The 126,870-nt window shown below is 36.0% G+C and overlaps 2 protein-coding genes across 2 annotated transcripts; both read right to left on the bottom strand.

Annotated features, from left to right (window-relative positions):
• Nucleotides 1–8,120: 8,120 nt before the first annotated feature.
• LOC115887766 lies at nucleotides 8,121–8,519 on the bottom strand. Its single transcript, XM_030907264.1, has one exon. It carries the CDS (start codon nucleotides 8,517–8,519, stop codon nucleotides 8,121–8,123), a length of 399 nt encoding a protein of 132 aa, XP_030763124.1.
• A 13,527-nt stretch (nucleotides 8,520–22,046) lies between these two features.
• On the bottom strand, nucleotides 22,047–102,005 carry LOC115887754 (pyrethroid hydrolase Ces2a-like). Its single transcript, XM_030907241.1, has 11 exons — nucleotides 101,939–102,005; nucleotides 90,572–90,709; nucleotides 90,366–90,512; nucleotides 68,933–69,087; nucleotides 68,690–68,865; nucleotides 50,844–51,043; nucleotides 49,104–49,278; nucleotides 48,657–48,823; nucleotides 28,036–28,165; nucleotides 26,209–26,329; nucleotides 22,047–22,288 (listed from the first exon to the last, which is right to left on the bottom strand). Exons 1-11 carry the CDS (start codon nucleotides 101,996–101,998, stop codon nucleotides 22,084–22,086), a joined length of 1,674 nt encoding a protein of 557 aa, XP_030763101.1. The 5' UTR covers nucleotides 101,999–102,005; the 3' UTR covers nucleotides 22,047–22,083.
• Nucleotides 102,006–126,870: the final 24,865 nt, after the last annotated feature.

Genomic DNA, 126,870 nt, shown 5'->3' with positions numbered 1-126,870 from the left:
CTCAATTGTGCTAAGATTTAGTTACGTATTGCTTCATTAAGAAATAATCTTCCATTACTAATTTCTGCCACATCGATACCTCAGTATCTAGATATTATTGAATTGAAAGCTTATCAATTAGATTCTAAAGTAGTATTTGTTCTAAATATACCTTTAGTTGAACCTGAAAAGTATACTTTATATCGAATTTATCCAATTTCTTTGTTAGATCATCGTACTGCTTTACATCATATCTTAAATACAACTTATAAATATATTGCGCGTAGCGATGATTCATTGTTGTACATAATAATTGAAGATGCAGAAGCTTGCAAATCAACAGGCAGAAAAACAAGGATTTGTTCCAACATATTTCCATATCCAATCGATATTGATGCTATATTTGAAGCTCAACTATTGAAGCAACAAGATCACCTGCCAAGAACCTGTCAACCTTCTTTGATCATGGCAAAAGAATATAACATAAACAAATTAAATTCAACTTTTGGTTAATAAGGTATCTCAGATCCTTTACCATTAACAATTAAATGTGGAAATAGAGACATTATTACAAAAATCTTAAATAATAATACTCTTTTAAAGTTACAAAGTGAATGTATTGCTTTTGTTGGCAGTACGAGAATTCAAGGTCAAAAAAGACATTAATGTTTATGATAATGTAACATACAATACTTTTCCAACTCAAATACCATATAGTTGTTGCAGTAATATTCCTGAGAAGATCAAGATTCCAAATCTGAAACCACCGAAATTGAGCAAACTGAATCTAGAAGATTTGAGTGTTGCAAATCACAAGGTAAATGAATATTCCGAACAACTGAACAATTTGATCAATGAACCTTTTGTGAAGAAACACCATGGTTGGTTTACAATTTTAACCATAATTGTAATTGTCACCTTGGTCCTGATTTACGTTTTCTGCAAATGCAAATCCCGTAGATCACGAATTGGAATTGCAATTTCTCATGATGACTACCCACCATCACCTCCAAGAAATCAAGTTGAATCCACTTTCTCCAAATGGAAGAAAATACTGCCTCGTAGAAGACCCAGAATCCATTTAGAAGAACCTATTGAAGAAGAATCTTTTGAACTTAATCCTAATAAGAATTCAGTCTAAAAGTTATCTCCACGCGTTAACTTTTATCTAAAAAGGGGAGTTGTTATATCCATATTTAACCATTTAAAGACCTATTTCTACTCGTTATAGGTGTCTTATTTTTTGTTATTCATTGTTTATTTCAAAGTTACGGGTATAAGTTGTCTCTAGATATTTTAATAATATAACAATTCATATTAGTGTTCCTGATGAATCTTTTCCAACTTACGATTCCCCATGTTCTTTCAGTAAAACCAAAAGTGGGTTCGTCAGTTCCGTGATGGGACGAGATCACAGAATTAAGAATATTTTAACCATGCCGATCTCTTTCCCAGGAGGAACAACTCGAACGCACAACGCACAACTCGAACGCAACTCGTATCCGTGTCGTATCGAAGTTCATATAAGTTCGTTTTTTTTTTTGTTAAAATTTTAAAAAGTTATAAAGTGTTTTTAAAGAGTATTTTTAAGACGTTTTTTTAAAAAAAAATATAAAAGTGAAAAGAATAAATCTAACATACATACTATACATATTGAGTATGCGCTGATTTACCGCTGACGAGTATTTGATAGGCATCAGAAGATGGTCACGCAACGCGTTTTCCCCTCTTTCAATGAGCTTTTCTGTGACTAAGAAGCCCGATACGTGATGTATCTGCCTACCGCACTCCGGATTTTCAAAAATCTCATTGCTTTGTGCTTTTACTTTCTGTTGTACGCTCTTACTGACTATTTTATAATTCTTCTCCATTGCGGTTTATTTTGAGCTGCTTCTTTCACTCATTCTGCTTGTTAGTTCCCTTTTCGGTCGGAAAATCACACCGCTGGAACCCTTTGAGTTGTCTACCCGGCCTCATCTTACTGTCTACAAACTCACCATAAAGAAGAGATCAGATTTTGGTATGCGAGTTTCTTTCCTCTTGCACTCTGCATACGTGACCAGCCATCTTAAGCGGGAATTAGTAATCATGACTTCAAAACTCTCGCAGCTGGCTTTTTCAATGACCCGGAAACGTTTAACGGCGGAGCCGGATGGCCGAGACATGATGAACCATTTTATTCTTTAGAGTTGTCTATGATGTCTCTGTTGCAACTGTTTAATGCGTTCATGTGTCGGCGGACGTACCCAGGTTTCGCTTCTATATAACATGGTGGGATTATTATCGCTCGGTACACTGCAAGTTTCCCGTTTGTGCTCAAGTCATGATGTAGAAAACCCTGTCTTTTAATTTCCAAAATGCTCTGAGGCGCTGCTAATCCCGTGCTGATTTCAGAGTCATTATTGGCCCTTTCCGAAATCAAACTGCCGAGGTAATTTGAATTCCGCTACCCATATTCCAACAGTTCATCTCCGTTTATATAGCATTGTGTGATCTTCCGGGGGAGTGCCACATGATTCTAGTGGTTTTAATCGATGTTCGGCTTAAGTCCCAAAGCCTCGTATATGCCCTGATATATATTGTGTTCAACAGTTCTTGCAATTGCTGTAAAGTTTTCGAACTAGATGCATCAGTCCATCAGCGGTACTTGAAGTTTCCTGTGATGAAATTTGTCGTGGTTTTTAGCCCCTGAATCTTTTTATGTTGAACAGACCGCCGTTGTATCTGTATCTAAATGCCCAACCTCTCTCCTGCAGTTTGCTGTCCACTATAAGGAGAGCGCTGCCATGAATTATGTTGAATAGGAGGGCGCTAAGACACATCCCTGCCTAACGCCTGTGTTTGTTAGGAAGGGATCGCTCAGTGATCCATGATATGACACTCTTGATTTGTTGTTGTTATGGAGGCTTTTACACACTGTAAGAAATTTGATGGGTACTCCGAACTTTTTCATAATTGCCCAAAGTGCATCTCTGTTCACAGAGTTGAAGGCTAGATTAGAAGGTTAGATCGATGAATGCAACGTAAAGTTAGACTGCTGCTCTTTTACTTTTTCCTGTAGTTGCCGGATGGAGAATATGGAATCGACGGTACCGCGGTTGGTGCGAAAACCCGTTTGCGATTCTGTGAGGATTTTTTCTATATGTGGGTGCAGGCGCCTTTATTTCCTGTTCTGTTATTGGAATATCTAATACATCGAGGCTGTTATACTGAGGTATTATGTTGAGTGCTTCTATATTGGGGGGTGTTTTCTTGGTTAAGGATATGGCTGTAATGCTCTTTCCAGCGGTTTCTGATTTGCTCTTCCTCTTTTAGAAGTTCGCCATTTTGTGCCATGATTGGGCATCTTGCCTTCTTAGTTGGACCGTGTACTTTTACAGCCTCGAAGAATTTACGATAGTCGTGATGCGTAGCATACTCCTGAATCTGACTAGCTTTTTGCAACCACCAGTTATCCTTTAGTTGGCGCAGGTTTCTTCGGAGCGTGTTGTTGGCTGCCTTAAAGTTGTCTGCTAGTCTTGGATTGTCTGGATTTGCAGTGACGACTTGATGTGCTCTATGCTTTTGTTCCAACAAAGCCTGTATATGCGGTTGATTTTCGTTAAACCAGTCTGGTTGTTTCTTTTTGTTGGATTTTCCCAGTACTGCTTCGCTGGTTTTGTGAATCGCATCTCTTAGTTGTGTCCAGCAATGTTCAGCATCCACGATTGAGATTGAAGTTATCGGTGGAAGTGATTCTTTGATGGCTTCCCGGAGGGCGTCGGCGGTATCGTTGTACTCTAGACCCCGTACGTTCGATCTGGTCATGTAGCTTTGCTTTTTACAGTGCGGATGTTTGGGTTTTAACTGGATTTTCATTTTTGAGATTAAAAGTCGGTGGTCAGTGCCACATTCGGCATCTACTCTGGCTTTTGTGAGACTGACATCTTTTAGGTGCGTCCTTCGAACGATTACGTGGTCCAATTGGTGCCAATGGCCTGATCTCGGATGGTTCCAGGTACCTTTAAATTTGTCCTTCAGCATGAACCACGTATTGGTGATGCAAAGATTATACTCTGTGCATGTTGTTAATAAGCGTTCACCATTGCTAATTACGTTTCCTATTCCATGTTTTTCCAATACGTCAAGCCATATTTCCTGTTGTTTGCCGACACGGGCATTAAAGTCACCTAGCAAAATGATTCGTTCGTGCTTTGGGATTTGTTGGAGTATATTTTGCAGAGCTTGGTAAAATTTATCCTTATCCTTAATTTTAGCGTCTAGGGTAGGAGCGTAGGCACTTACGATGTTGACGTAAGTTTTATCTGATATGGGGTACCTTAGGGTCATAAGACGTTCGGAGACACCAATAGGTACCTTTGTTAATTTGGTGGCGATTTCGTTTTTGATTGCAATGTCTACGCCATGAATTCTCCTGTGTGTTGTCGGGTGACCCTTCCAAAAGAAGGTGTAATGCTCCTCAGTGAGACTATCTTCATCCGCAAAGCGGGTTTCGCTAAGAGCGGCAACATCTATATTTAGTCGGTGGAGTTCCTGTGAGACCAGTGCTGTTCTTCTCTCTGGTCGATTGGAGTTTGTCCTGTCCAGTAGAGTGCGGACGTTCCACGCCGCAAACGTGAAACATTGACGATGTTTAGTTCTCCGATGATACGCTCGAGTAGGCACCCCCTCCCGGAGATCCGATCGAGGGGGTATTTTACCTCCGGACGATGATTTTGTCCTACTCGAATGTTCCATCTTTGATGAGTGTAAGCTGCGTAAAAAGGTTAAACTGTGACGGTTACGCTGCCGCACAGTTTGGCTGCAACTGTAGTACGGGATGGCTATGGCACAGTGAGGATTGCGACGATAGTTCCCTTGTGCTACGATCTCGGCCGGCTAGGAGTAGTTTACTACTCCTCTTCCCCAGAAAGGTGGTAGGTCTGAGGGTTGTATATTGATATACCGCCTATACTCGGTCGTCAGAGCCTCGTTTGTTTAAACAGGGTGCACCACGTGAAGGTGAGGTTGACTTTTGGGTAAGCTAGGCTATATGTATCGCTTCAATACCCCTTGCACCCCTTTTTATAGGTTATAATCCACGGTGTTAACCTATTTCAAAATCGTCTAATTATTTCTTATTTTTGAATGGATTTATATCAAACCGTTATTATTATATATGTTACGCACAATACTCGAATTCGGGTAATGCCCGAAAAAAATGCACAGAACTAGGTTTAAGCAAAAAATATTTCCCAAACCCGAAATTGTACATTTAAACGGGTATTGCGCATTACAAAATAGCCAAAACTAGTATAGTGCATTTTAAATTGTGCAAAACTAGTTTGGTGCATTTCAAAATGACCAATACAGGTTTGTTCGTTTTCTTTAAATAAGACGGCAAAAAGTAGGGTTAGGAGTTTGTTTAGGTTTTAAAGGATTCTTATTTTGATTTTGTTGTGGGTGGAAATACGCAATACAATATAATATAAAAATACAAGAAAAAATGGAAGCCGAGTTCGAAATTCAAGTAAGTAGATTGATGATTGCTGAAACACAGAAACATAACCTTATGTCGACTGAAGTTAAGGAGGCTACTTTTCTTAAAACTGATTTAAAACCTTTGTGTGCAAAACAATATAGAAGGATAAAGCGTTTTGATATAACTGTGGGTGGTGTAGAAAAAATTATCAAGAAGCGCCAAGGAGATTCAGATGTCATACTGTATTTTGTGGTCTGGTCTTATTTGGTTTTATTTCATGCATGTGTATAAACAAATGTATTAATAGAGCGTGTTCTTGTAGAAAAATAATGTTATTTGCAACTCTAAGTGCCACCATTCAATTTCCTGTTCAAATAAATAATATAATGCTACTGTATAAATATTCATAAGGTACCTATATTATTATGTATTTATTTATTTATTTATTTATTCTACAACACTCTACAGCTTACGCCAATTACAGAGTGGGTTACACACAAAAAAAATTCAATACAAAATAATTAAATTAAACAAAAAATAACATCAATGAGAAAAAATACATATCAATGAAAAAAAAACAACAACAATATAAACCAAGAAAAACCACTAAACTGAACTCACAACCGAAACCAAACTGCAGCTGAAAATATCAAAATTACACTGATATAAATTATATGCATCCTGCATACGTTTCAATGGCGAATATTTACTTACATTTGTGCGCGAGGAGGCCACATAAAATGTAAAGCTATACCGAGAGCTACGTGGGACCAGAAAATTGATTTGACTGAGAACATCCGGACTATCAATTTCATTATGTAATAACTTGTATAAAAATTTCAGCTCTGAATTTGTCCGTCGAACCTCCAAGGAATCTAGAGAATGTTTCTGCAATAAAGAGCTGTGACAGCAGCCAATTTGCGGGTAAACCCCATCAGTTCTTAAACTCAGATATTTCAGAAAACGACGCTGTACCTGCTCGAGAGCATTAATATGTGCCGCATAAAACGGCGACCATACAATTGATGCATACTCTAGCTTTGATCTTACAAAAGCATAATAGAGTAGTTTTAATGTGTTACTATTGCTAAAATCTCTAGTATTACGCACAATAAATCCCAAGGCCTTAAACGAAGATTGAACGACTTCAGATATATGCTGAACGAAAGATAGTTTACTGTCAAATGTGACACCCAAATCTTTAAAAACAGATACTCTACCTATCATCGTATCACCGATAGAATAATTATAAATTTGTGTTTCCGATTTCAAGGTATAAGACATGACTTTACATTTTTCAACGTTCAATGGTAAGTTATTATATGAACACATGCAACTAATCGATCAACACACCTCTGAAGCCGTTCACAATCATGAGGCGAATCAATGCGGGAAAATATCTTCATGTCGTCTGCATACAGTAAGACACTTAAATCAATTATATCAGTGACACCGTTTATAAAAATGTTAAACAATAACGGTCCCAAAATAGACCCCTGGGGTACACCCGAAGTAGCGCACAGATAGACCGAATTCTGGCCACAATACTCCACCCTCAACAATCTGTTTTTTAAATAGGACTCAAACAACATTAATAAGTTAGCTGAAAACCCAATCCGATCCAGATGGTAAAGAAGGTATTGTATGTATGTATTGATCCATTTATATGGCAATGTATTGATCCATTTATAAAATATTTATGAATAAAGTTTTATTTTGAAGTATTTTATTCTCAGTTTAATCATATTTGAATCAAACTCATTCATAAACAATCCATCCTTTGTGTTAGGGCGTTATTGATCAAATAGGACAAGCAAAACTAGTATTGGACATTTTGAAATGCACCAAACTAGTTTTGCGCAATTCAAAATGCACAATACTAGTTTTGACTATTTTGTAATGCGCAATTCGTTTAAATGTACAATTTCAGGTTTAGGAAATATTTTTTGCTCAAAACTAGTTCTGTGCATTTTTTTCCCGCATTACCCGAATTCGAGTATTGTGCGTAACATATACAAAAGTATCTTTTACAGTTTTCTCTCTTTTTTTTAAGAGGTTTAGGAATCTGTTAGCAGACATCCATTCTTTGGCTCATAAGGCGGTCTTGGTTTGATGTGCCTGGATAGTGTCGGGTTGGTGCCCCACTCTGGGAGGTAACCGACCGACTAAACCCATCTCCTCTGTTCCTGCCACACTTACTGGTCCCGTCCGTGGACATCTACGCGAGTAAGTGCCGGTATTACTTTCTTCATTTCATTTTTTTCCCTCTTTACTTTTACTTTTCTTCTTTCTCATTTTTTTCTTTCTATGACATTATACCTTTAATGTAGTCATTAATGTGATTCCAGTTCTTTTTGGTTTTAAGCATAAGGCTTACCATATTTCCCACAGTAATGCAATCACCTATTTCATCACAAAGTGCTTTTCTTTCCTCTTTCCATTTATTGCAGAAAAAGATTGTGTGTTCTGCATCATCAACGGGATATTTGCAAAAAACACATGACGCAGATGTCTTTTTCCCTATCCGATGTAGGTACGCAGGGAAGCACCCATATCCCGTCAAGGCCTGAGTCAGATAATAGTTTGCTTCTCCCCATACCCTGTCAAACCATTTGTCACATTTCGGCATTAGCCTCCAGATCCATTTAGTTTCCATTCCTGGTGCAAGCCATTCCATTTGTCATTTAATTAATGTGTCCCTTCTAGCTTGTTTGCGTCTCAATACATCAGGCGGGTTTCTAGCAAGTTTTTTCTCAAAGAGAAGTTTGCTTTCAGCTGCCAGGAGATGCAGTGGGGCCAGGCCTCCCAGGAGAATGGCCGCATCTACAGATATTGTACGGTACCCTGAGCACGTCCTGATTCCCATTATTCGTTGGAGTTGGATTATTCTCCTTTGGAATTTTTTGATTTTCATGGCTTCGGCCCATACAGGCGCACCGTACATCACTATGGACTGCATTGCCATAGTCAGAACCCTTCTTTTAGATGCACTTGGTCCCCGCAAGTTGGTTAACAGGATGCTAAGTGCTTTTATAACTAATTGGACTTTTAGGCAAGCAGAGGTAATGTGATCTCCCATTTTTAATCTTCTGTCGAGGGTGATACCAAGATATTTGACATTTTTCTTTGGAACTATCTTGTAATTTTCTATTTTAAAACGTATATGTTCCACCTTTCGTTTATAATTAAGAAGTATTGCTTCCGTTTTCGTAGGAGCGACTTTAAGGTAGTTGTTATCCATTCATTTCAAAACTTCTGCAAGGGTCCTGTTTGTATTTTGCACCATCAGAGCCTCACTCTTCTCTGAAACCAGTATCGCCAAATCATCCGCATAACATATTAGCCGCACGTTTTTCGGTACATTCAAACTCAGGAGATCGTCGTATACCGCGTTCCATAATGTGGGACCCAAAACCGATCCCTGGGGCACTCCTCCATATACAGATTTTTCTATTTCTTTTGCCACGATTATAGTTCTGTTATTTAGGTACGACTTAATGATGTTTAATATATACTTCGCTATCTTCATATCTTCCAGCTTCTTGTGTATTATTCTCCAGGATCCTGTGTTAAAGGCGTTTTATACGTCAATCAGTACTAAGGCATGCCGATCTCCTGGCCTTTTTTAACCGTTTCAATTACCATGTTCACTGCGTGTACTGTTGACTTGCCCTCTACAAATCCAAATTGCTTGTCGTTGAAACTTCCACATTTATCCTGTATTTCCATAACTAGCCGATTTTTGATTATCTGTTCATAGACCTTGCCAATACAGTCTAACAAACAGATTGGCCTGTATTTTATAAATTCTTCTGGATTCTTTCTTGGTTTCTCAATAAGGACCAATCTGGCTCTTTTCCACTCATCTGGAAATTCGTTCTTTTGCAACAGGGAATCAAAAAAAGCTACAAAATACTCCAGGCTGCCAAGTTCTAGTGATTTTATCACATCGGGAGGAAGACCGTCAGGGCCCGAGGCCTTGCCAGTTTTTATTTTATTGGCTACCACTCGTACCTCTTCATTTGTAAGGGGATTGCATTTCCTTGGTGATACTTGTTGTCTTTCGTACTCGGGAGTTTTTTCATGTATAAACAATTCCAGGAATTTGCTGAGTTTTTGATCGGAATCTAGATGAATCCTAGAAATGGGCTGGTTTAATTTGGTTTTAACAATTTTGTATCCATTTCCAAAAATATCGTTTTCTAGGTCATCGCACAGACTCGTCCAAGCATGTTCCTTGGCATTTTTAATTTGTCGAACCAGATTTCTTTTGGCTTCCTTATATGCCTCTTTATATTGCGTCCTTTTTACCGAGTCGTTCGTTACCCTTTGAAACTTCCGTCACATGCGCTTAACTTCAGCGATGTTAGCCTGGATTTCTTCACTCCACTCTGATTTTCAATTCTGTTCTTGTTGGGCGACGTTTGTACATCAACGTCGTACATCAACTTCTCTGTTTGCTCGTACCTTAGGCTATCCAGCAAATTCTTTACAATGTTGCTATTTAGCTGCTTCGTATATTTCATAGATTTTTTAGTAGTTTCTTGATTTCCTTTCTGGTGCTTTTATCCATCTTTTATTGTAAATCCTTATTAATATTAGTGATACAATCAATAGCCTCTTTTATCACTGCTACTTCAGTTGATTCTTTCCTACTGTATGGGTTTTTCTTGAGTTTTTGCATCTCATCGTACCCCATTGACATGATTAAATATTTTCAGAGATAAAATGGTTCAAGTCCAAAAAAATACAAACAAACATTCTTAAAAATGACAACAGTTGTATTTTGAGTTACTTTAGTTTGCAATTATACAATTTAAAATATTGCCAAGGTGTATGTGGCGCTAAACTGTATTGCTGGTTGCCTACATTGTCGCAACGTGTATTTCTGGTTGCCTACGTGTCAAGAAACATGACGAATTCACCAGAACGTGAAAGAAATATTACAGAATTCTATAGAAGGTTCGAGAAACAGTCAGTAGGGGTATATAAAGGCCCGCGCTTGGCGGTTGGACAGTTTGAAGTTTGAATATACCGCGTTTGGAAATTGTGAATCGGACAATTTGGTGAAGATAAATAGTTAGTTGTATGTTTAATTAGTATAAATTGTGTGTAAATAGTAAATTTAGAAAAAAAATAAATTCGTTAAGTATTTCATCGTGAGTTAAAATTAGTGGACCAACAGAATCCGTAACAATATAATAAAACATCGTTTCTTCTCCAGCTTGTTTTATTTTAATTAAGTAACATTAAAAAACTTTAACTCTCATTTTCTCCATAATTATCTTCTGGGGCTTGTTTCATTTCACTTCAGAACCCCTCATATTTTCGTGTACGAAGAGTGGGTATATTATAGTTGCGATCTGAGAGATTTCGGTTTTTGACAAAATCGACAGGGGGCTACCGAGGAATGTTTTCGAAAAATTTTGGAAAATCGATTTTGCTTATTTCGTAATATGTTGTAGCGCTGAATGTGTACTTTACAAAAACGGTATCGATTTTGAGATTCACACCTTTTGTTCCAGAGATTTTTTTTTGAGGTTCAAGTTAACGTCTCCTTTCTGCTGCAATGGCTAAACTGGACGGGACCTACTTGTTTACGCGGAATCCGAACCGCGGTCCTCGGCCATATCATGGTCAATGGCCTACCGACTTAGGAAGTGTCTAAAATTAGCTCTTCACGAGATATCCGATCTCATCCGGCCTTGAACCGGCGTGAATGAGCAGTGTGTATATAGATTTTACACTTTTCCTTTTTTGGACAACAGCACGATGCAAAGTTTCGAACCGGTCACCCGTCCATCCACTAGCATCGCCTTACGTCGTTTAACTTCGGTGTTCTAATGGAACCGGTGTTTCGACATGTAGACCGTTGCCACTTGTTCTAAAGATATTTGGTGTTAAATGTTTCGAAAAACAGAAAAAATATTTCTTTGTAGATTTTCTCGATAACTCGAAATCTGTTAGAGATATCGGAAAACCGTTTTCAGCATTCAATTCTACATAAAATGAACTATCAGTGGGTATATTTCAGTTGCGAACGGCAGATTTCAGTTTTGACAAAATCGACGATTACCGAGTTGTTTTCGAAAAATTTTGGAAAATCGATTTTGCTTATTTCGTAATATGTTGTAGCGCTGAATGTGTACTTTACAAAAACGGTATCGTTTTTGAGATTCACACCTTTTGTTCCAGAGATATTTGGTGTTAAATGTTTCGAAAAACAGAAAAAAATATTTCGTTTGTAGATTTTCTCAAATAACTCGAAATCTGTTAGAGATATCGGAAAACGGTTTTCAGCATTCAATTCTAAATAAAAAGAACTATCAGTGGGTATATTATAGTTGCGATCTGAGAGATTTCGGTTTTTGACAAAATCGACAGGGGAGTACCGTGGAATGTTTAGGATATAAAAGAAGCAGCTTTTTTGAAACAGTTGCGGGCATAACGCCTGGCTGTCGAGATAACAGGAGTGGGAAAGGAGCGCTGCTGCATCGGTCGATTGTCGATGGAGGCTCGCAACGGGTTGGAGAATAACGCATCAGTTGTTTTAGCTATGTTGTTTTTTTACCTGTTACGAGCATAACAGAACGGCGTTCGAGATAATCGGAGGTTTGAAACAGGTTGGAGAATAACGCATCAGTTGTTTAGATACATATTGTTTTCAACCTGTTACGAGCATAACGGGCGGAGGTCGAGATATTATGGTGCTGTATGTTTCAATACTTTGTTATTAAGTTTCAATATTTAAGTATTTATTTATTCTGAAAAATTTTTTTCAGAATAATATTTTAAAGATTTTTAAAAATGTATACAGGGTGTTTTGAAAATCTGGTCATTGATTAATCGATCCTGCTTAAAGCCCTTGACAAAGCTGATTTTGGAAAGCAGTTGACTTTAGGGTGTAGAGGTGCGATAAGAAAGGATTTTTCGAAACTCAAATTCTAGAGGGGGTGAAACCACCTCAAATAATGAATATTTTTTTATTTAAAACTGGTGAGTTTTTAAATAAAAAAAAAAAAAAAAAAAAATATTTTTATTTTGTTGTTTTACACATATTTTGAATTTTTTACAAAGTTTTGCCAATCTGGAGAGATTCGGTTTTTGAACAAAATCGAGCGGGTGGATTTTTTTCGAAAGAAAATTTTGGAAAATTTTTTTTTATTTTGCTTATTTCGTAATATGGTGTAGCCCTGAATGTGTAATTTACAAAACGGTATCGTATTGAGATCAAACACCTTTGTCCAGGGAGATATTTGGTGTTAAACATTTCGAAACGATAGAAAGAAATAGTTCTCTTGTTGGTAGATTTATCTGAATATAAACTCGAAATCTGTGCGAATGAGATATCAGAAAACGGGTTTTTCGGCAGTCACATTATAATAAATTAAACTCAGTCTGTGAGCATAATTTATCAGTTCGCAATCTGAAGAGATTTCGGTTTTTGACAAAAATCGACAGGGTTGTGCCGAGGATTTTTTCGAAACAATTTGGAAAATCGATTTTGCTAAATTTCGTATATGTTGTAGCGCTGAAATGTGTACTTTACAAAAAACGGTATCGTTGAGATTCACACTTTTGTTCCAGAGATATATGTTGTTGTTAAATAGATTTCGAAACAAAAAACAGAAAAACCAATATTTCCTTTTGCGATTTCCAAATAACTCGCAATCTGTTAGAGATATCGGAAAAAGGGTTTTCGGCAGTCAATGGTATACATAAATGAACTGATCTGTGAGCATACTTTAGTTGCAATCTGAGAGATTTCGGTTCTTTGACAAAACGAGCAGGGTTGGCAGAGGATTTTTTTATCGAAAAAATTTTGCGTAAAATAGAATTTTGCTTGATTTCGTGTATTGTTGTGGCGCTGTAATGTGTACTTTACAAAAACGGTATCGTTTATTAAAATCACACATTTTTCGGATATTGGTTGTAAATGTTTCGAGAGAGGAGGTGAGGAACAAATATTGACTTTTGGCAGAATTTCTCAAGCATAACTCGAAATCTGTTTAAGATATCGGAAAACAACGGTTTTCGAAAGTCAATTCTGCATAAAATGAACCATCTGTAGAGAGCATATTTTAGGCAAGTAGGGACAAAGCCATTATCACCTCGACTAGTTAAAGAGAGAGTACAAGGGTTTCCGGTTTTCTGACAAATCGATTAGGGTTGTGCCTTAAAGATTTTTCGAAAAACTTTTGGAAAAAAAATGATATCTGCTTATTTTGTTAATATGTTGCTACGATGACATGTGTAACTTTACACCAAACGGTGATCGTGTTCGAGATATCCCAGTCGCCTTTTGTTCCAGATATATTTGGTGTTAAAATGTTTGCAAAAACAGAAAAATATATTTTCGCTTTTGCAGATTTCAAATAAACTCGAAATCTGATAGAGATAACGGAACAACCGGTTTTTTCGACAGTCAATTCTACATAAAATAAGAACTATCTGTGAGCATATTCGAGTTGCGATCTGAGAGAGTTATCGGTTTTGACAAACTCGACAGGGGGGCCGAAGAATGTTTTTTCGAAATATTTTGGAAAATCGATTTTGCTTATTTCGTATATGTTGTAGCGCTGAATGTGTACTTTTATAAAAACGTATCGTTTTTGAGATTCACACTTTTTTCCAGAGATATTTGGTTTAAATGTTTCGAAAAAATAGAAAAAAGATTTTCTTTTGGCAGATTTTCTCAAATAACTCGCAATCTGTTAGAGATATCGGAAAAGACGGGTTTTCGAAGTCAATTTGCATAAAAATGAATATCTGTGAGGCATATTTTAGTCTGCGATCTGAGAGATTTCGGTTTTTGAAAAAAATCGACAAGGGTTGTGCCGAGGAATTTCTTCGAAAACATCTTTAAAAATCGATTTTGCTATTTCGTAATACTGTTGTAGCGCTGAATGTGGTACTTTACAAAACTGTATCGTTTTTGAGAGATTCACACTTTCTGTTCCAGAGATATTTGGTGTTAAAATGTTTCGCGAAAAACAGAAAAAAATATTTTCCTTTTGCAGATTTTCAAATAACTCGAAATCTGTTTAGCAGATATCGGACAACGGGTTCTCGGCTGTCAATTATACATAAAATGAACTATTGTGAGGCATATTTAGTTGCAATCTGAGAAATTTCGGTTTTTGACAAAATCGACAGGGTTGTGCCGAGGATTTTTTTCGAAAAATTTTGGAAAATCGATTTTGCTTATTTCGTAATATGTTGTCGCGCTGAATGTGTACTTTACAAAAACGGTATCGTTTTTGAGATCACACCTTTTGTTCCAGAGATATTTGGTGTTAAATGTTTCGAAAAATAGAAAAAAATATTTCTTTTGTAGATTTTCTGAAATAACTCGAAATCTGTTAGAGATATCAGAAAACGGGTTTCGGCAGTCAATTATACATAAAATGAACTATCTGTGAGCATATTTTAGTTGCAATCTGAGAGATTTCGGTTTTTGACAAAATCGACAAGGTTGTGCCGAGGATTTTTTTCGAAAAATTTTGGAAAATCGATTTTGCTTATTTCGTAATATGTTGTAGCGCTGAATGTGTACTTTACAAAAACGGTATCGATTTTGAGATTCACATCTTTTGTTCCAGAGATATTTGGTGTTAAATGTTTCGAAAAACAGAAAAAAATATTTCTTTTGCAGATTTTCAAATAACTCGAAATCTGTTAGAGATATCGGAAAACGGGTTTCGACAGTCAATTCTACATAAAATGAACTATCTGTGAGCATATTTTAGTTGCAATCTGAGAGATTTCGGTTTTTGACAAAATCGACAGGGTTGTGCCGAGGATTTTTTTCGAAAAATTTTGGAAAATCGATTTTGCTTATTTCGTAATATGTTGTCGCGCTGAATGTGTACTTTAGAAAAACGGTATCGTTTTTGAAATTCACACCTTTTGTTCCAGAAATATTTGGTGTCAAATGTTTCGAAAAACAGAAAAAAATATTTCTTTTGTAGATTTTCTGAAATAACTCGAAATCTGTTAGAGATATCGGAAAACGGGTTTCGACAGTCAATTATACATAAAATGAACTATCTGTGAGCATATTTTAGTTGCAATCTGAGAGATTTCGGTTTTTGACAAAATCGACAGGGTTGTGCCGAGGATTTTTTTCGAAAAATTTTGGAAAATCGATTTTGCTTATTTCGTAATATGTTGTAGCGCTGAATGTGTACTTTACAAAAACTGTATCGTTTTTGAGATTCACACCTTTTGTTCCAGAGATATTTGGTGTTAAATGTTTCGAAAAATAGAAAAAATATTTCTTTTGTAGATTTTCTCAAATAACTCGAAATCTGTTAGACATATCGGAAAACGGTTTTCGACAGTCAATGCTACATAAAATGAACTATATGTGAACATATTTTAGTTGCGATCTGAAAAATGTCGGTTTTTGACAAAATCGACAGGGTTGTGTCGAGGATTTTCTTCGAAAAATTTTGGAAAATCGATTTTGCTTATTTCGTACCGTAAAATGAGGGGGATGTGAATCGGTACACACCGTGGAATTTACGAAGATATTCCTGCTTTACTATTTAATTAATTTTTAGTTTCTGTAGGCCAAAATATCGAAAATGTTATGTACTTTTCATTTCCAAATAGCGCATTAAAAAAAAAAAAAAGAAAGTACGTTTTTTAAAAACCAAACTGTCTTGTCCCTATTCCCCTGGAAATGTGGTGATTAGGGACAACATTGTTTTTCAGTACGTATTCTTATTTAGACGCAGACTGGGGAAAAAGGGACAACATAATAGAAAAAGATATATCATATTCTATCATAAAAATTATTTATTATTATTTTTTTTGTATTAAAAAACATAAGATTTAGCAGAAAATATATATTTTATCAAACTCTCATAAGAACTATTAACAACAAACTGTAGAAAACTATATGTGAACATATTTTAGTTGCGATCTGAAAAATGTCGGTTTTTGACAAAATCGACAGGGTTGTGTCGAGGATTTTCTTCGAAAAATTTTGGAAAATCGATTTTGCTTATTTCGTAATATGTTGTAGCGCTGAATGTGTACTTTACAAAAACGGTATCGTTTTTGAGATTCACACCTTTTGTTCCAGAGATATTTGGTGTTAAATGTTTCGAAAAACAGAAAAAAATATTTCTTTTGCAGATTTTCAAATAACTCGAAATCTGTTAGAGATATCGGAAAACGGTTTTCGACAGTCAATTCTACATAAAATGAACTATCTGTGAGCATATTTTAGTTGCGACCTGAGAAATGTCGGTTTTAGACAAAATCGACAGGGCCGAGGAATTTTTTCCAAAAATTTTGAAAAATCGATTTTGCTTATTTCGTACCGTAAAATGAGGGGGATGTGAATCGGTACACACCGTGGAATTTACGAAGATATTCCTGCTTTACTATTTAATTTATTTTTAGTTTCTGTAGGCCAAAATATCGAAAATGTTATGTACTTTTCATTTCCAAATAGCGCATTAAAAAAAAAAGAAAAGAAAGTACGTTTTTTAAAAAACAAACTGTCTTGTCCCTATTCCCCTGGAAATGTGGTGATTAGGGACAACATTGTTTTTCAGTACGTATTCTTATTTAGACGCAGACTGGGGAAAAAGGGACAACATAATAGAAAAAGATATATCATATTCTATCATAAAAATTATTTATTATTATTTTTTTTATATTAAAAAACATAAGATTTAGCAGAAAATATATATTTTATCAAACTCTCATAAGAACTATTAACAACAAACTGTAGAAAACTTAGTTAGATTATTTTTAAAACGAACCACTTTCCTGCCCAGTTTGTCTAAATAATTTTTGACAATCAATCTTAGGTCATAACTGTCCCCATCTGACCATGTGTTTATGTTTCTAATTAGCAAATCCTCTTCTTCACTATTTAGAACTCTCTGACCTCCTTGTTTCTTCACATTTCCTTTCTTGTGCCGACATAAAACTGACCTAGGAATACCATGCAACTTTTCTGCGTGACGGTAAGATATTTTACGAGCTGTTATGTCTTCAAGAGCCCTTTTAATTTTTTCCGGGTCATAAGGGCGATACAGTTTTTCCCTTTTGGCGTATAAAAACGAGTCATGTCTAATTTTGCTAATGTCCCTATTCGTAATAACTCGAAATCTGTTAGAGATATCGGAAAACGGTTTTCGACAGTTTTTTTTTGCATATCATTGTACTCAGTAGACAGAGTTCTTTCAGAATCTGAAATAAAAAATGCAGGTCCGTATTTAAAAAAAATTATGTTGGCCCCTTACAAATCTTACAAATTATCAGCTAATTTGAAAATCTAAAAATACTATCAGATAGCCCTAATAAAGTGGCTATGAGTTTTTTGATTTTCTAAAATGTAACGACAGGGAAAAATAAAATTTATTTTTAAAAAAATAAGTTTTTTCCAAAAAACTCAGCAATCCTTGAAATTTTTTAAACCTCTTTGATGGCATCTTGGTGAACATCCCAAAGCGCCACTTTGCCCCAATTTAACCATGTTCGTATCTATTACGGTTACCGAGATACCAGTGTTCGTACCTCGAAATTGTAGCACACTGTATATTTCTTTCGGCCACACACCCGCTTTACCCGACTTTACCCGACCCCTGAGGGCGACCGGCGCACAGTGCTTCGTCCCATGGAGAAAAATCAAAAAATAAGTTAAAATTTACTAATATCTGAATATATAATTTTATACTTATAGCAATGTTCAACCATCCTGTATATTATTTTTCATAAACAGCGTTTTTGTTAGCAAATATTTTCACTAAAAATAAATTTTGCGATCATTATCTCATCAGTGAAAAGAATAACATTCATAGTAGTTCTGTATATTACGGAATTAAACGGGTACGTACTTAATTGAAAGCCACTATGGATATTGTTAAACAAGGTATGTACTTTAAATTTATTTCTAAACAAGTTCGTGATTGTTTAGTTTTTATTTATTTTTTAGATGATTCTTAAATGGGTATAAAAATTTTACGTTTTCAAACTTCAAAAAGGCATTTAAAAAAAAACATATTAAAACATATCGTATTTATTGAATATTTTTGTTGCCATATTCATACACTTTTATTTTTTGTATAGTTCACCTGCGTCTGCTTGCGACGAACTTTATTTTATAATACTTTTCAGATGGAGTAAAATTGATAAGCAATGCCGATCTGGTTAATACTTGGCTTGATCATAAGGATAAGAACTCAAAATTATTTGTATTTCAAAAAATATGTTCTTATTAGATATTGATGAACCTTCCAGTCAAATGAGACACCACTTGTGCCTGAAAAAGTCCACTATGTTGGAGCGAAACGTCGCATAAAAAAAATGTCCATCTTTCAATTTATTATAAAATGTTATACCCAAGAAAAGGAAAAAATAATATATGGAGAAGGTATATTAAAGATGTAACTATTAACATCCGAACCCCTCATACCGACAAAATGAACAGTAACAACGCGAAAAAGTAACATATTAGAAAATGATGTACAGAAATATATTATATGTGAGGATACTTCATCTACCTGTGATTTGGATACTATAAATTTGGAAGATTCTGTCAGCAGTAATTCTCCTGAATCAGAGTAGTTACGATCTATGCATTTTGTTGTCCTAAAGTAAATTTATAGTACTTAAGTTTTTTTTTAATTAAATATAACATTAATGTTTCTTTTTCATTAAAGAAAAACATTTTTATCTTATATTAGGCTTATATTGTAGGAATCATGTTCTAATGTTATTTCAATTCTTTTTTATCACAGGAATTTATTTAATACTTACACCGTTTTCATACTATAACTTATTATTTGCTTAGATAGAACACAGCTCCAACATTATTACTATTTATAAGATTTTTTTTTCATAAACGTGGGACTAAGAACGTCATCATTTAGTACAATGAGAGTACTAATCATTTGTGTCAAATAAACCTAGTTTGAATAAATTGCTTACAATAAAAGAGAAGTTTTGGATTTTTGTCCTCTAGAGCCATATGTTCGAAGCACTGTGCGGCGACCCGAATGTACAGCGCAATAGTCTTAAATATATTAATATTAAAAAATACTATTGATACAAATTATAAAAAAAATATGTAGCAAATAAATGAAATAATTTTTATAGATACAGTATATTTATACATTTAAGCATAAAGTAGTGTCGACTGACTAGTGAGAAAGAAAATCTAGGAACTAGTGGGGTTGCAGTCGGAAGGGTTTGACAAAGAATTAATACACTTTGTTAATTGTCAAGCTTTCGGAATTTATTTATTCCTTCCTCAGGACACTAAAATGGAAATACATGTTAGACAATTATTGCTCAAAAAGTTAAGAATAAAAACTTACTTAACGTGGTACCAGAAAAGACCTTCATAAAAACTACATTAAAAAATATGGCTCGTGTTGGTAACTCCACCGTGAAGCATCGCTGACCAGTCAACCACAAAAAAGGGGGGAAGGCTCTTATAGGGCGGTTAAGCCGCCTGATATTTATTTAGAACATTGGAATAATTAAGAGATGTTCAATTAAAAATTAAAAATTCAATTGCGTCTCAATCTAAGGCGTGAAGGCGCAAAGCAACTGACAGGCGACAACCGCGACATCCATCTGTCAACGGTCAATTGTCAAACGTCAAGAAGTTTATAAAAATGATCTATGGATGCCTAACAGAGCTGTGGCATGTCAATTATTATATTCCTGTAAAAATTAATAATGTGGGTGGTCATGTAGAAAAGTGGAGTGATCAAGGCACGCACCCTTATATAAACATTTAATAACCACCTTTACTCGTGCAACGAGGAAAAATAGGTGGTCATATACAATTACATTTACAGTCCAAAAGATGTCAATAAATGTCTGCAACCAGAAAAACATTGAGCACAATTCAAAAAATTTTTTATGCAATTGTACAAACATTAAGATGTACTAAAATTTAAAAAAGAGGTACATTGCAAATAGTTAGAAAAGGCTACATGTAAAATAGTTAATGACGACAACAATCTGTCGATAATGTTTACAGTGAAGCAAAAGTCAGAAAAATCAATTTACAAAAATTTTAAAAATCTTTTACGTAAATATTGGTAACATTTTTAAATTACATGGGGTATAAAACTTACAAAAACACTCTGTAGAGGGAAGAACAAACAACATCAATAATTGAGACTCAATTGAATGACAAAGGTAAAAACAATATGCGGCTTGGACAATCCAAGAAAAGGCAATGCACCAAACTAGCAGTGCAATCCACGCAAATTATTTATTATTGAAATAAAAACATTTAATCAAACGTAAAACCACCGTTGGTTCTGAGGGACCAAGGGTGGGTGAAAAGAAAGAACAAGTGCACACGGGCACCTGTTATGGTGATATGCACTGGAAAGTGTTAGTGCATACACCTTGAAACAGTACGAGAGGGACTGGGGAAGTGGCAATTAACAAAATTCATAGCATCTATAAAAGATATGGCCAACATTCCGTTGCATACATCATCAACGACATGAGACAAAGATCTCCAGGTGAAACAACTGTCCCACTCACCACCTACACAACAACTCATCACCACGCGATGGGTGCGAATTGTGTGAGTGCTCGACAGTCGACGCACTGTTGGTATGAGAATTCTTAAAAAAACCCTCTTTCCCATCACATTATCACTTGCCTTACCAATTGTCGTAAAGGCTTTTGGTTAACCACTAAAAGCCTTTAAGTCAAAGAAAATTCATATTTTTAAAGAATATGTAATATAAATGTAATTGTATATGACCACCTATTTTTTCTCGTTGCACGAGTAAGGGTGTTTATTAAATGTTTATATAAGTGTGCGTGCCTTGATCACTTCACTTTTCTACATGACCACCCACATTATTAATTTTTACAGGAATATAATAATTGACATGCCACAGCCCTGTTCGGCATCCATTACATATTTTTATAAACTTCTTGACGTTTGATAATTGACCGTTGACAGATGTCGCGGTTGTCGCCTGTCAGTTGCTTTGCGCCTTCACGCCTTAGATTGAGACGCAATTCAATTTTTAATTTTTAATTGAACATCTCTTAATTATTCCAATGTTCTAAATATATATCAGGCGGCTTAACCACCCTATAAGAGCCCTCTTCCCCCCTTTTTTGTGGTTGACTGGTCAGGGATGCTTCACGGTGGAGTTACCAACACGAGCCATATTTTTTAATGTAGTTTTTATCAAGGTCTTTTCTGGTACCACGTTAAGTAAGTTTTTATTCTTAACTTTTAGAACAATAATTGTCTAACATGTATTTCCATTTTAGTGTCCTGAGGAAGGAATAAATAAATTCCGAAAGCTTGACAATTAACAAAGTGTATTAATTCTTTGTCAAACCCTTCCGACTGCAACCCCACTAGTTCTTAGATTTTTTTTTATACATTTATATATTATTTATCGTTTCTATTAATTATACGCTCTTTATTTTATTATTGTATAATTGAAGATCCTATATTATAGAAATATTTATAATATATACTTTCATATTGATAGGAATTAATAAAGATTTACCTATTACTGTAAATTATTAGAAGGAGGGAAATAATGAAACAAAAGGAAATATTTTGTTGTGCTGCTCTTTATTTAAAATAAGAATATTGTGAATATAAATATTTTGTATACATTTTAGTAAGTAGTATAATATGATTCATTTCCAAAAACGCCATAAATAATTTGAGAATAGAAGTTCCAATCTGCTTGATCGGGATTTATTTCGTTACTTAGAGTTTTGTTTATGTTTAAATAATATACGTTTGTTTGATTAAGTTTTGTATTAGGAATCCAGGTTGTATTTTGAAGAATATCAGAGGTAGTTGTTGGCGTGGGATTTCTAAAACAAATTGGTATAAATTGAATTATATGCGTTTTCTGCTATTGCGTTATGGAATATAATACTTAAAATTATATTATCTAAAAATGTATGCCTTTTGCATAGGGTATAATTTAAATAGTGTGAACAAATCTAGAAGTGTTAGTTGTCCTTTAACATGATAAAAAATGTTAGTAGAAGAAGTATGGTATCAAATGTCTAATAAGAAAGTTACAAACTATAGATGCCGTCAGAAATAATTAAAATCGTTTTACACATTATCAAAAAAATGGAAACGTCGCCAACGATACCGACTTATTCTCTTTTTACCAGTGTCGCATTTGTTCCATTTTATTACATTATTTTTTTAAACAATTTATTTTGTATAGGTTTTTCAGATCTATATTATTTCGTATATAGAGTAGATATGAATCAAAATCAATATATAAATTTAAGTACCTCAAATGTGATAAATTTTTAAAGAAACTTTTGGATAATAATTATTAAAATTATCTATTTTCATACCTTTTCCGTTATTTACTTGAAATACCCTAGAAATACTTTTTGTAGCAATTTTGATTTACAATTTCTTATCTCCAAGGAGTCTGCTTTATAAATTTTTATAAAACATATTGTTTTTTGTCATAATTTAACAATAAACCTTTCTTTTGTGAAGTTTTCACTTATCAACGTAAATTAATTCTACCATGGCCACAAGAGACATAAATTGTTGCTGTGTTATATATTCCACAGAGTCTGGAAGAGTAAACTTCTCAAAACAATTATCGCATATTTTTAAATATTCTTTTCTCTGAGTTACGTTTTTAAAAAGTTTACTGTAAAGGGAAGTACGAAACAATAAGCCTATGCGCTCTGATACATGCAATTTTTAGTCGGCCGAGTTGTAAAAGTGAAAATAGTACATTCTTTTGGAGCAATCGGCTGCCTATTTGATTACATGTGAGCGCGGCTCTATAAAAATATATTGGTTACAAGTCTGCAACTAAATAGTCGGCCGACTAAAAATTACATGGAGCGCATAGCCATAAGGCTACGCAATGCAATAAAATAGTCCACCGATCGGGTCTATAAGAATGTATTTTTCTAGCTTTTGCAACTAAATAGTCGGTCGACTAAAAATTGCATGACAGCGCGTAGGCTAAATATCCGCTCTATAAAAAGCTCGCAAGAAAAAGGCAGAAAAATGCACTGTTCATTTAGAAATATGTAATAATTACTTTTTTTCAAATATGCAATTATTATTTTGAGTATTAAACTGACTATAAATGAACAATTACGATAAGTTTTTAAAATAGTAAATTATATAAAACGCCATAACCATAGAATTATAAAATATACTGAGTGACAAAACTAGGAGACAGAATTTGATCATTTTTTGCTGGCTGCCTTATCTTCCCTTGATTAAAATTTCAGACTTATTTCTTGAAAATTCAGTACCTGCATTGGTCGTTGACTAACAAAGTACCGCGGTTTTAGGGAAATAAGTTGAAAAATACAACAATTTCAAATTCGTCCTGTATTTCATGAACTGAGAGGGCTATGAGACATCTCTGTATGGCATCTGTAGTTCATAAAAAAAGTAGCATATTACGAACGCAGTAAACACACACGAAAATGGGCGAGTATATAAACGCTCAATTTGTAGATATTATTTTAGTTTTAATAATCTGCTGATGATGCTAACATGGTTAGCGAAACGCGCGTCCAGTGTGAAAGTAAAAGTGTTTTGGTATAATGTGGTAATTTAGTGTTTTATTTTGCTGTTGTAACACTATAGATTCCAACGCCCAACTGTAATTTACAAAGTAATAAAACATTTAATAGTTTAAATAATGGCCCCCATAGACATAGTAATTGAAGAAAAAATGGAAAGGCAAGAACATTCAGGAAGAACAGCGGAAGAAAGTAGAAATAGACTTTTGGAAATATGGTGTAAAAGATGGAGTGAAATCAGAAATGGGAAAGGTAAATGGACTAGAATATTTATGAAGGACCTAGAGTGTTAGATAAATAGAGAATATGAAGAACTGAGCTATGCCATGAATCAATTTCTTTCTGGCCACGGTTGTTTCCGGTATTACCTACATAAAATTAAGTTAATTGATAGCCCGAGATGTCTCTATGGCGACTCCGAAGCTTATACGGTGGAGCATACCCTTTATGCTATGCAAAAAAAGCGCAAAATTAACTGTTTCCGATCTAGTTCCAGAGATGATTCGATTCCCAGAAAATTGTGAAAAGCACCTTTTTACGTAGAATTTAATGGTTTAAGTATAATTTTTTAAAAATTAAAAATTTAAGAGTTATCAACAGAAACGTTGATTTTTTATTTGGGGACCCTGTATATTTTTAATTAGATGAAAAGAACTTAAAATTACCTTTCTAAAAATATAGCACACTTGATATTTTGTTATAGTCTTCTTCGAAATAGAGCAGTTTCAAAAGTTCACCACTTTTAACTAGTAGGCTTTGAACTCCTTATTGATGATAATGCCCCTAAAAAATAGAACTGGAAAATATATTTTTCCAGCAAGACAAGGGACCGCCTCAGAACGCTGAAGTTATAAGCAAATTTTTGCAGCCAATTTTGAGAATAATTGAATAGCTAACCAAGATCCCAGCCGTTGGCCATCGAGGCCGCCGGACTTAGTGCCTATGGATTTTTATCTTTGCCGAAGGTTCTTATCTTTAAATTGCCCTAAAATATAATCTAGACAAGCATTAGAAATACTTAGCAGTTATGCGAGGTTATCTTTCACTCCCACTGAGTTAATGAATTCCGCGAGAAATGTTCAAAAACGGTTCCGTCTGTCCATAACAGAAAACGGTAGACATGTCGAACATCTGTAGCAAAATCTCATGTCTTCGTTTGCTAATATTTTTTATTGTTATCTATATAGTTTAAATGTGTTGATGTTGTTAAATATAGTTTAAATTGTTATAAAATTCTGCACTTCTCATTGCAAATATTATTTTCGTTTTAATTGCTGTTCACAGCTAGAACTTTTTTGCATAACAGCCGGCGCCGTTCAAAGCCTACTTATTCAAAGTGGGCGAATTTTTAAAAAATCTATATCTCGAAGAGCAATCAAGCAAAATCTCAAATATGCTATATTTTTGGTAAGGTAATTTTAAATTCTTTTCAATGAATTCAAAATATACAGTGTGTCCCATATAAAAAAATCAAATTTTCCGTTGATAATAAATCTTAAATTATAAATTTTAAAAAAGTAATACTTAAACCATTAAATTCTACGTAAAAAGGTGCCTTGGAATTGTTGTCATAAAAATACGAAATTTTCCATAGAAAAAAAAGTTGCAGCGATTTGTTAAAAATGCACATTTTTGACAAACACTCCGTAACTCCGAAACGGAAACAGATATCGATGTGCAGTTTTCACCATCATGTTTTTGATAAAAATTAAGCTCCAGACACCGGTATTAGTTTTCGTCTATCTCCTATAGAAAAGGGCGTTTCCCTTTAAAATCGTCCAATTTGACCCACCCTGTACATATTTTCATAAAACCAACTGAACATTTTCAATTATGATGAATCACTATATTATAATTTAAAATAATTTATATCGTTTAACAATACACATAATATGTAAGTAATTCAATATAATATTATAAAAATGGTTAGTTTTCACTTTTATAAATTTATGCAGATTATTTTGCGTACAACTCGTTAAAAATACTAGGGTAAAAATACTTCTAATAATAAAAAAATATTTCTTAATTATTCCTTTCAACGTTTATAAGTTTAGTTCCTCTTCTATTGTTTATAAAAATCAAATTTATTTAGACATTTTTTATCAGTTTCTCCCATATCACGCCTATCATTCTACTAACACTCTGTATGAGATAATTAGGTATTCGATACTAATTTTCGTTTTAGAATTGTAATATAATATACTTACAGGAATTTTGCAAAATTAGTCCATAGTGTAACTAGTTTTTTCCTAGTTAAAGCATCTTCTGGTGATACAGTAATATTACCTAAGTAAAAAAGGTAATTTACATCTTCAGCATGCCCCACACCTAAAAAAATATCGAATTTTTATACATTTTTATTTTAACTATAGTTATCATTATTTAATGTTTGTGCAGTCATAGTAGATATAAAACTAGCCGATTCTAATCGACTTCAACAATAATGTTGATTGTTCCATGTAAAGAAACGACAATAATGTCGCGAAACGTCCCGAAAAAACTTAATTGTTTCCTTTTGAGCTTTCCTAATTACGAACGATTATTTTCTATATACTAATTACTGGGAACTGGAAACAAACAATAATTATAATGAAATATATAATAGTGTCACGGGACCATCAGCTTCGCTCCTCGAAGAAAAGACTTCGAAGAAAACGGAAAAAATGATTTCTACTGTAACAAAACTGTACAGGGTGTCCCACTAAAAATAGCTCTCGGCTTTAAGTATCTCGGAAATTATTAGCCGTAGGGCCTGCGGAAAAAAATATTTATAACTAAAGAGGCTATGAGAAATTGATGGAAAATATTTTCTAGTTTGTAGAACGGCCGCTAGAGGGCGCAACTGCTATATAAAAATAAGAAAAAAGAGTTTTTGCACAATTTTGCCTAGATAACGGGTGCTCTAAATAATAGCTTCATAATATTTAGTAAATTTTGCATATTTTTAGTTAGAACCACTTTCCTCTATCTGCCAAAATAAAGTGGTGGGGGAAAGTTATGTTAGATCTATTTTTATTTAAATATTAATAAATCCGGACTGGGATGAACGGAATCCAACAAACGGGGGCTCGTTTAAAAGAGCCTTTGTTACTCAATATTATACCGTATAAACAGCAATAATAAGCTTTTGACTGTAGACGCTAAGGGGCGCTATCTTATTAACAAATCTTAACTATCTTAATTTAACTATCTTAATTTAACTATCTTAATTTAACTATCTTAATTTAACTATCTTAATTTAACAAACATTGCGCGTTTTTTAAAAAAAAAATGCGATAGTATATATCATTTCAGCTGATAGTAAAGAGTAATAAATGCTTAAAAATTAATCCCTTAATTATTTTAATTATAAAACTTTTTTTCATATTTTTTGATGAGAAATCAATTAGTACCTATTTAACCATTTGGTTAGTTAATAACATCAGAAAATGTTAAAGCTAGCCACTAGATTTGGATTAAGGCATATTAATAAAATTGCGTATATCTCATCAAGGAGGCCGAAATCTACAAAATATCCAGAGAACTTTTAATTGGTATTGAACGGCCTACACAATTTTGCTAACAAGAAAAAAATTGAGTCGCATGATTTTTTAGAAAAATATTCCAATCATAACCCTTATTGTGCACGTCCTGTCGACGCATATAATAACTTTTACTCTTAAAATTTCATTCGAATCTCTAAAAGCACTTGGAATAAAATTATAATAAATTGAAAAAAAAATGAAGACTAACCCCCTGTAGCATCGAATCAAAGCAGAATCGAACCTATATTGATATGAAAAATAAATTTTATTTTTATGTGAGGAAGCTCCACACGAGAGATGGCATATGTTTCTTGTAAAACACCCGGTATATATGACATTTTGATATTAAGATATACTACTGTTTGAGATTTAAACACCATAGGATTCTCGACAACATCAAGAATAAATATATTATACTACGTATATACTGCAAAATACATTTCTGATTCCCAATATTTTGTATTAATATATTTTTTTGTATCTTAAAAGTTTAATTACATATAGACTTACCTGGCGATGTTCTATTTGGGTTACCTAACTTTCCCTCATAAGAAAACTTGTAGTAGTAGACATTAGTATATTTTGACATAAGTTCAACAGTTTTTCTAATTGGCCTGCCGAACTGATCCACACTCAAAAACTAAAATACGATGGATAATATATTTATGTTACTGTAAATGTCCGAAATGCGGTAAAACCTAGGATAAGCGTGGTAAAACCTAGGCGCGCTAAACCTAGGATTTACAAATGAATTAACACCCCCCAAATAACCACGCTAACCAACTCAAAATGAGGTAAAACCTAGGTTTTACCGCATTTCGGACATTTACAGTGACATCTTATAATAGAAAAATTAACATATAACAGTGTAATAAAATTTTCTGAAGTACAACTGGTATCGATATACCAGATAAAAATACATAAAATCACGGTAGTATGTCGACTTTACTACCGAGTGGTGCATCATTAGAAACAGGAAATCCCATGCAAATTTTGAACTGTCCAAATATTGGTTCCTCTGCTAATTTTACAGCGAAGTCGTAAATAGGGGTTTTAAACTCCACCGGGGAACTCCACCGGCTAAGTATAGATGTTGCCGCTCTTAGCGAAACCCGCTTTGCAGATGAAGATAGTCTCATTGAGGAGCATTACACATTGTTTTGGAAGGGTTAGGTTGCTCCAAAGCAGGAGCGAATCATCTTGCTAGGTAACTTTAATGCCCGTGTCGGCAATCAGCAAGAAATATGGCCAGACGTATTGAGAAAACATGGAATGGGAAACGTAAATAGCAATGGTGAACGCTTGCTAATAACATGCACAGAGTACAACCTTTGCATCACCAATACATGGTTCAAGCTGAAAGACAAGTTTAAAGGTACCTGGAAACATTCCAGATCAGGCCACTGGCATCAATTGGACCACGTCATTGTTCGAAGGAAGCATCTGAAAGATGTCAGACTTACAAAAGCCAGAATAGATGCCGAATGTGGTACTGACCACCGACTTGTAGTTTCGAAAAAGAAACTTCAATTAAAACTCAAACATCCACACTGCAAAAAGCAAAACAACATGACCAGATTAAACGTACTGAGTCTAACGAACAACGACACCGCCAACGCCCTTCGGGAAGCCATCAGAGAAGCACTTCCACCGATAACCTCAATCTCGGAAGCTGAACAAGGCTGGACACAATTGAGGGGTGCGATTTATAATACCAGCGAAGAAGTACTGGGAAAATCCAACAAAAAGAAACAACCAGACAGGTTTAACGAAAATCAACCACATATGCAGGCTTTGTTGGAACAAAAGCATAGAGCACATCAAGCAGTCACTGCAAATCCACACAATCCAAGGCTGGTGGACAACTTTAAAGCAGCCAACAACACGCTTCGAAGAAGCCTGCGTCAACTAAAGGATAACTGGTGGTCACAAAAAGCAAATCAGATTCAAGAGTATGCCGCGCATCACGACTATCGTAAATTCTTCGAGGTTGTAAAAGAAGTATACAGCCCAACTAAGAACGTGAGCTACCCAATCACGGCACAAAATGGTGAACTTCTAAAGGAGGGAGAGGGAATCAGCAATCGCTGAAAAGAGCATTACAACCATATCCTTAACCAAGACAGCATCCCCAATATGCAAGCACTAAACACAATACCTCAGTATAACAGCATCGATGTATTAGATATCCCAATAACGGACCAGGAAATAAAGGCCTCCATAAAACAACTTAAAAACAACAAATCAGCTGGCTGTGATGCAATTCCAGCTGAAATCTATAAGTGTGCAAGTAACGAACTTATTGGTCATCTTAAAGCTCTCTTAGATGTCATATGGGAAAGCGGAAAGGTACCTCAGGACTTTCGCCACGCGAATATAATGAATATATTTTGGTAGAACAAAGGAGGTGCATCAGATTGCGGAAACTACCGAGGAATTTCACTACTGGTTATTGGAGGAAAAGTTCTCGCAAAAATTATGTCAAACCGCCTTCACCCACATATAGAAAAAATCCTCCCAGAATCGCAAACGGGCTTTCGCACCAACCGCGGTACCGTTAATTCCATATTCTCCGTCCGCCAACTACAGGAAAAAGTAAAGGAACATCAGAGTAAACTTTATGTTGCATTCATCCACCTCACGAAAGCCTTCGACTCTGTAAACAGAGATGCACTTTGGGCATTTATGAAGAAGTTCGGAGTGCCCAACAAATTTCTTACTGTGTGTAAAAGCCTCCATAACAACAAGTCGAGAGTGTCACATCATTGATCACTGAGCGATCCCTTCCTGACAAATACAAGAGTTAGGCAGGGATGTGTCCTAGCTCCTCTCCTATTCAACATATTGATGGCATCGCTCTCTATTATAGTGGACAGCAAACTGCAGAAAAGAGGAATGGGTATTAGATACAGGTATGACGGCGGTGTGTTCAACATAAAAAGACTCAGGGCAAAAACACGTATAAAATTTATCACAGAACTCCAATACGCTGATGACTGCGCTCTAGTTGCAAATACGTTACAGCAATTACTAGGAAATGTTGAACACATATACCTGGGCATACGAGACTTTGGGCCTTAAACTGAACATCGATAAAACTAAAATCATCCCCGTAATAAGTGCACTCTTCCGGAAATCATCACAGCGCTATAAAAATCTGAGAAGAACTATTGGAATATCTATCAGAATTTAATTACCTCGGCAGTGTGATTTCGGAAAAGGTAAATATTGACTCTGAAATTCAGCACAGAATCAGCAGCGCCTCAAGAGCATTCTGGAAATTAAAAGACAGGGTTTTCTACAATCATGACTTGAGCACAAAAACGAAACTTGCAGTGTATCGAGCAGTAATAATTCCCACCAAGTTATATGGAAGCGAAACCTGGGTGCCGTACCGCAGGCACACGAGCGCATTAAACAAGTTGCAATAGAGACACCTTAGACAACTGTTAAGAATCAAATGGTACCACCATGTCTCAAACGTACCAGTCCTTGAAAAAGCAAGTTGCGAGAGCGCTGAAGTCATGATTACTAAATCTCGTTTAAGATGGGCTGGCCACGTATGCAGGATGCAAGAAAACCGCCTACCGAAATCTCTTCTTTACGGTGAACTTGTAGAGAGTAAGAGGAAACCGGGTGGACAACTCAAAATATACAAGGATGTTTTTGATGAAAACTTAAAGGGGATAAGTATGCAGCAACAGTGGGAGGAAGCAGCGCCCAATAGAACGCAATGGAGGAGAATTGTAAATTCAGTTAATAACGACAACCAAAAAGTAAAGAGGCGACAAAGTAATGAGATTTTTGAATGTCCGGAATGCGGAAGGGAGATAACATTACGTATCGGGCTTTTCAGCCACAGAAAAGCTCATGACAGGAAACGCCTTGCGTAACCATCTTCTGATGCGTGTCAAATACTCGTCAGCGAGTAATGGCAGTAAGTAAGTAAGGGGTTTTAAAACTCTGCGTATCCTGAATACATATGCCAAATTTGTATTTTTTTTACAAGCTGATTTTAACTAATTTAAGAAAAACTACATCTATTTTTAAATTAAAACTGAACAGGTAGCAATGGAAAACCAGGCAAATGTCAACATACCTTAAGTTGTCAGCCTATGATTTTGACATTGACAAATGTAATTTTTTGTGCTGTCAAAAAAAAACAACCAGGTTTGTTTAACGGAAATCAACCGCATATATAGGCTTTGATGGAACAAAAGCATGGAGCACATCAAGCATCAAGCAGTCTATCCCTTAAATATCTCACATCGCATCTCATCAAATTATAAACTAGATATTCTTGTTCTCTGCTTTGTCTGTTCCACAAAATTTTAATAAACAAGTCACCACCATATCTTTACGAGAAAATTCGGTTTCGCACAGACATTCATAACATTAACATTAGATTTAAGGGAAAGCTAACAATTCCTAGTCACAATACTACTTTGTATGAACGATCCTTTTCATATTTAATCGCAAAATATTTAAACGACTTCTCCGAAAATATTAACAGGATGTCTAGGGCTACATTTAAGAGAATTGTTCTTCAGCACATGGTGGGACAGCATAAATAAATGGATTATAATTATAATGAGCATCTTCAATGTTAAGTTTGCTTGTATTATTTTGTATTTTTGTTAATATATTTCTCTTCTATATAAATTTTATTATATTTCATGCCGTAAATAAATTTATTTTTATACTGTTTATGCAATTTTAAGGTTACATATTTGTAGATTTACTTAAGATTTAGTTTCATTAATTTGTATTATTGTTAACAAATATTTTCTTCTCTGTGGGTTAGTTGAACAGAAGGCAGATATCTAATCTGCTTAACTGAACCTCGCCCTTTTGTACACTACTTTTTGTCTCTTTCTTCTATTATTGTATATGGCACAGTTGTACAAATAAAGTCCTTTATTTATTATGATTTTTTTTCTCACTCTTGGTGGTATATTCTGACAGACGGGTGTTCATTACCAAGTACTGTCAGAGTTTCTATTGTTTTAAGAAGGAGCGGGTTATGTTTGTGGTTTTAATGATTACTGCTTTTTAAGCAAGTATGTGAATATGACCTTTTAAATTTAAAATATCGAGGTTTTCTTTAAATTTCCTGTGTGTGAGGTCCGTGCTAGATATAATAAATGGTAGGATTTTAACTTCTTTTTGTTGCTATTGTTGCGAGCCGGTGTGGACTCGACCTAACCTCACAATATGGCCCGCCCTCGGATGACCTTAACATCGCATAGACACCGCAATGATTCATTCGTTCGAGAAGAATCGAGACCCACTAGAATGGACTCGTACATACGAGAACATTCGAAAGCCTTCTCTATGCGCCTAACGATCTATGGACTATTCTAGATTTCTTTTGCTGTAGGTATAAAAGCCGGCGGCAGTGGCCTAGAGAGGGCAGTTATAAATATACCAGTGCAGTTGACGCGCAAAAATTCAAAATAAATTCTTAGTTATAAATCGTTTGTAAATAGTTCTATAAGTCTTTTATCGTTATTGTTTTTGTAAATTAGTGTTAAATAAATAGTGTTTAAATAAATTGTGACTTTCTATCCACACGGAACCGACGAAAAACGTAACAATTGGTGTCAAGTGTGGCGTGTGTGATAGACTAGAAAAATAAAAAGACTGAAAATGGCTTCGAAAAAATTGTAAAAGACTTGAAAGTGTCCGAACTGAAATGCATATTGGAAGAGAGAGAGTGCGAGACAGATGGAAAGAAAAGCATTTTGCAAGCTAGACTGAAAGACGTTTTGGTGGAGGAAGGTGAGGATCCTGACACATTTTGCTTTGAGTTGGAAGGTGAACTTGACTCGTGCCTACACAAATTAGACGACAACTTTGAGAATTTGAATAGTAAAATGACAGAGAATTCTAAAAAATAGACGACAACTTGAACAATTTGAATAGTAAAATAATTAACTTGGAAGACAGTTTGAACGATAAAATTACAGAGAATTCTCAAAATTAGAAGACAGTTTGAAAGATAAAATTATGGAAAATTCCCAGGATTTAAGTGTAATATTTTAGAAGATAAGATCGCAGAAAATTCTAAAGACATACAGGCCAGCTTTAATAATAAAATACTTAATTTAGAAGAAAAGATAACAGAAAATTCCAGGGAATTAGAAGAGAAGATAACAGATACACAAGACAAAATAACAGAGATTGAGGAAGATGTAAATAGAAAAATCGAAATTTTAAGAGAAGAAATAGCGAAGTCAAATTCACCAAAATGTCAAGAAACATCGGAGGGACCGAAACTAGTCGAAAATAGGTATACCTCAAAATCAGTTATGAAACCTCCGCAGTTTGACGGAAAAACCGCTTGGGCCAACTACTTTTGCCAATTTGAAGCCGCTGCGAGAGCAAACGGCTGGACAATCGCTGAAAAAGCTACCGCTTTGACTATCGCACTGCGGGGAGATGCGACTGATATCCTGCAGACACTGTCACCATCGGAACAGGGAGATTATCAGCAATTGGTACGACATTTAGAAATGAGGTACGGCCAAGCTCATTTGGAACATGTCTATCATTCCCAGCTAAAAAATCGCATTCAAAAGTCAAATGAGTCTCTGCAGGAGTTTGAAGCCGACGTAGCCCGCCTCGTCGCCTTGCGTACCCTGCTACGCCCGAGAATGTTATGGAGCGGTTGGCAGTACAGGCATTCTCCGACGGCTTACGTGACAACGAGACAAGACAAGCACTTCTCCTAGCACACCCAACGCACTTGGTGGATGCTTTAGCACGTGCCCTAGAATTCGAGGCCGCGAAACAAAGTTCTCGGTCTTTAGGAAGAGTACGGGCCATCGACGAATGTTCCGACGAATCCGTGGAAGGGATTGTTCGGAAAGTAATGGACCAGTACATGGGCAAGAAGGGACTGATTCATTGCTGGAACTGCGGACAGGTAGGACACGTGCGAAGCCGTTGTAAGGAGAAGAACGAAGAACCGGCTTCGTCGAGGTCGGAAAACTACTAAGGGTCGAAATGAAGGGGCACACGTCGACCTGTACCCAACATGCCCCAACGAAAACTGCTCGAGTCGCCTCGCTACAACACAAATTCAACAGCATGTTTGTGGATGGTTTTGTTGATGGAGAGTTCCGGACTATGCTGTTGGATACAGGAGCGACGAAAACTATTATCAGACCGGACATTCTTAAAACATCGAAGAAGGTTAAAACAACACAATGGCGACTACGTACTGCTACGGGGGGCTCTGCTGCTGTCCATGGAGAAGTAAACCTTAATTTTGTTATTGGGAGCACCAGTTTTGAACATCCAGTGGTAGTAGCAGATATCGAAGATGAACTTATTCTCGGAATGGACATCATGGCCACTAGAGGTTTTGAACTAAACTTCAAACAGGGAATTTTGAAAATAAATGAAGAAGAAGTGGTTCTACATCGAAAATGTGAGGAGACGCTTCGCGTGGTGGTAGCAGAAGATGTTTCGATCCCTGAGCGCTGTGAGATATTTTTGGATGGTTGCCTGGAAGATAAAATGAATAATGGGAGTATTATTCTGTTGGAGCCAAGGAACCATGACAGCGAAATAGGACGGGGGATCGCTGTTGGAAAAGCCCTGCTACGAGCGAAGAAAACTGTACCGGCGAGAGTAATGAACACGAATTATTATTCTGTATCCTTGAAGAAGGGAACCCTGTTAGGGTACTGTTGTTCGGTCTCCTCAGTCATTCGAAGCGTGGAAGCCTCCAATGTTTCGACTTCAAAAATTCCGGACAAAATGGTGAAGGAGTTAGTAAACGTTAAAGGATTATCTCGAACGTTAAACGATATTCTCTACGTTAGATCTGAAGAGTGGATATTGGCAAGTCGACATGGCGCCGAAAGACAGAGAGAAGACAGCGTTCTCGGTGGGCTCCGGACTGTGGCAATTTACCGTCATGCCTTTTGGGTTGTGCAACGCGCCAGCTACCTTTGAGAGACTAATGGAGTCTGTGTTAAAGGGACTATCCTGGACTACCTGTTTAGTGTACCTGGATGACATCATAGTGGTTGGGATATCCTTTGACGATCATCTGAAGAATTTGGAAGAAGTTTTCAAGCGACTAGGGAGCTCTGGTTTGAAACTTGGGACATGTAGTCTCCTCCCAAGGAGTTGCGGTAGATCTACAGAAGACCAAGACAGTGGAAGAGTGGCCAATACCTAAAGATAAACATGAACTACGAAGCTTTTTGGGACTATGCACATATTATCGCCGCTATGTACAGGGTTTCGCCACCATCGCAAAACCATTGACCAGACTTACCGAAGGCGAGAGGCGTTTCTCTTGGGACTCAGATTCTGACGAGGCATTCCGAAAATTGAAGAAGGACCTGACTAGTGCGCCCATACTTAGCTACCCTCTTGGCAACGGAAACTTTATATTGGATATCGACGCTAGCAATGTTGCGTTAGGCGCTATTCTGTCTCAGATCCAGGATGGTCAAGAAAAAGTCATTGGATATTTTAGTAAGACCTTGTCAAAACCGGAAAGGAACTACTGTGTAACCAGACGAGAATTACTAGCAGTAGTTAAAGCAGTGGAACACTTCTACAAGTATCTCTATGGAAGAAAGTTCTTGTTAAGAACAGACCATGCTGCTTTGAAATGGGTGTTGCAGTTTAAGAATCCTGAAGGGCAGGTAGCTAGATGGATTGAACAATTACAAGAATTTGACTTCGACACAGAACATCGAGCTGGGGCAATCCATTGGAATGCCGACGCACTTTCCAGAAGACCTTGCGCTAAGGACTGTAAGCATTGTTCCCGAGCAGAAGAGAAAGAAGTGAAACTCCTAAGAACAACTGTGGTTAATGATAGTTGGCACCCGAAGATCTTGCAAATGACCAAACCAGTGATCCAGAATTAGGTTTAGTAATTAACTGGAAAAACACAGGCCAAAGACCAACGTGGGAAGAAGTTTGCAGATATTCGCCGAACGTAAAGTCGTACTGGGCCCAGTGGAATTCCTTGGTAATAGATAACGGACTACTTCGCCGTGTGATCGAGAGACCGGAGGGACAAGAAGAGAGAAGGCAGATCGTCATTCCAAAGAAGAGGGTCCCAGAAGTCTTGGAGGAAGTTCACAATGGAACTAGCGGAGGACATCTTGGTGTTACCAAGACACTTGGCAAGCTGCGTGAACGGTTCTACTGGGTGAACTGCAAAGAAGATGTGAGGGCCTGGTGTAAGAAATGTGACATTTGCGCAGCCATTAATGGGCCACAAAAGCGTGGTAAAGCCCCTATGCGCCAGTACAATGTTGGTAGTCCCTTCGAACGAATAGCGATCGACGTGGCTGGTCCTTTCCCGGAGACGAACGATGGCAACAAATACATTGTGGTAGTAATGGATTACTTCAGCAAATGGGTCGAGGCCTACGCGTTGCCAAATCAAGAAGCGTCCACGATTGCTGATGCCCTTGTTAAAGAATGGATCTGCAGGTTTGGTGTTCCCATGGAGCTTCATTCAGATCAGGGAAGAAACTTTGAGTCCAATCTGTTCCAAGGCGTCTGTGAAGTCCTGAACATCCGCAAGACCAGGACGACTGCTCTACATCCACAATCCGATGGGATGGTTGAACGCATGAACAGAACTATCAACCGTTATCTGGCCAAAGTAGTCTCTGACCACCAAAGAGACTGGGACAAATTTCTTCACCTGTTCCTGTTGGCCTACCGTTCATCCGTCCAAGAATCTACAGGGCAAACTCCAGCCAGCATCGTTATGGGACGGGAAGTGCGCCTACCCTGTGATCTGAAATTTGGTTGCCGACCGGGAGAAGAAGTCGCCGGAGAAGATTATGTCCACACACTACGTCAAAGGATGGACGACATTCATCAGAGAGTCCGCCTAAATATTCAAAGTGCTAGTGACCGAATGAAGGAACACTACGACATTCAAGCTGAGCATGGAGGATACCAACCAGGGAAGTTGGTGTGGCTATATAACCCGCAGAGACGTCGTGGGTTATCTCCGAAGCTACAATCCTCGTGGGAAGGGCCATACGAAGTCATGGATAGAATTAATGACGTCGTATACCGTATCAGAAAATTGCCAAAAGGAAAACCGAGGGTAGTCCATTTCAACCGTTTGAGCCCCTACCAAGGCGAAATAGAAGATCGTGCTGGGACCGTGAGAACCTGCAGCTTTGATCCCCCTGATTCGGAGATGTCCTTTGACGATTTCATGGCCCGATACAACAGCAGTGAGAAGGCTCGCTATGGTGTAACCAAAGAAGATCAACGAGACCTCTTTTCCGTGCCTCCTGATTATTCGCTCGCTCATTGTGTGGCTCGAGATTTGCGGATGTCCAGAGGAATCGCTGCGACGTTCAATGAGAAGTTTGGGCGTGTCGGAGAACTACGCCGACAGGATCCAGAGGTTGGAAGCGTCTTGAGGCTAACCGACAATGCACATGGTCAAGCAAGGCACATCTTCTACCTGGTCACCAAGGAATGGTCCCCGAGTAAGCCGACTTATCTCAATCTATGGAAGACCCTGATTGAACTGAGAGAAGCCCTGCTAAACAACAACATTGCACGATTAGCCATTCCGAAGCTGGCGTGTGGACTCGATGGTTTGAGTTGGCGTACAATCCGGAACATGATTGAAGTCTTGTTCAGATTTACGGGAATCGAGATCCTCGTTTGCTGCTACAACCCAAAGCTGAGATCGGGAGAGAAAACTGTAGACTGCTATTTCTACCAGACTTCGCAATGTACCAGGGGCCAGCTTTGCAAATACCTTCATTCACCGTATAATCTCGGGACGAGCATGTGCCTAAGAAGGGGGCAGTGTTGCGAGCCGGTGTGGACTCGACCTAACCTCACAATATGGCCCGCCCTCGGATGACCTTAACATCGCATAGACACCGCAATGATTCATCTCGTTCGAGAAGAATCGAGACCCACTAGAATGGACTCGTACATACGAGAACATTCGAAAACCTTCTCTATGCGCCTAACGATCTTTGGACTATTCTAGATTTCTTTTACCTGTCGGTATACAAAAGCCGGCGGCAGTGATGACCTAGAGAGGGCAGTTATAAATATACAGTTGACGCGCTAAAATTCAAAATAAATTCTTAGTTATAAATCGTTTGTAAATAGTTCTATAGGTAAGTCTTTTATCGTTATTATTTTTGTTAATTAGTGTTAAATAAATAGTGTTTAAATAAATTGTGACTTTCTATCCACACGGAACCGACGAAAAACGTAACACTATATTCGTTCTACTTCCTGTGTTAGTGGAATATATTTGCTAATTTTTTCTTCATATTTCTTTGTTATGTTGTTGTCATTCGGAACACTGATTTCTATTAGATAAGTTACTTTCTCTTTTTATAGTGTTAACGTTATATCAGGTCTATTGCATGTTACTGTCTTGTCAGTATGGATCGTTCTGTCCCAGTAGAGTTTTATAGTGTCGTTTTCAAAGACAGATTGCGGCGTGTATTTGTAATAGGGCTGTTCTTCTTGTATAAATTTATATGTTTTTGCTATTTCTTGATGTATAATACGCGCAACAAAGTCATGCCTTAGAGTGTATTCTGTACCAGTGAGTATTTTACAACCATTTGTAATATGCTCTATTGTTTCACTTTGAGGTGGCAACGCCTGCAGGTATCCGTTTGTTGGGCCCTATCTTTTATTATGTATTTCCTGTAGTTGCGCGTTGCTATTACTTGATCTTGTATCGCTATAATGAATCCTTCCGTTTCCGGTTGCAGTTGTCCTTTTTGTAGCCATGAATATGAAAGTTCTTTATCGATGTCGGGGTTGTTCATAATATGACAGTGTTTTCCATGTAGTTGCTTTTGGGACCATTTGTTTTTCTTTTCCTCTAATGTGAGTATATTTGAAAGAGGAATATTTTCTGCGCTAAGATTTAATGGTGTGTAGTTAGCATCCGCTATAGTTACTGCTTGGTGTAATGAGGTATTTTTTTCTTTAAAGTATTTTCTTAGTGAATTAATCTGTTTGTTGTGTATTTCGTGAATATCTGTCAGGCCCCTACCTCCTTCTTTTCTTTCAATGGTTAGCCTCTCCTTGCAAGAATTGGGATGCAGCTGTCGGAATCTAGTTAGCTGAGTTCTTGTCAGAATATTTAAATTTTCCAGATCTGTTTTGGACCATTTAATGATTCCAAATGAATAGGTAAGCAGCGGTATGGCGTAGGTGTTAATCGCTCTAACTGTGTTTTTTGAATTTAGTTCGGTTTTCAGTATTTTACTTAAGTCTTTCCTGTATTGTTCTTTTAGTTGGGTTTTAAGTGCGGTATGGTCAACTTTTCTGTTTTGTAAAATTCCCAAGTATTTGTAATATTCGTTGGGTTGCATGTTGTCTAAGTGTTCATTGTTTAATGTAGATGCCTGCTCTTCGTTTTGCCATTTACCTCTGCTTATGTGTAGTGTTTTACATTTGTTCATCCCAAATTACATTTTTATGTCGTTTGTGGATTTTTCTAGAATTTTAAGTAGCTCGGTGTGTTCTGTTTTTGTCGCTGTATATAGCTTTATGTCGTCCATGTATAGGAGATGGTTAATTTTATGTCTTACTTCAAAGTATTGGAGAGTGGGTTAAGGCATATACAAAACCATAGTGCACTTAGGGAATCGCCCTGGAAGATTCCTCTTTTGATTGGGATTGTATCTGTTTGTATATTTGCATTACAAGTTGTTAGATGGATGCTTGTTCTTCATGACTGCATTGTTTGACTTAGAAAATTTTGAAGCATTGGATGGATTTTATAGATTTGAAGAACCTTTTTTAACCAGCTGTGTGGGATGGAATCATACGCTTTTTTGTAGTCGATATAAGTTACGTGGAGATTTCTACATTCCTTGACCGCTTGGCCCATTACTACCGCATCAATGGTTAACTGTTCCTTGCATCCTTGGCTCTATTCTCTACATCCCTTTTGTTCCTCTGTAAGGATATTATGCTGTGATAAGTGCTGATTTATCTTCTGACATATGGCTGCTGTAATAATTTTATATAATGTTGGTAAGCAAGTGATAGGTCTATAGTTGGCGGGGTTTTGTGTTTCATTATTTTTTGGTTTAATATAGGTTACTCCTTCGGTCAAAAATTTTGGAGTTAAGTTTGGTCTTTTTATAATTTCGTTAATGTACTTTGCGGGGTACACATATGTGTTTGTAAACTGTTTATACCAGAAGTTATGGATCTGGTCGACACCTGGCGCTTTCCAGTTGTGCGTCTTTTTTATAATCTGCGAAAGTTCTTTTGTAGTAATATTGATGTTGACTTGTTGTGGTGTGTTTAGATGTCTATGCTCTTCATTTTTTATCCATGATGCGTCTTCATCATGATCTACCAGGTTCGACCATATATTTTGCCAAAATGTTTTAATCTCGTTTTCTGTGGGTGCAATTATATGAGTCTCTTTGTTGGTTGTGAGTTTCTTGTAGAAAATCTTTTCATTTTGGTTGAATAGATTATTATCATTTCGTTTTTGGTTTGATTTTTTGTATCTAGGTAGTCTTGTTGCATATACAGCTAGCTTTTGTTTAATTGTGTCTTGAGTTTCAATTAAAGTTTATTTTTTATTTTTCATAATTTGTTCTACGTGTTTTCTGACTTTGTCTGATTTATTTCCTTTTATGTACTGAGTGACCCTGCCAAGTTCTTTTCTTAGACTGTCTATCTTTTTTTCTATACGTGTTTGCCAAGTAGGTTTCCATTCTTTCTTCTGTTGAGTTCGCTTTTTTATTGTCTATTCGTTGCATGTAAGTATTGTTAGGGCTGCCATGTATATGAGTGCGTGTATATCTTCCAATGTAGATTGTTGTGATAGATAAAGTGGAAGCAGTTCGGAGTTCATAGTTGTTATTAGGGCACGTGTATTTTTTTTGAATATAAGTTTTGGTAGTTTTGGTCTGTTTGTTGGGTCACTACCATTCCATTTAATTTTGTTTGTTTCCATTTCATCTATTAGTTTATTTTTATTTGTTTCCCTTAGATTCTGAAGAGATCCATTAGAGGTTTCGTCTCTTGTCACTCTCTGAACTGTACCTTGGTTTTGTTCGTTTAGCATATTCTGTTCTTCTATGTTGGTATTTTCTGCATGACTTATTTCTTCTATGGTGGTATTTTCTCGTATCAGGTCATTACTCACTTCTTCTTTTATGTGTTCTCTTTCGGCTTGCGGTATTCGGTTATTTCTAATAATGACTCTTATCTGATCTGCTAGCCTTTGTTCACTTACGATGTTCGATAGCTCCGGGTATTTATTTAAAAATTCAGTGCGAAGTTTTTGTCTGTATTGAGTCATATCTGATTCCTGTTTGGTGACTTTGAAATAGCATCGGATGAGCATTCTGTTTATTTCATCTGTCCACTTCATCCTTTGCCGAGTTTTACCCGTTTGAGTGGTTGCCGGAAGCATTTCCCGCAAAGCATCTCCAACGGACTGTTCCTGTTCGTTTGCCGGGTCAGTCGTCCTATGGTCGGGCTGTGAATTCCCGCGGCATTCCCGACCGTGATGCCGCTCGTCCGAGGCTTCGTCCTGTGATTTAGGAACCCAGTATTCACACTAAAAGGAAGGTTAGCCCTTTTAGTGGTGTTGTCGTTCGCCGGTTAATAACCGTTGCCCGAGGTGCACCACGAGGAGGTGACAACTTGCACCCCTTATTATTATTATTATTATTATTATTATTTTTAAATTTTTGCGCACGTATTTTTGTACGGTATAATATGTAAGAAACGGCGGTGATGCAAGTTTCTAACACTCTATTGGTTTGTTAAAGATTGAGGTGTCGTCTTACTATTGCTGCTGTTTGAAGAACGACAGCCTTCTGGAGTTGTATATAGAGTAACGGTGGAAGATCTAACTTTTTTAAACTATGGTGGAGAGCCTTTGGTATTACGCCCGTTGATGAAATTATAATGGGTACGATATTCACTTCGTTTTGCTTCCATAAACTTTTAACTTGTTCAGCTAGTGCGGTATATTTACTTAACTTCTCACTCCATGTAGACTGCAGATTATGGGTGTTAGGAATCCCGACATCTATAAGGTAAGTTAATGCCCTCTCTTTTATGGTGAATGTTAGATCTGGTCGGTTATGCGGAGTTGTTTTGTCAGTAAGTATACTTCTGTTCCAGTAGAGTTTAAAGTGGGCATTTTCTAACACATTTTCAGGTTCATATCTGTAATAAGGTGTAATATCTTCTTTTAAATGACAAAGGGTTGCTAACTTTTGATGAATGATTTTCGCTACTTGGTCGTGTCTTTGGAGGTAGGAGGTTGGCGCTAGCACTCGACATCCAGCTGTCACGTGCTGGATAGTTTCACCAGGTTCATGACATCTTCGGCATTGATCTACTACATTCGGCTCTTTTAGGATGAATTTTCTGTAGTTCCTCGTAGCTATGACCTGGTCCTGGATTGATAACATAAAACCTTCGGTTTCGAGGAACAAATCCGCCTGAGATAACCATTTGTTCGACGCATCTTGATCTACATAAGTTTGGTTAAGCTCATGCGGAAATCTCCCATGCAGTACTTTTCGAGTCCACTCCTCGACTTTCTCTCGTTCGTAGATTACATCCGATGGGAGCCTGATGTCAACGGCATGTTGAAGATCTAAAGGGGTGTGTTTGTTATCTGCTCTCACTACTGCTCGGTGAAGACCTGATGCCTGGTGCAGGAAGTATTGTTGAAGACCATAGATTTGTTTGGCGTGTAGAAACCTTAAATCAATTAGACCTCTCCCACCTTTATTGCGTGGGAGGGTTAATCTCTCAACTGCTGCCTTAGGATGATGCGCCCTAAATTTTGTTAGTGTAGTTCGCGTTTTGATCTGGATATTTTCAAGTTCTGTTTTCGTCCATTTTATAGTCCCAAAAGTATATGAGATTATCGGAATTGCGTAGCTGTTGATAGCCGTAAATGTGTTTTTTCCATTTAATTTAGACTTAAGTATATTCGTCAGTCTACTAATATATATAGAGGTGATTTTCTCTTTAATATCTTTGTGCTGTAAGCGTTTACCTTGAGCTAGTCCAAGATATTTATAGGTCTCATGTTCTTCCAAGGATTCGATGATATCTCCATCACCTAAGTCGAATCCACTAGATATTATTCTACCTTGCTTTATATTAAGTAGCTTACATTTGTCCAACCCAAAGGACATTTGGATATCTTTAGAGAAAGTCTTTGTAATTTCAAGAAGGTGTTGAAGTTGTTTTTCATTCCCTGCAAACAATTTAATGTCGTCCATGTACATCAAGTGACTGATAACATGATGTTGAGTCTTGTCATACTTTATATGGAATCCGTAGCCGGTCTTATTCAGAATCGAAGACAGGGGGTTTAGTGCCAGACAAAACCATAAAGGGCTTAAGCTGTCACCCTGGAAAATACCCCTTTGGACACTAATCGGTTGTGATATGACTATTCCTTGGTTTTGATTAATTTCTAGAACTGTATTCCACGTAGACATTAAATGTTGAAGCATATTTATAATTTTATGGTCAATCTTATATATCTGTAGTACTTTCAGGAGCCAGGAGTGCGGTACCGAATCAAAGGCTTTTTTATAATCGATAAATGCCGTGTAGATATTTCGTCGTTTGTTAGCTGCTTGCTCAAGTATTACTGAGTCTATTATGAGCTGTTCCTTGCATCCTTGAGATTTTTTGACACAACCCTTCTGCTCTTCAGAAAGTAATTTATTATCTTCAACATGTTTGTAGATACTTTTTGCAATACATGCCGTTAAGATCTTGTATAGTGTGCATAAACAGGTAATGGGTCGGTATTTTGTTGGATTATTTAATCGCTCGGATTTGGGGAGTAAGTATGTATTACCTCTGCCAAGAAATTCGGGGATAGTTTCTGGACTTTCAATAAATGTTGTGAAGTACTTAGCAATGTAAGTGTGTGTACTTTTCAGTCGCTTAACCCAAAAATTGTGGATTCCATCCGGGCCCGCTGCTTTCCAGTTTTGTGTAAGTCTAATTACTTCAGCAACCAAATCTGATGTTATTGTGATAGGTTCCATTGTTGGCAGATGAAACAATTATAATAATTATTATTATTATTCCGATAACAGAAGAGGAAATAAAGGTCTCCATAAATCAGCTTAAAAACAACAAGTCAGCTGGCTGTGTGCAAGTAAAGAACTTATTGGTCAACTTAAGGCTCTCTTCGATGTCATATGACGGAGCGGAGAGGTACCTTAGGACGTTTGTAAGGCGAATATAGTGAATATATTTAAAAACAAAGGAAGTGCATCAGACTGCGGAAACTACCGGGGAATTTCACTACTGGCTATCGGATGAAAAATGCTTGCAAAAATTATGTCAAACCGTCTGCACCCACATACAGAAAAAATCTTCCTGGAATCGCAAACGGGTTTTTGCACCAACTGTAGAACCGTCGATTTCATATTCTCCGTCTGCCAACTACAGGAAAAAGTAAAAGGGCAGCAATGTAAACTTTATGTTTTATTCATTGACCTAACAAAAGCCTTCGATTCTGTGAACAGAGATGAATTTTGGACCATTATGAAAAAGTTCGGAGTACCCAACAAATTTCTTAGAATGTGTAAAAGCCTCCATAATAACAATAGGTGAAGAGTATCACATCATGAATCACTGATCGATCCCTTCCTGACAAATCCAGGAGGTAGGCAGGGATGTGTCTTAGCGTCTCTTCTAATGACTGCGCTTTAGTTGCAGAAACGTTACAGTAATTACAAGAAATATTGAACACATATACCGCATTAGGGTGAGCCAAAAAAACTAACCTATGGAATTTATTGCTTAAAATTAACCTAATAACCGAGAAAAAATATCACCGGAAGGCAGGACATTTAGCTCAATTTTAAAAGGTGTTGATGAACATTTAAAATTTTCATTTTACCTAACATGCAGAATAAGTGGAAAGAAGCAGCGCACAATTGAACGCAATGGAGAAGAATTATAAACTCAGTTAACAGCGACCACCAAAAAGTAAAGAGGCAACAAAGCCGTGAGATTTTTGATTGCCCGGTTTTCCCAAGGGCGGAAGAGGGATAACATCACGTATCGGGCTTTTTAGTCAGAGAAAAGCTCATGAAAGAAAACGCCTTGCCATCTTAATGTAATGAGTAATGGTAATATGTATGTATGTATGTAGTGCTGTCGACAACACTACCTTATAGTACCTACGGTTAATGAGTAAGAGGGGGGGGGTTAATCACTGCGACCTTAAAGATCTGTTGTGCCCCCTTCCTTGAGTCATCACACAATCTATACCCCTACACTACCCCTGTTGTAGAGGGGACAGGTTATTTCCCATCCTCCTATGACAACAGTACCCTCCGAGAGTACACACCCTTCCACGGTTGGAGTTTGGCCCTCCGTGCCGCTCTTCACAGTCGAGGAGCTTGCCTCCGGCTGAGGAACCCGTGAGGTGGAGGCTGGAGGTCTCCTTTCTCTCCACCTCTTTAACTTGGTCTCTCCTTAGACCTGATACCGGTGTTGTCCCGTATAGATACGGGACAACATATAGATCTATAATAGAGGATATGTCCCTATTTCTCTATTGCCTCCTTGGATTTGAGGTCAATTCCTATTGTGAGGACCTGACCATGACCCTCCTCCCTCGAGTTGATGACTCGCCAACTCGATGTCCGTACATTGAAGTTCTGAGTCTGGATAAGACTCAGCAGGTAGGTGGTGTCTTTCCCCTTGCTCCTCGGTAGAGAGACCGTTATGGCCGCCCCTTTAGAGATGTTTTCTCCCTTCACTGCGACCAGTTCCGGCCCCTGCCAATTTTTGAGCTTACGTGCGATTTCCACCAACCAATTCGCCGATCCTTGAGATACACAATCTATGAGGATCATGTCCACAAGAAAGTGTATCCACGCAAAACGCAGCTGACCCACATTTTGTAGATCGTTGTGTTGCGACCCGATCGCCACTACTTCGTCCAGTATAGCCTCTTCTAGAGACGTTTGCTGGTCGGTGGTCAGAACAACCTCTGGGAAATTCTTTGGCAGCACCGCCATTTTTACTTGTCCAGCAATAGCGCCAAAGCTGGTGATACGTCCATGCTTGCCTCCCGGTATTGGACGGCTTTCCATCCTGTCTTTTTTCTCTCCCTGTCGGAAAAGAGGTGCGAGGTTCTCGCTCCCTCTTTTGCCCTTTGATGGAGATGAGTCAGGTTGTTTCTTGGTTTCTTTACTCTCCCCTTTTCGGAGGAGTGTTTTCGCTTTTGCTACCTCTGGAGCAAGTCCTTCGTGGAGCAGTCGGAGGTATCTCCGTTCGTAAGACCTAGTCTTAGAGGATCGTCTAGTCCGTCTGGTTGACCCAGACCGGGTAGACGAAACTTATGTCGCTTATTGGGTCTAGAGGTAGGTTCCCGACACTTGCTGGAGAAGGTGGTAGCTTGTGTGCCACGTGTGGAGGATAATCCCAAGCAAGAGTCAGCCGCCCCTCCTGTAGTTTTCTTTGGATTTTGTCTCTTGGAACTTTCATTTGTAATGTTCCCAGTGTCGCTAGGGGGCTTCTCCACAGCTTTACTTGTGGTGTTTTTAGTAATAGATCCACAACACAGGCAAGTGTTCCCACGAGTCGCTAGAGATAGTCGGTTCACTTCTACAGAGCCTCGCATTCAGAAGTAAGGGGTAAATACAATGGGGTGCCCCCTGATGCCCGAAGGTTGAAGCCAGTAATGGCTAGTCCTCTATCTAGCCACGCATCCCTTTCACCCGGTCCCGCCATCGTAGGATTTAGGTTTTTGGTGAGGTTGTTTCCTCTTGGTCCAGGCGGTTAGGCCAAGACCCCCACACCCTCTACCCGCGAGACATGACCATAGTCAGAAGAGGTTGCCTGGTATGATGGACAGGGGTAGCCCCGTCCGGCATCCTTATATGTTTTGGTGCAATTCCCTGGTCACGACACCACAGCCAGGGACAAGACAATGAGATGCTTCTTAGACCGAGCTAAAGTGCTAGAGGAGATTACTCCAGTACCTGACAAGGAGCTTCCCCACCAACAACAAGATCTTGCATGTCCTAGGGGAAAAAGTAAAGGCATGGTTTTAATGTAAAAAATACTAAAAAATGTTAATGTCTCCTTCAAAAGCAAATATTTCAAAAAAGCTATTGAGATTAATCACAATAACAAACTATCGAGAAAAGATATACCTAGATGATAAAATCCTTTTTAAACTTCATGCTTTGTTAATGTACCCCACAAGGTGTTTCAAACTTTCACCAAAAGATTAACATTTTGTTTTCCCTCGTATAATTGACAGATGGCAACTTTCATTTTTAATTTAGAAAGAGATGCTAAAGAGTGAAATAATTTAGCTACAAATTGCGTAAAAATCATCAAAATCTTAGAAAACACTAGTGATATATTGTGTTCTAATGATTAAAATCACTAGAACACAATATATACAACTTTAAAATATATGAAAATTTCAATTTCAAGGTGCCCGTTTTTCTTGTCGGTGAGTGTATATATTCTATCTATTATATGTAAATCTATGATATATTATGATACTAAACATAAATAAGAGTCGTTATTATTAAAGAACAAGAAACCGTAAAACGTAAGTTACAGTGCATTATAAATTTTGTTTAGTAGACTTTGTAAGTGTCTTTGTTGTTTGTGGTAGTCGTATTAAACTGTACGAGTACCTACACAGTTTTTTAACTCACTGTTTCTGCAAATCAAAATAAGTAGATAGGCACAAATTTACTATGTGGCAATGTCGCCTTTTTTATCTCAGTTTCTTTTTACAGTACGTAGCCAACCTGTGATTCTCTGATGGGATATCTGTTCTTTCTATATCTGTGGACACTGTGGACAGATCCAATATTCGAAATTTTTGTAGTTTGGAGAAACCTAAATGTTACCTCTATGGGTAAACTATTCTAAGAATTGGTAGTAACAATATTTGGCGCTGTATTATTATCTAACCAATATTATTGATTATATTGATGTATTTCATTGAGATTAATGACAGATGTGACTGCTGAAAGTAAGGGATAGACAAAACGTGTTTTATTATCGTGTGCGATTGTTTAAAAATTTAGCAAAGTTTAGGAAAATTTGGTGGAAATTATGATTTCACGTCTTACCTTAGAGACTTGTGTAGAATGCGGGTCAATTACCAAATCAAGTCCGAAATAATATACTCTAATAATTTTTCCAGCTAAAAATCTAAGCAAGATGTTGCCAGTTAAATCATACGGTGCTAACTTAGGAACGCTTAGCATAATCTGGCTTAGAAGTAGGAATGGTAAAGCTAAAACAGAAAAGAACTGATTATTAAAGAATAACTGACAATAAAAATATAATGAATAAAAATTAGAAGAGAACAATATCTACTTAATCACTTAAGTCTGTTAATTTAGATATAGTTTTAATAACTGTATGTTATTAAAATCACAGTTCCTTTAAAAATGACTAGAAATGACACTAATGTATATTTTATACCACTAAGCAGAGAAAATACAAAATTAATATTTTACCAACCATAAATGATTTACAATATAATTAAACAAATTAATAGAATATTTGCTTACGAAGATCGCTAGGTATTCCTTTAATTTCAAGCGAATTGTATCCTATTATCAATGGAACTCGATTAAAATCGCCAGTAGATAACAGCTTATAAGAACGATCACTGAGTATTGCATTATCATGATCAGGTTCTTGAACAACAGCGAAAGGAAGCCCGGAAAAAATATCTGGAATATACTAAAGAATTGCAATTATAAGACAAATAGTTATAATACTTAAATAGAAAATACATACAAATATGTAAAGCTAGTTTTAGATTATGTTTGTTATAACGTTTATGGTACATAATAGGTACCAATTTAATCAACACTTCTTAACAGACATCTCTACTAAAAATTAAAGTATTTTTTAAGTAGTTATTAGACATTTTCTTATTTCTTTTTTCTGGCAACGGGAGGAGATATGCATTCTAAAACCTTTATCGTTTAGGCTAATTTTTAGTTTTAAGCGGCCTGTACTATCTAACAAATTGCGCAACACAGGCTGTTGCGCATCGAGTTGCCAATATATGATAACCTTTGATGCGTTGCGCAATTGTCTGATAAGTTTTTCAAGAATGTTTGAATTTGTGCAACAGGCGTTTGCGAAGCGCGTTGTGTAGTGTATGTGTGTGTTGCTCTTCGTTTTGCAATATTTTAGTTCTTTTAGTTCTTTCATCCAAATTCTTTGTTTTCTTTTTCGTTTTTTTGGTATCATTGACATCATCAATCTAGGGTATATACAATAATAATTGACGCAATGGCAATTGAGGACATGATTGTTTCGCAAACAATGCACAACTTTTAATAAAAAGTTTTATCAAAATTTTACTAAGTGCATGGGTGAGGCAGTTGTGCGACGGAACGTTGCGCATCGCTTTGTTGCGCAACTTGTTTGATAATGTATGGACCGCTGAATCAGTTGTGAAACGCAACGTTGCGCATCGCTTTGTTGCGCAATTTGTTTGATAATGTATGTGCCGCTTTACGAGAGAAAAGCCTCGAAAAGATACAATTTTTTTATTTATTTGCATTGGCAACAATGACTAAAGAATACAAGGACAAATAGCAACCGAGACTAAACTGTGACCATTCTTCCAAATAGTGCCGAGGCACATATTTTTCTTAACATAGCCGCTTGAAGCGATATTTATATTTTTTGTAAATATTTTCACTACGCCTCTGGTGTGTCCTGTGGTATCATACTAATTAATTACGAAAAAAACGTATTAAAATGTTAACAAAAGGCACAAAACTAGTATCGACGTATAGCACATATCAAGTACATATAATTATCAGAAAAATAATTATCGAATTCAATAAAAAAACGCTAAAAAGGGGTAGTGGACTGTTTATTTCCCTATAAAACATAACTCCTGGATCTTTATTATTATTGCGCCTTTTACACTTGAAAGCTGAACAAATTACCATTGTAATAAAGTTTATACAAAGTTCACTATACACAACCAACTATTAAAAATCGCTAAAATTGTCGCTGATGACCAACTGATGATTCATTCATTATGTCCAAAAAAATGGCGTCTAAAGGTCACAAATTTTGCTGCAGCCCGTATATGGCCGTTACATGTCCTTATATTCTTTAGTCATTGATTGGCAACCTAAAGATTGCGGTTAAAACGCTAAATGGAAAAAACGTATTTTTTTAATATTAAATGTATTTTGTTTATTTTATATATATAAAAAAGTTTATATTTAGTTACTAAAAATATTTAGTAAAGCAAAGAAAATTAAATAAATACATACTGATAATGTGACACTAATTTCGGCTACTTTTAATTTTCTATAGTCTACTTTCCGAAGACTGTCAATGAGATTCTTTGTACTATTGGTGGTTTTTATATTGAGTTTTTTTCCAACATCAAAGGCTTTCTTTCTGGGATCTCTACTTAAAGTCAATAAACACAAACTTGTCCCACTTTGCATTATAGCACCTGCAAATAGCCCTAAAATAATGTGAAATCCAAAATTAATTCCAAGTTCTTACTAAATAGTACCCTATATATTTTACAAAAGGTTTGCTCATAAACGCAATCGAGGGCTGTTAGAGTGTGTCCAGTAGGGTGGAGTGAAATTTTTTTTTTACTAAACTAATTGGCACTATCTACCAAAAGTTGCCTTTGCTATAGTAGATAACCTCTAATTTTTTTCAAAATTTTAAACAAATGTTTTCTTTCCCCGCCGCTGAACCAAAAAAAAAATTGCTACTAAATTAATTAGCACTATCGACCAAAAGTTGCCTTTCCTATAGTAGATATCCTGTAATTTTTTTCAAAATTAATAAAAAATGTTTTCATTCCCCGCCGCTGAAAAAACCAAAATATATCGAAGATCGATAGGATCGATAGGATCCAATATTCTAGTAATAGGTTGCGATGGAACAGTTGTGAACACAGGCAACATTGGTGGTGTCATCTGTTCTTTAGAAAAACAATTCGGGGGACATTTGCATTGGATTATCTGTCAGCTACACTCAAACGAACTTCCTTTAAGGCATTTGATTGAAAAGTTAGATGGAACTACGTCTGGTCCTACAGAGTTCGCGGGAGCTATCGGAAAAAAAATAACAAGCTGTGACTAGTTACCTGTCATAAATTATAAACCTATTAAATGCAAACTTCCTGAAGTAGATAGAGAACAACTTAGTACAGACCAAAAATATTTCTTTGACGTAACCACCACTGAGAGTACAGGTGAATTTTCTGCCAGTTTTGCCTCTAAGAACCCTGGTAAATTATCACATGCAAGATGGCTTACCACCGCGAATAGAATTTTGAGACTCTATGTAAGTACCCCTGCCCCATCAGAAAACCTGGTCGAAATTGCTACGTTCATTAATAAAGTATATGCTCCTTTGTGGTTTAACATTAAAACCAAGCCCAAAATAAAAGATGCTCCGTTAAATTTATAGCGCACTATACGTTTTTGTCGATATCTGAGAGAAGATCTCAGAGAAATTATTGATAAAACCATACAAAGGAATGCATTCTTTGCCCATTCTGAAAGTTTACTAGTGGCAATGCTTGCTGATGAGAGGCGACACATTCGAGAGCTAGCTATGCGCCGAATATTATCAATTAGGATGAAGGAGTCGGCGGCACAAGGTAAAATCAGGAAGTTCGAAATTCCTACAGTAAACTTTTTGGCAAATGACTATATTGAACTCATCTTTTGGCAAAAGCATACTGTTAGTGAGCCAACACTAACGCGACATTTTCCTGAAGAAGAATTAAAAAAAGAAATTAGTGAAAATTCGCCTATGCTTTCATTGCTTTTCAACCTACCTTGTCACACCCAAGCTGTAGAAAGGTGTGTTAAAGTTGTTTCTGAAGCTTCTTTAAGCGTTTATGATGCTAGTGCCCGTGATGGTTTTATAATATCATGACTTCGAGATCGCAATATAATGCCAGTTTTTGAAACAAAGCGAGAGTATAAGGCAGAATAATGAGGTAGGTATATATTATTTAATAGATAACTCTAAAATTAACAATATTATGATTAAACTATCGGGTGGTTGGCGGGCGGAGAAGGGTGGTGAAACACGAAATGCAGCCACCTCCCCTTGGTGTGTTCTGGGTAGTTGGGAAAACTAGCGAAGAGCTGCATTCTTCGAGATTCAGGAAATTTTCTATAAATTTAAAACTGAACATATTTTAAGGTCATTGCGGGCCATGAGGAGAGTATAAGAAAATTTTGAAAAAATTCATGGATGATCTACTACTATTTGAACAACTTTTAGCGCATAGTGCATATCTTCTAAAAAACAATTTTCAAGGTCATTGCGGGGTATGATATCAAGGTAAAAAAAATGAAAAAAATAACTTATAATTTGCTACTATAAAGACAACTTTTATCATATAGTGCTAAGTACTGAAGCGAATTTTCGAAAATTCTTTGTTTTTCGCTCCACTCTAGTGTCCAGGTATGTATATAACCATAATACTCGACATAAAAATAACCTCATTTCCAAGTATTATTTTTGAACCTATATTTCGCTTGCTAAGGTGTCGGGACCGGGGTACTTATCAATGAAGTTATCTAATGAACTTGCTTAAGGTATTAAAAATTTACCTCTAGCCAATTTTAAAATTAGAGAAAAGAAATTCTTTTTTCCTAAGGCATTTTATAGTTATAATGAATACCTGGAAGAAAGTATGGTATATACATGTTACGGTTAAGGTCCGATGTCCGGTTAATGTCGACATTACCGGTTAATCTCGAGAATAACACACAACAAAACAACCAAAAACATAACCTAACCCAAACATTAACATGTTAATGTCGACATTAACTGGACATCGATAAATTGTTTGGACACCAACTTGAAAGTCCTTAAAAAACAATTAAAATGAAAGTTTCGGGAGTTTAGTTAACTGAGAAATCGTCAATGTCAATCGTCAATATTATGGTATCGAATCGGACGCATGAAAATATTGCCAGCTCTTCATTAAAATATATAAGTAAGTTGACAAAAATAATAATAGTAACATTTAGAACCGATAATAGTAACAGAGAACCGCCGCGCCGCACCGGCAGCAATCGGAAATCAACCGCAACTACTAAGAAACTACCCGGATCTCAGCTTGATCGACGTCCGGTGTTATCGACGTAAGCAAAGCCTTACATTCAACCAAACCAGTAGCTCTGTGTCGCCCAAAATAAGTTAAAAGTTTAAAAGAAAAAAAACTTACCAAAATCTTACCAAACCAAACCTACGTTAAGAAAAAGATCCAGATACCATGAAACTGAAAAGGGAGAAAACCGGACTAATATTACGATGGCGAACATTGGCGCGAAAAAAATCGGACAAGAACAGGCCCAATTTATACGACAAAACTATTCTGGAAGTTTTCCGCACAAATACCTAATTCACGTTAGAACGACTTAGAGAACATCAGACACTCTCAGAAGAATTACTATTATACTCTGGCCAACCACCTACGCTAATCAAAGAAAAACAACAAGAACGGAGTGGCTCTTCTCATAACTAAAAAGCTCATTAAAATCCTTATAATATAAATCCTAAGAATATTCTTCTACAATATGTGTTATAATCCTGATACAAATCTTACAATAATTTAGTGCATTGCAACCGCTGAACACTCCACCGATAAAGACAAAGACATCTTTTATGATATATTGAACACCATCCTCAATGTAATTAAAATACATGATAATCGTGATAGGAGACTTCAACGTCAAGTTGGAAATGATAACCATAATTCAGAGATATAATGGAAAAACGCGGATCGGCCAATCGAAATAATAACGACAGAAAACTGTTGAGAATGTGCTTTAATTATCAATTAACTACCGGAGGTACACTTTTTCCTCATAACGCAGTCCACAAAGCTAAGTGGAAATCACCAGATGTGTCCACAACAAACCAAATTGGTCACTTTTTAATTAGCCGCAAGTTTAGAAACTCGCTTTTTGATGTAAGAGCGTACTGAAGCACAGACATAAACCGTGATCACAACCGCTAAGACCTTAATTCAATCTTCGGCGACGGGATTCTCCTAATATTCGAAACTAAATAATGCAACAGATAGAAGAAATAAGCATCGGAAATTAAAATGTATATATAGATGAGAAATGGGAAGAACTCAAAAAAACCTCTCAGAGACACATTAAAGCTTTGATTTCCTTGCGACGCGACGTCTGCCGTCAGCGGCCCGCCGGCCGCGAACTGGTTTGGTTTCTGATAAAGCGATGCATTACTTTTCATTGATATTCAGATTTAGCTAAGTACGTTCGAAAAACAAACCAGTGTGCGACGAGAGGCGGGCGCCAGACGTCGCTAGGAAATCGCACCTTAAGAAGCCCTTATCGCACCTTCAGATGGTACATGGGAGAAAATTGAATAAAGAAAATAAATTAAACAAAAGATCCTACAAACAGGTCACATCACACATCAAACAAATAAAAGCACTAGAGAAGCAATATCGCACAAAGAACAAGGAAGGGAAGAGGTCAGCAAGAAGAGATAAATGCCTGTGGATAAAAGAACTTCCACAAAATGCTTAAATGGCAGCTGAAATAAATTATTCTTTTTATCGCAGCACAAAAGCGCTTGCCAATAAAATTAATAGAGCCACATTAATAGAGAATGCCCCATAGTGATAGATAAAGAAGGAAATATACTGACATCAAAAGAAGATCAGCTGCACAGATGGCCTAACAACGTCTCCAAGAACGAGCTGCATATCACGTGCAGACTCATGCTCAACTATGCATGCACATGATAACACGTGCTCCATAGATACCAGCAATCAAGCAAGCAACATCACAGCTAGTCATATACCCGCAGAACTATTTAAGATACACCCAGAAGGTATTTATCAAAGTAAGATAAATCCCCCAATGGTTGACACATTTAGAACGAAAATGGCACATTTTTGCCTCTAACATGATTAATTACAATTTTTTTTTGTGGGAAAGAGAATCTTGCATAAGACACCCAGCACTAATAACAGTAAACTACTGTCCTTAGTGCCGGGTACTGCCGGATTCTTCCCTAACTAAACCCACACTTCCCTAACGCTGATCATGGTGGAAACCGCTTCCGCATTACTTCGCCATGATAGCTGTCTGTTTACTGTTTTCTTATATCATTTTCCTTTTCCTCTAATATTTGTCTTAGTATCCCTGCAGTTAGTTTCCACATTTCCTCTGTCCCAGTGAGGTATTTCATCATATTTTCATATTTTCCGCATTGAAAACTGAGCCGGTATGAGTTTTATAATCATTACGAATGTAGTCCCATCTCGTACATCTAAACAGTGTATGTTCTGCGTCATCACTATTTCCACAGTAGTTGCAACTATCTGAGTCCCGTTTCTTTCTTTCCGTTAGATACTTCATAAAGCAACCATGTCCCGATAGAGCTTGCGTGACAAAGTAATCAGTCTCTCCGCATAGCCTGGATATCCATTGCCTAATATCAGGAATCAAATTATATGTCCATCTTCCTTTTATTCCTCTCACCCATCTTTCCTGCCACTTGTCGAGTAGGTCCCCTCTTGCGATTTGCTTCTGTACTCCATTGTAAATTTCCTTCCTTTCCTCTATTAATAGGTCTATGGGTGGGACGCCTGCTATTACGCCTACTGCCTCTGTGGAGATTGTTCTGTAGGCACTTGCAATTCTGATGGAAGTAAGTCTTTGGATCCCCGCGAGTTTTTTTGTTCTGCTTTTATTACTCGTTACGGTGTGCCAGAATGGAGCCGCATAGAGTATTTGAGAGTGTATTACGCTACCTAATATTTTTCTTTTGGAGGATCTTGGTCCCCCAATGTTTGGCATGATGCAAGACAAGGCTGTTAGTGTTTTTCCAGATTTCTGTATAGTTCGAATTATGTGTTCCGTAAATTTTAATTTCTGGTCCAGCCATACTCCTAAGTATTTGATAGCTTTTGATGGAGTAATATCCACGCTCTCTATAGAAAAGCATATTGGCTTCACCTTTCGTTTTGTTGATAATATTATTGCCTCTGTTTTCTGTGGTGCAAGTTTAATCAATTTGCTTTCCATCCAGTTTGAAATTCGTTGAAGGACGGTACTTGCTTTGTTTATGAGAATTTTTTCATCCTTCTCCACTATTGTCATATGGCTATATCAGCGGCAAAACCGATTAAATATATTCCGACCGGCATTTCCATTCTGAGTAGGCTATCATATAAGATATTCCACAATGTGGGTCCAAGTATGGAACCTTGGAGTACACCACTGCTCACGGGTATTTCTTTGGTCTCACCTTCCGCTTCTATAATAAGTTTCCTATCTTAAGGTATGATGCTAGAAAAGCTATTAGGCCCTGGTCTATTTTTCTCTGTCTAAGACTCTCTAATATTACTTGCCATGACGCGCTGTTGAATGCGTTTTTCACATCCAAAGTTATTACCGCGCATAGTCTTCGGTGAGCAGCAGAAAAATCCTGTGCCTCCTCCGCTATTTTGAGTACTTCTACTAAGGCATCCGTTGGTTGTTTCCGTTCCCTAAAGCCAAATTGTCTTTCTGAGAGATCCCCGGTGCGAGCCAATTCTTTCTTAAGCCGGTTTAATATCATATGTTCTAGAAGTTTACCTTCGACATCCAGTAAACATATGTATGAGGATGGATCTTCTATCGTTTTTTCATGTTTTCTTAACAGAACTAGCTTAGCACGCTTCCATTCTTTCGGAAATTCCTTGTTAGTAGCTAAATGGTTGTAGACGGTTAAAAGAAATTCTGGTTTGATTTTAACTACTTCTTTTATTATTTCTGCCGGAATATTTCCTGGGCCAGGAGCTTTCTTATTTTTTAACTTATTTGCTGCCATTTGAAGTTCTTCTAGGGTAAAGAGGTCAAAGTTTACCACTTTATCAACATTAAAGTGTACTGGTTCGTGAGTTGGAAATAAGATAACTAACTATATTTTCTACTACATTTATAGGTAGATTTGGTCTAGGCGGGTAGCACTTCAACCTTTTTATAGCTATTCTATAACCATCTCCAAATATATCCTGATCTACTCTATCGCAAAATTTCTTTCCAACAATTTTTTTCTGATGTTTTATCTCATTTCTCAGTTTCTTCTTGCTGGTGTTATAGTCTTCTCTTATTTGCTGCATTGTTTCATTGTGCTCAGGCATATTTGGAAAAGGCTCCATTTTTATAGTATGGCACTTGGCTTTCCTTGTCAACAATCTTCTTTTATGTATACAATCCTATAGTAGTTTCGATATTTCCGCTGTCCACCAATATGCAGGTGTTTTGCCTAAGAAATGTCCTTTTTTTGGCAGACATTGGTTACATAGACCTACAAGTATCTTAGAGAGGTTCACAGCGGTGTAAACGTCTAACGATTCCAGTTTTGATATTTCCTGGGACAGTTTTTCTTTATCCAATTTCTTGACGTTCCAACCACTAGAGGATTTACTTATTCGTACAGGATTTCGGTCAGCAATGTCATACATTATATAATTATGGTCGCTTAAAGATTCATACTCACTGACTTCCCAGTTCGTACATAGAACATTTTGGCTTGAAAGTGTAAGGTCAAGGATAGAAGAACTTACATGGCGTTGGAAGGTCGGTTTGCTACCTTTATTTTGGCAAATCAAGTCATTTTCAGCAAGCCATTCTGTTAATATTTTACCTCGCTTGTCCGTGAATTGCATGCCCCATTGGACAGACTTTGCAGTAAAATCTCCGGCTATGACCACCTTTTGTTTTTGACGTGTGATAAGAGTGCCAATGTCATATAGAATTTGTTCTAGGTCTTCAATTTCTTTATTGGGTGATGCATAGCAATTGTATATTGTCACTGAGTTGGTTTCGATGTAAGAAAATCCTCGTCCTGACCCGTGTTTTTTATGATTATCTTAGGATCAATAATTTTGCTGTGTTTAGTTCCACATCATAAATCCAATCTTTTCTGTCTCTAATTGATTTTCGATTTGGTTCACAAGTAAGTAGTATTCTAGACCCTGTACTTTTTGCAGTAGCCAATGCCATGTCTAGTGCTGGTACACTTCTATTCATATTTATTTATAATATTTTAATTTTTTCGTCTTTAGGTTTAATTTGTTTCCCTTCTGCCCTCGGGTCCCTTCATTTCTGATCTTTTAGGACAGCTAATATTTCCGGACTGGTGACCATCCGTATTACAAGATATGCAGAAAGGCTGGTTTTTGCACTCGCTTGCTTTGTGACCCTCTTTGCTACATATCAAGCAAAGATGCTCTCTGCTAGGACCCTTACAAAACTTTTTCGTATGCACGAATGTCCAGCATCTAAAGCAACGGGTTTCTTTGATCCTTTCCTGTATTTTACAATTGGACTACCCAATTTTAACCGTACCATTTCTGATGAGATTGTTAGCATCGGTATCACCCAAAATCCACGTTGCATTTTGTTTCCCTCCATATGATGGTCGTAAAGCTTTTACTTCTATATATTGCGGTTTAGCACCAATAGCTCTGACAATAGCCTCTCTTATCTCATGCTCTGTCGTCGACTCGTCCATATTTTTGACATGTAGTACTTTCTTGCTGACTAAGACTGTAGCTTTAACATCTGGGAGTTTTTCTTGTAGTTCTTGTTTGAAAACCTCTGCCTTTTCTATTCCATTTCGGATGGTAAGGATAAGATCATTATTTCTAGATCTTTTTAAGTCTCGTATTTCTACTCCCAATTCAATAGGATTCACTGCCGACTTAATCATTCTCAGCAGATCTGCGTAGCTTTTACCCTCCATCTTTATAAGAAGAGCGTCCTGTTTAGGCCTAATGCTTATATTCTCCTTTTCTACAGTGCTCTGGGCTCTTCCCCTATAACTCTGAGTTATTTTACCAGGCTTGTATATTATTATTTATATATGCGTATCCATTAGCAGAAATTTCAACATTCTAAGTGTTATTGTATCTCCTTCGACGTCCGGTATCGCTATACTTATTCTGTTTTGCGTTACCATATGCTCTTTTACCGTCTTGAGGGACTTAAAGAGAATTTCATCATTATTGTCACCTTCGGTAATTGGATAATATATTCATGTGTTTGTGTTACATATTTTACCATTGGCATCCGGAAATCCTAGGGATTGTGTCATCAATGCTACTTCTCCCGGACTTTTATTCTGGCTCTTAAAAGGTACTTTTGCTCCAAAACTTTCTATTGCTTTACTTACAGATTTATTGGCTGATTCAAAATCAGTTGAGCAAGGTAGTATGATATCGTGTTCCATAGGTGCATTCCAAATGAATTCCTGGGAAGTTTGTGGCTGCTGAAAGATGTTACTGTCCCATTCTTTATCTTCCACCGACTGAAAAACTTCAAAGGTTTGTAGTTTAAACTGCTGCTTTCGGATGTGACGCATTTGGGCAGATTTGCATTCTTCACATTTGTCACTGTAGCTTGTTACCGCCATCATTTCATCATCATTCGGAATGGTATCCCTTAGTAGGATATTCTAAGTACTCTCTAATTTGAGCGGATTTTAGTTTCTCTACCAGATAGTTTAACCTGCTGCTTACATCGCTAAATTCCTTTTTACATTTATAAGTTTGGCTAACAATCTTTGCCAGTGTGTTCACTTCCCTGGTTATACTATCGATGCTTCGTTTTAGAATCGTTCCTGCATCTTCACTTTGTCTATCTACTTTTGGCGAGAGTAGCTTCCACTTCCTTTTCTTTGATGGATTCTCATATCCACTATCATTTGTAAAGAAACTTAAGCTGGAACAGATAGTGTTCTTGCTCTAGGTGGCGTTCTCTGTATTGAATCTCTTCGCCTAAATGGGTCACTCGCATTTGCAGTTTCTACTTGTAGGGTCTTCTCAACAAGATTATTGGACGAATCTTTGCCCCCAGAATCCGTGGGGCAGCCTACTAACGTAGGGAGGGATTCTCGGCATTCAGCCGTACCCTCCTGGGGTAATTCTGTTTCCAAATTCGACATTTCATCTTTCCAATAATGGTTTGTTCGAGTGACCTTCTCTAGACTGGTTGCCGTCTTCGTGGCTATTGAGCCCAGTCTGCCCTGGTATCTCTCTTTGTCTGACTTCTCCCCTTCGACCTACCCGGCAAGGGTGGCCCTACTAGTAACATCTTCCCCTACGAGATGCGAGACCTTGACATTGGTGGGGAAGCTCCCGGCCAGGGCACCGGAGGGGACCCCTCTTGCGCTCTGGCTAGGTCTAAGGAGCATCTCAATGTCTTGTCCCTGGCTGTAGTGTCGTGGCCAGGGAACTGCATGAAGACATAAAAACGATGCCGGACGGGACCTCCTTCGGGACTTAACGTCCGTCATACCGTAAGTCTCTCTTAGGAGAGACATGGGGGCTTTGGCTTTACTGTCTGAGCCGCGTGGATGAGGTACCACTATAAAAACCTCCCCAAATCCTACGGTATAGTGCGCGCCAAAGGGATGGATGGTCGGGGGGAAACCCGACCGCTAGCGACTAACCTGGGATACCGGGCGACCTTCTAGCTCATAAATGCCTAGTCACGGTATTGCGGGGCTCTGCCGTGATGGTCGTTTCTTTCCCCTGCTACTCGTGGGATCATTATATGGACCAAGAAAGTAAAACCCAATGACGAGGATGGATCAAACCGTCCCGATCCTTCTCCCTAAGGAGGAGGAAACTAAGGAGCGTGGGACTATTCCTACCCCAAACAACTCACCTCAGCCGGATCAGGAAACAGAGGGGCCCAGATCCCTTCGCCTGAGAAGGCAGAAGGTGAACCTCCTTTTCGGGGTCTCCAAGCAAATGGAGAAATTATCCCTGGAAAGAAAAGGTTTGCAGGGGCGACAAGAAAGCTCCTCTCAAGACTTCTCCAGGGCGGAATGCCCTATGAGACCGCTCTGCAGTCGATTCTGCAGCGACAAGCGGAGAAACAAAGGGCACAGATAAGTGGGGGTACCTCTTCCGGGAAGAGACAAATCAACCCGGAGGAGAATAAACCTCACACTGGTGCTCCTAATGCTAGCAAGCGCATCCGCTCGGATGCAAGCACGCCTGAACAGAGCGCTAAGAAGCCTCGTAGGGAGGGCGCAAGAAGCTACGTGGAGGCCGCTGGGGAAATAAGGGTTGGAGTAATCCGACCTAACCACCCAGAGAACAGCCTATCCACCGAGCAGAGGAAGGACTACAGGTACGCTTCCAAGGCTGCTCGATTCGGCCTTGATGGCTGCTTGTAATCTGTGCCGACGAGACAATGCTGCGTGGTTAGAAAGGATGGTCAACGACCTTTCGCCATGGCAGGGCATGGAACTCAGGGCAGTAAGGGGGCGGGATATACCCAAGCCTCATGTCTGTACGGTCTGCATTCCCGATGATGAGCCTGGAGAACGGCTCAGAGGGGATGTGGTGCTGAACAGACTTAGAAGAATGAATCTTAGCCTGCTAACTCAGGAGTGGAGAATCCTCCACCAGAGTGATGCAGGGCCTGGACAAACCTGGACCTTTGCGGTTGATGAGAGATCCATGGATCTCCTTCGCCGCAACGGATTCAGGGCCTACTTTGGGTTTGGGCAGATTACCTTCCGACCCAGAGATAAGGAAAATGAAACCAATACGGAGCAGACCAGGGCGTCAGTCTCGGGAGATGGTGGGGACCATCCTACAGCCTCTCGGGTGACGACTGACGCCACGAGGTCTGGCAACACCCAGAGGGAGAGAGCTGGAGGCAAAGTAGTAGCACGGAAAACCCGGCCATGAAAGGGTCTAAAGCTAAACCCTCTGGAGCCTCGGGGAAGCCTGGCAACTCGAGTGGGAACAAACCCACCCGGAAAGGCAGGCGGAACGAATGTGGGGTTTCCCACCAAAGGGGACGTAGACCCCCTGATGGTGGGAGCAAAACCTAAATTTGACTACTGCAGGGATGGCTGCAGCAGTCAAATGTATACAAATTAACCTGCAACATGCCAAGGCCGCCTCTAACGTCCTTGGCAGAAGGTTCAAAAAGGAAGACGTGCATCTCGACTTCATTCAAGAACCCTGGGTTAACTCAGGCCGCGTATGTGGCCTTGGGGACTCAGAGGGTAGGCTAATTACCGCCCCTGGAGTAACCAGACCTAGGGCATGCATTTTAGTAAAAAAGAGCGTGCACTCTTTTAACCTTTATAGGTTCTGCTGTCAGGATGTGGTGGCGGTACATATCAAGATCCCAGCGGGGAGGAGCGGAGGAGGAGTGGAGTTCATTGCCTGCTCAGCATATTTCCCGGGAGACAAGACAGCGGATTTACCTCCTCCAAGAAAGTGAGAGAACTAATCTCCTTCTGCAAGAGGAAAAACCTACAGCTGGTGATAGGATGCGACGCCAACGGCCACAACGAGGCATGGGGAAGCACGGACACCAACTTCAGGGGTGAGTTAATTCTTAATTACTTAATAGGTGAAGGGTTAGTAGTTAATAACATAGGCTCCGAACCAACCTTTGTTACTTGTAACAGGAAAGAGGTTTTAGACATTACGGTCAGCTCTAATTACTTGAGCAATAGGATATCCAATTGGTGGGTATCATCTGAGCCATCGTGCTCGGATCATAGACACATACAGTTTGAAATAAGCGTAGGTGAAAGCACTCTCCTGCAATATAGGGATCCTAAGTGCACAGATTGGGAAGGATACAACCGCTCACTCGTGCATCTGCTGGAACCCACAATTGCAAAAGTGAGAGATCGCGACGAGATCGAGATTGCAGCGGAGCAACTGCGATGTGCAATTATAACGGTTTATAGTGAAAACTGTCCACTTAAAACAAAGAAGGATAATAGAAAGTCCTCTTGGTGGAACAACAAACTGGACAAAAGAAGAAAAGAAGTGCGGCAGCTTTTTAACCGCGCTAAAGTGTCAGGTAACTGGGAAACTTATCGTGCGACGTTGGCGGAGTACAATAAGGAGGAAATAAGACGGGCGAAGAGAGAGTCCTGGAGAAGGTTCTGTGGGAGTCTGGTCGATCTACCTCAAAGCACCAGAATTCACAAGATTCTCTCAAAAGAACCAGTGAATGAGCTAGGGACGATACAGCGCCCCGACGGTAATTTCACAGAGTCCAGGAAAGAAACGCTACAGATTTTGGCCCAAAAACACTTCCCAGGCTGCTTGATACTAGGTGATGAAGAGCTACCCCCCCCGATACTCATGCGTCGTAAAAACCGGCCCAAAAAAGAGGATTGGGAGATAGCGAAGAAAGTAATCACCTATAGGGAGACTAAAGGGGCGATCGAAAGTTTCGACCCATTCAAATCCCCAGGAGAGGACGGAGTGTTTCCGGCCTTATTGCAGAAGGCTGAGAACATTATCGTCCCTCGCTTATTAAGAATTTTTAGGGCAAGTCTGGCATGGTCACACCTGCCAGCTGACTGGACGAGAGCAAAGGTGGTATACATACCGAAAGTGGGGAAACAAAACCTACAACCTGGCTCATATCGACCAATAAGCCTTACATCATTTCTGCTGAAGACTCTGGAGAAGATATTGGATGGACACATTAGGGGGAGGATTCTTACGTCTAATCCCCTGAATGTCCGACAATATGCTTATCAACAGGGAAAATCAACAGAACTGGCCCTCAACAATTTGGTAGGGGAAATTAAGAGTACCTTTGATCGCAAAGAAATTGCGGTAGGGATATTCCTAGATATTGAGGGAGCATTCAACAATGTCACCCCTCAATCGCTCCTAGGCGCTGTGAAAGCACGAGGAGTCGAAGCTACCATAACTGAATGGATTGAGCAAATGCTCAAAAATCGAGTAGCAACGACCTCGCTCAGTGGTGAGTCCGTTAGGTTTGTTCCGGGCAGGGGATGCCCGCAAGGAGGAGTTCTCTCTCCTCTTCTGTGGACCCTGTTAGCGGACGACCTGATGGCAATCATCGATGCATACGAGGTTGAAGCACAGGCATATGCGGACGACCTGGTGATCCTAGTAAAAGGACACAAAGAGGAGGACATCTCCTCAAAAATACAGGAAATCCTAGATGCAATTCACGGCTGGTGCACACTGGAACAATTAAGTGTAAACCCACAGAAAACCGTGATCATACCATTCACCAGAAGAAGGAAAACAGACAAACTGAAACCGCCCATTCTTCTTGGTGAGACAATTCCGTTTGCGGAGGAAGTTAAGTATCTGGGATTAAACCTGGACAAAAAACTTAGCTGGAACTCTCATCTGGAAAAAACATCAAAAAAGGCTTGCTGTGCTCTATGGGCATGCCGCCGAATTTGTGGTAGAAACTGGGGATTAAACCCCAAAAATATGTACTGGCTATACGTGACGGCCATCAGACCTATTATCACGTATGGTGTAGTTGCCTGGTGGCAGAAAGCCAACCAAATAACGGCAAAGAATAAATTGTCGAAACTACAACGACAAGCATGTTTAGCGGTGACTGGTGCCTTCCATTCCACGCCGTCAAAAGCTATGGAAACCCTACTCGATCTACCTCTTCAAATTCTTTTGGAAAGAGAGGCGAGATGGGCTACATATAGGTTTCTAAATATAGCACGAGGAAGCCAAGGAACAATTATGTTCATACAAAACCGGCTAGTAGAAGAACTACAGTCGGATGAGATTATGGAATGATCTCGGATCTTACACCACCAGTCCAACTCTTGACGCGCACCTACAACGTCCTGTTTCCGAACAGGGACGAGTGGGATAAGCCGGGAAACGGCTTATTACATGCGGAAATGTGTTGGTACACGGACGGATCCAAAAACGAAAAAGAATCTGGCGCAGGAATTTACTGCAGCAGTCCAAAGACTGAGATCTACCAAAGTCTTGGAAAATACACCACGATCTTCCAAGCTGAGCTATATGCTATTGAAACATGTGTGCAACTGCTGGTAGAACAGCAATACACCGGGAAAACAATATGCATATTTTCGGATAGTCAAGCTGCGCTGAAAGCACTTGAGGCAACGAAAAGCACGTCTATGACGATTCTTCATTGTAAGAAACTACTCAATATACTGGGAGATAGGAACAAAGTGTCGCTAATATGGATACCGGGACATGTCGGCCTAGAGGGAAATGAACGTGCTGATTCCCTCGCCAAAATTGGTGCAGGCTCGCCATTCGTGGGCCCAGAACCGACACTTAGCGTTCCTAAAAATCTCGCAAGAGACAGGCTCTGTGAATGAGTTAGGGGTGAGGCATGCCAAGAAAATCCTAGCAGGGCCATCCAAACATGGAACAGGAGAACTCCTAAAGGCCGGTAGGAATGGAACGCGTGTGCTCACTGCAGTGTACACGGGCCACTGCCGGCTGAGATCTCACCTACAGAGGACGGGACTGGTGGAAGACGCCGAATGCCGACTCTGTATGGAAGATGATGAAACAATGAAGCACGTTATGTGTACCTGCCCCTGCTGGGAGCAGGACCAGGTTTGAGATGTTTGGCAAACCCATGCTAGACCTATCAGACCTAGGAGACATATCGCCCTCAGACATAACGGCCTATATTAAGAGGCTGGGTCTTGAGGATGAACTTTGACGCTCTTGTAAATTAGAGCTTGTAGAAACTGAGCCACAATAGGCCCTCGCGGCCTCAGTGGTCACTGCTCTCACTGCGTCACTGCGTCACTCACTCCTAGTCAAAGACAATACTAGTAACATGGCTGCTGACGACATAGCTCTCAGGATCTTAGAAGTACGCAAGCCCCACCACCAACGCCAAGGTGGAGATACCATCGGGGGGATGATTAATTACATATTTTCCAAGTAAGAAATGTATAACCTAATCTTAGGGTTTAATGAATAAGTACCTAACCTAACCTAACCTTATGGTTTAATGAATAAGTACGAATTGACACAATTAGTAAAAAATTAAAACGATTTTATTATTAGTATCAAAAAACGACCAATAGTTGAGAGGCGAAAATTTCCATATGCGCAATGGATAACATGTATTTTAGTCAATTCTTGGCATTTTACGTGCCAGTCTGCTTTCTCGAAATTTTAAAGTTTTCCAATAGTATTTTTTTTTGGACAGGCTAGATTTGGGTAATATGTGGGGAAAATTTTGGTATTTTTGTTTTAAAATGTTTTAGGACTAATAATTTATAGCGATATTGCCATGGGTTAATACTATAGGATTGGAATACCTATAAATTGGTATTTTAGTTAAAAAATTAAAAAATACAATTTTTAAAAAGATTACATAAAAGATAATACAAATTCTTTGTAAAAAACATTGATTATTTTAACCGTCGCTGTCAATTTGGAATTATTGGTATCTGAGGCTGTGACCAGCAAATTGCAAGTCCGAAATCTCGAGAACTTCAATAACTAGACTTAACTTTTCGATTGATACCATTCTCATTTAGTACGAATGTATTCATTCTCAAAGAAAGGTATCTTTTCAGATCGAACACCTTGGCTTCGTCACTGAGTAGCATTTTTTGTATGACGCAAATATGTTTGTGTTCCGGTTATTAGCGAGAAATGAAACAACCAGATAATCGTCTTCTTTACAAACTAAATTAATTTTGTTCAGAGCTCTGTCCAAATAGATTTTAAAGAGTGTAGGAAATAAGCAGCATCCTTGTCTTTCTTCTTTTGCTGCGTTTAAACAGTTGGTAACCTCATTTCCTAACTTAATTCGTGCAGAGTTATTTTTATAATAGGTCTGTGTAGCCCGAATCAACATTGGATAAATCTCTTAAATAAGTTTTTCATCTCCTTCCATAGTTTGAAGATAGGTATACGATCGTAAGCTTTTTCCAATTCTATGAAAGCAACCTGTGTTTCTGCTACGCTGTATTCTTTTCTCTAGAGTGATTTTGAGGGTAAAAGCATTGTCCACAGTTGATCGTCCAGCTCGAAAACCCGCCTGTTCTTCTGGCTGTTTCTCGATAATATCCTCTTTGTTTTTGTTTTTATTTTTGTTTTAAAACAATCAGCCTATCTAAATTATTTATACAAGGTGCGTCTCAAAAGTGTAACTTATTAACTTTTTATTGCTTCAGATAAAAAACGAGATTTGGTATGTTAGTATATGACATAAATTAGGATTGATTGACGTATTCAAGTGTTTTTGGACACTTCATGTTTTACCGGCAATAACTACAACTTTTGATTTTTAAATGGCACTTTCGGTATTTTTTACTTTATTCGGCTTGTTTCTGAATAGAATGACATATCATGTGTCAACTTTTGACATTATTGTTTAATAAAAAATCGTATTTTAAAATTCAATCTAGAGTGCCATGGCTATGTTAAAAATACTAATTCTTAATCAAGGAGAGGTGGAAAAATAGATTTGATCGTCTAATGTTTTAGTGTCTTGTCCTGGCCTGTTAGAAGATGCTCAAATCGTATTTTTAATCCTATCTCAATTTTTTCAAATGGAACGAGGGTGGCTCATTAGCATATTTGGAAAAAGCATTTTTTTACGAATAATTTGATACCACACACTTGGTATTTCGAATTAAATTTTCGTTATATACCGCACGCTATAATTTGAAAAATATGCGAAAATGTTAAAAAGTTGACATATTATATAATATGTCATTCTATTAAGAGTGTTATTTTCTATCGAATAAGGTAAAAAATACCTAGAGTGCCATTTAAAAATCAAAAGTTGTAGTCATTTCCAGTGAAACAGGAAGTGATCGAAAACAATTGAATACGTCATTCAATCTTAATTTATGTCATAAACTAGCATACCAAATGTCGTTTTTTTAACTGATACATATACTACACTGATAACATATTACTAATTGGCATTGTAATTGTTCCATGGCAGGAATACAATTAAAAGTTACAGAGGACAAATTTATTTTTACTAGGTATACACTTACCAATAATCTTCAATGAGGTATTTGATATATTTCACTTCTATCCTATTCCTATAAACTAATCCATAATTATTTCGTATAAACCCCACCTGATGTTTGACACTACCGTCATCACGATGAAGTTGAAAAATATCATGCCATAGAAGATATACGTATTTGTAATGTACTAATAATCATTTTTGATAGAGCGATAATAGTAAACAAAACACTGATTTAAAACGTTAAACGATATTTAAAAAACGATTTTTATCTTATTTTTTTTTATCAATTTTTAATTAACGATTATAGAAAGTTACATTACCTTTTGATAACTTGCTATCTATTATATATGATATAGATGCAGCTCCAGCACTCTCTCCAAATATTGTTACTTTATTTGAATCTCCACCAAAGTGTTTAATGTTGGTTTGAACCCATTTAAGCGCTAGTAGCTGGTCTTTTAATCCCCAATTCCCTGTTGCTGCGTTGTCTTCAGTACTATTCAAATTTTTAAAGTAACTATAAGCGTTAAATATCAAATTAAAGATAAAAGAGTTTATTGTACCTTAGAAATCCAAATACACCCAGCCTGTAATTAAATGAGACAAAAATTATGTCTTCGTCTAGGAGATAATCAGGTCCCCCGTTTCGGTAAGCTGATGATCCACTAACTAATGTTCCACCATATATCCAAACCATAACAGGAAGATTGGCGTTGAACTATAAAAATTAATTTATATTTTTAGGAGTTGATTGTTGGATTTTATTTATTGTTGAATAATGTCGATATAATAGAAAGTAGCAATACTTTTATATTTAGCCCTCTAGTATTGGCCTGGATCATTTTAATACCCCACACGAAATTTTATTTAGATATCTTTGTGATGCGTGTGTGCTAAAAGATACGAATAGTCTCAATCGCTTCACGAACATTTTAGAAATATTTTGTTTTTGGATGTTGAGGAACAATCAAGATCTAATGAAGTAGATGATTTTGAAACATTCATCATTATCATCATCATCATCACCATATTCAGGGTATTCAACAATTATGGTGTAGCATCCCTCACATATTTAGATACTCTCTTTGTAATTTGGCTCATTGTTGTGTATTGCTGGCTATGCGGTCCTAAGCTATCACTGTAATTTCCTAATATCATGGTCCTATCTCAAAATTTGTTCTTCTAGATCTGTTAATTCCTCGTGGTTATTTCCAGCATATTTCGTCATATTGAGCGTTATGCGACCGTTGTAGTTTTCTTATAATGTTCTATAAAAAGTTAAAAGTGTCCAGATTTCGCACGCACAGGTCATGACTGGTAATACACATTGATGGAATGTTTTCTTCTTTAAATGAAGTCGCATTTTAGATTTGAATATGATTAAGTTTCTTCCATAAGTACTCCATGCTAACTTAATTTTTTTGTTTTGATTTCTGGTAGTAGAGATCTCGAACTGTGTATTAGTTGCCCCAAATATATCGATGCTTGAAAGGAAAATGACTTATAAACACTACTAAGTTCCACTTTTTTTCTGCGTTATTGGACTACTTTTGAGATTGATACGATTATTTTTATGTCTCTTAAGTCAACCATTAATTTTGAAGAGAATCTGAACTTTTCTTTACCAAGCGACCATTATTTTGCCGTATTTCAATATAGTGTTACTTAGCCTACCTACCCAGTAAAAATATACCCTTAAACCTATTTAAAGTGCTGAAATTCTTTTATATGTGGCGTTTATCCTATTTTACCTCAACTATATTATTCAAAAATTATGCACTTAAACTGTTCTTCCTTTATAGTGACAAGAAAGTAAAACTACTTAAGTAATTGTACTTCAATTAAAAATTCGAACAACATGGCGCTTATCCTGTTTTACCCGAGAGTAATTCCTAGCTTAGTGAATTTTAAGCTATTTTATTTGGCTATTAAGCTATTTTAATCTTAAAAGAATCATGGGCCCGTTAAGACATTCTTGCAGTATTGAAGGTGTGAGTTCGGGACTGTCGCTTGGATATCCCTACCTTCGTTGTTCTGACGTAATTAAAGAACGATAGCTTAGTCCGCTTAGTCGCTTAGTATGCTAGTTGAAATGGTAGGTTAATGTTGTCACAACGAATTTTCGAAAATACTTGACAAATCTTTCGGCTGAAGTGAAGTGAATCAGGTAACTATAATTAGTATAGTATATTTTATTATTTGGGTATTCGTTTATTTGCTAAATCACAATATTTACACGCTTCACTAGTTACAATATTAAAATCGCTGTGTTTAGAGTTCCGATACCGATATAACATTGTTGCCAACAGTAATTTATGATTTTGTACCCCAAAATATTACAAACATTCCGTTAATCGCGTATCTCAGTAAAAACGTTGGACGTAACAAAAACGTTACGTTTCAAAAGCCAAAAAACGGGTAACATTATTATAATGGATCACCCGGTTACAAGAAGTCTGGCAAGCGTTATCGGGTACCTTTTACTAAGGAAATTTATAAATATAAAAATTTTATAATTACTTGTTATTTTACAAAGAAAAGGTAAAGGAGAAGGGTAAATTTTGGCCCTGGCATATTGTTATTCTAACAGGCAAATTATTGTTTTTTTTTAAAGCAAATTTAACCATTTTTTTGATAAAGGTTTAGTTTTTCTAATAAATAGTGTGTTTTTAGAAAATAATGGATAACACTAGAGGAAAAATGTTAGTAGATTTAGCCAAACGCTCAGCAATACCATGCGAAAGCAAAGAGAAAATTCGCAAAAACCTTTTGGAGGTAATCGACAATTACAAGGTAATTATGATTGCATTTGTTAATAAAAACAACGTATTAAATAAAGTGCATAAATTCATAGAAATAATATTATTTTCACTTGGGGTTTCAGGAAACTCCTGAAGAAACATGTTCACCTGCTTTAATTTGCGAGAGTATAGTAATATCTACACAACAAGAACAAACTGATGATGATAAGGTAGAGGTATTGTGAAATAATACCTGAAGGTATTTTAGTTTACATTTTCTTTTCAGGGGCTGACAGCAGTGCTTATGGATCACCAACAAATTGATGTTGAACAGTTTGGTGAAATAGAATATTCTATCACAGAAATGACTGATTATGCTCCTCCATCCACAAATATACCAGAACCGGTTATCTCAAATAATTTACCAGAATTGCTAACAAATCAACCCGCTAGTAGTTCATTCCTTCATAGTGAACAAAGCCTCTCTGAAACAAACGATAATTCAAACAGTCCTGGTCCTTCAACAATTATAAAAAAGAAATCACTTCGGATTTGTGGGAAGGGGAATCTGATTCTTCGTCTAGATACTAAAAAAGTACTTATGAGCATATGGAAAAGAAGCAGAAAAAGAAAAAGAAGCAAAAAGATGGGAATCAAAAAACAGATAATGAGAAGACGGAATGTATTATTGGAGAATTGGGTAGTGTTATTAGAAAAAAGAATAAAAGGACAATGAAAAAGAAAGCCAGACAATCCGGCCAGGAATACACAAAAAACGACGGAACTTTAGTTCCTGCAAAAAAAACTAAAGCCGAATCCATGCACTGGTAAAAAATGTGGCAACAACTGTGAAATTGTGACTGAAGATAAAAGAAAAATGATTTTTGATCATTTTTGGAATCTTTCTTCAGAACGCCGAAAAGACTGGATAGTCGGCTTGACGCAGAAATTACCAGTTAAAAAAAAAAGATCTACCGGATCAGAAAAGCGACAGTCAACCTTTAAGTATTTTATAAACGAAGGTGAAGGCAAACGCGAAGTGTGCCTTCAATTCTTAGCTAGTACGTTGGATGTGTCACAAAAATTTATTTACTATACAATAAGTAACGCATCATTTGGCTCTGCGAAAGAAGATATGCGAGGAAAAAAGCATTCCACCAAACAAAACCAAAGAAACCACCAAGGTTGCAGTACATAACTTCATTAAATCCCTTCCCGCCATTCCCTCCCACTATGCTCGAAAAGATTCAAATCGTGTTTATTTGCCGCAGGAGTTTAAAAAATTGTCTAATTTATATCAAATATACAAAAAGGCCCACATTACTCAAGGAATCGACGTTGTTGGGGAGAGAGTGTTTAGGAATATTTTTAACACAGATTACAATATTGGATTCCATATACCTAAAAAGGATAAGTGTCTCCAATGTCTCCGATTCGAGAGGTCAGATATCACTGATGCAGATATGCAGCAAGCCAAGATAAAGCATTTAGCCGAAAAAGAGCATTCCAACAACCGCTTTAAAGCACACCAGAATATTTTCAAAAGTGAACCTGGAACTCTATGTGTCAGTTTCGATTTACAGAAGGTGCTGAATACGCCCAAAGGCGAAAGTATGCTTCTATACTATTCGCGAAAGCTTTCGGTGTATAACCTTACATTTTATGAGAGTGACACAAGTGAGGTATTTTGCTACTACTGGGACGAAGTAAATGGGAAACGAGGAGCCAATGAAATGGCAACTATTTTACACACTTATATTAGCATGGCTGACGAACGCGAGTCTGTTACTCGTTTACTCTTGTATTGTGACTGCTGTCCTGGGCAAAACAGAAACCGGACGATTCTAGCTATGATACATGCGACCCTACAAAATTGCAAATGTATTGAAATTATCCAAATAAACTTCTTACTCACCGGACATACATATATGCCCGTCGATTCAGTTCATGCTGTAATTGAGAGACATACAAAACATTCTATAATATGGGCTCCTTCCCAGTGGTACACAGTTTTCGAAACAGCAAGACAGAATCCAAGGCCCTACAAAGTGCAATATTTGACCTATAAGGATTTTAATAAGTGGGATACGCTAGCAGACAAATATTTTAAAGGAAATCTCTCAGGAAAAATAAGCAAAATCCGTGTATGCACATTTAAAAAGAAATATCCTAATAAAATAATAATTAAAAACTCTATGGATACGGAAGCACCAAGCGTTGAAATTGAAGTTCAGAAAGTAAAAGTAACTCCAACAAGTTGTTATAAATCCGCTATTCCCATATCAAAGCTAAAATATAATGACTTACTTAAATTATGTACGAATAATGTGATTCCTGCTCTTTTTCACAACGAATATGTCAACATTCCTACTGCTAGTAACGTAAGGGATACATTGGCTGAAACAGACATTGAGGATGAATACATTTTCCAAACGTGAAAAGTTTTTTTTCGTTTACCCATTATTGGTTTGTTACAGTAACGTTTTGTTTTTCAATGACGTTTTTTTTGGTATTTTTGCTGTACATTTTTAGCCTTAAATGCCTTTACCAAAGATTAAAAGTTTATTTTGTTTATTATTAGTTTGTTTCTCCAGTTTTAAGGCTTGAAACTGAGAAAGTAATTGTCGTGTATTCTGTATCTTTTGCCATGTTAAGGTAAGATTCAAAATATTTTTGTAATACCTTTGAAATAAATACAGCAAAACTTATTTAGCCCCTTTTTAAATCCCTGATTTGTTTATAGACATGCGGTTAGTTATCTACATAGGATATTGTCAATTTGTTGTATGATAGTTATCCCGTTTTTTTTGTCTTGCTATCCGTTTTTCACTGGACACTTAACTTATATTACCTGCTACTAATACGAGGTCTTATTGGCGGTTAAGACTTTTTACATCAATTTGTAATTTCTAATTATTCGATTTAAGTCTTTATACTTGAATTTGTTTTAATGACTAATTTGCTTAACCGACCTTATCTCGGCGTCATAATGAAATATTGATTATTTGAAGCAAAGATGATAAAAAGAATAACCCAAAACCTAACATATCGCTTGCAGTTACCAAATTTATAAATGACATTAATAGTTATGAATTATTTTCAAAAAAAAAGAAATAAAAATCGCTCTGATATAAAACCAATAAATTGTCGCTTAGAACCTTTTTCCTTTCATTTCATCGATATATATTTTTCTACCATTTCCAGTGTTCTGTCTACTAGCTAGTTGTACATTATTTTTTGCTAAATTCATTTTGAGACCTACTTTATTGCTGGCTGTATTTAGTTCATTAATTTGTGCTTTTAGTTCTTCAGGTCTATTTGCAATTAAGACTATGTCATCAGGGAATCTTAGATGGTTAAGATATTCTTCATCTATTTTTAATCCTTTGTTGGTCCAGTCCAGTTGACGGAAGATTTATTCTAGTGGTGCTATTTTGCATTCCCATGTCGTACTTCTTTACCAGCTAGGAACTCTTTTTAGGGGGGTATTTTATATATCATAATCGTATGAACGAAGATGACGAATTAACTAACTACTGAACATGACGATGAAAAGGAAGAGAAGTGCATATTATATAAAGAGGCAAGGGCCCAAAATAAATTCTGATACTGACAAATAAATTTCAGATAGTATTACCAGAGAATCGACACTACTATACAGAATTATTATAGGCGGAAAAACACACCAACTAACGAGTTGGTGTGTTTTTTGTTGGTCTACAAAGAGTAACGGCTCTTTGCACAGTGTCACAATTTGGTATGTTTTGAGCACACACAAATATTCTGTAATCACTGTTATTTGGATTAATTTTTTCATTATTATTAATTATTTTTGATTTTGAATAATATTTATTAATTTGTTTTTTGCGTTTGTTATATATTTTATGTTTATATTTGCTATTTGTAATGAAGCTAATAAAAAATTGTTATTTTGATTATCATATTATTTTATGTCTTCACCCTAACCCTAGCAACTAGCAACGCTTAAGACCTGTTGAATTTAGCATGCGTCAGCGCGCGACCTTTCGTGTAACAAATAAAGCGCGACCTCCTAAAGGTTAAAGTTGGACTGTATAACCTGTAAAAACCCAGACTGATTTAATAGTTACTCAAATCGAGGTTTCCGCCGCCAGAAATCTGCCGCCAGAGAAAGGTCTGTACAATATTTAAATACTATAATAACGCTATTCAAGGCCGGCCAGGAAAGTAAGGTTAATGTTTGCAGTGACAGCAATACATAAACTGGCACGAACATTACCCATGCGCCAGAAATCGTGGCTGCAGTTGGAGCCCCGCTCATAGTAGACTTCGATTATGGTAAATTAGGCTCAGGTAGCCCCGAGTTCGAGCATGCTGTAGCAAACACTCTACATTCCTCAGCAGCACCTAAAGAGCGGGGATGCGCGGGGAGCAGTCGGTGAGCAAACCCAAAATCATCGCCAACGATTCCGAGCGGCCAGCGGGGTTTACCGAAGCAACCATCAAGAGTAGGACGCGCCGGTATTCCCTAGGGTCTCGTTCCCGCGCTAACACTGGGTCGCCTATAAATCAGAATACATCGCGTAATCATCTCGACGATAATTACATTATTATTGGCTGCAATTCCAAAAATCTCGCATGCCTAAAACCGCTTATCAAGGTAGCCTTTTTACATGTTTATAATTATATCCCGACACAACTCTTGATGATATGAGTGATTTTCTAAAGCCATTTTTTTCAGAGGTACAGGTGGAACCACTAAACTCAAAGTTTCCTAAATATTATTCATCGTATAAAGTTACTGTCAATGAGAGCAAGCTTTCAGCTGCCATGTCGCCTATACTATGGCCTACTTGCACATATGTCAACCGCTTTTTTCATCCCACCACTTTAAAACAACTGGAGAAATAACATGTAAACTTAGACGTGAGTGTAAGGCATTAAGTGTACTATATATTAATATACGTTCATTAAAAAACAAAATTGGTTAGGTTAGGTTAGGTTAGCTAGAGGGTTATCTAACTGATAAAAATATTGATGTATGTATTTCGGAGCACTGGCTATCAGAACACGAAATAAACACAATTAGTGTTCAGGAATACAAGTTAGTGAGTTACTCTTGTATAAGTAAAAGAATGGGGGGTGGCAGTGCTATATTTATTGTAAATAATAAGAATCTTAATCTCTCAAAATGTAATTTATTGTGTAGTATCGACAAATGCATTGAATTTTTCAGTGTAGACTTTGTGGACTGTAACATAATTGTAATAGACAAAATAAAATACTAAATCACCACAATACACTTTCGCTAACCATGTTAGCACAATTATAATCATCTGCTGATGATGCTAACATGGTTAGCGAAACGCGCGTCCAGTATAAAAGTAAAAAATGTTTTGGTGTATTGTGGTGATTTAGTGTTTTATTTTGCTTGTAACACCAAAGGTTCCAACCCTCAACTGTAATAATTGTAATATCAATGTACCGATCACCTTCTGGGAGTTTTGACACCTTCTTGGATACTCTAGAGGGAATTTGAACAAAAATTGATAAAAAGAAAAGAATAATCCTTGCTAGAGACTTTAATGTTCACTTTGGGTCAACCAGCACACAAGCAACTCGTTTTCTAGAACTCACCCTCAGTTCTGGGCTTCAGCATGTAATACATGGACCAACTCGAGGTACCTCTTGTTTGGACAATGTTGTTTTAAGCGATAACGTTATTTTGGGTTCTGTTCGGGTAGTAGAGATGGCTTTGGCTGACCATAACAGTTGACAGTAACATGGACAGTTGGTTGGGATCTCCTTCGATGGGGCGCAATCGGGAACTGGACCGGAAAAAAGGGTATGTAGATCATTAACACAAAGGGGTATTAATCTATTTTACAATCTTTTAGAACAAGTATCCTGGGATATCACTGGTCAGAGCAACATGAGTATAGATTCTAAATTTAATAAATTCATGGATGTTATAAACAATGCCTACCCCAGTTCCTTTCCAGAAAAGTTATTTACTGTTAACTCAAATCAGGCTTACAACAATGCATTAATGGTGAATTAAGAGCTAAAAGAGATTTTATTCATTTTCTTGAGGAGCTGAAACAACAACACAATATCGATGTTCGTAAAGAACTAAAGAACTGTAAAAAAATGTATAACCAGAAAATACGTAAAGCAAACATTAAATTTAATAACAATTTGATATCCAATTCTACTAATCCAGCAAGAAGTGCTTGGAATATAATAAATTCTCAAAATGGCGAAAGTACAAGTAAGCTTACACTTGAAACCTGTTGTACTATAACTCCGGATATTTTCAATCATTATTTTGCTAATGTTGTTCTTGATCTGGTCCATGAAATCCCAGTTTCGGATTCAAACCCATTGGATAACCTTGCTAATATAGTGCGCCCCCATGCTAGTTTTGAGTTTACAGAGGTTACTAGCAATGAGACCAGAGACACTATAAATTGTTTAAAAAACAAAATAAGTCGGGATTCTGCTGGTATTAACGTTAGAATATTAAAATCAATAAAAAACATTATCTTATGAAAATATTTTTCCATCCGTTTTAAAAAAAGGTACAATTATTCCAATCTACAAGAAAGGAGATAAGAGTCTGCCATCCAACTACAGACTTATCTCTATCTTACCTATCTTTTCTAAAATTGTTGAGCGTTGTATGGTAAATAGAATCGTAAACTTTTTTGAGGACCAGAATCTTTTTAATGAATTCCAATTTGGGTTTAGAAAAAACAGAAACACAGGCCAAGCAGTCTCGGCTCTAGTCTCGGATATCTTGGAGACTATCAATTTTAAGAAATTCGATATAGTTTTGTTCTGTGACCTGAGCAAGGCCTTCGACTGTATGGACGATGGTATCCTCCTAAAAAAAATTAGAGCGTATAATTTTTCGCCAAAGAGTGTGGAACTGCTGGGATCTTACTTAGAAAATAGGTGTCAAAAGGTAAGGGTGGGGTGTGTGGAGTCTGTGGAGACTGTTAAAACATTGGGGTTCCACAGGGCTCCATACATCCGGTTCTCTTCCTAATTTATATAAATGATTTACCAGCAAGTGAGGCTTCAGCAGGTTTTACTTTGTTCACAGACGACACTACAATAGCCTGTAAAAGTGAAACACTCGAAGAATCTTTGGAGGTTTCCTGGAGAGCGCGGTTGAGGGCTAGTGATTGGTTTCATGCAAACAAGTTGGTGCTAAATACAGAAAAAAAAACAAGCAAATAATATTCTCTATGAGAAACAATTAAATTATTTTAAAATTCCTCGGGGTTTGTCTGGATAAGAGGCTTCATTGGGGCGGGCACGTTGAAAGGGTTTTTGGAAGTCTGGGCAGCAGCCTTTTCCTTTTGCGAAATTTAGCTAACAATGTGTCGCAAAACACAATGAAGCTCGCTTACTTCGCCTTTATCCATAGTCATATTCCATATGCCATACAAGTATGGAGTCACTCAGCTGCAACCCACAGGGTTTTTAGATTACAGAGAAGGGCTAAAAAAAGCTGCTGGCCGGTCTTGGGCACAGAGAGGACTGTCGGACCGCTTTCCGGTTTCTGAGAATACTGGCATTGTCATCTCTTTATATTGCAACCTACTAGATTTAAGGAACAACATAGACCCATGCACAACTCACAGCGAAGTTCATGACTATAATACACAAAACAAGAATAATATTGTAACAGACTACTGGCGTCTAAGGAGTGTCAGGATGGTCCTGGGTATTGGTCTGTCAAATTCTACAAACTGCCTGAATATTTTAAGAATTTATCAAACAAGGATTTCAAAATTAAATTGACATTTTTAACAGAAAATGCGTTCTACTCGGAACCCGAGTACCTTTCTTTCAATTTCTCTGGCTAAGATATCTTTTAATATGTTTGTGATTTGTGAATGTTAATGTGTTAATTTTAACTGTAATGTTCTGTTTTTATTATACAGGGTCCGGCAATAGTGCGTCGGGCATCTGTAGCTCCTAGAATAAAAAACTTGGGAGTTTTGTTTAAGTGCATACCTAAAGTACGTACTAGTATGTATTTCAGGAAAATATTTTAACTTCTATAGGGTGGCTCAAAAAAGTATGAGTGGATCGGGATGATTTTTTTTAAATTGAACACCCTGTATATTATTGCATTTCTGGCTTCCTTTCAGATCACTTTACATAAACCTAAGACATGAGTAAATATATTTCGATAATTTTAGAGATATTAATAAATAAATAAAAATTATATATTTTTCAGCCTTTCTTAAAAGAATTATTAATAATACAAGAACTGTCCTGAAATCAAAACTGTATTAGATATTTACTTTAGATGATCTGTACTTACTTTGCTATAAATATGGAAATCGTAAATCATACAGGATGTTCAAAATTCTACGCCAAACTTTCTATAATATAAAATAAATTTTCTTTGTTTTTTTAAATGGAACACCCTGTATATTATTTTTTCAAAAGATGGAGAATTAAAAAATAAACAATTTTTGCATTTAGAGTATTTCAAAATTTTTAACGGTTTCGTAAATATTCCCGGTTTTGTATTTCATATGGCATTTTCCACAGTAAATTTTTATCAAAGCCACACCCAATGATTTTTCTCTCGTATTTTACCATTGAAAGCGCCATATGAAATAATACTGCGTGTATCCGGAAAACTATCGAAAATTTTGAAATACTTTAATTACAAAAAATGTTCATTTTTTAATTCTCCATCAAATAAAAAAATAATATACAGGGTGTTCCATTTAAAAAAACGAACTAAAATTATTTTATATTTTTGAAAGTTTGGCATAAAATATTGAACATTCTGTAAGATTTACGATTACCATATTTATAGCAAAGTAAGAACAGATCATCTAAAGTAAATATCTAATATAGTTTTGATTTCAGAACGGTTCTTGTATTTTTAATATTTTTTTTAAGAAGGGTTAAAAAATATATATTTTTCATTTATTTTTTAATATCTCTGAAACTATTGAAATAGGTTTACTCATATATTAGGATTATGTAAAGTGATCTGAAAAAAAGCCAAAAATGCAATAATATACACGGCGTTCCATTTAAAAAAAGTCAGCCAGATCCACTCACACGTTTTTGAGCCATCCTATAGAAGTTAAAATATTTTCCGGAAATACATCCTGGTACATACTTTAGATTTTCACTTAAACAAAATTCTCAAGTTTTTTATTTTAGGAGCTACAGATGCCCGACGCAGTATTGCCGGACCCTGTATATGCTTTACATATTTATTTCATTTTACTTTGTATCTTACAAGGCTTGATAGCATTGACGATTGCAAACCTTAATGGTAATTTAACATGAATAAAGAATTTTGAATTTTTGAATTTTGAAAAAGTACACCTTAAAAATATTCAACAATTATTAATAAATTTGTTATTAAATAGTAAGCCAATTTTTAAAATGCAATCAAAAACTTTCGGCAATATATTTTTTAATCGTCGCAAATTGAGAAAGTAATTTTTTTGGTAATTCGAAAATGGCAAAGATTTATAAGACTTAATTTTTGATAAATTTGATAAAAGCTGGTACTATCTATTTTTTCATCATTCTTGATTGAACATTACACATGCAAAACTAGCAAATCATTAGTGGGGTATTACTTATATTCTAGAAGTTATGACAGGAAAACCCAGTTAGCTGCAACAAATGGATATGTAAAATCCATCAACAATGGCCTAGCAAATGAGAGCAAAAAAAAGAGCCAGTTCTTTAGAGTCTCTTTTTTGCTGACTGCCAAGTTGAAGACTATTGAACTGAAGTGAATGAAATTGGAAATCAAAGCAGTAACACAACTGCAACTTTGAAAGAGCTCACACTTGCTTCTCTTAAATAGGATGGTCTGAAGTCTTAGTGAATTCCAACTGGTATGTCAGGATGGTGTGGCAGTTCATTGATACAAATATAATAGAATAAGCCTAGCTATACTTAGACATCCCAGTTGAACAAGCCGGTTTCAGACCACAACTTAGCGGTACCGACCAAGTATTATTCCTCACTACTTACATCGAAGTCGGTTTTCAAAGAAAACTAAGGAACTCTGCAGTATTAATTGATCTGTCAGCAGCTTATGATACTCTCTGGAGGGAGGGAATGATCCTTCCTTGTAAACTCAGAGATTAATAGAGAACATGCTTAATGACAAAGTATTTCAAGTATTAATGGGATCAAAAATCAGCACAACCAGAAATTTTAAGTATGGTCTGCCGCAAGGATTGGTACTGGCGTCTGTGTTGTTGAGCCTATATGTATATTGCAGATATGCCGAAAACTACATCAATATAGATTGGCTATGTGGACGTCTGGGCACTAACCATCCAAACACAATCACTGGAAAAAGTCTCAGAAATTATAACTGAATACCTCGAAATTATGGGAATCTATTTCGAAAATGAGGACTCTAACCTAAAGGTTCGAAAACCGAAGTATCCTGTTGTAATGAAGTCCCTATATTTTTTTTTATTTAATCTGTTAAAGCTAGGCGTGAGCATAAATCGAGCACGGCAGGATAACGCGGCGCGAAAGTATTTCGCTGGTACACCGAGGAGCCAGGGTTCGAAGCTGCCTTGGGACATAACTTTTTATTTTTTTTTGTTAATATTTGAATTGTAAAATATTTAAATATTTGTTTTTTTAATCACCAGAACGGATAGCGTTTGTGGATTTATGAACCATACTGTATATAAGTAGAATTTGATATGTTCATTTGTTTTGAAGGATTAGGGTAACAAATAATTCTTAGATAGGCTTAGTATGGTTTATTTTTATTTTTAGAACTGTTATGATAGTCTAAAACCGAAAAATATTTTTAATGCTAAAAATTATTTGCTGCTAAAATTGTGTTAAATATTTCGTCGATTTGCATAGATACGTTGAAGTTTTTTTTTGGTACAAACAGCAGATGGTTTTTGTAGAATCGACGGGTAAAAATCGTTTTTTTGTACTGTAAGGAATTTTGATGGGTCGTAGAACGATGGTAGCCGTACGTGGTTCGTGGTTCCCGACGGGAAAGATTATTTAAGAGACGTCTTCGTCTCCCTGCTGGGACTGAGTTCCGGTGAATTTTATTAAGTAAACCTCGTGAGTTTAAGCCGATTCTGATCCGTTTTTTCATCAGCGATGCTGTAAAAAATTGATTTTTTGAGTTTAAATAAGTAAAAGTACCGTATCTCCGTTTTTGGTAGTGATTAAGTATAAATCGTGGTCCTAGAGATTTGATTTTAAATAAGTATAAACCGTATTTCTGATTTCTGAGTATAAATAGTTAAAAACCGAGCGTTTAAGTTTCTTTTTTTTAAATACTACCTGACCGTGAATAATTAGTGGGACCGAATTCCGGGCTGCTGTAGGCGATCCAGACCAGACCGATTCGTCTTGTTCCGATACCGATTTTCTTCAGAAAAAAAGGTAATCGCCTTCTTTCTATTTTTTTAACCGCCAGATACCCCATCAGAATTTTAGTAATCGCAAATTTTAGTTTCAGCACAGTAATGTTTCTATTTTATTTTATGTTATAAAATTTCTTTACAGATTTGAATTTAATTAAACTTTCTATTTTATTTTATGTTATAATATTTCTTTACTTATTTCAATTTAATTATAATTTCTATTTTATTTGATATTATAATAATTTTTTTTTACATATTTGAATCTAGATACTGTGAGCTTAATTATTTGCTATTGTAATTAATTGGCTTCATTTCTTTTTTTCTAGGGTATCTGACCTATTTCTTTATGGATTGATATAATTTATTTTTGATCGATTTTGCTATATTTTCTGTTATAATATTTCTTCACAGGTTTGAATTTAGATACTGTGAAATTAATTATTTGCTATTGTAATTAACTGACTTAATTTATTTTCCTGAGGTATTTGACCTATATCTGGATAGTCTGATTTAATTTATTTTTGTTCGATTTTGCTATATTTCATGTTTTAATATTTCTTTTCATATTTGAATTCGAGTACGTTGAACTTGAATATATTGTATTCATATTTAATTTATTTAAATAAACTTCGTTATGGGATATATTCGACTTTAACTGGCTTTCACCCCATTTCCCTGGATTCTCCACTGTAGAAAAGCTACACGTACTGGCAGTAGTGGTCTCTCAAACACTATAAATTTTGAGGGTGGCGCCCGAGAAGCAAAAGATCGACTGCTCGGCGTTAGTAATAGCTCTCTAGAAAAAAGACTGTTACAAAATTTGCCCGAGCAGGGACTTGATAGATTTGAAACCGAAGCCGTTTAAATGGAGGAGAAACCAGGTAAAGCTAGTTAAGCCTGAAAAGCTGCAAAAGAGTGTGAGAGGGAGTGAAGAAAAAAGTCTAAAATTATCAAGCAGTAGCATCGTCAAAAGCAATTGACCAGGATAAGTTGAAAATGGAAGCCAAAGAAGATTATCACTCGATCGGTGATACCAAAGACATTAGTGAAGCTGGATCGATGCCTACCATACAGACCCTAGTACCCCCTGGTCCAAGTACCGATACTGACTCTCGAAGGGGGTGGATTTATCTGTTAAAGAAATCAGAATTGGTCGCACAACTGACACGGTTTGGATTAAATAATACCGGAACATTGGAAGAAATGAGGAGGAGGATCGTCAAGTTTTTTCGAGACGGACATGTCAGCCCACAACCTAGAATGCAGCCTTTTGATTTTTCTGGAAATACGATACCGTCACTACGACTATGTCAACATCCACCTCGAGGCCAATATTTGGACAGGCAGGGACTGCTTCTTTGTGGTTAAACTACCCATTACCGCCGACTCCTGGACAGACACAAAGCCAAAATGTTAGTCCCTTGGATGTTTATAAATGGGGAGTGACATTTGATGGCCGGTCTGATCCCGCAAATTTTCTGGAGAGATTAGAAGAGATTTGCGCGGTACAGACCATACAACTAAACCGGTTGTTGCCACAGCTTCCTGAAATTTTACAAGGAGGAGCGGCGCTCTGGTACCGAAATAACCGAGGCAATTTAGAATCTTCTATTATCCTGTGAATTACGAAGTAGACTTGGGGGCGAAGATCAGTCGTCGAGTACGTCGACATGGCAATATTTCCGCGAGTCAAGAACTACAGTGGTTATATCGGAATTTATTGCCCGAGTATCGGCAGTATGTCAGAAGAGGAGATTTTCACGATATTTCGTCTTTCTCTCGAATTACCAAAGAGTTTGAACTGCTTAATCAGGAACTTCTTAATCAATGTACTTATACATCGTTCGATGTCGCAGCCCGACCAAATAGTACGCCTCGGCGAGCCATGCTGGAAAATGAGCGTGCTGGTGCCGTGAGCAACCTGATGGTTACCCAGAGCCAATCGCCGCCTCAGAGTAAACATAGACAGGTGTCTGTTACTCCCCGTTTTTTAAGCTATCCGCATAGAGCGCCGAACTCTACAATATCTGCTTCCACCTCAAACACGATCTGTTGGAGATGTTGACAGACAGGGCACTTCCGCAATCAGTGCACATCAGAGCCCAACATCTTTTGTTCCCGATGCAAAAAGGCTGGTGGTCATGCTGGGGATTGTTCATGTGTGAGCCCAGGAAATCTGGAACAGAGACGCACAGAAATATTCCATGAACAACATTATTCACCAACCGACATCGTCGAAGAATTACCACAAATCTTACGTCAAGAATAGTGTTGCACAAGACAAGAATTCTTGTCTTGAAAATCAATTTCTTGTCTTGTGTTGAAGATTGCAGATTTCTTGAATGGCAAAGTCTTGTCTTGTCTTGCAAAACTATTGAAATTTCTTGTCTTGAGAAATTTTACATTCTTTATTACAGTTTTTTTATAATACCATTTTACCAATATAATTTTGTGTATAATACCAATTACCAATATACGGTTTGTTGCCTCAACTTTATTTTATTTCATTCTCTACTCTAAATCACTGGCTATGATAGAAAAAAAATGAACACTGGTCAATATTAATGCCGAGTTTATACAACATTTGCATAAGTCGTAATCATAATCACAGTCTTAATTATCGAATGTAATACCACAAGATGTTTCGGGATTACCGAATAACACTTTTACCTAACACGAAATGCGTTACCCGACTCGTAAATACGACTCCGAAGAAGAAGTAGTGTTGCCGGTATCCGCTACTTCGAGCAAGTACCATGAGTTTATATACGAACATTCGTAACAATATTTCACATGGGCGCGTATGCTCCGTCCGACGGAGTTCGTCCGACGGCTATCATCTGAAAGCGCTGTGAGTGTCAGGCAAAAGTATTAGGTAATTCCGAAATTTTGAGTTGTATTATTAAAAAGATTATACAACGAAATAAAGTAGATATATCCTTCTTATTTTGCCATTTTGTAATAAGAATTGACGAGATATTTTGTGGAACTGACAGAAATGATTTCTGAATTAATATTTCAATAAATGACAATTACAATATGGCCACCAAGCGATAATCACTTAAATGATTATCACTTATTAATCACATCCTTCTATATAGGAAAAATATACATAGAGTTGTATAATCGTCATAATCACATGGCAGTTTTAATGTGCATTTATAGAACATTTTCATAATCATAATTTTTATATCAGTTAAGTAGGGTAACATAATTAAAGGCTAAGTTCATGGAAGATGATAACAGGTTTATAAGAAGTGGATAGTTTAACTTTTCTGATTATGACTATGATTGTGATTACGGTTATGTAAATGTTGTATAAACCCGGCATAACTTGCGCAAAGACCTAATTATCACTTAAAAAAAACGTATCATTTCTAACTTTCAAGAAATCTTGAATTCAAGAAATCTTGCGAGACTCTTGAAATTTCTTGCATATTAAAGTCTTGTCTTGTCTTGAAATTCAAGACAAGAAATTTTGAAAGTCTTGTCTTGAATTTCTTGCAAGACTTTTTCAAGACTCTTGTGCAACACTAGTCAAGAAGTTCGTCCTGTTGTGAAGATTTGCTACCGGAACACCGACTATTTGGTCCTGGATACTGGAGCTGCCCATTCCTATATTGGAAAGAAATTGCCAGAACAGTGCCAAAGTTCCAAGGCAGTTCCTGTCAAACCCACGGTGAAAGGAGCGAGACTTGTTAATGGTACCACGGAATCCACTAGCACAGCATCTAAGAGTTCCGGTGGAGAAGAATGTTTGCTGGCGATGTGGAATCCCCGGAGACCTACGTGGTGTATGCCAGAAAAAAAAATTATTTTGTTCTGTTCCAGATGTGGAACACTCAGAGATCACAAGAAATGTAGAAAATGTTGATGTATACCATCCCGTTCAAATCGCTTCGAATCCTGGGCTGAAGGATGTTGGTCAAGAAGAAGATCAAAAAGCAGCTAAACCAACTATAACAACTCATGAAAAGTCCATTGAGTCACTGCCAGGAACCATCTGCATGACACATTCACTCTAACCAACTCCCCCACATTCCCATGTGTCTGGAAGCCAGTCAAGGTGGAGACAGCAACAATTTACCAGGGAAGAAGTGGAGAAGTGACAGGCAGAAAAGCCCGATGTCCTGGTCCGTCTGGAAACCAACGCCGGACGTTCAGCAATAGGAGTCTGCCGTCACAGTTTCATCAGTACACAAAATTATCCGATGTCATCGCCACATTTAAATACCGCTCATCACCAGCCTCCTAGTGCATCGTTGATACTGCTGCCAATAACAACCAGGACAAAGACACCTCCCGACCAGCACTCGGTCTCACTCGAGCAGCTAGGACCACCCAGGACGAAGACACCTCCCGACCAGTACCCGGTCTTACTCGAGTAGCTCGGACCACCCAGGACGAAGACACCTCCCGACCAGCTCTCGGTCTCATCCGAGCAGCTAGGAACCTTCAGCACGAAGACACCTCCCGACTAGCACTCGGTCTCACCCGAGCAGCTAGGAACTTTCAGCACGAAGACACCTCCCGACCAGCACTCGGTCCCACCCGAGCAGTCAAGATACCAATACGCGATGACACATAGTAATTTTCTTTTATTATTTGAATTATGTATAGACGTTTGTCCGTTCTGGTTGAAGATCAAAGGTTCATTTAGAATAAACTATAACATCATAATTGCCGTGACAAAATAAAAATATTTATTACTTATCTTTAACAAGTAGCTTAATAATTATTTACAATTGTTATTATTAGTTAAAATTAATTAACGTTATTGAAATAAACTGAAATCGTAGTCGTGAATTTCTTGGTGTATTTCTATATTATGAAAGATGACACTTGGATTTTCCGTCAGAGTGAATAGCTACAGATTAGGGTAATACTAACTAGATTACCTAATTGTTGACAATTACTGATATGGGAATTTTCTTCGACATAGAGTAAAGTTTTTTTTCTCGTAGTAATTCTGGTTTATAAGTCATTACGTAAAGCCAATATTACTACTGCGGCGAAACCGTCCCATTACACACTAACAATAATATAATATAATATTGAAAATGTTTTCTAGATAATCTACATCTATTCTTATAGTACTTAGCAAAGTACTATATAAAATATAGTACTGAACCAAAAAATATGTTTATCTTGGCTTGTTCGTGTATATCAGTCACATTGACTAATTCATTTTCAGGACAATCTGTAACTATTATCTCTAGCTCTACCATTTATACTTATGACAACAAATTAAACTAAAATTCACGTTTTGTTCTTAACTTGCTTAACAGACATATGAAAATTTGATAATTATATTTTTTTGTCATGAGAACTATGATGTTATAGCGTAATTGCATTAGAGATATGGGTAAAAATAGAAAAAACTGCAATAAATCGCAAACTATTAAGAATAGGTATATGATATACTTAATAAAAGTTGAAGAGATTTGGCAAAATATATGAGAAAATATGAAAATATATAGGGTGTACCATTTAAAAAATTTGATATTTTTTAATTTTAAATAATCGAAATTCATAAATATATTTTGAACAACCTGTAGCATTTAACTAAAATATCTTTAGATATATCATTTTTTACATCTCTATAAAACTCTCATACCAAATTTTCGTATTCCAACTTCAAAAACAATGGTACCACTGACAATTTTCTACCACACTGCAATTTAACATTTGTTTAAACAAATTTAAATATTACGAAAACTATTAATTTTAGGTATATAACATTATATATAAAAAAGTTATGGAATTTTACGCAGAATCTAAAAATAAAATAAAAAATAGGGTATTACATTTAAAAAAAAACATTATTATATCCGTCACACTTTTTGAAGCACCCTGTATACTCTATAATAATTTTAAAATGTGTATCTTAACCTTCCCTATAACTCTTATAATTAACATTTTTTTGTAAACCTCGAAACAAATAAAATAATGGACGAGATGCAGGTCCGAATTTAAAAAAAATAAGTTGGGCCTCTGTATCTCACAAATTTTCGGCTAATTTGAAAATCTAAAAATACTATCAGATAGCCCTAATAAAGTGGCTACGAGAATGTGCAATTAGTTTTTTCATTTTCTAAAAAGTAACGACAGGAAAAAAGAAAATTTATTTTAAAAAAAACCGTTTCTTCCAAATAACTCAGGAAATTTTAAAACTATTTTGATGGCATCTTGGTAAATATCCCAAAGGGGCGCAACTTTGCCCCAATTTAACCATGTACCTATTACGGTTACCGATATTCCAATGCTCTTACCTCGAATTTGTAGTACCCTGTATAGTGTCCCATTCAAGAAATTATGCATTTCTACATGGTACTGTATATTTTAGTTAGAAACAAATTTTCAGGAAGAAATCGCCTTAGTTTCATTTTAAACCCCAAAAGATATCAATAATAGTAATTTAGTAATATAATAGTCCTCAATTAAGGCGGGTCTACATCAATAAAAATTTGTGTTGTGCGTTGTATTTGACAAAAATATTTTCGTGTGCGCGGAATTTTTGTTGATGTGGACTGTGCGCCGCAAGCAAATGCGCGAAAATTATTTTGTGCCGAACAACGCACAGGATCCGTTGGCCTGTCGGTTTTTCAGAAACTTGAAAGAGATTTGTGCCTCACTGTCATGTTAGTGTAGACTGCTGTCTTTAGTTTAAAGTACTTTTCGACGTAAATACATGTAACTATTTTTCGTTGGCTGGCCATGTCACTTGTTTTAAAAAAAATATGCACTGTTTATAATTCTCTCAGATTATCTTCGCCGGAAAAAGAGATTAAATAAAAGTAAAAATAAAAGACGATACTGGACACACACACACAACGCAGCTTTTTCTTCATAGAAGACAAAACGTCGCGGCGGGGCGAAAATATTACGAACACTAGCTGCTGATGAATCAACAGGACAATTTTTTTAATTTTCTTCGCATGTCGCAAACAGATTTTGAGGTTCTTACTAATATGATTGGACCAAAAATAACAAAGAAAGACACCAACTTTAGAAAAGCTATACCAGTCAAAGAGAAAGTAGCGGTAACTTTACGCTTCTTAGCAACATCAAAAAAGGTGATGCATGGGCCAAAATAGCTCAAGCATGTGGTACTTAAGTGAAAGAGGTGAACAAAAAAATTTCCAGCTTACTGGGATCGTTTAGAAGGGAAAAAGCGAAGAGAAAAAGACTATCGGGACAGGAGCTGGTAAATTAAACGAAAAATATTAATACACATACAAATTTTACTGACATATTTATTAAACAACAACATTCTACAACATTAAAAACTCAAAACTTTTGAACGCAAACCAACTTGTTTTATATACCTCTTTTGCACCTGTAATAAAATAAATATGTCAGTAAAATTTGTATGTGTATTAATATTTTTCGTTGAATTTACTAGCTCCTATCCCGATAGTCTTTTTGCCCTTGGGTTTTTCCCTTCTAAACGATCCCAGTAAGCTGGACATTTTTTTCTTCATTCTTTTCTTCACCTCACAGAAATGCTGAGGGTGCTTTGGATTCCATAATAAGTTATGCTTCATATATTCTTGGATGAGGTGCATTGCCTCTCATTACTCCACTCCATATTTTATTTTTCATATGCACGGTATCCACACAAAATACGTATATTAATATTAACGTTTCCAAAATGTTGGAGTTTTCCGGCACACAGTCGTTCGACGCAACTGAATTCATCGACAACACACAAGAATAAAATTAATGTGGTAAAATATTTAACCAGTTTAAACTTTGCGCCGCAAATATTTATCTTGAATTTTAAATACACCGCACAACTCAAATATTTATTGATGTGGACCCGCCTTTAGAATTTAATATGATTCTTGCTAACATACTTTAGTAGTGTATACGTTAATATACAAGCAATCTTCTGATCCTGTTACATCTGACGTAAGATTACTTAAAACATTAAGTTGGGTATATTCGTCCTTATCGTAAGTCGCATTGAGTACACCATTCCATGCATCATTTTTAACTGGCGACTGCAAAGAAATATGAGTAATAAGAATCCAAAAAAAAAATTTAATATTTGTAATCTTACTGCAAATCTTAAGTTGTCGATGGGTTTTTTAGCAAATGGTATACCTCTATATGCATAATAAGTTTTTCCCAATCCCACAGTGCGGTTTACGGTTCCTCTCACTTGTCCATCCTCAAGTGTCACTATTGGACTGAGGTCCTGAGAAATAAAAAATATCAGTAAATTGACCAAAATAAAAATAAATTCGGAAAATTTGAGTATAGAATTTTTTTTTAGTTTATAAGTGAATATTACAAACGCTTGAAACATTTCCTGACATCAATTCTTTTCGAACAATTTCAAAAATAGGGATTGAGCTTAAATTTGCGTTCGGTTGAGGTGTAAATTGGTCACTTGACATAGAAACTAAGAACAGATTTTGATTAAATCCTATCTCAAGTATAGTTTTTTTTTAATATTATTTAAGAAACTAAGAAAAACCTTTGTAGCACATTTATAAGAATGCCAGACGGAGACTTAAACTTCAAAATACATATATTTGAATTTTAAGGAACAAAAAAAATCGATATTTATTTTACTGAACGATGTATAATGAATTAATCCAATTTTTTCATATTAATAGGGGTAATAGGGGTTTAATAGGGATAAGTCGTAAAAAAATATATATTTAGGAATATGTCGGTTAATCCAACGGTAATTGCATTAAATTGTTCAAGGAGTATTGAAACGAAACATATAGCGTAACTTATCCAAAAGTCAACCTTACCTTCACGTGGTGCACCCTATTTACACAAACGAGGCTCTACCGTCCGAGTATAGGCGGTATAATCTTATACAACCCTCAGTCCTACTATCTTTCTGGGGAAGAGGAGTAGTAAACTACTCCTAGCCGGCCGAGACCGTAGCATAATGGAACTATCGTCGCGGTTCTCACTGTTCCATAGCCATACAGTGCTACAGTTGCAGCCAATACTGTGTAGCAGCGTAACCGTCACAGTTAAACCTTTTTACGCAGCTAACACACATTAATGATGGAACATTCGAGTGGGACAAAATCATCGTCCGGAGGTAAAATACCCCCTCAATCGGATCTCCGGGTGCCTACTCATCTCCGTTTCATCGGAGAAACAAAAAAACATCAATGTTTCACGTTTGCGGTTTGCGGCGTGGAACGTAAGCACTCCACTCGACAAGATAAATTCAAATCGACCAGAGAGAACAGCACTGGTTTCACAGGAGCTCCACCGACTAAATATAGATGTTGCCGCCCTTAGCGAAACCCGCTTTGCAGATAAAGGTAGTTTCATTGAGGATCTTTACACATTCTTTTGGAAGGGTCACCCCGCAACACACAGGAGAATTTATGGAGTCGCGTCGGCATTGCAATCAGAAACTAAATCGGCACCAAATTAACAGTACCTATTGGTGTCTCCGAACGTCTTATGACCCTCATATACCCCATATCAGGCAAAACTTACGTCAATATCATTAGTGTCTACGCTCCCATCCTAGACGCTAAAATTGAGGATAAGGATAAATTTTACCAAGCTCTACAAAATGCTCTCCAACAAATTCCAAAGCACGAACGAATCATCTTGCTAGGTGACTTTAAGGCCCGTGTTAAACAAGAGGAAACATGGCCTGACGTATTCGGAAAACATAGAATAGGAAACGTAAATAGCAATGGTGAACACTTATTAACAACGTGCACAGAGTATAATCTTTGCATCACCAATACGTGGTTCATGTTGAAGGACAAGTTTAAAGGTATCTGGAAACATCCCAGATCAGGCCACTGGCATAACTAATTGGACCACGTAATCATTCGAAGAATGCATTTAAAAGAGGACAGACTCACAAAAGCTAGAATAGATGCCGAATGCCGATGCGTTCTGTTCATGCGTTCAGCCATCCCATCGGATTGTGGATGTAGGGCTGTCGTCTTGGTCTTGCGGAAGTTAAGGACTTCACAGACGCCTTGGAACAGATTGGACTCAGAGTTTTTTCTCTGATCTAAATGCAGCTCCATGGGAACACCAAACCTGCAGATCCATTCTTTAACAAGGGCATCAGCAAAGGTAAATGCTTCTTGATTTAGCAATGCTTAGGTCTCGACCCATTTGCTGAAGTAATCCATTATTACCAAAATGTATTTGTTGCCATCGTTCGTCTCCGGGAAAGGACCAGCCACGTCGATCGCTATTCGTTCCAAGGGACCGCCTACATTGTACTGGCGCATTGGGGCTTTACCGCGCTTTTGTGGACCATTGATGGCGGCGCAAACGTCACATTTCCTGCACCAGGCCCTCACGTCTTCTGTACAGTTCACCCAATAGAACCGCTCCCGCAGCTTGCCAAGTATCTTGGTAACACCAAGATGTCCACCGCTGCGCCGGTTCCATTGTGAACTTCCTCCAAGACTTCCGGGACAATTACAATCCACCTTCTCTTTCTTGTCCCTCTGGTCTCTCGATCACGCGGCAAAGTAATCCGTTATCTATTACCAAGGAGTTCCACTGGGACCAGTACGACTTCACGTTCAGCGAATATCTACAAACTTTCTCTCACGTTGGTCTTTGGTCCGCGTTTTTTCAGTTAATCACTAAGCCTAACTCTGGATTAGTGATTTGGTCATTTGCAAGATCTTCGGTTTGCCAAGTCTCATTAAACACAGTCGTTCTTAAGACTTTCACTTCCTTCTCTTCATTGCAACGACTTCCTAGTTGTCCACAATTCCAGTAGCGAATTGGTCCCCCCTTCTTGCTCATATACTGACCCAGTACTTTACGCACAATCCTTTCCACTTTGGAGTCGTCGGAACAATTCTCAACTGCTTGCCTTGTCCCGTTGTCACGTAAACCATCCATAAACGCCTGTACTGCTAAGCGCTCCATAACATTTTCGGTCATAGCAAGGTACGCAAGGCGAATAAGGTGGACTATTTCAAATTGATATTCTCGTAGGGTCTCATTAGGCTTCTGAACACGGTTCTTGATTTGTAAATGGTAGACATGCTCCAAATGAGCTTGGCCGTATCTCATTTCTAAATGTCGTATCAATTGCTGATAATCTCCCTGTTCCGATGGTGACAGTGTCAGTCTCAGCATGATGTCGGTGCATCTCCTCGTAGTGCAATAGTCAAAGCGGTAGCTTTTTCAGCGATTGTCCAGCCTTACGCTCTCCCAGCGGCTTCAAACTGGCAAAAATATTTGGCCCAAGCGGTTTTTCTGCCAAACTGTGGAGGTTTCATAACTGTCTTTGAGGTACACTTATTTTCGACTGGTTTCAGGTCCTCCGATGATTCTTGACATTTTAGTGAATTTGCTTTCGCCATTTCGTCTCTCAATATTTCGATTTTTCTGTTAACATCCTCATCAATTTGGGTTATTTTGTCTTGTGTATCTATTATCTTTTCTTATAATTCCCTAGTTACGCCCACGGATTCCTGCACACCTGCAAAAAAGATCACGCCATCCTGATGGAAAGATGCGGTCCTTGCAGTTTCCACGAAGCCTTCACCAAGCCGAGGAGACTCTTTTCACATTTTTAAAAATCATTCCATTGTCTTTGCTCTTACAGTAAACATCTTGTACTTTATTAAATAAAATTAAAACTTTATTTTTTAAAAAGACTCTCATAAAGAGTTATTACACACACTTATTATTACACTCTCAAGACAGTGTAATAACGTTTTTGATAAACAAAAAAATAATTTTCAAAATTCAAAACAAAATACAAATAATTTTAGCAACCAAAACTTTAATTCGTATAATCAAAATAATCCTAATAATTCATTTAATAATCAAAACCTCCAAAATAATTTTAATAATTATCGACAAAATAATGTACCTAATTTTAACAATAATAACTATAATCACCAAAATCACCAAAATAAAACGGCATGGCCTTGTCAGCCAATAAATATTCAAACTAGACAAGTACCACCACAAAGGTTTTCAACAAACCGAGAAGTTTTTGGGCCTCCCGTAAACGTATTTAAACCTAAGCCAATACCACCAGAACAATTGCCAAAACCGGAGCCAATGTCAACGACCTCCAGAATACCCAGTTTAAATAGCAGTAGAGGATTTTCACAGAACTCTTAAAATCGGAACAGAATGTTCGATAGAAATCCGAATTTCAATTTTCAGGAATTGTACAATAATGATTGTAGTAGAGAGGAAAACTATACGGATTCTACGGAAAATTATTGTAATCAGAATACAACAGATTACAATCAAGACGAAGATACTAATCAATATATTGACAATAATCAATATAATGAGTATCAATACACTCAACCAGGTACCGAAGAAATGTCTCAAGAACAAAATTTTCAGGATACCGGGCCAACAAATCAACAGAGCTGATTGAGATAAATATCTCATCGAATAACGCCTTACCTTATATAGAAACTATCAACCCGCCTTTGAAACTATTAATCGACACAGGAAGCACAAAATCGATAATAAAACCTTCGATTATAGAAGAAAAATTTCTAAATTGTATTTACCAAACAACAAATAATATAAAAACAGCTTTAGGTAGTAAACAAACGAAATTTCAAGCCACTGTACCGATTCTTCTCGATTACGGTATCAATCATGATATTGATTTTATACTTTTCGACTTTCACGATTACTTTGACGGAGTGATTGGTTTAAATGATATTTGCCAAATGAATCTAAATATTAATCTAGTCGATCAAAAGTTGATTGGAAATAATATTCAGATACCTTTTAAATTTAGACAGCCTAATGAAGTAAATTTTTCAATTAGCGTAAATCTTTATGAAAAGTTTATTAAAAATTTACCCGGCAGTGTTTTCGAGGGAGAAATTCTTACTAAACCAGGTAAAATTAACGAACTTTATTTTCCCCAAATTTTATCTTACGCTAAGGACGGTTTTGCCCCTGTAGAAATACAAAATCACACGGATAGGACCATTTCAATAATACTACAAGAACCAATACCTGTGGATAAATTCGAGTCAAATGTTTGTGAACTATACACATTTGAAAATGTCTCCAGAGAAATGGAACAATACCACCTAAACAGGACAAACACTGAAATAGATGAGCTAATAAGGACAAGTCATATGAATACCGAAGAACGAAGAGAAATATCCAAATTGTGCAGAGAATACTCCGATATATTCTATAAACCAGGAGACAGATTAACTTTCACATCAAAGGTAAAACATAATATCAGGACAGAAGATGAAATACCGGTACATTCTAAGTCATATAGATACCCATATGTACACACGAATGAAATCCAAAAACAGATTAACGAAATGTTAGACAAGGGTATAATAAGACCTTCATCAAGCCCTTGGTCGTCGCCCATATGGATAGTTCCAAAAAAGATGGATGCGTCCGGGAAACAAAAATGGAGAGTAGTTGTAGACTACCGAAAAATCAACAAAAAAACGATAGACGACAGGTACCCTATACCAAACATTAATGACATCCTAGATAAATTGGGTAATCAATGGTTTCCATCAGATGAGAAATGGAAAAGAACTCCATTGAGAAGACCGCTTTTTCTGTAGACAGAGGACATTATGAGTAACACGTATGCCCTTTGGTTTAAAGAACGCGCCGTCTACATTTCAACGTGTGATGGACGAGATCTTGAAGGATATACAGAATAAAATCTGTATGGTGTATATGGACGATATAATTATTTTCAGCACAGGACTAGACGAACATATAATAAACCTAAAATTAGTATTCAAAAAACTGAGAGAAGCTAGACTAAAAATACAACTAGATAAGTCGGATTTTTGAGAAAGGAAGTGGAATTTTTAGGCCATATCATAACGGCAGAAGGAATAAAACCTAACAAGAACAAAATTGAAGCAATAAAAGAATTCCCTATACCCAAGACACCAAGAGAAATGAAATCATTTCTTGGTTGGTTATTACCGTAAATTTATAAAGAACTTCGCTAAAATTACAAAGCCTCTCACCCAATGTCTGAAGAAGAACACGAAAATAGTCCATACCAAAGAATTCATCGAAAGTATCAATTTATGCAAAAATGTTTTAACATCAGAGCGCGTACTAACATACCCAGATTTTACGAAGACCTTTGAACTAACTACAGACGCCTCTAACTATGCTATTGGTGCTATTTTATCACAAAATAATCATCCAATATGCTACTCATCGAGAAACCTAAATTCAGCCGAAATTAATTATTCTACGATCGAAAAAGAACTGCTAGCGATTGTTTGGAGCTGCAAATATTTTCGACCATACTTATTTGGACAGAAATTTGTAATTAACACAGATCATAAACCCTTACAATGGTTATTTTCACTCAAGGAACCAAATTCAAGACTTGTACGTTGGAGATTAAAACTCGAGAAATTTCTTTTTCAAGAAACCCCATACAAGATCTGAATGCACTCGAAACTCAATCAATTGCAAACAATTCGGGAGACGCAGATGACGTCATAGATGCCTTCTTAAATGATTTGCAAGAATACACATCCACAATTAGACCCTTCGATAGTATCAGAAATTTTGGGACCAGAATTAACGAAACCCAAAAATAAAATCAATATAATTCGACCACCTTTTAAAACTCCTAGTAAAAAATCTACTAAAAAATCGACAGACCTAGAGACAATACATACATCTCTAGAAAACCCTATTTTTAATTTACCAATATCTGAAAAATCAATAAATGTGTTTAAACATCAAATTATTTTAACAACAGGTGATATCGAAAATATTAATTGTCGATATGACACAGTTTTTCAAAATACTCGACTTTATGTAACCATATCTATTAAAAATATCACCAAAAATATTATTAAATTATTAAAAGAATTTATCGATCCAAAACAAACATACGCATTGTATTTTAGAGACTTAAAATTGAGGCAAAATTCTTCACTGTAACTCTTCAAAATCTATTTAAAAATTCTTCATTTAAATTTGTTCAAGCTAATATATTTTTACAAGATATAGAAAAACAAGACGATCAAATAGAGAAGTTAAACATGTACCATACCACTTAAACTTGTCACCGTGGAATAACAGAAATGAAAAACGCATTGTCAGCTAAATATTATTGACCAAAAATGCTAAATGACATCGAAAATTTCATAAACAACTGTGAAACGTGTCAAAAGAATAAATACGACACACCACAGATTACCCTTAAAAATCACTACGGATAGTGGAACAGACTTTAAAAATAAAGAACTAGAAAACTTCGGTAAATTATATAAAATAGATCTACATTATAACACTCCAAAGAATAGCAACTCAAACTCACCCGTAGAAAGGTTTCATTCAACCCTTATTGAACACTATATATGTTTAAAGGAAGAAAATAATAATTTTACACCAAATCAATTAATAAAACGTGCAGTTTTGGAATATAACAAGGCTATACACAGTGTCACGAAATTCACACCCTTTGAAATAATCAAAGGACACATAAATACTAACAACCCCTTCGATTTAAACGACAATATAATTATATCAAACTATGTACAAAATCATAAAGAAACAACTAAGAAACTACGATCAAATTCAGGAAAATAACCATAAAAAAAAGAACAAATTATAAACAAAAGAAACGAAGATAGAATTGACCCACCTAAATACCTTAACACAGATATGGCGAACATTAAAACTAAAAATCGTGGGAAAGATCTTCCAAAATTTAAAAAGGTCTCTGTTTTAAACGAAATAGATATTAAAATTGAGACAAATAAAGGGTTCTACCATAAAAGCAGCGCAAGAAAGCCTAAACAAAATGTTTCATTACAGGTTGAAAATGATCAAAATCACCCTGCTGATAATTGCAGAGCTGGTCCAAGTTCACAGCATGGACGACACCCAAATAACAACCCTTAATAATTACCCATTACCTCTTAAGTTAGGTGAATCTAAGCTAGTTTATAGTAAACATACATTTATACATTTTATAGACTTAGGTACTATTATTAATCAATTTAAAGATATAGAAAGTAAGTTTTTAACTATTAAGAATTTTATTGATCAAGAAAATAGTTCCAACCCTATTTCTTATCACGGGTTATCCCAAAATATTCTTTTAAGGACCGAAACATTAACTCAAATAACATTAAATAAATTAAAAAATCTTCATCCACATATACGAAGTAAAAGAGGTTTATTAAACATCGTAGGAAAGGCAAATAAATGGTTATTTGGTACTCTTGACTCAGACGACGGTGAACGATACGATAATATAATAAATAAACTAAAAAACGATCACAAAAACATTATAAACGAAGTAAACATGCAAATTTCGTTATCAAAAAATTTAATCAACAATTATAATAAAACTATCACAATTCTTAATAAAAATCAAGAAAATTTAAATTATGGATTAAAACTATTTCAAAATGCAATGAATAAACAAATCAGTAATCTTCACGACTATATTAGCCTTCAAGGAATTTTAACACAAATAAATCTAGATTGTCAAAACATTATCACCTTTCTTGACAACATCGAAGATGCAATAATGTTTACAAAACTAAATACTTTACATAATTCGATTCTGCCTAGCTCTGAATTAGAACACATGTTAAATTATTTAAAATCAATCAATAACGAAAATCAAATTCCAAAATTTAAAAATATCTTGTCTTATTACCAATTCTTTGGGACACAAATATAATTCTCAAATACAAAGCTTATATTTGCGATACATATTCCAATCGTACAGTCGAATATTTTTTTTAACCTTTTTTTTTTTTTTTTTAGTCGAATATTTTTTATTTAACCTTTTATCACTTATATCCTATTATCACTTATATCCTATTATCCAGAATCATAAAGTTTTTATCCCTAAATACCCCTACCTCGCACGAGCAGTCAGAAATCAATTCGAAGAAAGTATTTGCCCTAAATTAGAAGACACTTTCTACTGTATCGAAGATTTCCACCCTGAGGATCGTTGTACCCTTCAACTAATCGAAGATCGATCAATTGAAAATTGCGACATCAATGTCCAAGAAGCCGTAGCCCAGCAGATAACACAGAACGAAGTACTAATATTACCAAATGAAAAAGATCGAATATTTTCCAAGTGTACAATCGATCAATAGATAGAAATCGATAAGCCAAGCCTAATAAAAATACCAGAGAAGTGTGAAATCGAAATAAACAACAAGAAATATTTCAATGATGTTCAAATTGATGAAGGAAAACCACTTATTCTACCATCGATCAAATTTGAACAAATCAATACATTGAATAATTACGAAACAATCAATATTTCAAAAATAAATATGCTTAGCAGAGAAATCAACCCCTATTATAACCATCATCTTGTTTGTTATGGTTATCCTCACCCTGGTATTCGTCTTATACAAGAAAAAGAAGATCTTCAACTCTATTTTGGCTCGACTGAAGAAAACTGCCCCTACGAATGAAGAAAATCAATAAGAAGAGGTCCAACCAAAAGAAAGTCCCCATTTTCTTTTATCTTAAGGAGGGAGGAGTTACGCCCACGGATTCCTGCACACCTGCTAAAAAGATCACGCCATTCTGATGGGAAGATGCGGTCCTTGCAGTTTCCACGAAGCCTTCACCAAGCCGAGGAGACTCTTTTCACATTGTTAAAAATCATTCCATTGTCTTTGCTCTTACAGTAAACATCTTGTACTTTATTAAATAAAATTAAAACTTTATTTTTTAAAAAGACTCTCCTGTTTTCTTGAAACGTTATTCCCTGGAATTTTCTATTATCTTGTTATATAAACTTTCTTCTAAATTAAGTATTTTGTTATTAAAGCTGGCCTGTATGTCGTTAGAATTTTCTGTTATCTTGTCTTATAAAATATTGATTAAATGCTGCGAATTTTCCATAATTTTATCTTCTAATTTTTGGGAATTTTCACTCATTTTATCATTCAAACTGTCAAACCAATTTTTGAGAATTTTCGGTCATTTTTTTTCGATCCTCACCTTCCTCCCCCAAAACGTCTCTCAATCTGGCTTGCAAAATGCCTTTCTTTCCATCTGTCTCACACACTCTCTCTCTCTTCCAATATGCATTTCACTTCGGACACTTTCAAGTCTTTCAACAATTTTTTCGGAGCCATTATCAATCTTTTTATTTTTCTAGTCTATCACACACCTCACACCTGACACCAATTGTTACGTTTTTTGTGGGTTCCGTGTGGATAGAAAGTCTAACTTATTTAAACACAATATATTTTACACTAAGTAACAAAACAATAACGATGAAACTTCTTAAAAAAAACTATTTATAACTTATCTACAATTATTTATATAAAAGCAATTTATTTTGAATTTAGCGCAGCAATTGTACGCGTCGACCGAAGCAGTGTTTTCTGTTCTCCTCAGGCCCCAAGCGTCGTCGGTATATGTATGTGAGAAACAGACAGTCTAGATCTTATTAGTATTTTGTATTTGTGTCTAGTCGCCGCCCGCCAGCGGCGCTGCTCCATAATTTTATCTTCTAATTTTTGGGAATTTTCACTCACTTTATCATTCAAACTGTCTTCCAATTTTTGAGAATTTTCCGTCATTTTTTTCCGATCCTCACCTTCCTCCCTCAAAACGTCTCTCAATCTGGCTTGCAAAATGCCTTTCTTTCCATCTGTCTCACACACTCTCTCTCTCTTCCAATATGCATTTCACTTCGGACACTTTCAAATCTTTCAACAATTTTTTCGGAGCCATTATCAATCTTTTTATTTTTCTAGTCTATCACACACCTCACACCTGACACCAATTGTTACGTTTTTTGTGGGTTCCGTGTGGATAGAAAGTCTAACTTATTTAAACACAATATATTTTACACTAAGTAACAAAACAATAACGATGAAACTTCTTAAAAAAACTGTTTATAACTTATCTACAATTATTTATATAAAAGCAATTTATTTTGAATTTAGCGCAGCAATTGTACGCGTCGACCGAAACAGTGTTTTCTGTTCTCCTCAGGCCCCAAGCGTCGTCGGTATATGTATGTGAGAAACAGACAGTCTAGATCTTATTAGTATTTTCTATTTGCGTCTAGTCGCCGCCCGCCAGCGGCGCTGCTCCGTTCTCCATCTCTCCAGATTATTCCAGTCGTTCTCGAATGGGGGCGGAGCATATTATTTCGGTTAGGTTGAGTTCACACAGGTGCGCAACAATATTTTAACAAATATAACTTATGATTTAATCACAAAAAAATAATAATATTTAATAAATATCAACGCCAAGTAAGCAGATTAAAAGAAATTAAGTAGAAATTTAGAATGAAATATAAAATATATTGTATCAAAACAATAAAACTGAAATAGCTTAAAACTTACATAAAATACACTTAAGTACTTCTACAGCCAGCATGTCTCCGTTTAAGTAGAAATAAGACACCTCCAATTTTGACTAAGTTTATAAAAAAATATAGTTGTCTTACCTGACAACAAATGAATGCAAACTCAGTAATAAATAACCAGTAAAAGTAATAGATAAACATATCTATGTGTGTGCCTTCCTTTGTAGTTTAAATTACTATAACGACAATAAAAAAAACTGTATTCCGATATATACATAAATATATCTATATTCAATATTGTTAAGTGAATATTTTGAGGTATTGAAATGCCATGCAATACATTTTTAAATTATTTTGCGCACAACGATTATTTTGCGATAACAATTTATTTTTTAGTCACCTTTATATTAATTATATTACACAGATAAAATTTTAGCACAGCTATTATTAGTAATATAATAAATAACTAAGGTATTTTTTAAATATGACATAAATTTTAAAGGAATAAACTTTTGTGTAAACGGGACTTTTTTAAATTAAAAATACTTTCGTACTTTTCAAAATACAATCTTATGAATCGTAGGATGGTGATTTACAGGAATAAGTTAATAGAGAATAAATTAATAGATACTAATAATAATAAACACTTTTTCTGTGTGGTGTTGGGGAAAAATCTTACATAAGACATCCAGAAAAAAATAATGTTTCACCCGATAGTGTCGGATTCTTACCGACTAAAAAAAAACCTTCACCAGCAGCTTTCACCATCTGCAACGGAATCCGCTCTCGCATTACTACATTACAGTGGCGTTCTTAGACATTATGTCTCACGTTCAGAAGTTTTTGTTATTATGGTATATTTCATAAGTCCCACTGCATTCTTCCACTCTTCTTCACTTCCTACTAGACATTTTACCACTTCTACCACACAAAATGTATTTCCTGTCCTATTATAAAACTTCTCCCTTTGTGTCTGCCATCAATTGAAAAGAGTGAGTTTGGCGGCGTCGTCTTCAGCTTGACGGTAATCGCAGTCCGGAGTGTCGTTTTGCTTGCTAATGTGTAGATATTTTTTAAAATAGCCGTGTCACGATAATATCTGTGTGATATAGTAATTGATTTCACCATAAGATCGCGTATATCCATTTATGCAGATTCGGAAGGAGTGTAAATGCCCACCTTCCATGCTTTCCGCCCGTCCATTTTTACTGCCATTTTTCCATGAGTAGACTTCATACCTCTCCTGTATCAGGAGATCAATCGGAGGAATTCTGGCAATAACACCAACGCCCTCCCCTGATATAGTTCGGTAGGCGCTGCAAACTCTAATGCACAAAACCCTCTGTAATCTCCTTAATTTCACCAGTCTATTCTGATATTAGCTGTATGCCATGCCGGCGCTGCATACAATATTTGTGAGTGCTAAAATGCGTCTTTTAGACGCTCTGGGACCTCTTATTTTCGGCATTAAATTTGACAATGCAGCTACGATTTTCTCCGCTTTAACCACTCTCTTACTTGTGTGTTTTCCAAAAGTCAGCTTTGTATCTAGCCACACCCCCAAATATTTTATTGCTTTAGAGGGTACATTGTCTATTCCTAAGAAGCTGAAGAAAATTGGGTCAATTTTTCTTCTTGTTGTAAGTAGAACATCTTCTGTCTTGTGTGGTGCTAACTGAAGATCATGTTCTTTCATCCATCTTACTACTCTCGCTATGCCAGCATTTCCTAAATTTATTACGATCTCTTAATTTTCAGTTACAATAACCATGGCAGTATCATCTGTGAAGCCAATCAAAGTTATCCCACTTGGCATATCCAGCTCCATAAGGTTATAGCACATTCCATAAGGCATATAACACATTACACAAGGCTGGCCCCAGGACGGATCCCTGTGGCACACCACCATAAATGTCGACTTGTTTGCTTTTTCCATCAACTTAAAGTATTATCTTTCTTTGTTAAGATAAAATATTTTTAAACAGAACATCTACCGTTTAGGAGGATTCTTAAGAAAAATTTGAAGGAAATGTTTGAAAAGGTGTAGTGCGAATGTTGAGAAAGTAATAAATTAAAGAAATATTTTTACGCGTAAAAAATATTTCTAGATAATGCCCTAAAATGAAAAAAATGCAACTATTTAATTTATTTTTATTGCATTATTAGATATTACGTCCGCCTATGACGGGGTGTCATCTTAGAAATCGCTAAAGACGATACAGAAAACAAACTGATTTCTTTTCATTTGCGTCCTTTGCGAGACACGCTAAACGCTTTTGGTCGGGCCACTCCTATATTATAATCCTGTATTTTATTTTAGTCGCAAAATACGCTTCACGCAAAAATCGCTTTCTGTGTGGCCGTGGACTTACATGTAAGAAAAAAATTAAATATCTGCTAGCAAGGAGCAAGGAGGATTCGCAGTACTAATTAAAAATTTAATTATTAAACTCCATAATAAAAAAATAACTAAGAGTCTATACACAATACAAATTGTCCCACCATTTTTACAAAACATTGTCTCAAACAGAATACTGCTAAAAAATCTGAAGTTAGGAATTTAATTGTACAAGTATTCGAAAAATCAAAACGAAATCAACCGTCAAATTACAATATAAGCGTCTCGTGTCAGTTAAAAATCAAATTATTGACAGATATTGACATGTTCATTGTTGATATTGAGAGTTTTGGAATTTTGGGCATTCTGGAGGTTAGTTCCAATTAACTTTCCCAGCCATGGATACGACAATCGAAAATGACAAATAATGTCGATACGGATGTTAAACAACGGAAACCCTCTGCAACTGCAACCGTATCATAGTAGGATATCAGATATTTTCTGCAACAGAATATAAGGAGAGGCACGATTCTTATTATTCATATTTTACTGAAACTTCGATAGTACTTTACATTACTATCGGTAGTTAATTTGAGATTGTTTTAATATTATTATTGGTTGCCTTTTTCTATTCTAGTTCTTCTATATTCTAGTTCTATTTTTTATCGTTTATTATTTTTCTGATTTTGATGAAAACGAAGTTTTATGCTTAACATCATAGTAAGCGTCATTTAATTAATATACAATTGTTATTTGTTTTTATTGGAAGGTATGTAAGATAAAGTTAATATTATAAGTATGATTATACAGGGTGGTCCGAACTGTATTTCGGAAACTTCGCCAGCATATTCTGCAGATAAAAATAAGTCAAAAAGTTCGTATAAAATGTATGTCCTAAAATGCTTAGTCTTGGAGATACAGGGTGTAGAACTTGTAGTTTGGTTGTATTTTAATTAATTATTGGTTGCATTTAACATGAGGAATTTGATTTTGACTCCTACTTGTAGGGGGCGCCACCTACATATTTTTTAACTGGTTTGAAATGTAATAACTTTTAGTCCGTACCTGTATAAAACTACCGAGTAAAAAAATAAACATTTACGACATTTTTTACGTAAAAAATGTCTCTTGGGAAAAATCGCTACGAGTAATGGTTCCCGATATATTTCGAATCGAAATTATCAATGCCTGTCATCATTGTGACAGGTGGGCATCAAGGTAGCGCCCCCTACAAATAGTAGTCATATTGACATCAAAATCAAATTTCTCATGTCAAAAAACTTCCAGACACCAATTTTCATCTAAATATTGATGTTACTTCATAAATTATTTGGAAAAAATCGGAATAAATATGAAACTTCCACACCCTGTATCTCCGAAACTAAGCATTTTCGGACATACATTTATACGAATTTTTTTAGTTAATTTTATCTGCAGAATATGCTGCCGAAGTTTCCGGAATACAGTTCGGACCACCCTGTATATTTATTGATTCTTTTATATTGACATTTAGTTCCTAACAACGCATGCTTGAATGAATGGGAAGATTCTATATAAGGAAATCTCAAATATTTCGTTAAATATCTTAATGATTTTCCAGATCCCAGCTGAAGATAAGACTTGAAATTTCTTACAGTTTTAATTTAAAACAGCTCTCTTCAATATCTAGTGTTGTGGTTAGGTTAGCCCCAGGAACACGTCTATGTTTTTTTTGGCAAAAAAAAGATGTTGAAAATCGTGCATTTTCTTTTAAATTTCCTTGTATATTTTTCGAAAACTTTTTAGAACTGCCTGTTCACTGCAAATTTTCCCACTGTATAATTTTTTTAATCTCTGATATTACCATGGTTACGGTACTAAAAGGGATGCAATATTGCGACTTCCTACATGACCTATATTTTTATTTATTTATACGACAAAATACCACTAACAAGTAGTGATGGGAATACCGGTTCCACATGAGTCGCGTTACAATAGCGACCGTTTCAGAAAAATACCGCGATTTTGTAACCGAGGTTCCGACTTCCAAAGTGTTGCGGTCCTCGCTAAAAATATATCTAACTTATCAATATTTATTTGTAGATTAATGTAACTTTTATCCGCCACTCATTTTTCAAATATCGAGTTTATAATTGTGTATAGCCAATCTATCTCATTTTTAGAAAAACGATGACATTCCTTGTTATTTTTTTTTCATTATCAATTTTCGTTTAAATAAAATGAACGGCTCATATTTATGTGTATTGCAATATAATATATTTAATGTTAAAATCAAGAACAAAGTCCAAACCACTGTCAAAAAAAATTGTTTATTGGTCTAACCTAACTTCAAAAATAGATATAAATAATAAAACATATATAAATGTATAAAAGCAAATAGAATATTTTTATTTTATTTGCGTTTCATCTTTCAAACAACACTATTTTATACCATGTCTAGTACATACCAAAAATCGTTATTTCGAAAGTAACGTAGCGACGGGAGCAACAACGCCAATAGTAACCGACCAAATCGCGACAGGCAAAACCGAAACCCTAGAAGCGCTCCAGCGACTGCTGGAACGAAGTACGTGGCCGCCGAGGTCGAGCGTCAATAATCAGTTACAGCAGTTACTTCTGTTCGCGAGAGGGAACTAAAACTCTACGAGCGCGACGGCTGGAGCGAAGTAGGTCGCCGCCGAGGTCGAGCGTCGATGCCCAGTTACAGCAGTTACTTCTGTGCGCGACAGGGAACCACAACTCTAGGACCGCGACGGCTCACAGTGGGCAAAAATCCAGAAGTATGTTGCAAAAATTCTTTTATTGTACGATTTCATTCAAATTTGGTAAAAACATTCTATGCCAGTAGCCCGTGAACCCAGTTAGTTTTGGCTGGGGGTGGTGGGGGGGATTCATAAAATGGAAAAATCATTTTTTGACTAACACAGCTACCAAAATGCGGTAAGAATATTTTACATTTCACTAAATTTTACGATTTTTGGCAGAGCCAAGATGAAACAGACAAATATTGAGCAATTATTACTCCTCCGGCATATACAGGGTTTGTTAGGTTAGGTATATATATTGACATCCTCTGTATCTTTTTTATTCGACGTTTTCGAAAAAATTGTCTTGAATAAAAGTTTAATGGTCTGGAATACATTTTTGAAAACAGTCTTCTTTGCATATACAGGGTGCCTTAGAAATCCTGTGCGTGGCCCAACTTTCTTATTTAAAATTAGTACCCAATTTTTTATTTATTTTTTTTTATTTTCTCCTAAAAATCCTAACTAGTTTTATGTAGCATATCCTATACCTATTTTGAAATAAGATAGTTGAACCACGCCCAGATTTTTTGAAACACTTTGGATATGCGAAATAGACTTTTTTGGCAAATTTATTCAAAACCACTTTCATTTGAGACAGTTTTCGGAAACGTCAAATAAAAAAGATAAAGGGGGTGTCAATGTACAAAAGAAAACCCTAAGTATACTAATCCAATCGAACTTTTATTCAAGATTGTTTGTCATTTGAATAAGTTGGGTCTATAATAATACCAGACAATATGTGATCAATATTTTATTATTATATTTTAAATAAGTAACAATATTCTGAGACTTAAACAATGACGATTTCGAAAATAACAGAACTTATACCTATTAAAAATATCTAAATTTTATTTTACCACCTACTATTTACTGATATTTTGTTTTATAACAGCTGGAAGGAATGGTCACAAAGTGCACATTTTTAAATCTGAAAGAAAAATCCATTTCATTTAATTTAAAAAATTAGGTACTGTCAAAATTTGTCAATTTGTTAAAAAATGTCATTTGACATTTAAAATTCTTCTCTTCGGAAATCTTGAGAAAAATTAAGTAACTTTATATTTCAAGTTCTTCTCTAGCTACTATAACAATTAATTTATGAGAAGTATCCACATAAAGGATCTTACTATACACATACGCATGGAGACATATGCTTCCAATAAGTTTAAAGTTGCGATTTTTTGCGATTTTTTTGACTTAACTTTTCTAAGATAGAATATATGCCACTATCAAAAAAACCTTAAATGATTTTGTTCTACTTTGACCTTTACCTAGTTTTTATCCAAAAAATCAAAATAAAAGATCCTTTTTTACTTACCTTGACATTAAATTTACCGCAACCGGGAATCTACGTAAAACACATTATGACAATTTCACAATAATTATTGACAGCAAGCTAAGGTCGTCCGATTCAATTGTTATAATACTTTGTCACTTGAATGCAACGCCTACTATTTAAAAAATTGTAGAAAAAAAGTAGTTATTGGACACAAATTAACTGAAAATGTAGGTTTTGCGCAAAGTTCGTTTTACAGCCCCTCGACAGAGACTCCGAATATGTTTTTTTGTTAGTTTTATGTGGTTTCCTCTTAACTAATATGTTTCCAATCTAATGTTATTGCCATAAATGCTAACTGTGGATGTTATTTTTTGCAACTTGGTTTGGACATATTGCCTACTGTGCGGCTGGAGCGAACACGTCCCGATCGAGATCGCACGGCGCGGCGCTACGAACATACCAGTTCCAGATACTACTGTTGGCGACCGACGAAATCGCGACGGCTGGCTGGGGCTAAACACGTCGCTATGCGGTTACTACGGTTCGAGCTAACTTCAAAGTGCGATTAAAAACAATTTATTTGCAAATTATAAATAATTTATAATTTTGTCGTCAGTATGATGGTCGTTCTTCAGTAACAGGTTCCTGATTTGCTGTGGAGCGCGACACGACGTTACAAAAAAATACCCCTCCAAAATCGCGTTACTGAAATACCGACACATCACTACTAACAAGTAAAAAATTATTGAAAGAGGATGAAAAGTTCAAAAAAGATGGGAACAAAATACCCTGTACGGTAAAGTACAAAGATACTAGTTACCATTACCAAGATACTACGCCATTACGATTAATTTACCTATTTCAGTATAAAAACATACTCCTTTAACAGTTTTTAAGTTCAATTAGAAATAACCAGAACTAAAACTTGTACAATTACACCTTTATGCTACTAGTATTATTACATCTCATCATTACATCTCTACTAAACACCTGTAGTAACGAATCACGAAGTAATGAATACACAAAACGTGTGTTTTGAGTATAAAAAATTGTAGGTACTCGATTTTATATGTCTTACTTTATGGTCTTACCTTGGCAGATAAAATATTGTACGTGATTTATATTACAGTTGAAGGTTGGAACTTTGGTGTTACAATAGCAAAATAAAACGCTAATTCACAACAATATACACAAAGCACTTTTCTCTTGCAGTCCAAATTTATTGATACATAAATAATCCGTGAAATACAAAATACTTTTTTCCACTTCATACAAATCACACAAAAAAATTTTTTTCTATCTACCGGGTGTTGCATCGTCGGCGTCGTTGGGAACATAGGAAATCCCATGCAAAACTTGAACTCTCCAGATATTGGCTTCCCTATGGATTTTATAGCGAAGTCGTAAATAGACTTTTTAAAGGTCTATATTTGGTAAACACACATGCCAAATTTGAACAATTTTGGACAAGCCGATTTTAGATAATTTGAGAAAAACTTAATTGATTTTTAAATTAAAACTGAATAGGTAACAATCAAACACCAGTCAAAAACCGACATTCGTTAAGTTGTCAGCGTCATTTTCAAATGTAACTTAATTTTAATAAAATTTTAATATTCAGTACTAGTAATAATTTATTGTTATACACATAAAGAAAAAGTGAACATGATAAAATACGCGTGGAATAGATTAGACAGTGTATCTGACATGTTTCGGTTAATTTTCCCTAAATATTAAAATTTTATTAAAATTACTTTTGACAATGACAAAATCATAGTTTGTAAACCTAAGGTATGTCAGTTTTTGACTGGTGTTTGATTGTTACCTGTTCGGTTTTATTATAAAAATCGATTAAGTTTTTCCCAACTTACCTAAAATCGAATTGTCCGAAATTGTTTAAATTTGGCATGTGTGTTTACCAAATGTAGACCTTTAAAAAGTCTATTTACGACTTCGCTATAAAATCCATAGGGGAGCCAATATCTGGACAATTCAAATTTTGCATGGGATTTCCTATGTTTCCAATGACGACAACCGCAACACCCGGTATACATCTCCTTGTGTTAATTCGGTGGCGATTTTTTTTATTGCAATGCCTACGCCATGAATTATCCTGTGTGTTGCGGGGTTGATTTTTCCAAAAGAAGGTGTAATGCTCTGTGAGACCCTCATCCGCAAAGCGGGTTTCGCTATGAGTGGCAACATCTATATTTAGTCAATGGAGTTCCTGTGAGACCAGTGCTGTTCTTCTCTCTTGTAGATTTGAATTTATCTTGTCCAGTAGAGTGTGGACGTTTCACGCCGCAAACGTGAAATATTAATGTTTTTTGTTTCTCCGATCATACGCTCGAGTAGGGACCCCTCCCGGAGATTCGATTGAGGGGGTATTTTGCCTCCGGATGATGAGTTTGTCCCAATGGAATGTTCCATAATTGATGTGTGTTAGCTGCTTGAAAAGGTTTAACTGTGACGGTTACGCTGCAGCGCAGTTTTTGCTGCAACTGTAGCACGGGATGACTATGGCATAGTGACGACTACGTTCTCGGCCGGCTAAGAGTAGTTTACTACTCCTCTTCCCCAGAAAGGTAGTAGGTCTGAGGGCTGTATAAAGGTTATACCGCCTATACTCGGATGTCAGAGTCTCGTTTGTGTAAACAGGCTGCACCACGTGAAGGTGAGGTTGACTTTTGGGTAGTTATATGCATCACTTCACTACCCCGTGCACCACTTGCATTGTGAGGACAATTGCTTGTTGGCCTGAAGGGTTTATGCTCAAAGATAATCCGAAATAGGAATTTTCTTGACAAGCGTTCCTTTGAAAAGGTACTTTTTATATTTTGCAGAGCTGATAGAATATATGAAAAATCTATCAGGCAGAAACCTGTCACTGGAACTCAGGAAAATGAATTTGCCTTATCTGGCTCTTTTATAGAAAATCTACAATATCTACAGGACATCGTAATATAAATCAAAGAACTACTTCTTTATTTTTCTTGATAAAATAATAAATATTTACTTATTAAATCACTGTAGGTAAACTACTGTAAATAATGTCGATTTTGAAAATTGCTACTGACTGTCATTAGGAAATTGCCATGGCGATACCAGCCATCTTAATTGCTATTTTATTGAAAAATCGCTTTTTATTCAAAATATGAGCCAGATAGGTATAGAAACCCTAATATGGTTGGAAAGAGCATTTAAATCTGCTTCGATTTTTAAAAAAATACATAGTGCTGTATTTGAAATAACGAAGTTTTTGTGTAAAATAAATATTTAAAATAGGCAAGCAATTTTTGATATCCCTTATACATTTAGGAAGCAATAATTTTTTTAGTGAAGTTTATTTCTCTGGCTTCAAAGTCAGCACAAGAATTAATGAAAAGTAATGTACAGGGTGTTGTCAAACCTTTTTATTATGGCAGGGATATTTAAATATCTTTAAATATTTCAAAATGTAAAGCATTTAAATATATTAAACCCTTACAATAAATTACTTATTTTATGTCCAAGAATTGTAGCATTTTATTTAAAATTTACACAATTTAAATAAATGTACAGAATTATTTTATTTAAACAATTCAAGTTTAAGTCCTCGCACCGAGATGGCATTATAAGTATTGTTATTATCTTTTATTTTTTCTACAAGTTTATTTCTGGCTAGTTATTTCAGTCCGGTCGAAGTTGTTCGTCACTTTATTTCTGACGGTATAGGTATATGCCTCGTGCCTACCTTTATCGCTATATTGGTGGTTGAAGCTGAACCCGATAGAATTATCGGCGTTTTTTTTGGCATTCTTGAAATTTGTGTGGGAAAACCCTCTGAGCGGAGGTAAGACCTTTTATTTTTTACATAACGTTTCCTAATACCTTTTTCTAATTGTACAGGGTTTTATTTTTATGGTACGCATTTCTGGTGACATTTTGTTTATTGTATTCTGACATTTGGGGCCACGTTTGTCCCTACAATATACACGTTGAATAACGGAGGAATCTCCTGAATATACAGCATTTTCCGATCCTGTCTGGGTGGAGACGTTTTAATCACGATCCAGTTCCAGCAGTTCACCACAACCAGCTTAGACCAGAACGGATATAAAAGGCCAGATCATTTCTTTTTATATATAATTTAAGTTCACTTTAATGCTTCAAGCCCTTCAGGCATATTAGATATTTTATTACTTTAGAGTCACTTTGAAATATTTTATTCATGTTATGCATATTTCTGATATATACATAGTACGGTTTTTTTAATATAAAGAGTCCCTATATTTTGTTACCAAGATCGCCAGACTTTTTGCGGAATAATTAATAAAATATTAATATTCAGAAGCGTGCAGATTTAACTACCATCTTGAGTAATCTATTTTAATACATACTATTTACCAACCAACATTTTCAAACATCAAATTATTCATAGTCTTATTTTATTCTAATTAACATTTTATTATTAATTATACTTAGTTGTTAGTTTATCTCAGCGTTTCATTTGTGTAATTCCTAAAATAAGTAATACCTATATTCTGAGTTGATTTCTCAGTTCTCAACTTAGAAGTTTTTGAAAGTAAATGGAAAACTGAGTGGCGCCCAGTATATTATAAAGACGTAATTATCACAATTTAATTTTCACTAGCTTACGACCCATTGCTCACCGGCGAACAGCTCCGTCGCATAGTATTAGTTGTTTTAATATTTTTTCTAAAAGAAAATTCTTATAAAAAAAACATTCCATCATTTTTTTATAACTTCTAATGCTACAAAATAGCGTCCAACGATGTGGGGCCTTGAGAATTTAAATTAAAAAAATAAAATTGTTTTACATCTTGATTTTTTTTACGTCTTTATAATTTGGTTTATTATTTTTGCTGAGATAAACTAGACTATTTAATATTAACTTTGCCTAAAACGTATCTATTTTTATCTATTCAGTTCTGGACTTTAATTTCATATTTTTCCTTTTGCAAAAACAGGTATATTGTATTTTTTCCTCGGTATCTGGTACTATTTTTCTATATTTTTTGGTATGGTATAGCTGTGATCTAAGTTATTCTGACGGTGAAATTGCTGTGGTTTTTTTTCTTTTCTCTATTTCTATTTCTAGTTTTTTCTGTCTATATTCTGTCTATTTTTCTATATATAAAATCTGCATAAAATTATCAATTACAAATTGTTTATCTAAAATTTTAACTAAATTTATAGATATTTTTATCGCGTGTTGTTTACCAGTTTTTTTATTTTTCATACCAAATAGTTTTTTTTTATATTGACATAGAAATTCTTTTTTCTCACGTTTTTAACATTCGTAGTTTTATCGATTCTATTTAGATTATTTTCCTGAATATTTTTTGAACAGTATACAGGGTGGTCAAATAAAAAAAAATTATTTCAAGTCATTTTGTTTTTGTAATTGATTTATTTATTTTTTAATTTTAACTAATACTTATTTAGAATTTACATTTGTAAAATTTATTCAGTAATTATGGATTTAGAAAAGTTTAGAGTTAATCATTTGTTGGATTATGAGTTGGAGTATGAGTTAAATATTCGATTTGTTTATACTGAAAGGGGCGTTGATGATAAAAGAAAGATGCTTTCGAAACTTTTAAAGAAAGAACTAAACAATCCAGGTTCTCAAATTAATATGGACAGTTATAAAGTTGATTTTATGACGGAACAAACTGAAATTAATAAAAGTTTATCTTCTATTACAAGTTTAATTTCTGATTTTGAGGGTAGTTCTGCAGATAGTACATTTTTAAGAGTAAAATCTAGATTAGCTCATTTATCTGGTCGTGTAAGACGGATAGTAATTTCAAAGCCTAATGAGGAGGAAATTATTAAATTTAAAAATGAATCGTATGCTACTTGTTTAAAGTTAGAATCCGATTTAGATGAAAAAACAGTTTCAATCTCTAATACTCAAAATCTGAATGATAGTTTTGAACATAATTCTGTTGCTCCTATAGTCAATGTTAGTCCGGTAGTTTCTTGTTCCGCTAATAAACAACCAATTTCATCTTGGGGTATAAAATTTAATGGCGATTCGAAAAGCGTTTATTATTTTTTAGAAAGAGTATCTGATTTAGCTCAAAGCCGTAATTTTTCCGAAATAGAATTATTTAACTCAGCTGTTGAATTTTTTATAGGCGATGCTTTTGTTTGGTATCGTAGTGTAAGATCCATTGTTACTGATTGGCAAGGTTTAGTTAAAAGATTAAAGAACGATTTTTTACCTCCGTGTGCAGATGACGACATCTGGGAACAGATAAGACAGAGAAAGCAGAAAAGAAATGAATCTATAACTATTTTTATTGCTCATTTAGAGAACTTATTTTCTCGTTTATCTTTACCTCCAGCCGAAATTACTAAGGTTAAGTATATTCGTAAAAATTTATTACCTGAATATATTAATCAGTTAGCTTTGCATACTGCAGATAGTGTTAATGACTTGTCTATTTTGTGTAAAAGATTGGAAGAAGTCGTACAGTTAACTTCTCAATCTGTTTCTAAGAAAAATTCGCATTTATCTTATTTGGACGACTCACAGCCTAGTACTTCTACCTCTGTATATAAAAAGCAGTTTCATGATCGAAAAAACGTATCTACCTCTAACAAAAATTCTTTTAAAAATAACGTTCAGAAATCTACTGAAAATTCTAAGGACTCTAAATCTAAGATAATTTGTTTCAATTGTAATTTACCTAATCATACGTACAATTCTTGTAGAGAAAAACGTAAGTTATTTTGTTTTCGTTGTGGCGAGCCTAATGTTAAAGTTTCAAATTGTAGTAAATGTTCAAAAAACTAGTTAAATCACCAGTCATTGCAAGTGGTCGATTGCTTGGTGATGGTTCAACCACTAAAAGTTACTTTAATATTTTTGAGTGGAGAAAATGGCTTAAACATGTTTCAAATTTTTATAAAACACCATTTCATAATAACGAAATTCTACCATTGTTTTCTAAAAAAGTTAATGATAATAGACCTTATATATCAGTACGTCTTTTTGACAGGGATATAACTGTATTACTTGACTCCGGTGCCACTACCTCTATCATTGGAAATGAGGGTTTAAAGTTTTTAAATAAGTTAAAAATAAAAGTTCATCCTATCCAACATTCTAATCTTTATACCGCAGATGGCAAGGAACAAAAAGTAATAGGGTTAGTTGACTTACCTATTTCTATTGGTACTTGTTTTAGACTGATTAAAGCTCTTGTAGTTCCTTCTGTAACTCATTCTTTTATTTTTGGTATGGATTTTGTTAAATCATTTAACTTGATTATGAATTTTAAAAACAATAGTTATCTTATTCAGAATGATTCTATTAAACTAGATATAGTGGAGCCATTTTCTAACAGTTCTTTTAGTTCTAACTTGTTTTCTCTAGATGACTTATCTCCTTTTGAAAAAAATGAAGCTTTTAAAGTATTAGAATTATTTAAGCAGATTGATAGTGATAAAAAATTAGGCCGCACAAATAAAATTAAGTTAACTATAGATACAGGAGATAATCAACCTTTTAAAAAGAAACCTTACTTACTTTCTCCGTACATGCAGGACATTTTAAATAAAGAATTAGATTCTATGCTTGAGTTAGGTGTAGTCGAAGAGTCTAATAGTCCTTGGTCTTCTCCTACCTTATTAGTTAAAAAATCTAATGGAGAGTATAGATTTTGTTTTGATGGACGATTTCTGAACGCTATTACTAAACATGACAGTTTTCCTTTACCGCACGTAGATCGTATTCTATGTAACTTACGTAATGCTAAATTTATCTCATCTATTGATCTTCGTAAAGCATTTTGGCAGATTCCTCTAGACGAGGCATCTAAAGAAAAAACTGCTTTCTCTATTATTGGTCGTGGTCATTATCAGTTTAATGTCGTACCTTTCGGTTTGTGTAATGCCGCTCAGACTCAGCAACGTCTTGTAGACTCCATATTTGGTCCTAAATATGAACCTCATATTTTTTCTTACCTTGATGATATTTTGATTTGCTCTCCTACTTTTGAACATCATATAGAACTTTTAAAAACAGTACAAAAATTGCTTAAGGAAGCTGGATTAACTATTAATCTTGAAAAATGTAATTTCTTTAAAACCACATTAAAATATTTAGGTTTTATAGTGGGTAATAACTCTTTAGCTACCGATCCTGCAAAAGTTGAATCGATGACGAATTATCCTCGTCCTCAGACTTCTACTGAAGTCAAGAGATTTATCGGTATGTGTTCTTGGTATAGACGTTTTATTAAAGATTTTTCTTCTCTTGTTAATCCACTTAATGCTCTCCTTAAAGGTAAAAAGAAAAAGCAAACAATATCATGGAATGACGATGCTGAGGCTGCTTTTCTGGCTATAAAACAAAAACTTGTTAGTGCTCCAGTCTTATCTCAACCAGATTCTCTCAAAAGTTTTTTGTTCAATCTGATGCTTCTGATGTCGGAATCGGTGGTATGCTTACACAATTTATAGATGGTGAAGAGAGGGTGATTGCTTATGCAAGCCGTTCACTTTCTAAAGCAGAAAGAAATTATTCGGTAACTGAACGTGAGTGTTTGGCAGTTATATTCTGCATAGAAAAGTTTAGACCTTGGATTGAGGGTACTCCTTTCACAGTCATTACCGATCATTATAGTCTGCTTTGGCTTAATAACTTAAAAACTCCTTCCGGTAAGCTCAGTCGATGGTTACTTAGGTTGCGTCAGCATACTTTTGATTTGCAACATAGAAAAGGTTCTATGCATTTAGTTCCAGATGCGTTAAGTCGTATTCCTTATTCTTCTCCCGATATCAATCTACCTGAGGCTAAATTATCTTTATTATCTACAGATAACAGTTCTCTTGATCCATGGTACATTTCATTACGTGATAAAATTCAGAACGAGCCGGATAAATATCCACAATGGCGCGTAAAAAACGAAAAAGTATATAAATTCATTTCATCAAATAAATCTCATATTTTTAACAAAAGAGAATGGAAAATTTTAGTGCCTAAATGTCAACGTAACAAAGTTATTGATTCTTGTCATATACCTCCAACTAGTGCACATTTTGGTTTCCGTAAAACTTTGTATCGAGTACAAGAAACGTATTATTGGCCAAATATGAGATCAGATATTTTGAAATTTATTAGAAAATGTTTAGTTTGCGGTGCGCAAAAATGTTCAAATTTGCCTAAAATCGGTACCATGGGTAAAGAAAAAATTGTTGATTTACCTGGTCAGATTCTTTCTTTAGATTTTGTCGGTCCGTTTCCGCGTTCTAAAAAAGGTAATAAATGGTTGCTAGTAGCAGCTGATTGGTTTTCTAAATACACTTACATATTTCCTTTGAAGCATTCTAAATCAAATAATATTGTAGATACTATTGAAAACAACATATTTCTGATATTTGGTGTTCCTCAAATATTAATAACTGATAACGCTCCAAATTTTGCTAGTAATAATCTTAAAGGTCTTTGTGAAAAATATAAAGTTAAACAGTGGTTTACTCCCTATTATTCACCACAATGTAATTTTGTCGAAAGGAATAATAAAACCATAACTACTGCTATCAGATGTTATATTGATAAACATGAAGATTGGGATTTACACATACCTCAGATTAGACAAGCTATTAATACTGCAGTTCATGAAGTGACAGGTTTTCCGCCAACTTATTTGATGTTCGGTAGACATGTTCCTATATCTGGCGAATATTACGATTTTAGTATTAACGACCAATCTGTAGAAATATTGCCTGGTGATAGAAATACTTATGCTGAGAATTTGACAGAGTTTAGAAAGTTATTCGTTGAGATACGTAACAAGTTGCATTCTGCATATGAAAGAAATTTAAAATCTTACAATCTCCGGAAACGGGATGTTTCTTTCAACGTAGGTGATAAAGTGTGGCGTGTTAATAAGGTTTTATCTAATGCCGCCGACAAGTTTGCAGCTAAGCTCAGTCCTAAGTATATTTTGTCAATAGTTTGCAAAAAGCTCTCTCATTTAGTTTACGAGTTAAAAAATACAGATGGTTCTAAAGCCGGGAAATGGCATGTCAAAGACTTATTACCTTATCACGATCTTGACGATTCGTCAGATGAACAAGATTAATATTTTCATTTTCTTATTTCAATTTATCTTTTCTTAAGCTTTACCTATATTTTAATTACCTAAATTTTCTAATTTCTCTTTAGCATGTTTTTTGTTACACTTAATTAACTGTTTTATACTTACCTTACCTTCGAAAAAATTTACCTCTTACCTCTAGCAAAATATCTCTAGGATATTTACATTTTTATCTGTAACTTTATCTTTACTCTCTATATTATGAGTTATCTGTATTTTACTTCTAGTGTTGCTAAAAGAGTGAATTCTCTTTTCCATTTGAAAACTTAAAAGTTTTTTAATTATCTGAAAGTAAAATTTATCTTATCTTTTTCTTTATTTTTTTTGTATCTTACCTTATAAAAGAAATTTTCTTTTATTATTTTGCTGATTTGACTCCTACAAAGTGTAGTTAGTTATTCAGTAACAAGCGATTTAAGCTGTTATATTATTTTATCTTACCTTTAACTTACCTTTTCACTTGAAAGTACAGTGATTATCTTACCTTTAGTATTTTTATCTTACCTTTACCTTACCCTACTTATTTTTTATCTTACCTTACCTTAGACTGTTTTAAACTGAGCTTAGTGGTGTGAATTTGTAAGTATTATTGCAGATGTGACTATAGAATGGCGTACACGTTGAATAATGGAGTTTATAGTTGTTATAGGATTTCTTGTCACCAGAGCAATATTTTTGTTTTACGAGCATATTTCATTAAGTTAGTTGATTTAGATCTAGCTATCTTACCTTTGTTTTTTTTATACCTTCGTTTGAGTGTGTTTTATGGGTGGTAATACTCATTATATAACGTACCTAGACGTTTGTTTTTCTCTTGTGAATTAGGCCGGATGAATGGTGTCAGTAGCTTCCGGACTTGTAGTCACAAACAGCTAGCGTGGGAGGATTCGTATTGGGGGTGTTTATTTGGCTACAGACATTTCGATGTACTGAGGAATAGTTGGGTGACACTACTGTGCGCAATCTCAGTTCCCTAGTGGGCAAGTCCGAGGATACTTGGCCATACGAGTACCTACTAAGTTTAATTGATTTCCTAGTGCCATTTCTATGGTTTTCAGTTTGGTGGAAACTATATTTCACTCCCTCTTGATTGTGGAACATTTGGGTTACCTTTCTCTCTCTCTTTCTCTTCCTTTTTTTTGGTTTTTTGTTTTCCACCTTGGACATAGCATTTTTTTGGTTTGGGTTGCGGAATTGTGTTCGGGGAAGTGCCTGCCTTTGTGGAAGATCTACTCGAGGTTAGTAATCGAGGGGACTTTCTACAGATGAATGTCGCGCAGTACTAGCTTGGATTTCACTTATCATCTCCAGAGTAGATTTATTTAAATTACTCCGAAATCCAGACCGCTTAGATCTTTGACATTGGTTGGTTTTCTTCGAGTGCTCTTCGGTTTATCCTTGCTGGGGAAGTGTTCTGTCCAAGTATCTTTTGTTTGTGTTCGTATTTTTTGTCGAAACATTTTTTGTTTCTATGGTATTACCAAAGCGGTAATTTGTTTTTTATTTAATATATTTGTTAACATAAGTTTTCACTATTCTCTTGGAATAGCGATTTCTTATATTACCTCTAGCCTTCAGGCTTACTTTATAACTCATAGTTGTAGTTTTGTGTTATCCAGTTTTTTAGTAGACTTACCGATTTTGACTTAACCCGATTTTAACTTAACCCGATTTTGACCTATCTATTTTGACTCCTTGGTGGACGAGTGATACGCGTAGCTATCGAAGCTAAAATAACTGAATGACTACTGAATATTGTTTTTATTTTCTTTCTTTAAGCTATTATCATTGGATAATGGTTTCTTTCGTAGTTTAGGATTTTTCTTTAATCAGTAGTTCCTAAAGTCTTTAGTACAGTAGTTATCTAAAGCTCTTTCTTGGTTTGTTTTATTTTCTCACCATTTATTTTTGATGATGTTTCTTGGTGGATTGTTTGAATAATGATCTAGGTCAGTAGTTCCCAAACTTATTTTTCTCGTGGACCACTTTCAAAATTTTACTGGTTTCGGTGGACCCCCTGCTGCTACATTTCTACCACATTCTTAAAAGTCGCCAAAAATAAAAAAATTGTGTCACTTCTGGAGTTCTGTCCCTATATTCCGATATGTAAAATAAAACGAAAATGGTACATTTTATATCACTTTATTTATTAAAAAGAATAGAATTACAAGAAAAAATATTAAGGTAATATAGGTTCAGGTCATAATTTTAATTAATGGGAAGGATGTATCTGATGGAGTGTCAGCAAACGATCAATGTTTGGCTTTATTTTTGTGAGCAATAACCGCAAATCCCCCCGCTCTGTGATGTTTAATTTGCTCCTTTTTTTTTGTTAAGAGGTTTGTAACGCACTAAAACTCCTTTCGACAAGGTATGACGAGGGAAAAGCTATTAAAAATTTCCTTGCGATTTCCCACAGTCCAGGATATTTTTCGGGTATTTCTGCTTGCAGCCAAAATGTTGGGTAGCCTTTTCTAAATTTCACCTTCAGCTCCTCATTAGTGCTTAGCTCGAGCAGCTCCTCTTGTAATACAACATTGGCCACTTCCGTTTCATCAAATGGATTTATGATCCATGGTGGTATATCCATCGTCAGTATATCTTCAAACCTGGTTTTGAAGTCATCATGCAGAGCACTTAAATGTTGACTGTAGGTATGGATATCCTCATCAATACATTCTACCTGCGACAAGTTTGGAAATTGAGAGAATTCGCGCCGACTAATGTTTTGCTTCATAAATTTCAATTTCCCAAGAAAAGCCGAAATTATCCCCTTTGTTTTTATTAAATTCAGGCTGTCCCCTTGTAACTGCAAGTTAATATCATTAAATTTTTTAAACAAATCTGTCAAATACGCAATGTCTGCTTTGAATTTGATCAAGTTTTCTTTTAAATCTGGATCTCTACTTTCTAAGAACTCTAATATGGAATCGAAAACAGAGTAAAATCTCGTTAAGCATGCACCTTTCGACAACCAGCGTACTTCAGTATGTAAGAGCAGTCGTTGGAAGTCTTCATCATTTTCGTCGCACAATTGAGCAAATAAACGCGTATTCAATGCATTGCTTCTGATTTTGTTGACAGCTTTTATTACAAAATGAAGAGATTGGTTCAACCTGTCACTTAAATGTTTTGCCACAAGATGTTGTCGGTGGATTACGCAATGAATAGCTGTAAGTCCTGGTATAATTCTTTTGAGATGACTTATAAACCCACGATATCGCCCGACCATTGCAGGAGCTCCGTCTGTTGCCACTGAAATAATGTTTGTAAATGGGATCGATTTTTCCGTAAAAAAATTACTCAGGACATTAAATATTGATTCGCCTTTAGTGTCAGTCTCCAAAGTTCTGGCAAATAGCAATTCTTCGTGAATTTCTTCCTCAACAATAAATCGGACATATGCCAATAGTAATGCTTCATTACTGGGTAACGTTGACTCGTCCAGTTGTATAGAAAAATGAGTTTTTTGCAGATGATTGCACAAAAAGCTTTCGATATCAGAGCTCATTTCATCAATGCGTCTTTGTACAGTATTGTTACTTAATGGAATTCTTTTTAGTACGTCAAATGGAGATTTGTGCAAAACAGTTTTTAAAACCTCTTCAACAGCGGGTAAAATTAATTGTTCTCCGATAGTGTGCGGTTTTCCAGATTTTGCTATAAGTAATGAGATATTGTAAGATGCCCGCAAGCCATCATCGTTACTTTGAGATGTTGAAGCGAACATACTGTGCATGGTGGGTCTCTTTCCATATTTTTCTTTCAATGTTTGAAAATATTTTAAATCTTTACCTATTTTATCAGTATGACACCTTTTTAGATGATCTTCGAGCTTTGATGGTTTCATAGAGTCATTGCTCAAAACTTTGTTGCATAATAGGCACATGGGCAATTGTTTGTCTGCCTCTGATGGAACAAAACCATATTTCAAATAATCGATACTATATTGTCGACATTTTTTCTTTGCTGTAGCCATGTTTCGTGTCAGTTACCTTACCTGTAAAAAAAAATGTTTTAGTAACCAAGTTTTTTCTCTGAATATAGGTATCACACCGCAGCCTTTGTCAGCACGCGGAAATAGAATTACGGCTTGTAAAGGGACCAACTAATAAACCGCTGAGACAAATACAGACGTTTTCACAAAACGGTATCAATTTTAAAGTACATAATTTACCACTAATTTTTAATAGTATAAATAAAAATTGGTGTACTCAGTATCGAATACTGATCATATTTGTGTAGGAAAAAAAAAAAGTCGAAATCCCAAAATTGTCCATAAAAACGATAACTAACATTTTATTAAATCAATGAGTTCACGCGCCCGTGTATTTGCGTATTTTTGTCTGCGGCTTCATTGTTAAAACGTGACAAACTGGCATCGAAGTCCAAGCCCCGCCCTTTTCTGTCGCCCGCGCACCGCTCCGAAAAGGAATAGTTTTGATAAAATAGTTACTTCAAAACCAATTTAAAATGATTATGAAATTACTGTTTTATAAAATTAGTAGTTATTTGCAAGAAAAATTACAAAATTAATTGCTCTGCAATATTGCTTATTCGGCCTTTTTAGAGAGGCAGTGTTTCTCTCGTGAAAAACAATTGAATAAAACGTGCTGTGTTTGTCTTCAAATCGAAAGAGGACAATTAAAATATCTGTAAGTTACTAAGTTACCTATCTATACAGGCCGTTGTGATCAACCGACTAGTACACGTAAACAAAATACTTAAGGTACTATAACAAAAAAAAGGTAGGTTACTTACTTTTCTCCGGCACTAGCAAACACAGATATAAATTTTTCACAACTTTTTTTCCAAATTCCGCCTTTTTTTCGAAATTCCGGAAACAAATGAATGCGTTTGCCTTTGGCATCAAGTATTTATAGTGGTGATCAAGTTCATGTCTGAACAAGCATTAAGCATTGTCGTGGATAGCGCTTTTTGCAAGTCTGTACACGAAATTGTACGTAATATCGAATACGCAAGTTTGGACAAGTAACAGTCGCTTGCCTTATTAAAATATTATCTGCTTAGATAGGTACTTAAAACAATGTAGGTAGGCCCTTATAAAAACTATGCTTACATTTTTGCTCTTTACTATCAAAAGCAGATAAATTTTCGTGGACCCCCATTAACATCTTATGGACCCCCATTTTTTGTTCACGCCTACGTAGACCCCCAGCAAGTCTCCCGTGGACCCCTGGGGGTCCACCTGGACCACTTTGGGAATCACTGATCTAGGTGAACATTTTGTTCTCATAAAAAATTTAAAGTCTGTACAGCCTTTAATTTTTTCTTTTTGGAGAGAGGCAATGTAGCATTTTATTTAAAATTTACACAATTTAAATAAATGTACAGAATTATTTTATTTAAACAATTCAAGTTTAAGTCCTCGCACCGAGATGGCATTATAAGTATTGTTATTATCTTTTATTTTTTCTACAAGTTTATTTCTGGCTAGTTATTTCAGTCCGGTCGAAGTTGTTCGTCACTTTATTTCTGACGGTATAGGTATATGCCTCGTGCCTACCTTTATCGCTATATTGGTGGTTGAAGCTGAACCCGATAGAATTATCGGCGTTTTTTTTGGCATTTGTGAAATTTGTGTGGGAAAACCCTCTGAGCGGAGGTAAGACGTTTTATTTTTTACATAACGTTTCCTAATACCTTTTTTCTAATTGTACAGGGTTTTATTTTATGGTACGAATTTCTGGTGCCATTTTGTTTATTGTATCTGACATTTGGGCCACGTTTGTCCCTACAATATACACGTTGAATAACGGAGGAATCTCCTAAATATACAGCATTTTCCGATCCTGTCTGGGTGGAGACGTTATAATAACGATCCAGTTCCAGCAGTTCACCACAACCAGCTTGTGACCAGAACGGATATAAAAGGCCAGATCATTTCTTATTATATAATTTAAGTTCACTTTAATGCTTTAAGCCCTTCAGGCATATTAGATATTTTATTACTTTAGAGTCACTTGAAATATTTTATTCATGTTATGCATATTTCTGATATCTACGTAGTACGGTTTTTTTAATATAAAGAGTCCCTATATTTTGGTACCAAGATCGCCAGACTTTTTGCGGAATAATTAATAAAATATTAATATTCAGAAGCGTGCAGATTTAACTACCATCTTCAGTGATCTATTTTAATACATACTATTTACCAACAAACATTTTCAAACGTCAAATTATTCATAGTCTTATTTTATTCTAATTAACATTTAATTATTAATTATACTTAGTTGTTAGTTTATCTCAGCGTTTCATTTGTGTAATTCCTAAAATAAATAATACCTATATTCTGAGTTGATTTCTCAGTTCTCAACTTAGAAGTTTTAGAAAGTAAATGGAAAACTGAGTGGCGCCCAGTATATTATAAAGACGTAATTATCACAATTTAATTTTCACTAGCTTACGACCCATTGCTCACCGGCGAACAGCTCCGTCGCATAGTATTAGTTGTTTTAATATTTTTTCTAAAAGAAAATTCTTATAAAAAAAAACATTCCATCATTTTTTTTATAACTTCTAATGCTACAGAATGCAAAAATGAAATAAAATACCGAGTGTTCCATAAGAAAAAATATAACACTTTGGTGTGGATCTTAGTTCTGACACACCCTGTACATTTCAAAATAATTTTAAATTATGCACATTGCCTCTCTACATATACCCATAAACATTTTTTACATCTTTCCGTTGTCGTGTAATCAACCGAGGCGAATTAGGTGCGCCACCCTGTATAATACCATTACTAGTCTTTTTTTCTCTAGCAATATTTTTTTAATTAATATTCGACATATAAGAACACTTTATATACTTTTAATTGAGTTGTTTTGTCGTCTATAATATGTTCGACCTAATTCAAAGCACACAAAGTGTTCTTATATGTCTAAATTTATTTTAAATCAATTAGAACACCCCCCTCTTCCCCGCACGTTTCTGTTCCCATAGAATTTCTTCCTCCGACCACCAGGAGCGCCCTATAAAATTAAAATGTATCATAAGTTGCCTATCTATTTAATATTATAAGTCTTTTATCTATGGTTGTATCCTTCTTTTTTTAGATAGTTTTTTAGATAGTACTTTTTTGTTTAGATAGTACTTTTTAGATAGTACTTTTTTTTAGATAGTTTTTTTATCTAGTCAAGATGGTTAATTTTTGTCAATAAAGACGTATTCGAAATATCTTGAGAACCATCACTTGTAGCAATTTTTTCCAAGAGACCTTTCTTTATATAAAATACAGAGGAAATGTGTATTTTTTTACTTAGTAATACAGGTACATATGAAAAGTTAGATTCGTAAGTAAATTAGATTAGGAGAGTAAGATTATTCTTCAAAACAATAAAAAAATATGTAGATGGTGCCTCCTCCTCACGCCAATGCGTAACTACAACCAAACCCCCCCATGTACTGCTGGGCACCCCCCAGAGAAATCCTGAATTATGACTCTTGGCTACGTATTGATTTTTATTTGCTTGTGATGCAGTAAAAATGACGTTTTCTAGTTTTGTTTAGTAAATATTATTTTGTTGTGTTCAAAAAATGTGTTAATTTTTATTTTTTTAGAAAATTTGTAGGTATTTAAGTAATCTACGGGAACACGGTTTGATAACCAAGTCATGAAATTTATTTATAGAGAAATTCATTGAAACGTTTTATTCAAAAAATGTGCTATTTTAAATTATTTTTAATTTTTAAGAAAACAAAGGCCCTAGGCCCTCCCTTGGCTCATCCCCAGACGTGCCCAGATTTTTCAAATGATTACCTAATTATTTTCGCCATAATTTTTGCTCGTGTGAAACGAACCTTACGAGTTTAAGGTATTTAACGGAAACCATTATTTGCTATTCACGCCACTGCAAATAACTTCAATAAATAATTATTTCTCTTGTACTAACGTCAAGTAATCATTAAAAATATCCTAAATGGCGTTTAAGGGTCCAATCTGGCAACCCTGTCGTCGACTCGGCTATTGTTTCCATTGGCTCTGCAAATCTCGAATTGGTTCCATTGGCTCTGCAAAATTGGTCAATTTCTCCCGTTTGTTAGCATTGTCACTTAATCGGCACCATTAGTGCACACAATTGGTCCGCATTGGTTTGGGGTTGTACACCGCATTGGTCTCGCGGTTTACCCCAAGTAAAAGTCATACTGGCATCAAAATTGAATTTATCCTGTCAAAAAGTACCTAGACACCAATTTCCATCCAAATATGGAACAGAGATAAATAATACTAGCTCCCGTATATAGAGTTTGACGCTTTGGGAGTAGCAAGGTACAGCTTGCCATACTAGAGCCGTTCGGTATACAAGGAAGGTAATGTGGCTATCACTACGCTTCAACCGCCCATTATTACCTCAGGATTGTGAATCCCAAGTACTCATTTAAAGCTGAGTCGACCTACCTAGGTACCCAAACTATTTTTATTTTAATAAAAATAGTCGGCTGATGGAATGCCGGGTGTGGGATTTGCACTCACCACTACCTATCATTTAGAAAAAAAAACGAAATAA

Source organism: Sitophilus oryzae, unplaced genomic scaffold (genome assembly GCF_002938485.1).
Source record: "Sitophilus oryzae breed Bouriz unplaced genomic scaffold, Soryzae_2.0 scaffold_637_pilon_pilon, whole genome shotgun sequence".
Classification (NCBI taxonomy): Eukaryota; Metazoa; Arthropoda; class Insecta; order Coleoptera; family Curculionidae; genus Sitophilus; species Sitophilus oryzae.
This window is presented reverse-complemented; position numbering and strand designations above follow the sequence as displayed.

Coding starts and splice junctions, on each gene's coding strand:
- LOC115887766 (XM_030907264.1), bottom strand. CDS start 8,519: ATGGGAGATCACATTACCTCTGCTTGCCTAAAAGTCCAATTAGTTATA.
- LOC115887754 (XM_030907241.1), bottom strand. CDS start 101,998: ATGTTTATCTATTACTTTTACTGGTTATTTATTACTGAGTTTGCATTC. Junction 90,513..90,571: donor TCGACAACTTAAGATTTGCA/GTAAGATTACAA, acceptor ATTTCTTTGCAG/TCGCCAGTTAAAAATGATGC. Junction 51,044..68,689: donor AGATAGCAAGTTATCAAAAG/GTAATGTAACTT, acceptor ACATTATTTTAG/GGCTATTTGCAGGTGCTATA.